Genomic DNA, 144,179 nt, shown 5'->3' with positions numbered 1-144,179 from the left:
TGGAGTTCAGCACAGTTAACTAGGAGAGCACACATAGGTCCCTGGAAGCAAAACAGCAATGGCTTAGATAGTAAAGACTGATTTTGTTTGCAGCTTTCTCTTCAAAATAGAAATGCTTTGGTCTCCATTTCTCCTCCACAAACTTACTGCTTAACCTCTTCCAATGGTGGTTGTTCATGATTGCCAGGAAAACACTTTCAGATTATATCACACATTAAACTAATGCCAAATAAAAGGCCACTGCCTCCTTTGCCTCTCTTCTATCTTCTCCTCTGTTTCCATCTTATTCTCATTCTCCTTTTTATTCCTCAAACTCTCCTCCCTTGTGGCAAAGTAGTAACAAACACCTTCACATGTATCATATATAGTCTGCAGTTTCCCATATGCCTTCATTCCTAAGGGTCGTCTTTCCTCCTCGCTCACTGGTTTCCTTTGTTTAGACCTGTGCACTTTGAGCAGGCCAAGCTGTGGTTCAGGGCTCATTTCTCCAGATAGTCAAGTTTGCCCAAGATTTCTGAATAACTGCTAGTTTAGGGGGTTCCCAAAACAATCTTTAATTTTGATAACTTACCAGAGAGGCACAGAATTCATTGAACACAATTATACTCACAGTCATTCTGATTAAAAAGAAAGGCTACAAAGGAAGGGATACATAGGGTAGAGTTTGGGAATGTTCCAATGACAAAGGTGTTGTTTTTCAACGTTAGTATGCAAAAACACAGATGAACCATTGATAAATAGGAAAGCTCAGGTGAGCTTAGTTGTCCACAGATCTTATTGGGTTTTATATGTAGGTATGATAAATTGCTCGCCCATACATTTGAACTCAGTCACCTGCACCCATCCACTTTTAGTTTAGGTTGATATAATTTGGCCAAAAGCACCCCACACACACATCCTAAATCATATGGTTGGACATTCTGGTGTAGCCAGACCCCATCTTAAGATGACAGAGTGTGGACCTTCACATCTTGAATCATCTCATTAGCATAAAGTAACAGGTGTAGTTCCAGGGACCCACCTTCAATTACAAAGTTATTTCCATAACATTTGCAACTCCTGGGGTTTAGCAATTGTCATCTAGTGGTAAGGACAAAAGGCAGCCTTCTTTTTAGGAGAGGCCAAATTTTGTACCATACATACTCCCAAAGACCCTCTTATCGTTGTTTCAAATATCTGTGAGGCACTTTTGTCTGAATGTCTCACTGACATCTTGAAGTCTGTATTTTAAAGTCAAGCTCATTATTATTCCTCTAAACTCAATCTCACATGAGTTTCTCTATTAAAGACATTATTGTCATCAAAGATGGAACCTGGAATTACCTTAGTTTTCTGTCTCTTTTGGTTTTATTTGATATCAAATGCTTGAGTCAAGATCTTTTGACTAGGGCTGGGGATGTAGCTCAAGTGGTAGCGTGCTCGCCTGGCATGCGTGCGGCCCAGGTTCAATCCTCAGCACCACATACAAACAAAGATGTTGTCTCCCCTGAAAACTGAAAAATAAATATTTAAAAATTCTCTCTCTTTAAAAAAAAGATCTTTTGACTACATAAAGTAGTGTTATCATCCTCTGTATCTCTTGTTTGAACCACTACGATAGCCTTACTGTTTTCAATATTGTTATCCTCTCTAGGAAAAGTTAGAGGGAGACAGCCACATAAGTTATGGCTATACTTCTTAGAATCTAAAACTTCTTGATACATTGATAAATAATGCACTGATAATTAATCAATAAACTTTTATAATTGCATAATAATGTTTTACAATTTGCAAAGCATTAATCAATATCAATTACTATATTTTTCATCATAGAAGAACACTCATAAAGAGACGGGGCTGTGGCTCAGTGATAGAGCAATTGCCTAGCATGCATAAGGCAATTGCACCACATAAAAATAAACAAACAAAATAAAGGTATTGTGTAAAAAAAAAAAGAAAAGAAAAACACTCATAAAATATTTTAGGTTTTGTTACAAATGAGAAAACAGATGCATAGAGGTAAACTTTTTGGATCCCAAATTGGTTTATTTGGTAATTGAGAAGAAATTTATATCATATGAATTGTACTCAAATCCACTCTTAGACAGAAATGTTCCTCATTTAGTAATTCAATGTTTTTCATATATAGGGTCTATTTTATTCCTTTGATCTCATGTGCCATCATGAACACCCCAAATCTAAGCTTTAGTCATATTATACCACTTAAGTCTCTCACTTTTGAATCACTGTTATTTTATATTGAAATCTCTCTCTTTTTTTTTGTTATCCTATATGTTCCCCCAACTCTTCATGAAGTATTTACTGATAATGACCCAATGTGATTTCTCTCTTAGGCTTTTACATTGTGTACATGTTAATTTCTTATACCCACAAACTTGAAATTAAATGTATTCCCAAATGATTAATACAGACAGGATCTTTCACACATCAGCCACTCAGGATGCAAGTATCGAATAGTCATATTGAATTTATATCCATATCATACTTAAAAGACTTTGAGAATTCCCATGCCAACCTTGACTCCAGCATTCTATCTTTGACAGAAAAGAAAAACAGACATGTGTGAGGGAAAAAAAATATTCTGACACTTGTCAAAATGGTAAGGAAAACTTTATTCAGGACTATTGCAATAAATGTTAAACTATCACAAAACAGTTGAAGCTAGCTCAACTGTTAACACAACAAAAACAGATGGGAATTTATAGCTGTAGGAGAAGAAAATATTTCTTTTCCTTGCCTGTTTCAAGGTTCATGGCCAAGGACAGAGAACCGATTAGCAAAATAAAAACATACAGATTCATTTAATGTAAATTTTTCATAACCTGAGAGCTTCATAAAGGAATGAAGACTCAGTGATACAGGTAAGCTTGTGTATTCCTATGCTTATATATGATAAAGGATGGACAGACTTGGAGAAGTATAATTGGAGGAAAATTAATATGACCTAATAGTAATAAAGTAGAGGGAATTTAGAAAGGCCTCTTTGTTCAGATTTTTCTCTGTGCACTGGTGTGTTCAGCAATGAAAATGTTCCTTTACTCTTGGTATAGGGAGGGCACATATAGGTTTTATGTCCTGTTTCAGGAGTGATGGGTAAGGGGAGATAAGAGAGTACTTTCTCCCTTTGCTTTTTTTCTCAAATGCTAAGGGGCAATATTTTGTGCTAACATATCCTGAACCTCAGCTGTATTAACCAATTTTCCATTGCTATGAAAAAATACCTGAGGCAGTGCAATGTGTAAGAAAATGATGTTAATTTAGTCCATAGATCTGGAGCCAAAATCCCATAATTCCATCTGCAATGAGGTCCTTTGGGAGTATGTATGGAAGGGAGTTTGGCCTCTCCTGAAAATGTGTGCAAGAGGGAAAAATCACTGTTGAGACTTGAGGCTAGACGGTGATGAAAGGCTAGCCATGCTTTTGTATAAGAATTCTCTCTTTGAGAACTAATAAGAGTCCTGTGAGAAGTACATCAATTTCTTCCTAGGACAGTACCATCAATGACCTCATTATGTCCCCAGTAGTTCCCACTTCTGAAAAGTGTTAAGTACCCTTTCCCACCTCTCAACATCAGCACACTTGAGAGCCAAAAGTCCACAAGAACCTTGGGGGGAATACACTTAAACCATAGCCAATGAGCAATTGAGGGATCAGAAGATGGGAAATTACTAAAATTACATTATGGTATAGGAATTCTTTCTTAACCAAATTCACAGGATTCTTGCTGAAAGAGGTGAAGGGGGTCATGTAGAGGGATTCGCATTAAACTGACTTAGGAGGGTTTTTGCTCCTGTTGAGCTAAGCAGGCCAAAGACACCTCAAGAATAAGGACTGGTTGCATGGAGAGTTCAGAGGAGCCTATTTAAAAGTTTGTTGAAATAGAGACTCTTTGTCCCATGGTAAGTAGGATAAGAGAGCACTAATAGATTTTTTACACTGAAAAGCTACATTTCCCTCAGTATGCCAGTATGAATTAATGATTGAACTTTGACTAATATCTTTAAATTGACTCCTTTGACTTCTTATTTGATCTCATCATACTGTACAGGTAAAAAGGAAGACTTCTCTTCCCCTCCAAAATTTAGCTGAGAGGAAGTATCAATATGCAAATTAGTAAGAGAAAAGGGTATCCAAATTTAGTGACACACCTAGAGAGACAAACACAATCACAGAAATTGAGTTAAACACAGAGGATATTCTGTCCAAGACCCAGATGGATAAGACTCAGATAACATCCTGAATCAGGGGAATGAGTAGGGGCTTGAACTTGAAAGAGCCTGGGATATCCTGGTGAGGGTGAGATCAAGCAGAACAAAGGCTTTTATTGGTGAAGTCTTTTAGTAATCTCTTGGAGCTGTCCTTTGAATGTTGAAATGCCTGGATGAAGCATCCTGAGCATGTACTTTGTTGGTAGTCTTTACTGGGTATTTTATGAGATTCCTAGGGAGAGAGGGTTTGAGACAAAGTACCTTTCTTTTGGAAGAAGCTTTTCACATAGTAATTCCAGAGAGAATCCCTCCCTGTGCTTGGGGGAGGTTGAGGTGGGGGTCAAAATAAAACAAGGTTAGAGGAACATTGATTCTGAGCTCAGGTAGCATTGCCTGTTCTATGAAGGATGGGATAACCTATATCAGGGGATGCCCAGTTTTAAAATACCCCAATCCTGGATATCTGCCCATTACATGGTGTCTATATTTCTCTTCATATGAACCAAGCTCTTTTTCCCAGAATTTGCCTTTTACAACTAAAGAATCCTCAATGAATATCTCTTCCCAGTCTCTTTTTCTACATTGCCTTTACAATCTTTCTTTGGGCATTTTCTATTTCAAGTATAGCTATCTCACACTGTGACAATTAAAACTGTAAACATTTTTTTTTCCAGATGGCAAAGCACCAAAATAGTTTTTAAAGTTTGAGATAATAGCTTATATGTTCTTTTAAATATAATACATGGCAATGTTTGCTATTTTAGTCGTATTCTTGATCAAGGTAATTTCTAAGCTTTATCGTTTAGGCTTAGGTATTATATGATATCGTTGAGTTGATAAATTTTATAAATATTCATTTTGTATGTTCACTAAATTATGCTTCCCCAAATAAAAGTTGTCTACCATACGCATTGCACTCAAAACTTTGTGAAGATTATTATCTATTATACTGAAGTAAAATTACATTAATTTTGTTTCCATTTTTTCAGGTCATATTTCCATATACTTTAGTTATGGAAAAGATTATGCTTTATTAAAATTTCAACATGATATAATTACAAAATTATCACTATTATCCATTTAAAACTTATTAATTTAATTTATATTATAAATCAAGTATATGTGGAATCACACAGAACAACGTCCATGATAATATTTTCATTCTTAAAATTTTTCCATATTACAAAGCACATGAATTTAGTTTATATCTCTTTGTATCTGTCTTAACTAATTTCTTGATTGCTAATTACATAATCTCCCAGACTGGATAAATTTTAAATAGGGAAGTTTGTTTTGGCCCAGTCTTCTGGTCCAGGGTTGAGGGGCTGCAACAGGTGATGACATTCTTGTTAGCAGAGTCCCTAGGTGGTTCAGAAATTCATCTGTCAATAGACAGCATGCTCATATGTCCTGGTCTCCTCCCTCTTTTTACAAAGCCATCAGTGTTCAATCATGGAGGTCTATTTTTTTTCACTTTATCTAATCTTAATCACCTACCTACCTCTGAACATCATGGTCAGATTAAGTTTCTACTCCCAGTAGCTCACAATAGGAATTAAACTCCAACATAAGTTTCAGAAAGAATGAACCATATTTAAACCACAGCAGTATATCTCCTATAACCTAGTCTTCTAATACCTATATCCTTTCATCTATATTCCTGTCTCTATCATATTTCCATTTATTTTTCCAGAAAGACAGATGAGCATTTTGAAATTATGGTCACATAATAATGTTTGATTTTCATGTGTCACATGATTTCACCTCTTGGCTCAGCTTTCACATAATAATTAACCAGCCATGCCCAGGTACACATATCCTAAGAAAAGGAAATGTCATTCTAGTTCACCCTATATGACAACAGAAAACTTACCTCCAAATTATAATAAAAAGCAGGTCACATGCCAATGAATGACAGGAGAACAAAGACTATGAAAGCATTGGAATTCCACCAGATTTATCTGTTGCAAGTTGAATTAACTCCAGCAATAATCATTTAAAATATCAAAAGTATATTTTAAGTGAGATTTCAGTAATTGGCCTGATGTTCATCCAGAGTTACAAGTATAGTCATAACAATTTATGTAAGAAAAATGCATTTGAAATTAAAATAAACTAAAATAATTAACTCTTCTCACTTTTGACAAGATGAAGCTACAGGTAAAATATTTATGAATCCTCAAAAATAAAGGAATTAAAGTTAATCAATGTTTATTACTTTTATTTGTATTCCTTCCAAAAAAGTACAATCAGTGAAAACTACAATTGTCACAAGAAGGCAAGTATTACAATTTGGATTTTAAATGTCTCCAAATAGCATGAGTTAAAGGCTTGTTTTCCAGCCTGTGTTGTTATTGGGGAATGGTGGGGCCTAGTGGAAAGAAATTAGGTCATTGGGAGGATGCCCTTGAAGTGGATTTTGAGACCCTAGCTCCATCCTCATTTTTTCTGTGCTTCTTGGCTTCAAGAATTTGAGCAGCTTTCTCTGTCAGATCCATCTACCATGATGTTCTTTCTAGCCACAGGCCCAAAGCAATACAGTCAACAGACCATGGGCTGAAATCTCTAAAACTTTGATTCAAAATAAATATTTCTTCCCTACAAGTTGATTACCTCAGGTATTTTGTCACAGTGACAGAAAACTGACTGTGGAGGAATCCAAAATTACATCATCGAAGCACAAAATATCTAGAATAGGACAAATTACCTACCAGCTATAGAAAAAATTCAGGGAACCATTATAATGAAAGAAGTAATATAATGGAGGCAAGAAAAATTAATTTGTATAGGCTAGGAGTTTATTCATTACTACCTAATAATGCTTACTGATTATAATATGATTATACTGAGGCTCAGAAAAATGCATACCTACCAAAACCCACATCAAAACAAATGCACTGTGTGAAATGCAAAATGTAAATATAAAACTGAACAATCCATATTGGCTTTTAAAATCTGTTTACTTTTATATACATTTTTTTTTCTGTTTCTAAACTCTTTGCTTTTATGAGAATGCACTTACTGCAAACAAAACTAACTACAATTTAAAATCACCATGATGAACCTTATGTCACATTAATGAATTTATGACAAACTCATTTCCACTATGCCTAAAGCTTGCCTGTGCAATTTTTCTAGTGTCTTGACTTAGATGATTTTGATACTTTATATGAAAGCAGCCTAAGTAAGTTTTGGGGGTAAAGAAAATCAGGACATAATCCAAAAATTTTTAAATATGCAAATCACTAAGCTAGGGAATAGTGGAATAAGAATAGATAATAGATATGCTGCTCAAAGGATAGATGAGAGGAAAAGGGTTTATAAAGATCAATAGAGTCCCCATATGGCAAAAGGCTTTAGTAGAAGAATATATTAAGTTCCAGAAAACAAAGAAGACTTGTCATATTAAAAAAGTCTTCTGTCACATGTGGTTTTATTTAACATAAGTGTGGATCTTGGGAATATAGCATAAAGATTTTCCAATATAAGAAGTAACCATCCCCATGTATAAAACAATGTCATTTATTTTAAAAGAACTATGCTTTTGATTGCATAATCTTCCTGTAATTTTCTCAGTAGCTCTATTAAAGAGTGACACATGCCAGATCACTTTGTTATAGCCACCCACCTGAACTCAGAAATGTGAATCTTTGATTTAATTTATCCAACAATCCACAAAACCTCATCTCGACTTTCTTTATTCTGAGAATTAGCATTCATGCTATAAACTATCATCATAAAGTGAACTAATTTCAAACAGGTTGTTAAGTTATTTTTGTAAATTTACTTTTCTAAATGGAGAAAATATTCTTATGCTATTCACCATAATAAAGTCTTAAAAATCTTTTACAAAGAAATCGCTTGGCAACAGTAGAAGTAATATAAGTCTCAGGCACTCAAACAGAAGACTGAGGCTGAAAGAATACACTTAATAATTGTTATGGTTTGGGTGTGAGGTGTACCCCCAAAAGCTCATGAGTGAAACAATGAAAGAAAATTCAGAGGACAAATGATTGTATGGTGAGAGTCTTAACAAAATCAGTGAATAAATCACCTGATGGGATTAACTGAGTGGGAACTGAAGGTGGCTAGAGTATGGCTGGAGAAAGTGGGCACAGAGTGTGTATCTTTGGGGTATATATTTTGTATCTGAGGAGAGAAGTCTCTGTCTCTGTTTTCTCATCATCATGTGAGCTGCTTCCCTCCACCACAATGTTCTGCCTCATCTAGAGCCCTGAGGAGTGGAGCCATAAAACTGTGAGCTCTCAAAAAAGTTTTTCCTTGTGTACAAGTCTTTTAGTCTGACTAAAAAATCTGACTAAAACAATAATTTAATGGAGATTAGAAAATAGAAGGATTGAAAAATAGAATTCTTTTTTTTTTTTTTTTTGCTACTGGGATTGAAGTCAGGGGCAATCAACCATTGAGCCACATCCCCAGCTCTGAAAAATAGAATTCTTCATTATCTTTGACGCTATAGTGCAATGGATCTATATACATTTTTTTAATTGATAGATTATGTCCTTACATAATTGATTTAAATTTTGTTAAATTAAAATTCAGCATTATACATTTGTTAAATAACATTGGACTGCCACTTATTTTATTTTCATCTTTGATCAGTTGTTTATAAAATCAACAGGTAGTAAGAAACATAAAATAAAAATATTTAACAGAGGAAAACAAAATATAAAACAACAAAAAGCTCCAATGAACTGAGAGAGGCATGGAGGTGGGGAGAAGTGGGAGGGGAGAATGTTATTTCTTGCACACAAAAAGAAAAAAAAACCTTATTTGTTAAAACAAGTTATAGTCTGCAATTTTTTAAAATTTATGTATACTTTGAGTCATTTCATTTCTAAAAATGTATACTGAGGATACACTAGGAAAAATGTACAAATGTACATGAAGAGAATATTCACAGTGACGTGTTTTTATTACTGAAATACTGCCACAATCTAGATACCCACCTACAGGGCATGATTTTCAAAATATCTTTTAGGGTGGACATGCAGCTCAGTGGGACAGTGCTTGCCTAGCTTATGTGAGGCCCTGGATTTGAGCCCCATAAGGACATGAAGATAATGTTTGGAAAGGAACTTTCTCTTAATAACATGGAAGATTGCTTGTGACATAATCCTCAGGGAGAAAAACAGATTGCAAAATAGTAAGGACAACACGTTCATGAAAATTTCATACAAATAATTTTCATATAAATGTATAAATGTACATTTATATAAATTTATATTGTATATTGCACATCTGGAAAGATATACAATTTAACAATGTTATTATCTTTTGTTCCTATGGTTACAGCAGGTTTTGTTTTCTTAATTTCTTTTTGCTTATATGAATTTCCTGTGTTATTTTTCACAATCAACAGATTAATAGCTTAATAATAAATTCTTAAAACTATTTCTGATAGCACAACCGAAAATGCTAGTGTGGCACAGAATCATTTAAGATAAAAGTGAGTTAGAAATATAAATTTTTTTATGTCATATATTTAGCTACACATGACAGTACAATGTATTTTGGCAGAATATATACATAGAGTATAACTTATTCTATTTAGAGCTATAAAGTCTTAATGAATTAACTGAATGTACATTAGCTATATGTCAAGTGAATTTACTCTGGAAAGTATAAATCAAATGGTGACAGTATTGAAAACTTCTGCTTCTTCAAATACAGAAATATATAAAAACACTCCATTTTTTCAAGCTGAGAACAACCGGCTTACATAGATATAATCTGTGCTCCAGTTTTTGTGAAATGTTTGGGTGGTGATTTCAGTTTAATAAGAGGTGCCAGAAAGGATAAGAACTGAGTGTCTCACTCTCATTCCTTAACAGACAATAGCAATTTTTCAGACTGTGCAGCAATGATACTTTCAGTATGTCAGGCATATTTTTAAAGGAATGTTACTTTCTTAGATTAAAAAAAAATACTAACCCCATTATATCTAAAATAATAATTATATTATTTTAAATATAATTATTTAAAAGAAATTATATTGACAAATGTAAATATATTATAAATTGATAAATTGTTAAGTATTGGTATTTTAAAATACCAATTCTATATATAAAAGAAAATTTAAAAGATACAAATTAATATGTATCTCATGATTTGAAAGATGTACTATTTTTAAATGTTCATGTTACCCAAAGCAATCTACAGATTTAGTGCAACCCCCATCAAAATTTAAATGTCATTTTCCATAGAAATAGGCTAAAAAATCCTAAAATTTATAAAGCAGCACAATACTGTGACCAAAGAATTGAGTGAAACGAACAAAGCTGACAGTACCAAGCTCCCTAACTTCAGAAAATATACTACAAAACGATAGTAACTAAATCAGGATAATAATGGCATAAGAAAATACATATAGACCCAGACCAATGCATCTTTAGAGATCCCATAAACAAATCTGCATATTAATAGCAAACTGTTTTTTGACAACATGTTTAAGAACATAACAGGAAAATGGAAGTTACTTCAGTAAAAGGTCAAGTTTTACATGTTAGTGTGCATGCATGTGTGGATCCAGTTTTCCCGTAAATGATGCTGGGAAAACTGGATCCACACACACATGCACACGAACATGTAAAACTTGACCTCTATCTATCATCATATACAAAAATTAACTCAAAACGAATTAAAGATTTAAATGCAAAACCTAGAACTATGAAATTACTAGAACAAAAAAGAGGAAATGATACATGACATTAAGACTGAGCAAGAATTATTGTATTTAGAAACTAACTCAAAACAAAAGGAAAAAAAGCACAAACAAACAGATGGTATTACATCAAACTAAAAATCTTCTGCATAGGAAAGGAAACAGTGTTGTAGAAATATAATCTAATGGAATGGAAAAATAAATTTGCAAGTTAAATACCTGATATTTGCAAGTTAATATCTGATTTTATATATTTTATGTACAGAATCTATAAGGTATGCAAACAATTTGAAAGTAAGAAAATAATCTGATTAAAAGATGAACAAAAGACTTGAATAGAGGGGCTGGGGTTGTGGCTCAGTAGTAGAGTATTTGCCTTGCATGTGCAAGGCACTGGGTTCAATCCTCAGTACCACATTAAAAAGTAAAAAAAAAAAATAAATAAAATAAAGGTATTGAGTAAAAAAAAAAAGACTGGAATACACATTTCTCAAAGAAGACATATCAGTGACCAACCAACATATGAAAAAATGCTCAACATCACTAGGCATCAGAGAAGTGCGAATCAAATCCACAATGAGGTATCTCCTTAGCCCGGACTGAATGGATGTTATCAAAGAGAAAAAAAAAAAAATGCTGGAAAGGATGTAGAAAAAGGAGAACTGATTTACACTATTACTGGAATGTAAATTAGTATAGTCATTAGGGAAAAAGTATGGAGGTTTCTAAAAAAATTAAAAAGAAAGCTACCATATGATTCAGAAAACCCAGCATTGTGTATATATATCCAAAGGAAATGAAATCAATACATTGAAGAAACATAATTCTCCCCCATTTATTTTAACACTACTTATAATAGATAAGCAATAAGGAATCAACTCAATGCCAGTCAACAAAATGGGTAAATCAGTCAATCAATCAATCAGTCTACTTATCTATATTTCCTTTTATACCATATTGTATATAACTTATATGTACAACATAATGCTATTCTGACTTGTAAAAGGATGACATCTTCATTTACACATCTGTAAATTCTGGAAGATGTTATGTCAATTTAAACAATTTTCTTAAGACACAGAAAGACAAATACTACATATTCTTACTCATAGATGAATATAAAACAGTTTATCTCACAGAAGTTCAGTGTAGAATAATTGTTGCCAGGGGCTAAGGAGAATGGTGGTAGGGGAGATGGTGAGATGTTGGTCAATGGGTACAATGTTATAGTTACAGGAGAAGCATAGATTCTGGTACTCTTCTGCAGAGTAGAGTGACTAAAGCTAACAACAATTAATTTTATATTTGAAATAACTATTATTTTTTAAATGTTATCAGGAAAAAAGAATGACAAATATTTAAGGGGAACATATACTCTGGATCATTACACAATGTGTACATATATTGAATACATACATTGTATACATATATTGAAACATCACATTGTACACATGGATATGTGCAATTATTAGGTGTCAAGAAAATTTGAAAGAAGAAAATATTGATCCAAGGTAATTTGTGTATTCAGCTTTGATATTCAACTTATACAAAAGATCTCAGATCATGAAATGTAGAATGTTAATTTAAATGCCCTTGCTAGCATAGGCAGAGATAATACTTGGATAAGTATCAGATTACCTTAAACCTTTGCAGAGGAAAGATAACATGAACATTTTCCTCGTCTCTTCTTTAATGACTGTATTTCATAAATTGTAGTGATAGCATTTTAACTATAATCTCTGTGTACTTAGATAAATGATTATATTAAGGAAGAAGGAATAGCATAATATGATCTATTCTTGTGAATTCTGAAAACTGAATGCTTAACTCCAATGAAAAATGGATAGGGGCAAGGGTGGGAAGACTTGCTAAAATGAGTTAGGAGGATTCTTACTACAGGTGGACTAGGTGGACCACACACAGAGCCCAAGTTGAGGCCTGGTCAAAAGGACCAAAGGAGGGCTGGGACTGTAGCTCAGTGGTAGAGCACCTGCCTCACATGTGTGAGGCACTGGGTTTGATCCTCAACACCACATAAAAATAAATAAACAAATATACTGTGTCCACCTACAACTAAAAAAAAATATTTAAAAAAAAAAAGGACCAAAGGAGCCTGGCTTAGTTTGATCAAGGAGAAAGTCATGGTGAATGCACATCTATTGCTATCTGTTTTCAGTGAGATAGTTTATACTTGGAGAGCTAAGTTTTTAATTGTGAGAATATGAGCATTAAGTAGAGAATACAGACATCCTGGTCCAACACTTCAATAGATAAAGGGGCAGACAAATTTAAGTATGACCAAGTTTTGACCACTAGTTAGTTGCAGAAGTGAGATTATACTTTTGCTTTCTAACTCTCAATCATAGGATTTTGGGAAAAAAGTTTTTCTCTTTAATAACAGGGTCTATGTCTGAGACCCCATAATAAGTAACAGATGAACCAAAAAAAGCATGCAGATTTATTTAAATAAAATTTTCTTTGACATGGGAGCCATCAGGAATGAAGTCTAAAACAAGCAAAATCTGTGTACCTTTCTGCTTCTGATTGATGGAGTGGGCAGTCATGGGGAAGTGTGATTGGACAGAGAGAGAATGATCCAAATGGTGGTTAATTAGAAACTTTGCAAATTCTGAGGGTTCAGAGACTTCTTCGTATCTCTGACTTTGGCTCCTTTTTTTTTTTTTTGTTATAGTGAGGACTCCCTATAATGAGAATCTTATGACCTGCTTTAAAGGAAGGTCAGAGAATTCTCTTGTGAACTTCTTCAGGGAAGATGGTGGACAGAAGGTCTCAGAAACTTTCCTGCTTCTGCTGTTTACTCAGATGCCAAGGTACAATATTTGGAGTAGCATATCTGGAGCCCATCAAGCTGTTCTCAATACTAACTTGTATTAGGAAATTAACATATGAATTCATATATTCACACATATAATGGTTTTTAAAGAAGAATGTGATCTTGATTCCTACTATAACCCCCAAATTATTTTATCATCAGTAATTTAAAAATTAATGGCCTAAAGAAACCTGAACAAAGCTATCTACACTTTGCCAAGATATATCAGCTCATTTCCAATGATGCTATTGTTCTATTTAGATTCTATTCTCCTCATACCTGCTTCCAACTTCCTCAAAATATTAAAAACACAAAATTATTAGCCTTTAAAAATAACTTTAGGAACTCCATTTTGCTAACTTTTAAACCATAATTTTGAATGGTATCACATCATCTGCAATAACATCCAAAAAAAATAAAAAGCAATGCGTATTCAGAAAGTTGTGTTGCTTATGATTTTGTTCTGGCGTGTGAGAGTTTGAGGTTATAGCTCCAGTCATGTCCAGGCTCAAATTAAATTCTTTTTCATTATTCAATGGATCAGGCCATATACTTACATTGTACTGTAGTGCCCTATTGTCCTGTTACCCCCATCTATTCTGAACCATTTTGCTTAAATAAAAGGAGCATGTTTAGCTTTGTAACATAAAACACAGCTGAATCATTGACACTTCAATCAGCCTTTATTATGCTGAAATCACAGTAGGACATCCCTTTTACCCAGAATATACTGACACTAAAGTAGAATTGATTTCAATCTAAAAATGAAAGGCAAAACACATCAATATGTGCAATATGTGCGTGCATCTGCATAATAATCCTGTGTAATTTCATTATAACTGTGTTCATTGTATAGCAGAACCCGCTGTGAGATGGACCTGTATCTGACTATTTACAGTCCTAGAAAAAATAAAAATCAGTTTAAGGCAACCTCTGTTATAGAAAAGTTTAGTAATTTATACCTTAGAAGAGTATGCAATGAATAAAATGTCTAAAATTTGTAAAGCACATTGATTTCCCTCCTCCAGAGTGTTACATTATTTATTACCAGAAATATTGGAACTTGTTTGAAGGTTCTTTTGACTTGTCAGATAGGTACAGACCCTGTACCTATGGCATATTTGAAACATTTCACCAGGTGCTTCTTTGTTCAGGTTCTCTGAGTTGGTCAAAAATTGAAGCAAAATTCCAAAACTCCTTTTGTCAATAAAAAACTATAAATGTGTAAAAAATATGATATATGATTATATCCATATCTATATATCTATATATTTATATCTATATATCCATATATATATATATATATAAATTACAAATTATATATAATATATTTAAGATTTATATATATATATAACATAGGCTATGACTGTAGGGTAAAATTTAGATTTACATTTCATTGTGGTTAGATAAAGAAGACAAGAAACAAATAACCATGATTAATTAATCTAATTGTTTATTGTCTACTTTTTTGAGGGGAAGATTAGGAAAATGAACAACTTCTCAAAGTTTAAGTCCTGCATGGTGGCTTCCTAAATGAACCAAGCAGATTTTAATGTTTCTAAAATATAGTCAAAGTTCTGTTATTTAAACTGAATGCTTCATGGGATGCCATACAGGTTTATAAGTTGACAAAGCTATTGGTTTTTGCTCACTAATAAAATGGAAACAAAGCACATCATTGCATTAAATATTTTGGGAACTACAGGAAAACAGACTCCTATCTAACTCATGTTTCATTAATTACAGGAAAAGAAAAAAAAGCAATCTGTAGTTTTGAGAGAGCAATACAGCATAAACATGTCAGTATGAATAAGAAAAATAGATACTTACAAATAAGTACATTTACATTCAGAAAAAGAAGAGAATTTAAATAAAGCAGGTGAGCTGCTTTAACAAAGATATTAATGTATTATTTAACAAAAGGCTTTACTAATTATGTAGTTAAATATATTATGGAAGGTAAAGAGAATCACAACAGTAAACTAAATTGACTATAATGGAAAGTACTCCTACAGAGCCCTCATGATATTTAAAACTTGATCCCATAACTTAATTGACCACAAGAAGTCTTACTTTGAGGATATGAATCTTTAAATATCAATGATAAATTCTATTGAATTTCATGAAATTAGCTTTTGCTAATTGAAAACAGAGATGAGGAGTGAGGGAGGGAGGAAGCTTTCATTGATTCATAATTCTTACAAAGACTCTCCTTCATCCATAATACAGAAGTTGAAACAGCAGTATCTACATATTTAACATAATTTACTTTATAAGTTGTTTTGGCACCTGGCAATAACTGATCAGAAAGTTTATGTGAAGTCCTGTTATGAAACATGATAGAATCTGATTAATGAATATATATATATATATATATATATATATATATATATATATATATATATATATATATATATACACACACACACACACGCACACACACACAAAGATATGTTTAATCAACAAAATAATTTTGTGAAGCGAATAAGTGAATAGGCCTGTGTGTGGGTGTGTGGGTGTGTATTTCAGAAACTGTAGGATTTGGTGTGCTAATTGAAAGGCATTGGCTCCCAGCTATTTGCATGGTTTTCAGTTCTTAAGTTAGTGACTTAGTCAAATTAATGTGGGCTTCAACTTAAAACACATCTGCATAAATAAATAAGTCACTTCCTCTACATACTTACTGCCTTAGCAGTTTCAGTGCAAAATTCTGATGAATCTATAGAAAACTTTTATAAGTATTAAACTAAAAATGCAAATAAAATATATTCTTAAACATAATAAGCACAATTAAAAAATAAAAGATTGAGATCTTATAAAAACTAACAATAAATATTGTCATACTAAGATTGAATGATTAAAATATATGAATATGTAAATACATATTTTGTAATCCAACAAAAACTTCTCTATAACAAAAGGCAATTTGGATAGTAGAATATTAAGGAAAAGTACAGAATCTCATGTGGAAAAATAAAGTATATTGTACAGTAGAAATTTATGCTGTTTGTTTTCTATTTTTGTATTTTCAACATTGTATTGATAAATGTACTAATCATTTAAAATGAAAAAAATATATATTTAGGGGGCTGGGGGTATAGCTCAGTTGGTACAGTGCTTGCCTGGCATGCACAAGGCCATGGGTTCAATCTTTAGCACCACGAAAAAAAAAATCATTTTGATAATTTACATGTTAACCTATGCATATTTAATTTAATTTAATATATTAATCATTACATCAAACTGAACTACATAGAAAATATTGGCCAACCATGATTTAGTTTATAATTTTTTAATAATCTCCAAATGGAAAATCCTTTTTGAACATCCCCCAACTGGAAAAAAAGGGGGGGAGGCATTAAAAAGGTAAGAAAAGAAGGGAAGAATGGCTATCCCTTATCAAAAACTGTCAAAGATCAATTTTTTAAAAAGGTAAAACATTTATTCATACAAATACAGAATTCATAAATGTCAAAGATTTTATCTAATGTACTAATTATTATGGGAACCAGTAAGATGTTACAACCTATTCAAAGGAGAAATCTAAGAACCATATATGGAAAGAGAATAATTCTTAAATTGATGTACAACTACATGCACAATGGATCTATCCACAAAGAAATTATCACGTTTTATAATGGACACAACTAATTTGCATTTTTGTACACACAAAGAATTTACATTATGATCTGTACTCTACAATGTATAGGATCAAAATTAATGATGAAGATACCCATATAGGTGAACCAGGAAGGAAACTGTTTAATTTTTTTTTCTATTTTACAGTCTTTCCCAATTTTTTCTGGCAAGATGAAAACATTAAGGAACAAAATACTTTCAAATTAGTTTTCAACATAATAAGACCAATTGATGGAAATTTTATAATCAAAATGATGAGCTGTCTTTTATAATTATTCATTCTTTTCAAAAATATGCTTTTTATTTTGCTTTAGAAAGTTTAGTGTTCTTTCTTGGTTTAAACTGTTTAGAGGTTATCACGTAGAAATTCACACAAAAGTACATCTTTAAAAAGAATGTATTTACGACTCTGTTTTTTCCTGAAGCTCTCCTCTAATAGATATAATGATCCTCTTAAAAATCTGTCCATACCCTATCCCTAGTTAGTGTATGTAACCTTAGACGGAGAAAGAAAGACAGACAAGGAGGGAGGAAGGAGAAAAGAGAAGGCCTTAAAATATGGAGATATTATCTGGAATCATCCAAGTGAGACCACTTAACAACAGAGGACTTTCACCAGCTAAAGAAAAGAACGAGAAGACTACCAAAAGCAGCCAGAAACACTCATAATATGTTTGAAGGGAAATAAACCAAATAGTTATGTAGTGAACTACTGATGCAGAATGGTGGCTTCTTGAAGCTGAGAGTGCCCCTTAGATGGCAGCTTGCAGGAGAACAGGGTCTTAAATCCTGCAAACACAAAGCAATAAATTTTACCAATGTTCAAAGAAGTTAGAAGATGTTCCCAAGTTTCACATAAGGAATGAAGTCCCAGCTAATATTTCATTTCAGATTGTTGAGTCCTGAGCCACTTGATCAGTGGAAATTATGGCCCATGAAAATTATGAGATAATAATTTTGTCTTATATTAAATTACTACGATTTGATAATTTGTTACAGCTACAATAGAAAAATAACTAATAATTCCCATTCTGAACTACCCTTCTGACTTGGTGTTTAGGTTTTCCATATTTATGGGTGATATGCCATCCAGTTATGATGCCAAATCAGTTCTGTTTGGTTTGACACACCAACACCCAAATTCTCTGAAGCATCCAAGAGGGCCAGAATCTCACAGGCCAAGCTCCTTGAATGAGTTGCCTTATAAACTGTCTCCAGGTGTGGAGGTTCCAGGTTGGCAGAGCTCTGTTAATTTTCAAAGAGGAAACGAAGGACTGCTTTTGTGAGTTTGAGTGATAGGACCACTTACAGGAAGCATTAAAGTATTTAGTGTTTACAAATGGCAGGTTCTTGTTACTAGATGCTAAATTTCTACTGGCTTTCTACTGGTATAAACACTTTGTTTGGGTAATGAGTCCCAGAAGATGGTATCAAATAGGAGGAAAATTAGAAAGTATTCAACAATTATTAATTTGGATGTGAGGTAAGTTTAAAAATGCTAAATATAGGCAGATTGTTCAACTGAAATAGGAAATGTGGTTAAAAGCATACTATAAACATCTGAAATTTGTTTAAACAGCAAATTTAAAAGGCAATTGGGGAAAATATTTCAGCTTCATTTCAGGATATATCACACTAAGATTAAGCACAAGATGTATTTCCCAGGATAGAGTTACCTATACAGTAATCAACCTTCCCATCTCAGCAGCTTAATTTTCTGGCTTGCATCATAGTCCATTCAGGGACTGAAAAGAGGTCAGAAGAGTGCTGCAAGTGAGGCCATTTAGGAACAGAGGCTTCACCACAGGTTTTTGAACGTGCTGTCCAGGAAGACTCAGAATACTAGTACCCATGAGCCAAAATCTGACCTATTTTTGTATAACATGTGGACAAAGAGTGATTTTTGCATTGTTGGGGGGAAAAAGGGTATTTACAAAAAAAGAACATAACAAGCACAATTTGACCTTTTTAAAATTAAATTGCTAACCAGAGAGCTCTAGAATCTTCACATCCTAGAGCAGATTCTCTATGCCCAGAAGACAAACAAGGGAAATAAAAGACCTGGAGAGTTGTTCAAGAAGTTTTAGGGGCCATACCTGGAGAGGACAAGCAATACTCTCATTTCATACCAAGGGTCATAACTATTTAACGTGTTCTCACCTCTATACAAAACATGGCTGCAAGTACAATCTAGGTCTAGGAACAGCTGGAAAGGACACATTAAAATTCATTTATTAATGATGTTTTGACAGGGACAGAGATTTTGAAAACTTGTATTAATCTAATGACTGGCCAGCAAAACCTAAAGGGAAACATTTTAAAAATATGCAGCAGAAAAATGATTAAATGAGTTCTGCAGAATAAATAATGGGGGGCCCAATATTGTCCATGTTAAAACCAGATGTTGGACAATATTGGTTACCAGCACATTTCCCCTTAAATATTAATATAATTATCTCCTGAGTACAAGATCTCTGGAAATATGATAATAATAGTTGGTCCATTCAAACAGATATTAAAACATTCAGAACCATGTAATAAATGGAAGGAAAATTATTCTCTAATTTTCATATGATCTATTCCAAAAAACCTCTGGATGGACTTGTCAATTAGATTTTTCTTGTTCAGGTAACTCTGTATTAGTCCCTAAATAATTTTTTTAAGTTACCAATTTGTAATAAAAATAATGTTTTGTTCATTGAGAAATGAGCTGTGTTTAATAAGCATGGAACATAAGCTTTAACAAAAATTTAAAATATATACTTTACTATAGTGTGATTTTATGCTAATCACAAGTCAGTCTTCTTTGGGCTTTGGAAAAACCTTAAGTCATTAGTGTTTTTTTTTTTTTTTTTTTTTTTTTAAGAAAAGGCAGAAGAGATTTTTTTTAATTGCTCAGACTCAAAGGTAGTTTATTTCCAATATAAAAAAAATGTGGTGGTATTCTATATGCAATGTCCTTAGAATTCGTGATAATAAAGGAATAATATTGAGAATACAAAAACAAATCTCTTTTAAAAAATACGGTATAATTGTTGGCTACATTTATCTGATATTAAACCAAATTTTAATATGCTTCTATATGGTAGCCAATAAAATGTTTATTTGCTATTCTTTTTTTTTAATTTTTTATTGTGGGTTGTTCAAAATATTACAAATTTCTTGACATATCATATTCCACACTTTGATTCAAGTGGGTTATGAACTCCCACCTTCACCCCATACACAGATTGCAGAATCACATCAATTACACATCCATTGATTTACATATTGCCATACTAGTGTCTGTTGTGCTTCGCTGCCTTTCCCATCCTCCACCCTACCCCCTCCCCACCTCTTCCCTGTCCTCCCCTCCTCTCTCTCTACCCCCTCCACTGTGTAACCCTGAGGGTCTCCTTCCATTACCATGCAATTTCCCTTCTCTCTCCCTTTCCCTCCCACCTCTCATCCCTGTTAAATGTTAATCTTCTTCTCCTGCTCTTCGTCCCTACTCTGATCTTAGTTACTCTCCTTATATCAAAGAAGACATTTGGCATTTGTTTTTTAGGGATTGGCTAGCTTCACTTAGCATAATCTGCTCTAATGCCACCCATTTCCCAGCAAATTCTATGATTTTGTCATTTTTTAATGCAGAGTAATACTCCATTGTGTATAAATGCCACATTTTTTTTATCCATTCATCTATTGAAGGGCATCTAGGTTGGTTCCACAGTCTTGCTATTGTGAACTGTGCTGCTATGAACATCGATGTAGCAGTGTCCCTGTAGCATGCTCTTTTTAGGTCTTTAGGGAATAGACCAAGAAGGGGAATAGCTGGGTCAAATGGTGGCTCCATTCCCAGCTTTCCAAGAAATCTCCATACTGCTTTCCAAATTGGCTTCACCAATCTGCAGTCCCACCAGCAATGTACAAGTGTACCCCTTTCCCCACATCCTCGCCAGCACTTGTTGTTGTTTGACTTCATAATGGCTGCCAATCTTACTGGAGTGAGATGGTATCTTAGGGTGGTTTTGATTTGCATTTCTCTGACTGCTAAAGATGGTGAGCATTTTTTCATGTACTTGTTGATTGACTGTATGTCCTCCTCTGAGAAGTGTCTGTTCAGGTCCTTGGCCCATTTGTTGATTGGGTTGTTTGTTCTCTTATTGTCTAATTTTTTGAGTTCTTTGTATACTCTGGATATTAGGGCTCTATCAGAAGTGTGAGGAGTAAAGATTTGTTCCCAGGATGTAGGCTCCCTATTTACCTCTCTTATTGTTTCTTTTGCTGAGAAAAAACTTTTTAGTTTGAGTAAGTCCCATTTGTTGATTCTAGTTATTAACTTTTGTGCTATGGGTGTCCTATTAAGGAATTTGGAGACCAACCCCACCGAATGTAGATCGTAGCCAACTTTTTCTTCTATCAGATGGCGTGTCTCTGATTTGATATCAAGCTCCTTGATCCATTTTGAATTCACTTTTGTGCATGGCGAGAGAAAGGGATTCAGTTTCATTTTGTTGCATATGGATTTCCAGTTTTCCCAGCACCATTTGTTGAAGATGCTATCCTTCCTCCATTGCATGCTTTTAGCCCCTTTATCAAATATAAGATAGTTGTAGTTTTGTGGATTGGTTTCTGTGTCCTCTATTCTGTACCATTGGTCCACCCGCCTGTTTTGGTACCAGTACCATGCTGTTTTTGTTACTATTGCTCTGTAGTATAGTTTGAAGTCTGGTATCGCTATACCGCCTGATTCACACTTCCTGCTTAGCATTGTTTTTGCTATTCTGGGTCTTTTATTTTTCCATATGAATTTCATGATTGCTTTCTCTATTTCTACAAGAAATGCCGTTGGGATTTTGATTGGCATTGCATTAAACCTATAGAGAACTTTTGGTAATATCGCCATTTTGATGATGTTAGTTCTGCCTATCCATGAACAGGGTATATTTTTCCATCTTCTAAGATCTTCTTCTATTTATCTCTTTAGGGTTCTGTAGTTTTCATTGTATAAGTCTTTCACCTCTTTTCTTAGGTTGATTCCCAAGTATTTTATTTTTTTTGAAGATATTTTGAATGGAGTGGTTGTCCTCATTTCCATTTCAGAGGATTTGTCACTGATATACAGGAATGCCTTTGATTTATGCGTGTTGATTTTATATCCTGCCACTTTGCTGAATTCATTTATTAGCTCTAATAGTTTCTTTGTAGAGCCTTTTGGGTCTCCTAGGTATAGAATCATATCATCTGCAAATAGTGATAATTTAAGTTCTTCTTTTCCTATTTTTATGCCTTTAATTTCTTTCGTCTGTCTAATTGCTCTGGCCAGTGTTTCGAGAACTATGTTGAACAGAATTGGAGAGAGAGGGCATCCCTGTCTTGTTCCAGATTTTAGAGGGAATGCCTTCAGTTTTTCTCCATTCAGAATGATGCTAGCCTGAGGCTTAGCATAGATTGCTTTTACAATATTGAGGTATGTTCCTGTTATCCCTAGTTTTTCTAGAGTTTTGAACATAAAGGGATGCTGTACTTTGTTGAATGCTTTTTCCGCATCTATTGAGATGATCATATGGTTCTTATTTTTAAGTCTATTGATGTGGTGAATAACATTTATTGATTTCCATATATTGAACCAGCCTTGCATCCCAGGGATGAATCCTACTTGATCATGGTGTACAATCTTTTTGATATGTTTTTGTATCCGATTCGCCAGAATTTTGTTGAGGATTTTTACATCTAGGTTTATTAGAGATATTGGTCTGTAGTTTTCTTTCTTTGAAGTGTCTTTGTCTGGTTTAGGTATCAGGGTGATGTTGGCCTCATAGAATGAATTTGGAAGTTCTCCCTCTTTTTCTAATTCCTGAAGTAGCTTGAAAAGTATTGGTATTAGTTCTTCTTTAAAGGTTTTGTAAAATTCTGCTGTATACCCATCCGGTCCTGGGCTTTTCTTAGTTGGTAGTCTTTTTATGGTTTCTTCTATTTCCTCAATTGATATTGGTCTGTTTAGGTTTTCTATATCCTCCTGACTCAATCTGGGCAGATCATATGACTTAAGAAATTTATCTATGCCTTCACTATCTTCTAATTTATTGGAGTATAACGATTCAAAATAGTTTTTGATTATCTTCTGTATTTCTGAAATGTCTGTTGTGACATTGCCTTTTTCATCCCGTATGCTAGTAATTTGAGTTCTCTCTCTTCTTCTCTTCGCTAGCATGGCTAAGGGTCTGTCAATTTTGTTTATTTTTTCAAAGAACCAACTTTTAGTTTTGTCAATTTTTTCAATTGTTTCTTTTGTTTCGATTTCATTAATTTCAGCTCTGATTTTAATTATTTCTTGCCTTCTACTTCTTTTGCTGTTGTTTTGCTCTTCTTTTTCAAGGATTTTGAGATGAAGTATGAGATCATTTATTTGTTGGTTTTTTCTTTTTTTAAGGAATGAACTCCAAGCAATGAATTTTCCTCTTAGAACTGCTTTCAATGTGTCCCATAGATTCCGATATGTTGTGTCTGTGTTTTCATTTATCTCTAAGAATTTTTTAATTTCCTCCTTGATGTCTTCTATAACCCATTGATCATTCAGTAACCTATTGTTCATTCTCCAATTGATGTATGCTTTTTCCTTCCTTCTTTTATCGTTGATTTTCAGTTTCATTCCATTATGATCAGATAAGATGCATGGTATTATCTCTACTCCTTTATATTGTCTAAGAGTTGCCCTGTGACATAATATATGATCTATTTTTGAGAAGGATCCATGTGCTGCTGAGAAAAAAGTGTAACTGCTTGATGTTGGGTGGTATACTCTATATATGTCAATTAGGTCTAGGTTATTAATAGTGTTATTGAGTTCTATAGTTTCCTTATTCAACTTTTGTTTGGAAGATCTGTCCAGTGGCAAGAGAGGTGTGTTGAAGTCTCCCATGATTATTGTATGGTGGTCTATTAGACTCTTGAACTTGAGAAGAGTTTGTTTGATGAACATAGCTGCACCATTGTTTGGGGCATATATATTTATGATTGTTATGTCTTGTTGGTGTATGGTTCCCTTAAGCAGTATGCAGTGTCGCTCTTTATCCCTTTTGATTAACTTTGGCTTGAAATCTATTTTATTTGATATGAGTATGGACACGCCTGCTTGTTTCCGAAGTCCATATGAGTGATATGATTTTCCCAACCTTTCACCTTCAGCCTATGTATGTCTTTTCCTATCAAATGCGTCTCCTGTAGGCAGCATATTGTTGGGTCTTGTTTTGTGATCCATTCTACTAGCCTGTGTCTCTTAATTGGTGAGTTTAAGCCATTAACATTTAGGGTTATTATTGAGATATGGGTTGTTCTTCCAGCCATATTTGTTTATTTCTGTTACTAAACATGTTTTGTTTTCCTCTTTGATTATTTTCCCACCCTTTACTGTCCTACCTCCCACTGTTGGTTTTCATTGTTATTTTCCATTTCCTCTTCCTGTAATGTTTTGGCGAGGATGTTTTGAAGAGATGGTTTTCTAGCTGCGAATTCTTTAAACTTTTGTTTATCGTGGAAGGTTTTAATTTCATCTTCCATCCTGAAGCTTAATTTCGCTGGATACACAATTCTTGGTTGGAACCCATTTTCTTTCAGTGTTTGAAATATGTTATTCCAGGATCTTCTAGCTTTCAGAGTCTGTGTTGAAAGATCAGCTGTTATCCTGATTGGCTTACCCCTAAATGTGATCTGCTTCCTTTCTCTTGTAGCTTTTAAAATTCTCTCCTTATTCTGTATGTTGGGCATCTTCATTATAATGTGTCTAGGTGTGGATCTCTTATGATTTTGCACATTCGGCGTCCTGTAGGCTTCTAGGATTTGGGATTCTGTCTCATTCTTCAAGTCTGGGAAGTTTTCTCATATTATTTCATTGAATAGACTACTCATTCCTTTGGTTTGGAGCTCTGTACCTTCCTGTATCCCAATGACTCTTAAGTTTGGTCTCTTAATGTTATCCCATATTTCTTGGATGTTCTGCTCATGGTTTCTTAACTGTCTTGCTGAGCTGTCTATGTTCTTTTCCAGTTGAAATACTTTGTCTTCATTGTCTGATGTTCTATCTTCTAAGTGTTCTACTCTGCTGGTAGTATTCTCCATTGAGTTTTTAAGTTGGTTTATTGCTTCCTGCATTTCTAGGATTTCTGTTTGTTTGTTTTTTATAACCTCTATCTCCCTGTATAGTTGATCCTTTGCTTCCTGGATTTGTTTGCGTAATTCGTTGTCGAAGTGATCTTTCATTGTCTGATTTTGCTGTTTAATGTCTTCCTTGATACTCCAGATCATCTGAAGCATGTATATCCTGAATTCTTTATCTGACATTCCATCTGCTGCAGCTGTTACCTCTTCTAAAGTTGCGTTGACCTGCATTGCTTGTGGTCCTTTCTTTCCTTGTCTTTTCATACTGCTTGCGTATCTTTCCTGCAGGCGCGGGCGGCGGCTCTGCTCTCTCCTTATTCCAATTGGGGTGTCGTGGCTACCACGCCGGCAGGTCACTGGGCCTGTTCTGGGCGCTGGCGGCGGCTCTGTTCTGCCCCTACTCCAATTGGGGTGACGAGTGTACCACGCCGGCAGGCCACCGGGCCTGATCCGCCGGTCAGTTGCAGGTTTGCCTACCCTGCAGGTGCGGGCGGCGGCTCTACTCTGCCCCTACTCCAAATGGGGTGACGTGTCTGTCGTACCAGCAGGCCATTGGGCCTGTCCCGCTGGTCGGTTGCAGATCTGCCCACCTTTCGGGCACGGGTGGTGGCTCTGCTCTGCCCCTACTCCAATTGGGGTGTCGTGACTACCCCTCCTTCAGGTCGCTGGACCTGTTCCTGGCACGGGCGGCGACTCTGCTCTGCCCCTACTCCAATTAGGGTGGTGTGTGTACCACGCTGGCAGGCTCCTGGGCCTGATCTGCCGGTCTGTTGCAGGTCTTCCTACCTTGGAGGCGCGGGCGGAGGATCTGCCCTGCCCCTCCTACCACGCCTGCGGACCCCTGGGCCTGATCTGCAGGTTGGTCACAGGTCTGCTCACCCTGCGGGCACGGGTGGCGGTTCCGCTCCGCCCCCACTCCAATTGGGGTCACGTGGCCACCACACCGGCAGGGCCTGATCCGGGCGTGGGAGAAGGATCTGCTCTGCCCCTACTCCAGTTGGGGTGACATGTGTACCACACTGGCAGGCCACTGGGCCTGACCCGCCAGGCTGTCACAGGTCTGTTTACCTTGCAAGCGCGGGCAGCGGCTCTGCCCTGCCCCTCCTACCACGCCCATATACCACTGGGTCGCGGGTCTGCCCACCTTGCGGGTGCGGGTGGCGGCTCCGCTCCGCCCCCTCTCCAATTGGGGTCACGCGGTCACCACGCTGGCGAGCCGCTGGGCCTGCTCCGGGCGCTGGCGGCGGCCCGGCTCCTCCCCTCTGGCTCGACGACAAATTGGGGAGACTTGGGTGTCTGTGCCTCACCCCCCCTACCAGGAGACCAACTGTTTCTGTCGCCGCTGGTATTGATGAAGTTCTCTCCTCCGCCGCTTTCTGATGACATCAGATCTCTGCCATGTTGGTATCCTATGCGAATGGCAGCATTTCGTTCCCCTTGCCGGGCAACCAAAGCAACGGGTGAGTCCTGACCAGCCCTCAGCAGGACCCGGACCGAGAAACAGTTTCCGTGGGCTCCTAACCCTGGGCCAGGGCAGTTCCGGGAGCCGGAACTCGGCCGCTCCGTGCTCGGTGTAAGCTCCTATAAGGGTAGGCTCCAAGAAGCAGTCCCCGCGGGCTCAGTTCCGGGAGCCGGAATTCGGCCGCTTAGTGCTTGGTGTATGCTCTGATAGGAGCAGGGTCCAAGAAGCAGCCTCCGCAGGCTCCCCAGCCATGGGCCAGGGCGGTTCCGGGAGCCGGAACTCGGCCGCCCCGCTCTCGGTGTTCGCTCCGATAAGATCAGGTTCTAAGAAGCACCCAGGCACTGAACCCTAGCAATCTGTCTGCCAGCCGCAGGCGAATGGCAGCCTGAAATTACCTGTTCTATGGCTGAATGAGCTGCGGTCAGTCAAAAACAGGGATGGTGACGTCAGTTTACCAACATGGTGGCTGCTGGCCTCCTCTGTGGTCTGACCGGTGTGGAGAACCGAGATGGACCGCTTCCTTCCCCCGTCTCGAACCCAGAATTCAGCCCTGAGTACGGTGCTTGCACGGCTGGCAGAAACTGCAGCACTGTATCCCTGCGTCGCTATCTCCTCATTTCCCAGCGCGCGCTGCAGACTCTAGCCGCGGGGCGATTTGCTGAATAAGCAGTGTTACCCTCCGTGCGACAAACCTCTCGCATTTGAGTCCCCGTAGCCGATCCTCGTGCGATGGAAATCCTTCCTCCAGGTTCCGGAGCAGCCCACTATTGCTGGAAATTCCTAACAAGATAGCCTTTAGCCGTCCTGACTTGTCATACTCCCACACAGTGAAGCAGCACACGGGGGCAATGCACTCCCCTCGCCGCCATCTTCCCTCCTTAAGTCATTAGTGTTTCAGAAAAATCTCTACCTTTACCTTACCAAGAAGTTCTTTTTTGTTGTCCTTAATCTGTTTCAGTTGCTTTCATACACACAGGTTCATGTTGGACAAAATGACTGCTTGCCTTCTTAATTCAAAGCCAGTATATTAATTAAAGAAAATAATTGTTCTCTCTGTCTGAAACTGTTTAAAGACCCATCTGTAAAATAGCAGTAATTGTTGATTTTATTATTCCTTTCTTTTCTAACTATTACAAATTACAGTGTGTTTCATCTACCTGTAATGACAAAGGTAGAGAAAAAAATTCTGCCAATGTCTTCAGAAATACTTTCCAATGGAATGCCCTCTATGACATACTCTCTGAAGATCACCTCAGCTATGGTGGAAATGGATTTATTCATCTCCTTCATTCTTGGCAGTAAATCATGCCTTAGAGGTTAAATGTCATTTGCAACAACCATCTGTATTGTCATCCTCTTTCCCCCTTGTTTCTTCTTTTAGTTATAAGGAAACTGCATCTTTTTGGCACCAAAAAATTATTGGGATGTTAATGCATCTCTCTGTGGTCTCCCATAAACTTATTGTTTAATTGGTTAGGCTCAATTGCATGTGGTTTACACACACATACTTTGTCTCCTAGATCAGCCACATTATCTGTTGGCATGACATAGTTTCCACCATTGGCATCTAATAAAAGCAAAGAAGAAAAATCTTAGGGAAGATATCTTCTCAAGACTTGTAGAAAACAAGACACTCTTTAAATGTGCCAGTGTTCTCTCTACAACATTTCAGAAATGACTGTGAAAACACTCATTATATGATTTTTTTTGGTATGAAGGGAAATAAATGATTCTGCATCATAAAGCCCTTGACATTTTCCTCTAGATCTCACAAAGGAGAGATTCCCCTTTGGCTGGCCGTCATGTCCTGTGGATTGCAATTTGCTGTGTTGCAAAGTGCATTGTGACTCCTTGAGAGACTTTTACTTTCCCATGCTGTTTTGTGAATGGGTTCTCAACTGTCAGCCTTGTGTGTTGGACAAGGTCACAACACATACTACAGAAAAAAATTGTTACAAGGTACATTCTTAGGAATCTGTGCAATGAGTTTAGAGAAAACCTGTGGAAGAGTATGATCAGCCTTTCAATCAAAGAAAATAAGGACTATGGAGATTTCCTTGGATACACTGCCAGCTCTGTGTGAAACTAATAGGTACAAGTATTCCATGAATCCCAGGGTACCAAGTTGAAACGCTTTGCTCATGTCAATGTAAGCTATCACACTTGTGATGGATTTTTAATAAAATTTTATTTTCCTTATATCTTCTCACAATCTCAGTCAAGACGTCCAGCCAATTATTTCTGGTACCTCTTCCTATCTAATATTAAATATATTACATACGTGAGTTCACTCCTTATTTGAAATATTTCTTGGTAGAGGCATAATGCTAGCTCTATCAACCCTAAACCTGCTCATACCAGAACAAACTCTCAATATTTTTTTTCTTTTTCTTTTTTTTCTTTACTTCAACCGAATGTGGTAAATAAAACACTAAAACTCATTTAGCAGATTATGTCTCAGAATTTTACAAACACTCCCATCAAGTTCATGGAATGTCCCTGTCATGGACAATGTGCTCAATACATATTTTCGAAACAACTTATTGTATATTATCAGCTTGGAAATGTGGCTATATAAACAGATGTATTCAATCATGAATTGTTTAGAAGACAGCAGCTCTTCTGAATGTTACTTTGGGGAGTGGGATAACCTTTCATATGGTCAAAACTATATTACTAAAACTGCTGTGAATCTTAAACAGCATGCTCAATCACAGCTGTATCCTGTGAAAAGACAACAAAAACAAAGGGCAACGAGAAGGCAATGCAAGGCAGCAGCAAATAAATCAGAATGTGGGCAAAATCCATGATGAAGACTTGGAAGAAAGAAAGCTCCCAGAAGAACATCAGGGAGATCACAATGGTAGAGTAGACAGGCAGAATTCAACATTTCTCTCCTATACTGAATAGAGAATGGATCATGCTTTTTTGACAACTGAAGAAAGGAAGAAATGACAAATGAAGAATGGAAGATGAGGCAGATTAGAGAGAAAATAATATTAGAATAAGAAGAAGAGAGAAGAAAAGAGATGTCCTCATTGGGTAGTTTTCTTTCTTCAAGCCCACAGAGAATAAAATTTCCTAACAGAAGAAAGTTAAGTAGAAAGTCTGCTGAAGGGGAGAAGAGCTGAACACTCCTGCACATGTCATCATGTCACTTTTTTCAAACACTAGCACAATTTTTCAGAAAGAAACTATATATCATACTATGAGCATTCATTCATTTTTTAAAAAAAATCTAATGTTGCTACTGTTAAATATCAGAGATTTAATGAAAGATTTATATTAGAGAACAACAAACATAAAACTAAACATTTTAACATTGAAAAAAGTAGTAGTTCAATGTTTATAAGATTCAACTTAGTAGGTCAAAAGCAAAATTTGTTATTTCTCTATTATGAGACAGAGGACACAGAAGAGATTGTGGCCTTTAGGTAAAGTTGGGATAAATTAGCAGTTATACTTGAAGTAGAGGGCAGTTAGGAACTTGGCCCAGGTTACAGAATTATAAATTAGAACTTTGGCAAAGGAAAAATAAGTTACTTTATTGATAACTTTGTCCTGAATAAGGGGAGAGAATAATTACAGAATTGTCCTGAAATAAGGTTCAACCTAAGGCCAACAACATAGAACCTCATTTAAAGTGGTGTATAATTAAAAAGAGCACGTGAGAGAAAGAACAATTATATATAAAAATGGCAATTACTAATTAGAGTATTTTATTATTATGCTAATGCACCATTCAATTAAGTGTTTTATAAATATTTGTTTATGAACACACACAATATTCTATGTACTAATATTGTTTCAAATAAAAAAAAAACTTCAAAATGAGAAAGAATAAATGAATTTCTCCTAGAATCAAAATCTGTCAGCGGTAAAACTGAGAGCCTTATGAAGTTTGAGTCCAAAGCCAATGTTCTTAATACTGATTTTAAGCTATCTCTCAGTTCCCTCACTAAAACTGGCAATGTGCATGACCATTGTGATTAAAAGAATATAACTGTTTGAACTTCCTTAAAATATTTCTTAATAAAGCTGAGCATGTAAAGAGTGCCCAGTTTCATTGGTTCAAGGAAATAAGATAAATCTCTCAGTTCATATTTTCTGTAGGGAAATCCTTTGAGACTTTAAAAGACAAAGGAAATAAGAGGTTTTAAGAAGAGATGTGTAAAATAAAGAAGATGGACTTCACATTGTGATGAAAAAAGATGAGACACACAATGTAAAGAGGCTGGATATAAACAAGAGGTACAGCAAGAAAACAGCAGGTGGAAGACAGCTCTCTCAGGCAAGTGAGAAAGAGCATGTTTATTTTTTGAGCACTCAGTTTCCTGTGAAGTCTAAATATGAGGAAAAGGACAGGAGATGGCAAGGAAGACATTAATACGCACAGAGGGCACATAAGTCAAAAGAAATTGAGGTGGAAGTCAACTACAGATCAAAGACAAGTTTCTGATATGGGATAAAACACATAACTTCGAAGTTAGGTAATGGAAAATGACCACATTTGGAGAGCAAAAGAAGAAAAAGAAAATCCAAAAGAAGCTACACCAAAGTCATTCCATTACAGGTCAAGCAGTTCTTGAAGGAGGATCATGTAACTGAAAAAGCATATGTGTAAAGACACCATTGCAATTTACGATTCTTTGAGGAAACAAGAAAACAAAATGTCAGTACAAAGAACATTCCTACAAGGAAGAAAGTATTGTGGGAAAATGTTCAGAATTTGGAAATATTCACTATAATTAATAAAGGGAAACATAAACATAAAAAATGAAAATGATATTTTACAACTATGTCTTCAATAAAATAGATTGCTCAGTCTGGATCACATAAAATGAGTGTGTTGATATCAGGCATAGTTGGTATGTTTTCTCAGTATGTATCTTTCTTCAAGTTAAATTAAAGAGTTTTCACATTATTTTTGCACAACCTTATAAAACACAAGAATTACAGGGGATTTAAAATATCAGTGAAAAAGAGAATAGTTGGGGAAATATATTTAAAATCAGATCTAATTAAAGATAAATTAATAATTATGTGCTTATTAATTGCTTTATTTGACATAATTCCAAAAGCAATTTATATTCATCTCTACAATTTTGGGAAATCATCTCCACAGCAGCAATACAAACCTGTATGACATGGTGTTTCCAAACCATCAAAACCTGTGCAAATTAATCTAAATGTCCATACAAACTACCTGCAAACTTTTGTCAACACAGTGAGGAATCCCTCCCTGGATCATCACTTAGGGGTGGCTGAGTTTACTGTCCCTTGATCAGTTTTCAGAAAAAGCCATTTACCAACACACATTCACCATAGGACTAATTTGTTTCATGAATAATTTAACAAAATATTAACTGTACCAAACTGTGTAGCTATTCAAGAAGTGGATAACAATTCCCATTTTCCCAGGGTCAGCCAATGTTCAGTATTAGTTGAGATATTTCACCTTGGGGAATAGGCACTTTGAGTTTCATGTATAGAATACAACTTCATGTTAAAGAATTTGAAAGTCATGAAGTAGTTTCTTACAAAATGTTTTGAATTTTTATCATAAGTGAATATTGATACACCTCCTGAGAGAATTCATTTGTGTACAGATAGCCATAAGAACTAAATTCATGTAAGTTATATAAGCTGAATTAAAATAATTTACATCCAAAATATAATTAAAATAGTTTCCAGGCATCAGATGCCTAGGCTCTTTGTGATGTATGAAATTATTATCTTAATTATAGTGTTATTTCCACTAGAACTCGTTGATATATACATGTGCTTATACTATTGTGTATATATTTGTATATACATATACATTTATATATATATGACATATGTATGTGTATATATACATATATACATTCAAACAATTTATACATTATATATATATATATATATATATATATATTCAACATATGTATATGTGTGTGTGTATGTGTATATATATATATATATATATATATATATATATACAAACAATTTCACTGATAAGACACGTTTACTTTGCTCTGTGCGAATATAACAGAAACTCTTGCCTATAACACAAATCTTGAGATCTTTCATTTAAATGAACTAAAAGATGTATCTTTAGAGGAAATTAGATAGGGTATTTGTCCTGATAGAGTAGTGAACAGATTGAAGAATCAGGCGAATCTCTTCAACAGAAAAGGAGGGGAAAAATGCATTTATATTGAACAGACAATTGGCAAGAACAATAAAATGAACTGAACTGAATAGCTTTGCCTTTCCAGGGTAAAGTTCCATCTAATTGGCAGCTGAATTCCATATTTGCTCTGCTTCCCTCTCATCTTTCCTCTGGTGAATTTTGCTTCTTAAAATGTTATAAACAGGTATTTCACACTGCTGTTCAAAAGAAGTTTGTTTGACAATTATTCCTGCCAGCCTCAGCAACTTAGCAAGACCCTGTCTCAAAATAAAAAATAAAAATGACTGGAGATGTAGTTTCTTCTTTAATAATATAACTGGACAACCAAGAACACAACCACGAGAATAAAGACATAGCATGAAGAAGTCTCCCAGTGAGCAGAGACTGACTCTAGGGGAGCCCATGATATAACTAGAAACATTCAACCAAAAAGCACAATTGAGCAACACTAAACAGTAGCTGTTTTCAAAAGCAAGTTGACTACACAGGAAAAAGAAATAAGAGTAATGCAGTTCCAATTTTGGAGTACTCCCAAAGCTTATTTTTTTTATAGAAATGCCTAGATTTTTCCTTAATTACATTTTAGACTGACATAAACACTTAGATGAAACTTCTATTTGGTGATCAAAAAAATAAGTTTGTCTTGGTCTGTATGACTTCTCTGGAAAATTTTGACAAAAAATTAAAGTAATATTGCCTATTTTATATAAATTCTTCAAGAAAATTAAAGCAGGAACACATTCCAACTCAGGTAATAAGGCAAAATTTACTAGTATCTAAACCAGAAAAAGATTTTTCTGAAAAGAAACCTACAATTCCAAATCTCTTGAACAAACATACAAAAGTTATTAATGAATTTTAACAAATCAAAGCTGACAGAATATTTTTTAAAAAGTTATTATAACCAAATGGAGCCAATCCTAGGAAGTAGGGCTTGTCTAACATTACACAACCAGTCCATATTTTTCTCCTCTTCAACAGATAAAGGAGTAAAATCATTTTTATTTCATAGTTACACACAACCAGTTTTGTTACGTATTTCATCATCCCCTTGTTATATAACATGAAAGAAGTCCAAAAAACACACACGCGTGCACACACACGCACACACACACACCGAGATACACACACACAACTATTTCTATTAGATTGAATGTGTGTATTAGTATGAAAACAGAAAATGTCTTGCGTATTAACTGTGGTTAGTCCTGGGAGATGGGATCAGATCTGGAATGCTGCTTGAAAAATCAAAAATCACAATTATTTCATTGCACACATAATTTTATGAAGTCTTACAATAGATATCTTAACCTAAATGATCAGTTTTAGTATAAAACTTCAATTATGATTAACTAATAAGTGACATTCTAAATAAAGATCAGCATTAATGAAAGATATGAAGGGACTGTTCCTCAATAAATAGCTTGAAGTTGATCAAAACCTGCATCCAGTAGACTTTTTATCCCGCTATTGTTGGAGCACTAATTAGGACTTGGGATAAATATTCAAGTCCCTCTTGTGAATCCTTCATCCTGTGAAGAAAGTCATGGCAGAGAATAGCAGCACTTGGTGGGGTAGTGAGGGTGAGGCTGGCATATAAACCATTCTCTGTGCTTATGCATTCTCCACTCTTTGGCTTATATATGCAGTTGCATTCCATTGTGAGATATACATATATATCACACTATTTACAAAATAACTCATGTGTACATTTATTTTAAAGTATATGTGTGTTTTACAAAAAAAAAAAAAAATGGAAGCATTTGTAAGGTTGAAAAAAAACCACATTTGAGCAAATAGCTGTTTCAAAAAAGGCCAACAGTCCTTTTAGATACTTCAGAGACAAGGATGGGACAGGAGGTGGCCAACGCAATGACCTAGTGGATTGAATAGTGAGATCTCATCACTTTGAATTGCTGTTGTTCTATTTATGTTTCGAGTGCACCATAAAACTGTATTATAGAAAGCGTTACACTGAATAAAAAATTTATGATAATTCATCTCATTTAATGGATCCATTTTAAAAACAAGGAAAGTAAACCCTGAGTACTGCTGTCTCAGAATACTTTTGTTTGTTATCTAATTTGTTTTTGAAATGACTGAGGAGGATACTAATTTTTTAAATATTACATTTTTATTCTACTTATTTATAAAATTATAACTGATTTTAAACCTCTCAGAATACCATTTCCATTATACTTATTTTCATGCATGTTTTTTCAATGTATAAAGGAATACATATTCATGTTAATACTAATGTTTGAAATATAAAAAATAAGTCAGGTGTGTGGAGGCATGTGCCTGTAATCCTAGCTACTTGGGAAGCTGAGGCAAGAGGGTCACAATTTTGATGTCAGTCTTGGCAATTTAGTGAGACACTGTTCTCAAAATAAAAGTAAGTACCTCTGGAGATGTAGCTCAGTGACAGAGCACCAATGAATTCAATCCCCTCTACTACCAAAGTATAGCATTTTCTCCCTCTCTCCCTGGTCCCTTGAACTCATCATGAAATGCAATCACTTGTAACATTTTGTAAAGATAGCTGTAGAAATTCTCTGTATAAATACAAGCCCAAGTGTGTTTGTGTATGTGTGTGTGTGTGTTTGTGTGTACAGATAAAGATATTTGTGAATATGAATAGTCTTTTATAAACTTCAAATAGCTTCTTCAAGTTTCTATACCTTTCCTGTTTCTAATCATACATTATAGAAATTGTTCCATAGCTGTTTCATGGTTAAAATAAAGATATAATCAAAGTATCATTTCATGAATCATGTGTTTTACTGCCATACAATGATATTTTTCTTTTCTTTTGGTTCATAATGTTTCTGGTTATATCATGGGCTCCCCTAGAGTCAGTCTCTGCTCACTGGGAGACTTCTTCATGCTATGTCTTTAGTCTAGTGGTTGTGTTCTTGGTTGTCCAGTTATATTATTAAAGAAGAAACTACATCTCCAGTCATTTTTATTTTTTTTATTTTGAGACAGGGTCTTGCTAAGTTGCTGAGGCTGGCAGGAATAATTGTCAAACAAACTTCTTTTGAACAGCAGTGTGAAATACCTGTTTATAACATTTTAAGAGGCAAAATTCACCAGAAGAAAGATGAGAGGGAAGCAGACAGAGCAAATATGGAATTCAGCTGCCAATTAGATGAAACTTTACCCTGGAAAGGCAAAGCTATTCAGCTCAATTCATTTTATTGTTCTTGCCAATTGTCTGTTCAATATAAATGCATTTTTTCCCCTCCTTTTCTGTTGAAGAGATTCGCCTGATTCTTCAATCTGTTCACTACTCTATCAGGACAAATGCCCTTTCTAATTTCCTCTAAAGCTATATCTTTTAGTTCATTTAAATAAAAGATCTCAAGATTTGTGTTATAGGCAAGAGTTTCTGTTGTATTTGCACAGAGCAAAGTAAATGTGTCTTATCAGTGAAATTGTTTGAATATAGTTTGTAAATGAATTAATCAATAACTTTCCATCCCAACTGTGCTCCACTTCCTGCATGGTTGATTCTTGCTTAGAAGTTTACTGAGGTTTCTTTGAGAAGAACTTCTCCTATGTCTGCTGAGTTGGGACATGATACAGCCTTTGCTCTGATATCTTCCCAGTTCCACACAGTCTTCTTTCAGGGCTTCCAGAATCACTCAGAACTTCCAATGGCAACGTTTATTGTATTCCACAACTGTTTTAGTAGAAACAATTATATAATTATATAATTATTAAAAATGTCATTTCAATCTAATTTCTATACAGATTTAGAAGATGTGAGAAGGAACAGATACTCTGAATTCACATCAGGAATCAAAAGTAATTAAATATGATTTTTTAAACATGAAGGTTAATACAATATATAAGAGGAATCTCACTGATTCAATGGCAAATAATTCAGAATGTTCATTTACAGTAAAAATATTTTGGCCTCAGCATACTCAATTATCTGATTCTGAATAATAATTTTTAATCAGAAAAGTTTTATTAGTCAGAAGCAAATGAGAATGTGTTATTTTCTGTACTTTTGTATTACAGAGAAAATAGATTTTAACTCTGCCAAATAGCAATTTTAGGTAGAATTAGAGGACATATAAAACCTGATCTTAATTGTCTAATATTGCCAAACTTGATGACAACAATATAGATCCTAATTATAGGACTAGATTTGCCAATTCTATAAAACACGATGGAAATTTTTTCTCCTCTATTAATATATATATATATATATATATATATATATATATAATTTTAAGATAAATGCAAATCTGGAGCCAGTCAGGTCACTGTGTAAGGAAAACCAAGTGCTTACTTATTAATCATTCAGATTCTGACAAAATTAAGTATTGTTACAGCTATCTTTGTAAATGACCATTAAGATATGCTATACTTTTCTCTAACAAATTTTCAAGCAATACAAAATTCTTTGTGAAATTCTTCCCAAAATTCCACATCTAACTTTGAGGACTGGTAAGAAGAATGGTCGCCTTCATCTTGGAACAGATGTTTATTTTTAGCCTCTTTCAGGAAATCACCCCTTTAACCCTAAAATACAAGTTGCCATCTGAAACATGTCCAAACTGAAGATCGTTAGTAGGATTCTAGTAAATTTTAGTGGTCAAAACAAATATTTACAGAACTTCATTTTATTTTTAATGGACATTTTATTTATTTATTTTTTTAGTTTGTTCTAATTAGTTATACATGACAGCAGAACACACTCCATTTCATTGTACACAAATGAATCACAACTTTTCATTTTTCTGGTGTTACAAGATGTAGAGTCCCACCATTTGTGCAATTATACATGCATTTTGTTTATTTAAAAAAATAACTCTTCCCCATAGTCTCTGTCAGTATGTTACTGCACTATTTTCCATCATTGAAAAAGATGGCATTAGGAACTAGCTTTTTAACATAGCCACCCATTATCCTAGGACACATTAAATAACCACATTTCAAACTGTAACTCCTGGCTTAAGTTCTGTTGCTATATTATGACAATTGAATCCACATCCAAAAGAACAAGGCTTATTTCAAATTTCACCATTCTCCTTTTACTTCTCTTCTGTTCAACAACGAAAGCTGCAAAAACTGTGTATGCAAAACATATGGGCTAGTAGTGACTAAAATTATCAAACTCATGTTGGGTAGTAAGAGAATTTTAGATTTTCTGCTTCAATAGTCTGTCTACAGTTTTATGCTACATTCTGGTTTATTTCCATTTTATTTATTAAACAAATGCATAAATAAAACACCTTAACAAGAAAACTTGTAATGTGTTTGCATATTTGCATGGGCTTGTGTATTAACTCATCTCAGAAAGAATATTAAAAGTAGCAATATCTAGTAGAAATTTCTGCAATGATGAAAATATTATATAGCTGGTCTACCTAAAATGTTACATGTGACTTGGAGCATATGCAATGTGGCTACCATGACTGAGAAACTGAATTATAATTTAAATTTTAATTAAGTTGTGCATAACTTAAAGTATATAGGACACCAAAAGTAATATCTAACTTGTACTATTAAAATAATAAAGGGAAAGACCTGAAATCATAAACAACAACATAATTTGGTTAACAGTTGATTAATATTAAGATATTTTAAAGCCCTTGTTTTGGGAAGAAATTAATTGAATACAATAATCTTTGATAAGCTAAATAGTTAAAGAAAATTCTATGGAGGCTTCACAAAAGGAAAGACATAAAATGGATAACTGTCAGTGTTTTTTGCTGCTGTGACTTAAGGACCCAACCAAAACAATTGTAGAGGAGGAAATGTTTATTTGAGGGTTTTATGCTGTCAGAAGTCTTAGTCCATAGAAGGCTGGCTCCATTCCTCAGGGGTCTAGGTGAGGCAGAACATCCTGGTAGAAGAATGTGGCTGAGGGAAGCAGCTCACATGGTGATCAGAAAGCAGAGAGAGCTTCCATTCTCCAAATAACAAAATATATACCCCATAGCCACACCCCAATTCCCACCTCCTCCAGCCACACCATAATACTTCAATTACTACTCAGTTAATCCCTATTAGGGGACTAATTCACTCATCAAATTTTCAATCATCAAACCCATATACTCCTTTCCTAGCTTTGATTCCAGTTGGAATTAAGTATCTGCAGGTTTTTGTGGCTACAGATGCTTTTTTTTTTTTTTTTTTGGTTCTGGGGATTGAACTCAGGGGCATTGGACCACTAAGCCACATCCCCAGCCCTTCTGTGTATTTTATTAAGAGACAGGATCTCATTGAGTTGCTTAGTGCCTCACTTTTGCTGAGGCTAGATTTGAACTTGCAATCCTCCTGCTTCAGCTTCCCTGGCCACTGAGATTACAGCCATACATCACCATGCTCGGCCACAGATGCTATTTTATTTAGTGGAGTTGAGCAGACTCAAGTAGGCTACTTCTAAGTGAGCACCACAATCACTTATCAGAAATAATTTTCCAAGCTCTTTCCTACTTTTAGGATGATGAGCATGGAGACATGGGATCTTTGTGCAAATATACTACAGCTAAGACTGGTGAATGCCTGGCATCTGCAATCTTTGCTTTCAGAATAGCATCTTCCTAATTATGAACATGTGAGTAGGAAGCCTTACCTGAAAGAGAATGAATCTTACTCTTTCTTATCTCCTTAATTCATTGAAATTTCAAGGTTTGTCTGTTATGAAGACTAGTGCTTTTCTATCTTGCACAGAAATTTGCATCATAAATGGCATATGTAATTATAATTAAGAATGATGTAGTGATGAAATTCTTGATAAAGACTAGAAAGGAGGATGCTATGAAATTTTGGGGAAAACATTTGAGGATCTATGGCCTATGATGATTTCAAAGGCAGACCAATAATATCCTTAATATGATATTCTAAAGGGGTTAGAAAGATTCAGTGTATGATTTTAGTGAGTTATTACAGTTAGGTATGAGCTTAATTAAGAAGTTAAAAATATTTTCCAGCCAAAGTAAAAGTAGATTTTTTAAAAAAACTGTGGCAGAGAAAAATTCATTATTTCTAGACTTCAAGCAAAAAGTAAGATGAAAGATCATGAAAGTCAAAGACCTAAGAAGATTCAATCTGTAATTAAGGTCAGTTTACTCATTATCTATTATTCATAACAAATTACCCAATGTAATGGTCCAAATGGTGGTCCCCAAAGACATCAGGTCCTAATCCCTGAAACCTCTTATTTGGGAAAAATTGTTGCATATACAATTAAGGATTTTGTAATGAAGGGATTATTTTGAATTGTCCTCATGGGTCCTAAAGTCCATGATTATGGAGACAGGGGGAAATTAGGCACAGAGAAAAAAGCAATTTGAATATGGAGGAAAGCATTTAAGTAAAGAAGTTGAAAGCAAAGAATAAATGTTCTCCTGTGGTCTCCAGAAGAAATGTAATTCTGCTAATACCTTCATTTTGATCCAGTGAGATTCACTATGCACTTCTAGTCTCTAGAACTGTGACAGAGTATATTTGTTCTATTTTTTAACCGCCAAGTCATGGTTATCTGTCACAGCGACTATAGGAAACCAATACACCCCAAAACTTAGCAGATAAAAACAACAAGCATTTATTTTCTTACCATTTCTCCAGGTGAGAAATTCAGGAAAGACTGATTGTTCTGGCTCAAAGTGTCTTACAATTCCACAACTGTATTCACCACAGGCTCATCTGAGGAAGGTTCTGCTTGTAAGTTCATGCCCATTGTTGCTGGCAGGACTCAAAAGATCTGCTTTCAAACTCATGCACATGGTGCTTTGCACGGAGATATATCTGTACAGGGCAGCTGGCTTCTTGAAAATCAGCCATCTAAGAGAGAACATGAGAGATCACCAGGGTCTAAGCTAATATTTTTCCATCTAAATCTAACAAATGAAATATCATCATGTATGCCATATTCTATTAGAAGTGAGTCAATAAATCTACCCTACATTCAAGGGGAGCAGATCTCACAAGTGTTTGAATATCAGGAGATGGGGATAATGAGGGACAATTTTTATAGCTGCCTACCATACAAACACAGATTTTTATGAGGAAATATTAAAGAATCATTAGTTCTTTTTCAATTTTACATAAGATGAGGATAGGATGGGGTACATCTGTGGGCCCAGATTATGGGCCTAATTTTAGCATTCAGGGTATAGTACTAGATATTCTGGAAAAAGAAAAGCTATATATAACAGACAAGAGATTATTGGTTTCCAGAGACTGAGGGAAGGCAATAATAGACAATTGACTAAAAAGTGGTAGTTTGGGGATGATGAAAATATTTTTGGTTGCCTTTGTAGTTACCATGACTAGGTACATTTGCATAAAGTCATTAAACGGTACTATAAAACAAGCCAATTTAGAACAGATAAATGAACCTGACAAATAAATAAATAGATTCCTTCAATAAAACAGGGGACAATATTTAGGACACAAACAAGTCAAATCATATAAAAAAAATTCTTAGGAAAGAAAAATGAAAATACTCCTCAAATCTGATGATGAGAGATAATCTGAGTTCCAAAATCAGAAAAGGAAACTTAAAAAAAAAAAAAAAAAAAACAGAAACCTGAAGGCCCATTTCCCTATGAACAGAAATACAAAAATTCTACATGAAACATTACCAAAATAAATGCTTTATAATATAAAAAGGGTAAAAATATCATGATAAAGTTGGATTCGTGCTAGGATTGCAAAATTCTTTTCACAGTTTAAAAAATTGATAATGTTAGTTATTCATTAAGATAAACTTTTTTTTTTTTTTTTTTGTACTGGGGATTGAATTCAGAGGCACTTGACCACTGAGACACATCGGCAGCCCTATTTTTTTTTTTTATTTAGAGACAGGGTCTCACTGAGTTGCTTAGCATCTTGCTTTTGCTGAGGCTGGCTTTGATCCTCTTGCCTCAACCTCCAAAACCTTTTGTATTAGAGGCAGGTGTACCATACCCAGCTCATTAAGTTAATCTTAATAGGTAAAAAATAAATATTTTGATAAATTTTAGTTTAATAAAAATTTTCATAAAAGTATGTCTCAACAAATTAAGGAAAATAGTTAATTTTCTTTATATGGGCTTTAAAAGGCTATAGTTGATATTGCCAGGAATTATTTTTGTAAATAATAGCCATCACAGATTTATAAAAAAAAAAAAAATAAAACTTCTTTTTTTCCAAACAGAATAATAAAGTACTAGTATGATTGATTAATTAAATCTATTAGATCATTTTGATTGCTTATGCATCAACCTTTATTTCTGCCTTATAAGATCCAATTTGGTTTAGAGTAGCTTCTGTGTCCTTCCACAGATGAAAAAGCAAAACCAGCCCAGACTGTCAGCACAATCCTGTTTTCCCTTTCCAGATATAGAATTTATCAACTTCCCATTTTGCAGTCAGATAGGATCCTGTCATGGCAAATGGAAAATAGGGAATGAATATCTTACCCTGTAGTTATTTCTAAGAAAGTTTACTATCAAAAAACAGCATATGCACAGCAACACTTTCCTGCCATGAACATGAATCTAATGTGTGAAACCGAGACACTCGGCTTATGCCTGGGATACAGGGCACAACTGACCAAGGAGGCTGTGCAGAAGGAGGAAAAGAACCTGAAGACTGCTAAGCCTGTATATCTGCACGGTTGCTCTAGCTCCAGACTTTTAATCATGAGGCATTATTAATGTCTTAATTGCTTTAGGCAGGTACACATAGTGAGTTTTTTACTTGTAGTTGAAAGTACTCGAACTGATCCAGCTACTAATCATCCAAAGTTACCTTATAATTAAATTCTCCTTATTTCCAACTCATGACAATGCAGACAGAGACAGTTTAGTCCTTTATTCTTTAGTAGAAAATATTTTTTTGCAAAAATATTACACTTGAAAATGTTTCACTTGCAAATTACTATGTAAAGCACAATTCTTAAAGTTAGTGGCTTAGAACAACAATGATTTACTATTCCTCATTATGCCTTACAATTTTGTGAGTGTGTTGACTAGGCTGGACATTTTTTTCTGTGCCACATGGTGCTGGCTGAGGGTATACATGTGTACATTTTTTACTTCCTCTGGCTGCGAGAGTGACAGGGTCAGCATGTTCATGAAGGCTTCCTTCATACTGATAGTCACTCTGCTGTGGTAACTGGAAAGCTCAGCGGCTATCTGCATCTCTTTTCTCTCTCATCATTTGTTAATCTTGCCAGAGCTTCTTCATATTGTGGATGCATCCCAAGAGAGTGAAAATGGAAGCTGCCAAGCTTCTTAAGGACTAAGCCCTAAACCCCACACACTATTGCTTCTGCCTCATTTTCTTAGTGAAAATAAGTCATAGGGCCAGCAACAAATCAAGGGAAGAAAAATTGTTTGAGGTTTTGATGGGAGTAATGGTAGGAATTGTTGGTAGCCACCTGCTGATTTGATAATCTATAATAATAAAACTGCCATTAAGTCACTTGTAATAATACCTTTTCCTACACCCATAGCGCTTTTTTTTTTAATAATAACACGTGTCATCTTACTGTAATGTGTAAAGCAAAATGATTTTCTACGCAGTGAGGGATTGTTAAAGAAAGGAACAATACAGTATATATATATATATATATATATATATATATATTTTTTTTTTTTTTCTGTACAAATTCAAGCAAGGCATGATTTTTTTGTTAAAGGAGAACTGCTGAAAGCAACCAAATACACTGAAGAGAGGGAAAAGTGACAGTGTACTAAAATTTCATAATTTCATTATTTTTTGCATTCTTTGCACCATTCTTTTTTTAATTAACTTATATTGATTGTACATATTCGTGGGGTTCAGTGTGATATTTCCATATATAAATTCAGCATGCATGGATCAAACTAATCTCCCTTTTCCCCCTTCCTCCTCATTTTCTGCTAATGACTATTATGCTTTCAGTTCAGCTGTTTACCTTCCACATATGACACAGAACATGGAGCATTTGTCTTTCTGCATCTGGCCTAACAATTTTGATTTCCTTTGGCTGGAGGAGTATAACGGTCCAGTTCCATCTGTTTTGCTTTTTTACACCTGAATAATAATAGTCCATTATGTATATATACTGCATTTTCTTTGTCCATTGACTTGTTAGTGGGCACCTAGACTGATTCTATGTCTTACCTATTGTAAAGAATGTCATAATAAACATGTGCAGGCATGTGTCTCTTGGGTGGGCTTATTTCATTGGCTGGGATATACACCTAAAATTGTGATAGCTGGATCATATGGTGTACCTATTTTCAGTTTTTGAGGAACAACTCTGTTATTCCATACTGTGAAACCAACCTAGATGCCCTTCAATGGATGAATGGATAAAGAAAATGTGGTATTATATACACAATGGAATATTACTCAGCAATAAAAGAGAATAAAATTGTGGCACTTGCAGGTAAATGGATGGTCTTAGAGAATATCATGTTAAGCAAACAAGCCAACCTCAAAAGCCAAAGGCCGGATGTTTCTTCTGATAAGTGGATGCTAATTCATAACGGTGGGGGATGGGGGCATGAGTAGAGAAATTTGGGATTGGGCAAAGGGTTTGGGGAGGGCAATGAGGGTAGGTAAGATGGTAGAATGAGACAGACATCACTACTCTAAATGCATGTATGATTGCATGAATGGTGTGACCCTACTTTGGATACAACCAGAGAAGTAAAAAATTGTGCTCCATTTGTGTACAATGAATCAAAGAACATTCTGCTGTCATGTATAACTGATTAGAACAAATATATAAATTTTTTTAAAAATTCATTGATCTTCAGAAAAGAAAAAAAGATTGGTATTTTGATGGAGATTGCAAATGAATCTGTAAATTTCCATAGGTAGTATGGACACCTTAACAAAATTAACTCTTCTAATCCTTGAACATTGGAGGATTTTCCACATTTTTCTCATCTTCTTTCATTTATTCCATTAGTGTTTTGTAATTTTCATTGTAGAGTTCTTTAACTTCTTTGGTTAACCTTATTCCTAGGCATGCATGCATGAATTTAGTTATTTATGTATGTGTGTATGCAGTAGATATCATGAATGGAATTACTTTCATAATTTCTTTTACAGAAAATTCAATATTTGTCTATAGTAATATACCACTAACGATTTTTATGTTGATTTTGTATCATATTTTACTGATTTGTTTATAAGTTCTAACTGGTCTTTTGATGAAGTCCTTAGGTTTTTCTACCATTGAAATCCTATTATCTGCCAACATGGCTAATTTGAATTTCTCCTTTCCTATTTGTATGACTTTTATTTCCTTCCCTTCCTAAGTGCTCTGGATAAAATTCTAGCGTTATACCAAATAAAAGTGGTGAGAGTGGACACTCTTGTCTTATTCCTGATCTTAGAGAAAATGCTTTCAACTTTGCCCCCTCAGTATGAGGTTGGGTGCAGATTTGTCATATATAGTCTTTATTATATTAAGGTATGATCCTTCTCCGCCTAATTTGTCCAGAGCTTTTATCATGAAGGGATGTGGTATTGAATTTTATCATTTGAATTTTGTACATATAATGAAATTATCATTTGATTTTTTTCCCTTATTCTGTTGATATAATGTATTATATTTACTGGCTTGCAGATGATGAACCATCTTTACATCCATGGGATAAAACCAGCATGAAGTTGGTGAATGATCTCTTTGACATTATATGAAATTTAATCTGCTAGTATTTTCCTGAGAATTTTTATATTTATTTTTTTAAATTTATAGATACAGATCTACAATTTTCTTTTTTTAATTGTATCCTTGTCTTATTTTGGTAACAATGTAATTATGTCATCACAGAATGAGTTTGGAAGCAGTATTTTCCTTTCAATTCTTTAGGATTAGTTTGCAAAGAATTGGCATTAGTTCATCCTTCAAAATTTGGCAAAATTCAGCAGTGAATCCATTCAGTCTTGGGTTGTTCTTTTCTAGGAAATCTGCTTTTAGTCTAATGGGGCTTCCACTAAATGTGACTTGATAAGCTTTCTCTTGAAGATTTTCAAATTCTTTGTCATGTCCTTTGGACAGTTTAACTATAATATTCCATATTGAAGATCATTTATGTTCATGTCCTTTTGGGGTTCTATAAACCTCTTGTATATGAATATCCATATTTTCCCCAAGATTAGAAAAGTTTTCTGATTTCATTTCACAAAATAGATTTTCTTTGCCTTTACATAGTTTCTATTCACTCTTGGGTATTTGTTTATTAAATGATAATCCAAAGATCTTTAATGCTTACTATATTTCCTCTTTTTCTTTTCTTTCTGATTAGATATATCAAAAGACCTCTCTTTAAGTTTTGATATTCCTTCTTATACTTGATTTAGTAGTCTGTTGAGAATTTCAACTGTATTTTATTTGATTTATCGAGCTCTTTATTTCCAGGATTTCTGTTTGATCCTTTTTCAGAATCCTCATCTCTTTGCTGAACTTTTCTTTCTTTCTTTTTTCTTTTTTTGTCTTGCTTGTCTACCTAATTTCATTTAATTGCTTATCTTTGTTTGTCTTGGATATCATTGAGTTTTCTTAAATCATCGTAATGAATTTTTGATTAAAAATCTCACCCATATCTATTTCTTTGGGATCTGTTGTTAAAGAGTTATGTTCACATTACCTTGTTTTTCATATTTTTTATGGCCTTACTGAGATTTATGCATCTTTTGGATAAGTTATCTCTACCACTTTTTATGGACTGGTCTTCCTAAGAGGAAGCTTTCTCCTGAAAATATTTCTGAGGGGGTTGGTTTGTTATGCAGTGTTGGCTCTTTTTCTCACTGGGGACTACTGGGAAAAAAAAAAAGCTACTCCCTATAGTTGTTTTTTTTTTTGGTTTTTCCCCCCTTTCTTTTCTTTCTTTCTTTTCTTTCTTTTTTTTTTCTGTAACTAATGACTTTGGTCAAAGGAGTATGTATCATTACAAAGTTGGACAGACCCATTTTCTCTGTTGACCACACAAATAGTTGGTGAAGTTTAGCAGTTCAGGCAGATTTAGTATAGAGGACATGTATGTGAGGTACTCAATGCATGACTATTCCGACAATAGAAATGATTGTCCCTGTCATGTAATAGGGATTTCCTCAAGTATTGCTAAAGCTAGTTGTGCTACTAACATTGGTCTTGGCAGTAGAAGCCCCAGGACAGATGAAGGGCCAGAAGCAATTATCCTTTGACCTGTCAGTGGTGTGGCTCAGCTGCTGCATGTGGAGAGATGATGGCAGCAAATGCACTCTCCCTTCTGTGGCTCTCGCATTGTGTCCTGAAAGCAGTGTGGGATCAGAGAAGGTGCACATGTGGTGGCAGAAACCACATAGGTGGCATGGTAGCAGATGTTCAATGATGGGGCCACAGCTGGAGCCAGGATAAGTTCTTCTCTGTGCCTTTTTCTGTGTGTACTTTGGCAAACTGAAACTTTTCCCCTAACTACTCAGTTATAGTGCATACATAGGAACATTGTTCTTAGAGGGCAAGCACCCTGTCTTCTAATTCTTGAGAGTGGTAACCTTTATTCTACTCCTTGTCACAACACTCACCCACTACTGTGCATAACACCTAAAAGGGATTTAGTTAAAGTCACTGCTGGGCTGTTGGGTTCAAAAGACAGTTACCCTTGAGCCAATGCAGTGAAATGTCTGGGATTTCAGCAATGGGAATATAAAGGGGTTTCCAGGTCTTTCAGCAGCACAGATTGAAAATTACCTCAGTTTTCAGTGTGTCCACAACACCCTTGGGGCTCTCTGGTAGATGATGTGAGATTCTTTTCTAAAACAAGTTTGCTATGCACATTTCAGATTACTTAACTAAGTGGGCTGCAATTTTATGAAGACTATAAGCTTTCCAGTAGTTAGTATTGCCAGCATCTGAACTTTCAAATTTGCTAATGTGCTCTTTCACCTGTATCCCTGCAAAGGGGCATCTCCCCCCATCACTCTGCTGTGGATCTAAGGTGGTAGATGCTAGAGTCTTTTGTTACTGCTTTTATGCTTTTATCCCATGTCTCTGTTTCAGTCTTTCTCTTGCTCATTTCCAAACATTCTTTCACAGTCACCTCAAAATGCAGTGCTCTGCTGTTACTTTACTTCCTTTATGCACACAGGAGGAGGTGAGAGCTGGGTACCTCTATTCAGCCATCTTGACACTTCCTTCGCACCATTTTTTTTCCAAGTAATTTGGTTTAGTTTTGGAATAGAGATATGATATGTAATTATTTTACAAAACTATTTTACAATGAGAATTTTCCTTCATTTAATTATAAAAATTATTTCTTACTTTTTTCCCATAAAAATAGAATATTGAGATAATTGTAGAAATTTTTTCTATTACCCAAAAGAGTACTTGAGGAAGTACTACAAGTAACAAGAGAGAGTCTAATAATGTCAAGTATGCTTATATATGCATTTATTGCAATATTAAATTACAATGTGTTTCTTTTACTTCTTTTCAAAGAACTATATTTATTTTAGGGTTTACTATGAACTTATTATATAGAATGGAACAAAATTTATTGTTTTGTCATAAGAAAGCACATTAAAGATCAATATGAAATAATTATTAAAAACTTATAAATTCAAATATCTTTTAAAGGGCAATATAAGTAACTTTTATATTCCATAGAATTTAATTTATACAGTTCAGTTAATTCTTAATTGTTTTACTTATTCAAAAGATGAATAATTTTTAACATCCAAATTACAAAAGTTAATAATTCTTAGAATAGAAAATATAACATTTTATGGTTCAGTGCTGGGATACATTCAATGAACCCCCCTCTCTTCTATCTATACTTGCATATATATTATAAATAGAAATATGTAAATATACATATATGTGTGTATAAATATATATTTATATACACACACAGATACATATGATCTATTTAAATAAACTGAAAGACACTGAACTGCAGAAGTACTGTCTCAACATCATTAGAAAATGCAGCTGTGTTGGTAATTAACCAGCTGCACTCCCACTGACAGGCCTGCAGCAATGCAGCACTCATCCCAAGAAGACAACTGGATCTAGATTCATACTGAAACTAACCAATAAATATGAGTACTACAGACAAATTCAATCTTTTTTCTCAGAGAGTGAAAATTATGAAATTTGAACTGAGAGAATTCACGATCCCTATCAAACAGTATGAACACGATATGACTTAACAGGATAATGTTTAGTTGAATGTATTCACTCTTCAGATTATGTGTTAAGACTTTGCAAAAATTGACTTGAACCATGGGAGTGTATGGCAGTTGACTATAAAATGATGTACACGGTCAATGATAATTATGAGTTGATGATGCCTGTTACAATGACCCTGCTTTATTTTTGATTCAAGAAAGAAAATCAGAATAAATTCTCTCATTTATTCCTAGAAAATTTTAAATTAAAGTTCAAAAGGAGCAAAATATTAAATACTTCATGTGCTGCTACTAATGATGGGAACAGAAAGATGTGAACGGTGGGAAAATGATGTTAAGGGAATAATTTTATAAAATGGGCCCACTGTGCTGACCCCACATGCTTTCCTTCCAAGAAGCAACTTACCTTCAGCCCTCCCTGGCTGAAATGCACTCATTTCTTTTACTCTGAGTGACATCTCTGAAATCTTTCTTACTTGATTATAAGAATTGGGATTTGAAGAGCAGGTCTTTGTGCTGCCTCAGTTTCTAGAAGAACACACCTGCAACTCTATCAAGTCTCCTCCCACACTGCATGAGTTCTATCTCTTCTCACTTAAATAAATCCTACTCCATTCACTCTTCCCTTTTGATATTGTGTGTGGTATTCACATTTTTAAGAAAGAACCCAGCAGGAAAATGGTGAGATCTTTGGCCTGAAGAAACCCCATCTTTCAGCAGAAACACAAAATCTAGTTTCATCAGAAAACTCTGTTTTAACTAACAGTTAAAAATGCAGTTTTTGTAATCAAACTGAATTCTATTCAGTTCCTAATAATAAGAATTATACTGGTGCTTTTCAAATCAAGATTTAAACCATAATGATTTGTCCATAAAGGCCAGTTTCCTCTTGTAGATGTTGTTCTTTTCTTCATTATGCTTTTCTGGAAATAGGAAAAAGTTGAATTCCTATTGGATGGAAACTTAAGCAAGACTACAGAATTTTGTACATATCCCAAGATTGAATAAAGCTATTATTTGTAAAATCACAGTCCTGAAACAAATGTCTCTTTAACTCCCTTGGCCAATGCTTTCCATCCCAAATAAACCCTTACCAGCTTCCTTCTGATTGAAAATTCCAAAAATATTCCTGGAATTTTATTTATTTTTATTGGCTTTTATTTTGTTCACCAAGAAAAAAAAAGGCAACAATGAGTCCCAGTTGGAATTGTAACGTAGCAAAACAAGAGATCAAAAGATGCATTAGTAATATATCATTGTATACTATCCTCAACTGGTTACTGACATGGTCTCCAAGTGAGATTTTTGTTGCACTGATTTCGAACCATTTTAGAGACTTTTTGGGCCTTAGACTTATAAGAATAAGAACCAAAAAAGAGGAAATTAGAGCTACACCTTATTCTAAAATTTAAAAATTGCTCCGTATTGACCTATTTATTATTAGGAACTGTTGATTTTTTACTTATATGATTTCTGATGTATTAACATTTTTTTTCTCTTTTTTTCTAATTGTTAGCATGAGTTTGGTCCACAATCTTTCTGTGACTTGTGATGCTATAAACTAGGACTTCTATCCCATGTGTGAATTCCACCATCACTTCCAATGAACTTTTGGGAACTCCCTGGGCCTGCCCCAAATTTTTTCCTCTCCTGTCAGGACTTTCATTGGCCCTTTCGTCTGAGCCTTCAGCAACCTGCTCTTTACCAGTGATGCTTTGCCATTATAGAACACAATGACCATCTTGACTTTTCCTTCCCACCTCCATCTCCTGCAGTAACACGCTTTTTATCATTTTCCTCCTAGTGCAGCTCAAGTGAGTTCAAGCATGCCAGTAAAACATCATCTACAAAGTATGCTGCTGTCAAAGACCTAAAGAAGATAAACTCTCCATAAAGTATACTTTCTACAATAGGGATTTAATACTATATTTAATACCCCGATATATTTTGTTTAGTTGGCACATCAACACTTAAAAAAAAATCAAATTTGCATGGCTTTGGCACTACCACCACCTTATTCTGAACCCATTCACAAAGTACATTATCTTTTTAATTTATAATATCTAGGTAAAGGATGAAGAGATAAAGACAACCATCCTCTGTTTATCATCCCTTCCTATCCTTCTTCTTTTTTTTTTTTTTGGGGGGGGGTACTGGGGATTGAACTTAGGGACTCTTAACCACTGAGCCACATCCCCAGCCCTTTCTATTTATTTACTTATTTTTTAATTTTTATTTTGACACAGGGTTTCACTAAGTTGAATTACAGGAGGGAGTTAGAGAAGTGGAAGAATGCTTATTCTAAGTGGGAAAATGTACCTTGCCAAAGCCATTCAATAAGGAGTCCTCCAAAATGAGTTGCCAGGCTAGAAACGTAGATATGCATGTGAGTATGGCTAACCCAGGGAAGATATTGAATTTGTGCTTGCAGAATTCTCAAGAGAACTGCAATTCCGTGACTACACACCAAGTCTTGTGAGGGGAGGGCAGCCTCTTTTCCCCTATCTCGCCACTACACAGACCTGCCAGGCAAACTGTTGTAATTGTCTATATCTGGGCTGAAAGGATCACACACAGGATTTTGGCCTGGAGTCAGATTCCTCAAAGACATGTAACTTGCCGAAAGCCAGTTACGTTATTTTCAGTAGTAGAAATTGAGCTAAATAGGTCTTTCCTGTGAGGGTTTATGTTAATCTGTCTGGCAGTTGGGCTGTGTTTAATGCTTTGTCTATCTATAGTACCCAGTGTTCAAATTCCTCTAGTATCCTTGTCTTTGCCTCTCCTCTTGACTTCAGGTTCCCCTAAGTACTCTGCTCAGAAGGATTTTCTGTCTTGCAGCTTCTTCAGCTGTAATTCACTGTTATTATACAGGGGCTCTCTTGGCATGATAATCAATCTTTTTTTTTTCCCGGCCCGCATTTCTGGTCTGTGAATGACACACGCACTTTTCTAGTGGTATAGTGTTTTGTTTTGTTTCTCTCCCTTATCTGAAACAGAAAGCTGAGAGGGCACAAAATTGGGAATACTGTCTTTTCCCAGCTAGAACAGGGTCTAGTAAATTCTGTTCTGGTAGAAATTAAGCCCTTGTTATTAAGAATACTTTGGGCATATTTGATACTGATTACTCTTCCTTTCTTCCTGTCAGAGAGACAAGAGGGTTTTGATTTTGTTATTGTTTTGTTTGTTTGTTTGGATATTAATTATTTGGACATGGTTGATTTCTTGGATGTGAAATCCAGAAAATGTAGAAGTCCACTAAAAATCATGGCTTTCAGAAGTTCCTTACTCTCAGGCTAATCTATGGCCTGTATAAATTCATCAAAATTACCTTTCATATGTGCCTACCATATTATAGCTCCAGTCCCTTCTGCTCCTGATGAGATCTCAGCTCTGAATTCCTGCATTCATCTGATATAAGAGTGGCAGGATGCCTCAAAACTTCATTTGTATAATGCATCCAAAAATGGCATTCATTTTTAATTTGTTAAGCTCTTCTTTGTTGTAATATTGGAGCTGAAACTGGAAGCCTCTCACATCTTCTTAATTTCTCTTCTCCCATCTTTAAATATAAGCATGACACTATTTAGGTGAAGAAATGAAAACTGTATTTTGGAATTGGCATCATGCTGAAATGGAGCCTGATTACCTCAGGGAATGAACTATTTAATCATTTCAGACTTTCTGATAATAATTCAAATAATTCAAGACATTCACACTAAAGGGACATTGAATTTTATCTTTTTGTAAGTCCTGCTACTTTTGGACTCCTTTATATTTAGCATTTTATTTTATTTATGTATGTATATTTATTATTTATTTTTAATAAGAAGCTAAACAATATTCTAATAGTTATTTCACATCATTACTTTGGATTTACCATTATTGTTTTTATTTTTTTCTTTACCCTGAATAACTCTATCTTTACAAAATAGACAACAACTATTTCTTCAGAATTCTGTATCTCATGAAGCATCCATGTTAGTACATTTTCAATTATTAAGATTCTACAATGCTGCCATAGCAAAGGAAGTATGTTTCCTCCTGTCTGGAATGAATACTCTTAATTTATAATCATGCTTAAATGTTTCCTTCTGAGAAATATGAAACAAACAAAATTTCCTTTTGGAAAACAAATTTGCCACAGATTAGTTTTTCTTGTGTGATTTAAAAAAAATTCATGTTTCCAAAGAAGTCATGAGGTGTTCTAAAAAAAAAAAAAAAGCAACAAGCAAACAAACAAACAGATAAAAAATCCAGACATTATGTTTTGGCAATAAAATATGTATTGGATCTATATGCATAATATGAATTGTAATGCATTCTGCTGTCATATATAACAAATTTGAATATATTGGACAATACTGCAAAGTATATCACCTTCCTAAGATTCTTACCATAACTTATTATTGACTTAAATTTATTATAACTCAAATTTTTAGTTTATTCAATTCACTGAGTATTTCCCACTTATTGGCTTATAGCCAATAATTGTCTTTTTTTTTAAAGAAAGAGTGAGAGAGAGAGAGAGAGAGAATTTTTTAATATTCATTTTCTAGTTTTCAGTGAACACAACATCTTTGTTTGTATGTGGTGCTGAGGATCGAACCTGGGCAGCACGAATGCCAGGTGAGCATGCTACTGCTTGAGCCACATCCCCAGCCCCAATAATTGTCTTTTTGAAGTTCAGTCCTGTGCATTTCAAAATTCCAATTTTAAACTCTGTTGAAACTTTTCTGCTTTCCCTATCCTAGCTGATGCTAGTATGGTTCTAGCACATACATTGAAGGAAACAAGCAATTACTATATTTCCTAATTATCTCCACTTCTTCCTTTTTAACCAGGTCAAGCTTCTTCGGGCTTAAGATGAGAAAGGAAATGCAATATTGCAAAAATTGCCCCTCGATTGAGAGAGTTAGCAAACATCTCCCTGTTGATGCTTTTACTTCCTGGCTAATAATGGCATGATTGTGGCACGCAGTGGTGCACACCTGTAATCCCAGTGGCTATGGAGGGTGAGGCAGGAGGATCACAAGTTCAAAGGCAGCCTCACCAACAGTGAAGAACTAAGAAACTTAATGAGACCATCTCTAAATAAAGTACAAAATAGGGCTGGGGATGTGGCTCAGTGGTTGAGTGCTCCTGAGTTCAATCCCTGGTACGGAAAAAAAAAAAAAAAAAAAGGCATGATGCCATTTAGGCCACAGATTGAAAATCAATCACATTTTGAACTGTTGTCACCCTTCACAAAAAGAAAAATGGCTACCATCCTAGTCTTATCTCTCCATAAAAGGTGTAAGGGGTCTTTGGAGAGTGTGAAAAGGGAACTTGCTACTGAAGCTTCCTCATGTGGAAGAGGTCTACTGCACTCCCTTGTTGCTGAGGTCTCTTCACTCATGAATATCCTTCTTGAGTGGGACTTTGAAAAGACAGGGCCCAGCTGTCTTCCATAGTGTGTGTTTGACTCAATAAATTCCTTAGTCATCTTATTGTAATTGGTGAATGGCTCGTTTTAAGGAACCTGGTGAGTAGGCTCTTCTGCTCTTGATTTGACCATCTCTTCACTAATCCTTTTCCTCCTCCTCTAACTAACATGGAACCAGACAGCAGATTGGCTGCTGACATGTCTCTTGAAGTCCTGCCTGTTCTATTGTCCTGACTTCTGCATGTCTCAGAAGCTCCCATCTCCTCAGACCTCCTTTCTGGGTGATTTGGACTTAAGGGTATGCTGAAAGTGGTGAGACCATTTCTGGCTCTTAAAACTAAAAGGACATGAATAAGTGTTTTTCCCCAATAACTAAAGGTCTCTGAACTTAAGAGATTTGGGTGTTCAATGCCTTTCATGTTCAGCTGTGATCCTTAATTATAATTCAGGGAGAAACAGAAAAACATAATAAATTTGCTATGATTTTCAAATAAAAAGCTTTGCGGGTAGTTGGTGTTTTTCTTTTAAAAAGGTTATGATTCTTTAGAAATGTATAATAAAAGGTTCTCTTTAAAACAAATTCTTCTGAAATATGATTCACAAACTTAGCTTATATATAATTTAATCTGCCCTTTTTCATAGTTAGCATTTAACTGTGTCTTAGTAATGTTCAAGATTTGAGAGTCCACATTTTTGAAGAGGCTGAAAACATTCTGCTTAATTTTAAAGACACATTTTCAAAATTTTCTGAGATCTCAAAAGCCTTTAAACAGTAATTATTTGCCGGCAGGTCAGCATTCTGCAATCATCTTCTTCAGAGTATGGGATACAAATGTAGACTTGAGTGGGTGTAGAAATACTTAGTAATTCATGAACTGTGAAGAAAATAAACCAGAGACATACAGTCCATCAGTGGCCTGGCTAAGAGAGGGGCCTAATGAACCACACTTGTGGCCTAGAGTTTCACCTTCTCTAATCAGTGAATGACCTTGTGATAAAATCTTTATATCCATTTTTCTCTATGTCCATTATATCAAGTGTCCAAATGCTGCAGAGAAGAAAGAGAGCTATCTGGATGACAACAAAAATCATTTTCACTAACCAAAATATTAAAACAATGTTAAAATTACTACTAAAAACAGACTATGGGTTGGATCAATTTTAAAAAATAAAACTTCATATAGAAAACATAGATTCATCTTAATTGTGGAAAAGATTTGAAGGAAAAGCTACCTTTAAATATTTCATATTTACCCAAATATAAGATTATTTAAATATCAATCTCTTCAATTACTTTTAAAATGATTTTGCATTTTTCAATAGTGCTTTTCATATAAAAAAGATTCTTTTTTATTTTTAATATTCTTATTTGTTCTAAGATACACATGACAGTAAAGTGTATTAAGATTCATTTATATATAATGTCTAAACCATATAGAGTATCTGATAGCTTAAGGATCACTTTACTATGATCTTGGATCTTAGAGTAAATGAAGTTCCATTTGTCAATTTAAAATGCTGAATTTTTAATATGTCCCTCTGCTCTTCTTCTTTTTCCTCTTCCCTTCAACCCAGAGTCCAGTTTGCATCTAGACATCCATTAGTATCCACAACATGTCATAGAATAGGAGTGGTCAGGAGAAGAAAAAGGGAGGAACTTGCACTTCCTTTGCTCTTGTCAAATGTGAAGACGATAACCTCTCAGTCTTATCATTTCTCAGCATGTACATTTCACATGATACAAGTGCACAACTGTTATTTTTTACTTTTTCCAAATAAAGAATTGACCTGTACTCTCTGCCATAGAGACAACATTTCTCACAGAAGCAATTTATGGCAATTTAGTATGAGTCTCCACCAACAGAAAGCTGGAAGAAGTTGGTGAGAATTTGGGCAGTTTAATTCAAAATAACAGTGTTTTTAAAGAGAAATGTGTAGTCATTTCCTCACAGATTTTTTTAAGTTATATCTTTGTGTGTGTGTGTGTACTTTGAAGCACATATTCTTTCCTGTAATATGAAATCACCCATTTAGTCAAAATGCATATAAAATTTTATTTAAAAATTAACAGAAAGAAGAGTCATAAAGTGAGAAAAGTAATAATAGCTATTATATAATCAGTGCTTACTATATGTCAGCTACTCCTAACACTTGAAATATTTTATGTCATTTAGTCCTGAGTATGGTAGTTACTATTGTCCTCATTTCCACATGTTACAATGGAGGTATATGGAGGCTAACTTGAAATAAACAGCAAAGTCATAAATCCAACCTAGTTTTGCTTAATTCCAAATCTTGCTCTCCAAACTGCTTTCCTAATAGATTCATGGATAAAGGTGATTTGAAAGCAAATTTTAACTCTCCAACATAACTTTGACACACAGGCTCTGCATCATTTTTGTTAAATTGTTGAAGGTACGTAAAACAACCTAACATCAAGTGTGTTTTCTGTTCCCTGATCTATGTTCCAAGAGCTATATATTTGAGAAGATAAACCCTTTCAGACAGTATTTTAAAGGTTTTTAAATACATGTACTCTCCCTAATAAATGCATAACTATTCCTCATTTCCTGAATTCTTGAATCATATTGAGTGCATTTTTGCTTTACTGAGGAAACATTTTTCTTTTTTAAGTAACTGAAACTACTTCTTATCCTTTTAGATCTCTTCAAGTATAAGAAATAAAAAAAAATAATAAAAAACTTTAAAGAAAAAAAAATAACCTGCCAGATTCCAAGAGAAGCCTGGATTTTATAATACATGGTGTGTGTCTGGAAAGGAGAACAGAGAAAACTCAGTTTGAGGGGCAGTTTCAGAGGAAGATAGATATACTTTCTATGACTTAAGTTGCAAGAAGGACCCAGTGTTCTACCGCAAATAAAACCTTTCACTCCTAGGCTAAGTGACCATACTCAATCCATTCTTCAGAAGGAGCTCAAAGACAACTAGTATCAAAAGGATAATAACAGTATATTGGAAAAATTCAATTTATGATAAAATCAAACCCAAATTGCTTTTGCTTTGTACATCTCCTTTAAAATTTATTAGTAGAGGTCATCATTTCCTGGCTCTATATTAAGCATAGAAAGTCCTGTGACTTTTTTCTTCTTTTTAGGCAATAGAATACACTTCTTTTAAAGAGGCTGAAGTGTCTTCTTAAAATATTATCTATTTATAGATAACAAAATATTATCTATTTATTGTATATATTCACAGTGTGCAATATGATGTTTTGATATAAGTATACATTTTAAAATCATTAAATGAAACTGATTAATATATCCATCACCTCACATATTTATTTTTTGTAGTAAGAACATTTATGATCCACTCTGTTACCAATTTTCAAGTAAGAAATACATTATTACTAACAGTAGTCACCATGCTATACATAGACCTCTGGAATTATTTAATATGTATAAATGAAAATTTCTACCCTTTGACCCACATCTCAAAATCTCTATACCAAACCTACCCAGGGCTTCACACAGAGGCCGTGATAACCACCATTCTATTTTCTGTTGCTAGAAGTTCAATTATTTCACATTTCACATAGCAGCAAGATTGTGCAGAAATTGTCTTTCTGTGCCTGGCTTATTTTATCTAGCATAGTGTTTTCCATGTTCATCTACGTGGTCACAAGTGATAGGATTTTCTTCTTAAACACACACACGCACAAAAAAAAAAAAAAAAACTAAATAGTGTTCCATTATATACACACACAACACTTTAATCATCCATTTATTTTTGAAGGGTACTTAGATTGAATCCTTACCTTAGCTCTTATGAATAATGCTGCATGAACATGTGCTTTCAGGTATTTTTTTAATATATTAATTTGTTCTCTTTGGATATATACCCCAAAGTAAGATTGTTAGAGCTGATGAGAGCTGCATTCCTTAAAAAAATGAATACAGAAATACAAAGAACATTTAGCATGTGTATTTGTTTGGGAATAAAAAAAAAGGAATCATGAGATTAGTCAAGGTTTCTTTGTTGTTGTTCCTGTTGTTTTATTTATTTATTTTTAATTTATTTTTTGTTTGTTTGGTGGTGTTTGTTTGCAAGGTGCTGGAAATCAAATCCAAGGCCTCATGTCCGCTAAGCAGGAGCTCTAAAACAGAATTGTATTCGACAACTCTACAAACTTTTTAAAACTTGTAAATACCATAAATGTCACAAAAAATCCCACCATATATATATATGTATATATATATTTTGTCAAGTACCTACATAAAGCCTGTATGTAATACTTATCTCTTACATTATTTGTTAAACAGACTTTTTAATTACCTTCAGATGTCCACAATTTTTTAATGTCATTTTTTTTCTTAGAAATATAAAAGAGTTTTAAATAATGATTTAGATAAATAAAAAACAAAACAGGTTTGTGATGCCTATTTTAGAAAGTGTCTTCAATTTTCCACCTTGTGATAAAATTTTAAGATTATTTCAAATTTAGGGAAATGCTCATATTTTCTTTATGTATGAGCTTTCAGATGTGGAAGAAAGGTGATGGTGCAGGTGCATCTGTGCACTGGGCAGCAGGAAGGTTCTTAAGGGGCATTAATACAATTTGAGAGCAAGTAATACATTAATGATGCAGAGAAATGAGTGAAGACATGAAGATACTCCATGGAACCCAAATGAAACTGCTCTCAACTTCTCAGCTTCCCAGCTAGATCCCAAAAGTGCCTAAATCTAACTGAATGGCACTTGACCAGAAAGAAAGCATGATATTAGAAAGTCAGAACAGGGAGAAACAAGGAAGTTAACTATTGTGGTTAAAATATCATTTGAAAAATCATAAAACCCAGTGGCAATATGACCATATTGCTAAAGCTGATTCCAGGTTTGTGTCATTGAGGGTCTCTGGGCCTGTATTAATGGCTCAGTAACTCTGCCTGGGTTCTTGGTTTTAATAATTCTGTGAGGTGAATATGATGGAGCTTGTGGGCTTGGGAGACTTAATTGTGCTCTTCTCTTTCCACCACTGTGTTCGGGAACTTCATGTTGGTAGATGAAAATTGGTTATGGTGGGAGTATTTATACCACAGAAAAGGGCCACCACTATATAGCATGGCTTTTCATCTGAGATTAGTTACTTATTTGCCAGAACTGCCCATGTCTTATCGCTACATTAAAAAATACATTTAGGAGCCTGGGGTTGTGGCTCAGCAGTAGAGCACTCGCCTAGCACATGTGAGGTGCTGGGTTGGATCTTCAGCAAAACATAAATAAATAAAATAAAGGTATTGTGTCCAACTACAACTAAAATATGTACATATATATATGTGTGCGTGTGTATGTATATATGTATATTTAGAACATGGAATAATCTGTTCAAGATAACAATCATCCAAAATTTGAATGAACATTAAGTATTCTCCTTTCCATAAATTCCTGCCTTTAAAATTTTTTTTTCGTTGTAGATGGAAGTAATATCTTTATTTATTTATTTCTATGTGGTACTGAGGATTGAACTTAGTGTCTCACTTGTGCTAAGCAATTGCTTAGCTAGAGCCCAGAGCCCCTAAATTCCAGCTGTTTTAGACTAAGAAACCTATTGTGGCAATGGGTTTGGAACTTGAGCTGTTTCTCTCCCATTTCTGTGTCTCCAGTTTTCAACAACAGCTTCTGACTCTTTGAGAATAAGAAGTAAAAGGAAGAAGAAATACTTCTGATTTTCTCGTAGTTTTATTTAAGCTTAAAATTTAGTCTATTCTTATGATTTTTTTTTGTTTTTATTGTTAATAATTTATCTCCTGTAGATGTTTTCATCTGGGCTGAGACCTATAGTGCCTATTTCTGAATACTCACTATCATTATTCTGCAGCCCCTAGAAATCTCAGATTTTGCCTCCAGGTTTTTGTTATGAGGGTCTTTCCTTTGAACAGGACCCCAAATAACACTTGTAGTAGTTCCCATCCAGTCCATAGGAATCATACATGCCTCCCTTGTCCACATAAATTTTGAAAGTTCAGACTGATGGATCCATATGTAGCTACTTCTGTCTTACATAAGGTCACAAGTCACTTTGGTTTGTGAGTCATTTATAATCTTTCTCTGTCCATCTTTCCACTTCAAAGAAAACATTTCAAAATCACTCCAAGCAGCTTCCTGGAAGTCTATTTCATTTACCTGGAGGGAAGAAAGGTACATTCTCCCACTCTACTCTCTTTAATTGGAAATGTGTTATGTGCTAAATTATGTCCCTCCAAAATTTTTGTGTTGAAGCTGTAAGCTTTTAATACCTCTGAAAGTGACATTCGGGGATTAAGACATGATTAAGTTAAAACAGGACAATTAAGGTGGTCCCTCATCCAATCTGATTGGTGTTTTTAAACAGGAAAAGGTTTGGACACACAGAGAGACACCATGTGTACACTATATGAAAGAGCATGAAAACAAATAGCAAGAAGGTGGCCATCTGCCAGTCAAGGAGAGAGGCCTCAGGAGGAGACAAGCCTGCTGACACCTTCATCTCAGACTTCTAGCCTCCAAAGCTGTAAGATAACACATTTCTGTTGGTTAAGCCACACAGATTGTGGCCTTTTTTTTTTGGTAACACCTTGGAGAAACTAAATATAGTGTGGAAATAGAAGAACTCTTCTAAAGTTCCTTCTGCCTCTTGTCATTTTTCACCTGTGTGAAGAGAATGACAATTTTAGAATTTAATCTGCAGCAGTTTTATCACTTCCCATATAACCTCTGCCTGTGCAGTTGAGGTCCAGTTTAGGGATGCCAGAGGCTCCGTCATCCTCAAACACATGTACTATGATTTGAAGGCCCACAGCAGAAGGAGGATGGACAGGCACATGATTGGTTGTCAGGATCCAGTTCTATTCAGGAGGATGTAACATTACTATTACTCACTTTCTAATTTACAATATAGTCCAATGCAGTCACTATGATTCTGAGAAACCAAGTTCTCATTTTCCTTCGTTTATTCACCCACCTAATCGAGAGTACAATAAGTGATAAGAAGCAATATAGAAGGAATCAGTAGTGACAACTTGTTAACTTGATACATATTTTTAAAAACCCAAAACAATTCTTATATAATTTGTTTATATTCACACTAAAAGTCCATTGTTAGTAAACTTAGTTCTCATTAATTAGTTTTATTAAAAATGTAAGACCATTTAATTAAGTGAAAAATGTACCCAACTTGTTAAATGTTTAGGAAATAACTCTGCATCTGAAATTTCAGTCTAGTGCATCCCTCCTTCCTTGTGAGGAAAACATGAAGCTCAATCTGCAAACACAAGTGTATGATTAAAAAAAAAACTTGTTCAAGTTAGTCTACCTTTTCCTTTCCAGTAAGTTTGGATCTGTCTTGGAACATGGTACAGGTCTTCATTTTTGGATTCCCCTAAATCACATGATATTTTGCTACTCCTCTACTACTCTTCAACTAATAGACATGGGAAGAACTTTACCAGGGTTTGGGACCCTTCAGCCACCCTTTAACCCTTTTCTTTTCATTATTTTTAAATATTTCCATGTCTTTGCCATTTTATTCTTTCACCACATCTTCCTGTAAGCACCTAACTTTAAAATAATGCAAAAATCTGACATGTACTGTGTGCTTGTAAGTGGAAATCCAGTAAATGTGTGGTTAGGGAAAGTATACAGTGATTCACAAACGAAAGTAAAATGCAAGATTTCTACATTTAATTACTCTCTTTGGTATTGATAAGTCAACTTTTCCCTTGTTTCTAATAAGCCCCCATCACCCATCATTCTTCGCAGAATCTGACATAAATCTTCCCGGTGCTTCTAAATCTATATTCCCTTCTCTACCCCAAATTTTATTAAGTAGACTCGTCTTATTTCATGGAGAAATTTATTGTTTCTTATACATGATCTTCAATCCCTCACTCCTATGTCTGCGGCTTATCTCTATCTGTATCTATTTTGCATAGGGAAGTTTCTGTCTCTACTTTCAAAGGGAAAAGTTCTGTCAGCTTTTATTCAGAGCTGATCTCTGTTCAGGATCAGAATCTCTGTTCATTCCAAATTTGCAGTGTTACCATCAATGCCCAAATATAAGTATGACCTCATTAACTGTGTGTTTATCTTTTCTTTTTCATCTGGACAATTCTGTACAGGCTATATTGGTTTCCAATGATGTTGTAACAAATTACCACAAAATTGGTGATTTCAAACAACACAAGTCATTTCTTCTGCAATTCTGGAGGTCAAAAAACTGAAATGGGCTTATTGTGCTAGAATTAAGCTGCAACCTCCAGAAGCTGACTTTTCCATTTTCCAGGGGCCACTGGCATCCACTGTCTCAAGGTCTTTTCCTTCACCTTCAAAGACAGCAACCTTCAGATCTCTCCCACCCTGACTCTAGACCACATGTTTTTAGCTTATAAGGACCCTTATGTCTATGTAGGGATCACCAAACAATAAACCAAGATAGCCTCCCAATCTCAAGATCCTTTATTTAGACACACTCATAAAATCCCTTTGGATAGTGTTCAGATTCTGGGGTTAAGACGAGGCAATCTTAAGAAGATGTAGATATTAGCCTACCTACCACAAATGCTGCCAACATACTCGATGTCATAGTTAGGAATTTGGATTTTGTATTTATACTAACTTTGTTTGAATATAGCAGATCTATAAAAAAACTCTGTGACTATTTAATGTTTCTATTCTAGTTTCCTTGGAATGGGGAAAATAATAGCTGGTATGGGGTTGTCAAAGTGAGATAAAATGTTTATGGTTTCTGGCACACAGTGAATGCTATTAGAATACTTACTGTCAACATCCAAGTATGGTGGCACAAGCTTACAATTCTAGCAACTGGGGAGGATGAAGCAGGGGGACTACAAGTTTAAGTCCAGGTTTTGCAACTTATCAAGACCTTCTCTCAAAATAAATAAATGATTTAAAAGTTCTGGGGATGTAGTCTAATGGTAGAGTATCATTGGTTTCAATCCCTAGTAACACATGTGGACACACACACACACACACACACACACACAGAACATTACAATTATTGTGGATAACTGAATAAAATGAATTTACTCATCATCTACAACAATTAGACAATCAATGCTTAACATAACCTTGATCATAATGCTTTTCTTAGTGAGATTAGGCCATGTTGTACTTTAGACTTGCCTCAAAGCATTAACATGAGCATTTAACATCCTTGGAATTTCTGATTAGATATCTCAGACATGCCCTACAGTAATTTATTTGAGTTATAAATGTTCTTTCAGAATTCTTAAATGTTATAAAGTGTCAACCGTAATAGACAATAATATGAATTTCCTACACATTTCTCATCCTCAGCTACAGCTTCTCTAAGCAAGTGTCTTCAAAGGCAATTCCAGTTAAGCATCTTTTTAACCTTCTTTAGGATTAGGTCAGCCTAATAGATTTAGGACAATCTGCTTTTTAACAGGATCTCATTGATAGCCCTTGCACATTTTTCTTGTTTCTCATTAATGAACTCATTTATACACTATTCTCCCTGACACACATACACACACCAACACACACTGACATGCACACATGACAATCACATACATCATGAATCCCCTGTTAACTGATGAAATAGTTAGAAAGTTGAAATGTGTGTGGGTATACACATAGTACATATACATATGCATATATATATATATATATATATATATATATATATATACACATATACTTGTGCATATATATATATATATAGTGATGAGTATAATAAACAAAATCAGAGCAGAATAAAGAGCTATGGAATATGAGAAGACATTAAAGAAACTTTCTCAATGTCACAGGTACTAGAAGTAGGCATGCAAGAAAATTTGAAAGATCCATTTAATAACTGAGGAGGTATATGTTAAAGGGAGAAAAAAATCATAAATACCTTCAAGTAGCAAGGGAATATTCTTAGCATATATGAAGGATTGCAAGAAGACAGTGTAATTGAAAAAGGCCAAGAATAGTTGATGACAAATTGGAAAAGTAGTCAATTTCAGACCATTTACAATCACATAGGCTATAATGAGGTCTTAAGGGTTAATTCTGAATGAGGCTGAATTCTAAAAGTGAAAGAATGATGTGATCATACATGCATTATTTTTAAGGATTACCAAAGTAGTTTTATGTAAACAGTTGTTGGCAGGGACCATGAGAGTTAAATTAGGGAAACCAAGGGATTTTACTGCAGAAGATTTAGTAAGAAATGATGGCAGCTTGGTTAATGGTTTTAGCAGGAAGTAGGAAGTAGTGAGATTTTGGACCTATACTAGGTTCAAGAGCATGTGGTCTCACATTATTTATGAGGTATAAGATAATATGAAGAGCTGAGGATAACTGTTTTTGACCTATACAACTAAAAGGAATTGTCACTTGCTGTGATAGGAAGTCCACAAAAGACGGATGAATATTTTCTGATTTAGAATGAAGAATGAATCAGCTTTGGGGTAGACACGCATTGCTTCAGATAGCCTAGAGATACCATTTGCCAAGGTAAGGAAGAGTTAAGAGTGTTTAACAGTTTCATTTCTGGACAGGAAAAGATTAAAATTCTAATAGAGGTCTATTTGGAGGTGACAGTAGTTAGAAAAAAATACAGAATGGATTTCTGGAGAAAGAAAGTTTTGTGTTGAAATTTTACATTTGACAGTTGTGCGGGGGAGAACATGGTATTTAAAGCCATATGACTAGATGAGGTCATCTGGAACATAATAAATGTAACCAAAGAAAAGAAAATATTGAAAAACTGAGCCAATTTATTTTGATGAGTACAATGAAGCCCAGACTAATTAAGAGATTTTCACTAGTTCAGTTGGTGAGCTCAAAGGCCAGGATTAAAAATGAAGTTTCCTTAATCCCTAGCCAGAGATTTTCCAATAATTGTACCCCATCTCAAGTTAAGATGTAAATATATGCTTCCATAATATATGGACACCCATCAGTACACACACGTATATACACAAAACAAACAAACAAGAAACACTGAAGTGCCCACACTGCATTGAAAATTTTCAAACAGGTAGATTCCCCAAAGGTGTTCTTTACCTCAGAAAGATATGCAAACCAACAGTCGTTGTACAAAGCAAATTAACATATTCAAAGAAATTATACCTTTATCTTATTGTAACTGCTATTGAAGGAAAAAGGCAGACAGAGCTTCACTATAGCTCTCAGGTAAAAATCTGGACAGAATGTTATTTTTTTATTTCGTCAGAGACAAAATAATTGTACTTGTATCTCTTTCAATGGGATGATGATTCTCCCTTGTATCACAGTAAAATTAATGATATGTGAAATTACATAAATATAGAATTCTAGAATGACAGGAACTCTTTGTTAAAGATATTTGTGCCCTCTGATTATAGAGTTGGGTCCCTGGATGGCTTTTCAACAATTGCATTTTGAGAGAAAAAAATAAATCAAGAAACAAACAAAAAGTAAGATTAAAAAACTTTGCTATAAGCATTTAAGATTTGTCTTAATCTTTGGGGTCTGCTATACCACACATTAATTGACTTATAAATATCAGAAATTTACTTTTCTTAGTTCTGGGAAATGAAAGACCAAAATCAGAAAGCCAGTATAGTCAGTTTCTGGTGAGAGCCCTCGATCAGGTTGCGGACTCTTGACTTTTCATTGTCATCACGTGGCATCAGGGGTAACAGACTCTCTAAGGTTCACTTTTAAGAGCACCAATGGCATTTGTGAAGGCTTTACCTTCATGACCTAATCATATCTGAAAGTTCCTATATTCTAATGCCATAATTTCAGGATCTTAAAACAAAGATATTGGTGGTGATATTGGAATATTTAGGAATACAAATATTTGATCCATTGAAAGAAGGTTGGGCATGGAAAGGATTCATTAATTGATATTCATTAGTTCTGAGACAGCAATTTCAGAGTCAAGTAGAGAGAAAGAAAAGACAGTACTAAGAAACAAAAGAAAAAAGAAAAGAAAAGAAAGGCCTTATGGGGGAAAAGGGTAAATTTAGATAAAGAGAATCGGAATTTTGAAAACAAAGAATCCAGTCCAGATGGGATAACTTGAAGGCACAAGTGAGTCTAGAGGAAGTCTAGGCTTTGGGATTGGAGAAAATGGAAAGGGAGCAACTTAAGAGGGTTGACTCATGAACTACCTAGACTTAAACAGAGAAAATTTTAGAAAAAAAAATGATATGAAACAGAAAAAGCAGTAAATAGATAAAAACTTGAGAAAGAAAACAATTCAAAGAGCAAAGTGAATCTAACCTCAGTGAGGTAGGAAGCCAGGTCATTCTTTGAGAACAAAGAATACAGTGGGATGATTGCATAGTATGAGAAATCTCTAAATATTAGGACAGCCACTGTGAGAACTCTGATAGGAAGTCCACAGGAGACAGACAGATTGTTTCTGGATTACAATAAAGGAAGGAAATGCTGTGAATTTGAATTGGATACAATATATTTTTAGCAAGTTTTGGTGAAAAAGTTTTACTAGCAGTTGTTTTGAAAACAAAATGTTGTAAAAGTACAATCAAAAATAGTCTTCAATCTTTGAACAGATAATTTAATGAGAGTTCAATACAAACACATCACAGCTAGCTATCACTTCTTGAACAATTTACTATGTGCTAGGCTCTGATCTAAACACTTCTCACAAATTAACTCACTTAATCCTTCTAAAAATTCAATGAGATGGAATTTGTTATCATTTCCAATTTAAATATGAGTAACTGAGGCATAGAAACGTTAAGCTATTTAATCAAGGCAAACAAATGGATAGGGCTTTGAATTGGAAGTAATTTGAATTCAGATGCCATATCTTCAATATAATGAATGACCAAAAATAAATGCATGTGTATGTGATATCAGTTTTTGTTTGTTTATTTTTGTTTTGATGGGGACTTGTACAGAAAGAAAAAGAGAAAGAGAGAGAGAGAGAGAGAGAGAAATCAAAATCAGGTCAAAGTCAGAAGATGGTAAGAGAAAAGATATAATTTTAGAGGACAATGTTTGAACAATGGAGAATTTTAAGTAAACAAAAAAAAAAACCAATAATTTAAGAGATTAAGAAGTCTATAAGTTTGTATGTGCAACATATTTTGATTGGGAAAAGTAACAATATCTTTGGAAACGGATATTTCAGGGAAAGAAATTTCACATATGAAAAGATAATGGTGGGGCTGGGGTTGTTGCTCAATGGCAGAGCACTTGTCTCGCATATGGGAGGCACTGGGTTCGATCCTCAGCACCACATTAAAAAAAAAAAACCGAATAAACAAAATAAACAGTTTTTTAAAAAATTAAAAAGATAGTGGGCATTAAAATGTATAAGATAGAAATCTTTTTAAAAATATGTTTAGTTTATGTATTTATATGTGGTACTGAGAACCCAACTCAGTGCCTCACTCATGCTAGGCAAACACTCTGCCACTGAGCCACAACCCCAGCCCCACAGTATAGAAAACTTAATCAGAGCAAGAATGAACCTTTTCCAGAATTTGGAGGAGATATGTATGAACTAAAAAGTAACTCATATATATTTTTTGTTTTGGATTAATTTAAGAGAAATCAATTTACTCATTCATTCCTTTAATTAATTTAAAACTTGGTCTGTGCTCAAATTTGTGTAGTGGTAAATTAAGATTAGCCAGAAAATGAACATAGATACATTTTGGATATTGACTTTAATATCATCTACATTGTTTTACCTGTGAAGAATTTTGCTTAAAGGAAAAGTCTGTTGATTATTTAAACAGAAAAAAAAATGAAGAATTTCTACCATAATTAGTGAGAAAGAACATTTAAGTAATGGTTTCCTTGGTCTAGGCTCTGGACACCTACATCCAGTATAACTATGTTACCTACCAAAGACATGACATTGTACAGATTATTTAGACTCTGCAGGTCTCAGTGCTCTCCTCTGTAGAATAATAGTTGATTTCTGAGACTCTTTTCATCTTTAAAAACCATAGAGTATTTAAAATAAAGATTATAGTTCAAAACACAAGTACTCCAAGATGCCAAGGAGTCCATCCCTAACCAAACTTATGAACTCCTCTCCTGCCTAGGCCTCATTCTTAGCTGGCTGAATCTGCTTTATTAAAAACACCCACACCTTCTAGCTAATCAAGCACCTCTTAGTAACTTTTTATCAATTGGCTCTCTCACTTTGCCCACTGGCTATATACTCCCAGTATTTTTTGCAATATTAGGACCTGAGTTCAGCTCTATACTGAGGTCTCTCCTGAATGCAGCAGCTTGAATAAAATATGTCCTATCATTTTTAAGTAAATGTCTGTTGCAAGCTCTTTGCCTCTAAAGGTACCACTCCTATCTAAAAGACAAACTTTTAAAATCAAAAAGAAATTACATAGAATCTGATTTCTTTAATAATAGCAAGGCAGATTTCAAAAATATTTGTGTATTTGAGAGAGTATGTACATGTTATATGTGTGTGTGTGTTTGTATGACAGAGAGAGATGGGAGTGGGGAAGGGAACGAGAAAGTGAGATGTATATTGATTTTAACCATGGAGATATTATAGAAGACTTGATTTTAATCATGGAACTATTATACATATAATTTGGAAGGGAGGTATGGGATTTCCTATTTTCCCAAAAGGTATCATGTAATGAAATTAAAGAGGGTTCTATTTTTCCTCTGCAAATGAAATTAAGTTGGTTCATGTTATAGGATTTTAATGAGCAAATGTATTTATGCTTATTTACCACACTCGAAAATTCTTTAGACTGAATTATACAAATTGTAAAATTGTAGACCTTATTTACTTCCTTGTTATACCTTTACAAATTACTTGAATTGCATGTGAACTATTTACATGAAAATCAATACATTTTAAATTTCAAACATTATTTAGACTAACCCATGACACCAAGATACCCCTATTAGTACCAAGCTCCCCTTTCCTAAAGAAAGAACAACTTTACATGGAGTTATAGTACTATAATAAATAATCAAACTCTTCTAGCTTCACAGAGGTGTTATGAATGAATTACATTTATTGTAAAGTGATACTTTAGTAAATAAGAAAATGTATGCTTTCGGTTATGATCGTGGAAGAGATATTGGCTTTTATAAAATTTTCAAGCACATACAAAAGAAATCAAAATTGATGACTAAAATATTTTATTATTGGGAAACATTTGAAATGTCTGTGTATTCATGGAAACTATTCCACAGGTATGTGAATATAAATTGCCATTGTGATTTTAAGAGTTCTATCTACAGAAGAACTTTTGTCTTCCATGAGCAGATTCATTGACCATTATTTCAGACAATAACTTCCTTTAGTTTTTCTATTCTTATACAGGTCAATCATAATTTAGGCATCTAAGAAAAGCAAATACCATGTATTTGTGTTAAACATTGACAAAAAATATTGGCATATGCATCCTGCCACATCTGGAGATCATCTTATCTGTCTCCTTAGGCGACTCACACATGATTTCAAATGACATTGAGAGATGAATGAGAAGAAAATATAATTCAGAAAGAATAGAATTTCAAATGGCAACTAAAATAGGCCTATCATAAGATAATAAAATGAAGGACTAGAACATCTATATAAGATTATAAAGAAATATTTAAAACACATGGTAACATGCTTAAAATTTATATTATGTCATATATATTTAAAATCATGCATTTGTCATTTAATCTGAGTAACTTAAGAGTAATTTGGAGGGAAAATTATACAAATAAATATAGATAAATTAGGAGATACAAGAAAACATTGGTACTTTGTAGATGAAATATAGCTAACTCAACAACACTGATAAGATAAATTTTATTCCTTTTATTGCTATCATAAAGATCATTAGTACTTTTGATTTATTCAACCCTCATCAAACATCAAAGTAGATAAGATCTGAATTTGGTAAACTTAAAATTTTCTTTCACCCAAATTTTGTCTTTCTGAATTTTATTTTCTTTCTAAATAAATATCCCTTTATATTCTGAAAAATAACTATTTTAATTTTAGTTTATCATAAATATATTCCTCAAAACTTTTTATATTCCTTAAGGAAAGCTATGATTTAATGTAATTTTATATTAATAAAAATTGCTTATAAAAAGCTATTCTACAATGGAAAAGAATTTAAAAAATAAAATCAATTAAGTAACATCCTCATAAAATAAGTCAACAATTATTTCTGTGATTTGTAGTACCTTTTAGTCTTTGGCTATAAACATACATAATGCTAATATAGTTTTAGATTATATTTTTTTCCTTACTTACTGTTAAATTATAAGATTTTGGCTCATTTGAGTAACTTTTTATTATTTTGCTAATATTTTAAATGACAATTTAAAATACCATCCTAGAGATGAAAAGTCTATTTTTCTTCTGTATTTTTAGTTAATTCAAAAACGGATTTAAGAAATCAACGTGTAAGTACAATTTTTAAGGTATTCCAAACTATAGTGACATTGCATTTAAAAAGCTTCACATCAACTTACATTACTACTAGTTAATATATAAATGCACCAGTTTTACCCCAACCTCATTAGCATTAGGTATCATGTTTGTTAATTTAATAGGTTTTAAATGTACCTTTTCATTGCTTTAATTTGCAAGTCTTTGATTACTAGAGAGCTTGTTCATGTTAGCAGATGCTTATTATCAACCTGGAATTATTTTTTTTGTTTTTAAATGAATTTTCTACTCATGTTCTAGGTCACCTACTTACCAGTATCTTGATGTTGCCATAACCTTGAATCTGTACTTTGTATCTAAAATATTATCTTTTAAAAAATATTTGATATATTTCATATCTATTTCTTATTTTTAATAGTATTTAAATTTCTTTTCTTTGTACAAATTAGATGTGGAATAAAATTTTTGGCCATGGCAGTGTAAGTACTGAATGATATTTTGAAGGCTGCAGGATCTTTCTGGCACCATTTAAAGGAAAGTTTCACCTTCTCTAGCAACTTTAACTTCACACATTTTTTAACGGGCTCTTCTGAGCAGGTCTGTGATATATATTGACTCCTAGTAATAAAATGCATTCAAATTGGGATGTGTATTTAAGTTGATAGAGGCATTGAGATAATGTTACAAGAAAAATGGATAGGTTAAAGGACTAAGGAGGAAAGCAATGGTAAGTAAGACTATACAACATATAGCTTCTATAATTGATACAGGATCAAAAAAAAGCATATAATGTTTTAATATTTGGAGAATGTAAGCAAATAAATAAAAATAGAATAAAAGAACTAACCACAAATAATGAGATAACCTGAAGAAAATTAAGACAAATATCCAACATAGTCAGCTTATACACATTATATATGTGTATAGCAACTAATATTGACATTTGTTTTTCCAAAATCTTATGAATAGGGAGGAAAACAGATATAGCAAATAATCAAATTTCACAGAGCAAATTAGTGACAAAAGCAACATAAATATATTACTTTTGTTTTGTTTTCAACTTTGGCTCTAGAATGTTCCTCAAATTATCCAAAATATTTCATAAGGTGGAATGGAAGTCAAAATATATTGGACAGAATCAAAGATGTTGGGAGAGATAACAACCAAATAAAAAAGAAACAGTAGTGATAAACGTTCTTGCCTGATTTTAGTGGCTCAGCTGTTCCAAAAATCAAGTTCATTGAAACTTGTTTCAGTGCCCCTGGCAAATCTCCCACACTTGTCAAACATCACAACCAGGAACATTATTCTTCCTATTTATCTGAAGATAGGATTCATCTTGATAGTATCCAGGTTGATTAAGAAGTGTTAATTAGTAAAATTGTAATTCATTTTTGTGTGTGTTTGCGTGTATTTTCCTATGAGATGCTTAAGCAAAGTATGTTTTTTTTTCTTTTTTGTTTTTGTATAATATGTACACTATTTGCAAGTTCCCCTTGAAGAAATCTAAAATTGCATCATCTCATTAATATACCGTGAGCAGGACTCTATAATTGAACTGAAAGTTTTCTGACTTTCTTGCTCATGGATTCTAAATAAACCTTTTCATAATTTTCTTAACTTTTCCATTTTTCAGTATTCCTTCATTCCATTTTTTTTCTCCTTAGAGCTCCAAGATTGGTTTTTTTTTTTCTGAATTTATTCTGTTTATTACATAATACATTTTCTAGCAGTGGAGAATACATTTTTCAAAATAGTACACTTTTTTCCTTTTATCTCTCTGGTAACCACATTTAAGGTGCTTCCATTTCCAGATACCTGGAGTTGGGTGAAATTAAGAGTCAGAGAATTAGAATACAACTGAGGAGACTCCAAAGGAAATGAAGCGAAATGGGCACAAATAAAAAAAAAAAAAAAATTCTGAGGAAATCTTCCTTTAAAGGTGAGAGAGAGAGGGAGGGAGGAAGAGAAATAGAGGGAGAGAGAAAGAGATAGTGTCATTATTGCTAAGGTTCAGTGCTTTCTCTCCAAATGCAAAAATAGAGATATATTAATTTGATCTTCATGTTCTCTCCTAACTTGCTCAAAAAATGCATGGTGAAGATATCACTGTGTGCCACAAATAAACATATGCTCTTTTCCAGACAAATATATCACCTACTTTGGCCTGAAAAAAAAAAATAGTAACTAATGATCTCTAAGTCAGTTCCAATTGGATGCTGATGTTGAAAGTATAGTTCTTGAACCCAAAAAACATGTATCAAGAAATGTTGCATACCAATTTCAATATACATGAGAAAAAGAAGCACATCAAATCTGTATCATCTAAATACTGTAAACAAATATAACAATTAAAAAGTAGAAAAATGCTAAAAGTGAAGAAAGCATTTTGCTCAAAGAGTGAGATTAGGATTGGATAAAAGCACACAAATAAATAAAAGTCCCTAAAGACAATATTAAAAAAAAGAATTATTTTAGTTATTTTAAATTAATGGGTAATGCAAAAAGCATTAAGGGAATATTGAGGTGAAAAGAGAGACTTAATATACTTAAGTATTTGGGACTTTGACAAACTCAGGAAATAAATTAGCAATACATCAAATAGTCCCCATGGGTTCTCTTTTCTTTGCAAGCAACTAATAATTTTCACTTTTGCCTGGGGCTCTGAAAACTCCAGAATGAATTTACAGCAGGTACCAGTGACTAGTTTTGGTTGTCTGAGCAGGTCGAAGGGTGAAAAAGAATAGTTAATGGGCAATTAAGATGTCTGCCAGTCCTGAACCATAGACTAACTGTTATTTTAACATCTCCCAATTAGATGCTGAAAATTCAGTATAAAAGAGGCTTGATATGTAGAAAGTAATTAGCACCTTCATACAAAACAGGGATTAGGGCACAACCTTGATGTTAGCAGGAGGAAATTTGATACTAATAAGGGATACCTTGAAGGAACAGTACCGACTCAAAGACACTGGTTTATTTATTACAATAGTCTTGACATGCTACTGTCTATCACCAAAGCCAGGAGTTATTAAACTTTATGTGACTGGCTACTTTGGATGAAGGCAAGGTATTTCTGATTGATGGAAAGAAAGAGAGAAAGGAAGGAAGGAAGGGAGAAAGGGAGACAGAAAGGGGATAAAAAAGTATTTCAGATAATCTTCTGAAATGAACTTGTAAATATTAGTGAAATTTCTATGGGGAATTTAAGCTAATTTTAAAAAGCAATATTAATCTCAATTCTCAGAAAATTATGTTCTTGAATGTTCTTGTTCTTTTTCTACCATCTTTGTGACTTTTTTTTTTTTTTAGAGAGAGAGAATTTTTTTAATATTTATTTATTTATTTATTTATTTATTTTAGTTTTCGGCCGACACAACATCTTTGTATGTGGTGCTGAGGATCGAACCCGGGCTGCACGCATGCCAGGCGAGTGCGCTACCGCTTGAGTCACATCCCCAGCCCTACTGTGACCTTTTGATATTGAATTGAATCCATAAAACTTCACTTTCCTCAATTAACAACAAAAGAGTTTGAGCATGATGGACCCTAATATATAGTGAAGATTTAAATTTTGATAAGTCTGTATGACTTTGAGATTCTCTGTCCTTTAATAATTCTTGTTATTATTCTATTGGAACATTACACCATAAAGTTGCCAAATCATTGAAATTCAGTGCTGAAGTCAAGTTCAAAGCAATCCAGTCTGACCCATATTTTTGAATAGGAATTATGAATGGTAAATCAAACTGTATACCCAACTAAGAATACAGTTTAGAATAATTTCTTTTCTATTTTCTTGATGTGTAAATATACTTTCCTGACAAGTATGATACGTAATGACTGTGTATGAAATTTTGAAATAGAGTGAAACATATTCATAATATACCATAAGGAAAGCAAACTAAAACCCTGTTGCATTATGTGATTTTCCAAGCTGGTTCTATTATTCTTCAGGTGCAATCATTTCTTAGCATACCAGGTGCAATCATTTCTTAGCATACCTGACTATAACAATAGTCAGGCTATGACATTTCATACCTTGTTATGAACTCATGTAGTATCTGCTCATCTATTCCACTCATTTGGTGTGCCAGTAAATATGCACACTTTTGTGGCACTTCAGCTATGCATAAGATAATAAGTGACTTCGAGACTTTCAGTATTTCTTTTAATTCAGTACATAAAGTATGATGATCTCATAGAAACCTCCATGAGTTTAGCTATTTTTTAAATGATTAACATTTAAAAAAACAATAAAAGTGATGATGCTTCTTCCCCTTGGGCAGCATTTTTATATTGTTTCTACCACTCATTCCTCTCAGCAATCTCACAGGCCAATATTATCATCAAAACTCATATATCAACAAGCTTTATGATCCTTTGACTAAGGAGAAACCACATATCCTTCACCTTTTATTGATCAATTGCTAGGAGAGGAAATGCTGGTCAGATGCGCATAATAAAAAATAATAAATAATACACTTTAATTTGTAAGCAAAAGACAATTGGATGAATATGTGAAATACACACACACACACACATTGTATATAAATTAAAACCAAGAGATATCATGCCAATGATAAGTTAGCAAATTATGGAACAAACCAAGTAGAGTCCACTGCAAATCAAGAGAAACATTTAAAAAATAATAATAATATTTCTATTGGAAAGATGCCAGAGAACTACTCTCATATCTCTCAGTAGCAACACATGAAGCAGCTGGATGAATGATGCTCTGGGCTTCAGCTTCATCCACAGAGGTCACTGAGGCTTATTGATGATCTGGGAGGGATAAAAGGGTTGGGGGAAAGAATTATAGCACCAGTAGTGACAGACACAATCAGATTATAGAATTTAAATCTCTACCATTCTCCAGCTTACTTATTGAATTGTAGCTATAATGATCTTAGTTAATCCCATTGAGTTATTCACTTAATTTTATGTGACAGAAGAAATAGAAAAGAGAATAAAATACAGACAATTCTGAAAGATGTAAATTGGAAATTCAGTAAAAACAATATTGTTTTCCTTGGACAGATCTACAAAATCCAGAAGCTTTCCAGGCAGATGTTTGACTCTCAAACTGCCTGATCACCAATGTCCCCAACAGTTCAGAAGAAATTATGAAAGGCCATTAATGCAGAGAAAGTGATGAACTACACTTTACATGGGAAGACAGCAGACCAGGGTCTTTTATTTTAAGAAGGGTCTTTATATCTCTATTAGTTTGACTTCCAATGAAATAATTTTTCTTCATATTATATTTAGCTATTTTTCTCTGGCTTTGTTGAAGTATAATTAACAATTAAAAATTGTATATATTTATATTTTATAACATGATATTTTTACATATATGTATACATTGTGGAATGATTTCCACTATATGTTTGAAATCAATTCACTTACCACTTAATTTTTTGTGGTGGGGGCTTGTAAGTTCTATTCCCACCAAATATCACATGCAATACAGTATTTTTCACTATATTCTATACATTGCAATGGTCTAACATTTATTCATCCTACTTAATTGAAACTCCATAAACTTTGACAAACATGATCTCCTCATCCCTCAGCCCTAGCAATACTCATTATATACTCTGTTTCTATAAGTGTGACTGTCTGTAGATTCCACATATGAGATTATTCAATTTTTATTTCTCTGTGTCTAGCTTATTTCACATAACATAATGTCCTCCAGCTTTATCCATGTGGCTGTAAATGACAGGATTGCTTTCTTTTTACCAATGATAATATTCATTGTACATACAAATACTACATTTTCTTTATCAATTCATCCACCAAAGGATACTTAGGCTGATGTTATATTTTATTTTTATTTAGTCTTTTTTTTATACTTTATTTTGAGACAGGGTCTTACTGAGTTGCTTAGGGCCTCACTAAGTTCCTGAGTCTGAATTTGAACTTGCAATCCTCCCGCCTCAGCCTCCAGATTGCTGAGATAACAGATATAACAGATGTGTGCCACCACACAAGGCTTCTTTTGCCCATTTTTTTTTTTTTTTTTGCTACAGGGGATTGAACGCAGGGGCACTTGACCACCGAGCACATCACCAGCCTTATTTTGTATTTTATTTACAGACAGGGTCTCTCTGAGTTGCTTAGAGCCTCACTTTTGCTGGGGCTGGCTTTGAACTCATGATCCTCCTGCCTCCGCCTCCCCAGCCACTAGGATTACAAGCATGTGCTACCGCACCCTATTTCTTCTGCCCGTTTTTCATAGGCTATTTATTTTCTTGCTTTTGAGTTTTTTGAAATCCTTATATCTTTTGGATGTTAATGCTTTGTTAGGAATATGTTTTGCAAATATATTTTGTCATTGTATAAGTTTTCGCATCACTCTGTTGATTGTTGAATGATTTTTTTTTTAGTGTATATGATCAAATATGTCAATTTTTAACTTTGGGGGGTTATACCCCAAATTGTCATTGCACAGACCAATGACAAGAAGCTTTATCCTAAGGCATTTTCAGGTCTTACAATCAAAATTTTAATACATTTAGAGTTGAATTTTTGTTTACTGTACAAGGTATAGTAACATTTTATTTTTCTGTGGATAGCTTATGTTCCCACTACTATTTATTGATAAGACTGTCTTTTCCTCATTTCAGTTTTTTTTGGTATCTGGGCAGAAGATCAATTTACCATAAATACATCAATTTATTTCTTGGTTCTCTGTTCTGCTATGTTGGTTTATATGTGTATTTTATGCCACAATAATGTGCTCTCTGATTGCTCTGGCTTGGCAATATATTTGAAATTACATAATCTGATACCTCCAGTTTGTTCATTTTGATCAAGGGTGCTTTGGCTATTTAAGGTCTTTGTAGTTCTCTATGAATTTAAGAATCACTGTTTCCATTTTTCTATTTTCTCCATTTCTTTTTAAATGTCACTAGAATCTTTATAGGGTAGCATTAAATATAACAATCAATTTAAGTATGACCATTTTAATAATAGTAATATTTCAATTTATGAGCATGGGATATACTTCCGTTAATCTGATGCCTCTTCAACTTTTTCATTTGTCTTAAAGTTTTCAGTGTATAATTTTTTTTAAACTTCTTGGTTAAATTTATTTCTAATTATTATATTTTGCCATTGATGCTATTATAACTGGTTTATTATCATTATTACTGTTATTATTATTGCTTTCAAATGGAGATAGTCTGTAACTTTAGAATACAGAAAAACTACTCAATTTTGCATCCTACAAAATTTTTTGTGTGATTTTACCTTCTACTTTAAAAATTTTATTTATTAATTATACCATTTTTGATAGTCTTTGATGTTTTCTTTTAAAAAAAAAAATATATATATATATATACATATATATATATATATATATATATATTTCTTTAGTTGTAGTTGCACATAATAACTTTATTTATGTGTGGTGCTGAGGATCGAACCCAGGGCCTCACACATGCTAGGCAAGCACTCTATCACTGAGCCCCAGCCCCAGCCCCATCTTTGATGTTTTCTATGTAAAATATCAGTTATCTCTAAAGATTCAATTTTTATCTGAATGACTTTTATTTATTTTTCTTGTCTAATTGCTATAGTTAGGATGTCCAGCACTATGTTAAATAGAGATTTCAAAGGAAGAAGTTGTGTCTGATATTAATAAATTGATTTAAACATTAATAATTAATTTTAAAATTTTTAGAAAATGTCCTACAATGTGCATTTCATTCTCTAACATTACACAACATTTACATATAGTCATTACTCTTAAGAAAAAAAATTATCAATTGTATATGATGCTTAAGTCTTTCACTTTAACATGGAGAATTGGAAAGAATTGAAACACACATTAAATGCTGTTCTACAGAATTGTAATGGGCTGCAAGTGTGCCAATATGAAATAAATGAAAGTTTTAAAAGAGCAGCATGACTTTCAAATCCTTGGCTTCAGTGAATACAGTCACATGGGATCTGTAGTTTCATCGTGAAGCAAAATCCAAGACAAAATAAATAAACAGATTAGACAGAATTCTAAGCTTTGTAATATTTAATAAAAGACCATAAAGGACCTTTTGTTTAAAGTAGCACCACTCAACACCTGATTGTCACCAACATTAAATAGAAAAATCATTTAAATAATAAATTACAGAAAACTTCTCAAATCTGGGGAGTGACATTAACGTTCATACACATGAAGCCTCAAGCTCCAAATTAAATATAAAAGAACACTCCACTGAGGCACATAAGCAAATGTTCAATGTTGAAGACAAAGAGAGAATTTTGTAGCACAATGATAAAAGCAAGTCATCACATAAGAAACCTCAATAAGACCATAAAAAATTTCTTAGCAGAAAAACGTTTTTACAGGCTAAGTGAGAATGGAATGATATATTAAAAATTACTGAAAGAGAAAACAAAAGCCATATTAGAATATCATGCAGGAAAGATAAATAAATATAAATATTTTTCTAGAAAGGCAAAATCTGATATTACTCTACAGAAAAATTTTTGAAACTCTTTTAAATTTCTCTATTTGCATGAGCTCAAAAGGGCAAAATGTGGACAATTTCAAATCAGTATAAATCAAGTAGGAAGGGACCTTAGACATTATAAGTTTCAGTCTCGCATTTTTTTCTTTAATATCCATGAAAGATGAGGACCTACCTGATATCTACTTTTATCATGAACATTATAAAATAGTGATTACCAACATTGGCTCATTGAGGTTTTGTGGCAAGTCCTTCCTTAGCATATTCTTCAACCTTGGGCAACTTATTAAACCCAGTTTTGCAACATTGGACCAATTATACAATTTCTCTCAACCATGATTTCTTCATTTTAAAATTGGAGATCATAGTTGTACTTACTTTACTAGGTCAATGAGAGCATTAAAGGCATAAAGCACTTAGAAAAGTGTATGACTTACTACTGATCCTTTATAGTCTGTAGTTATTATTCAGATTATATCTTCTAAGCTCAAAAGATAGCTTCATTCTTTGTTGGATAGTTTTCAAGATAGAAAACTATTCCATATATTGAATTCACCTGCTTATCTACTATTTTAGTGCCATTTATATGTTCATAAGAAGAAATAGTACCTTCTTTTTTTTTTAAACCTAATTGTCCCTCATAATTAGAAAGCAGTGTTCTTGCCTACTGCTTCCCTAGTATGTGGGATGAAACACACCCAGTTTTTTACATTTCATTGTTCCATCTTTTTTTTAACCATTCTGACTTCCTTCCTTTGTATGATTCCAATTCACTAATACCATTGTTTATCTGCAATATTTAGGAAATAATTTGGAAATACAAACAAATTTATAAACATTTCATATTAGAAATCTTATCTGCCTTGTTATAATTCAACTTAGGATTGCATTGATTGCTTTAAATCTAAAGTCTCACATTTTGGTACTTTGAATCACTCACAAAAACAGGAAAATATAACATCAGAGGAAAAAAGAACTTTAGAAATTAAACAGTACAAATTTTATTTTTACCAATGAGGAAATAATAACAGGACTAGAAAGGAGAAACATTTGTACTAAGGTCACATAGCTTATTTTCCTTGTCCCAGTGGAGCTAACAAAACAAGTCCATGCCCAAAACAAGTCCAACACTTGTAGGTCAGTATGTTAACTCCAGTGCCAACTTCAATTGTTGAGCAAGATATAAAATTATTTTCTGGCTCCTTGGGACAGGCTATGACTATCAGAAATGTCTACCCAGACAAAGGAATGGGAAGTGGTACCATTCTAGCACTTATTTATGAATTTTAATCTAAATTCCTCTGAATTTCCAATCCTGGCATTAAGTAGTTGGACTACTGAATTCAAATGAGGAAATTCATACTTATAGTTGTTAAGTTATTAACTATTAATTTGAATCTACTATTCTAATCTCTTGTTCTTGTATAAACTCTTGATTCTGATATAATACATATTTGCCATTTTTACATTTTAGTGCATCCAAAATTTATTAGATACAGCAATTATATCTTTATCCAAATAATTCATCAATAACCTATCTTACATTTTTTTGAAAAATACCCAAATATTGTTCCATGTGCCTAGGTTATATCTAATAACAACCAAAGGGAAGATCTAATCAACACATCATATGTTTATCCCCTCCAATTTCTTCTTTCATGGGAATATATGTGCTAGGAGAATAATTTCATATACTTGCCTTGGAAAACACAATTGTTTATTCAATATAAAAATATAGAAGACAGAATAAATGAGCAGTTCATAGAAAACAGTATATATTAAAAACTGCTAATGGAAGATAGAAATAGTGGGAAAAGATTATGTTTAAAATCTTAAAAATATGTTGCTTAAGGAATTTGATAAATCATCACAAGAACATCAGTTAGACCAAAGAGCTAATCTGTAACCCTGAAAAGAACTCCCCATTTCTCTCCATGTTAGATAGGACAATGCCTGAAACCTTCAGGCAGCTTCCTAGTTCCAAAGTGGGGCAGGTCACAGCAAGCCCGCAGTGCTTACTGGCCAGTTCAAAATATTTCACTCCTGGGATCAATAAAGGAGTAAGTTGTGAATATTGAAGCACTAAACAGTGTGACACCTGGCTACCCAGGAAACATTTCATCTGCTGTGCCTAAATGGCAGCTTGCCTAGGGGTCTTTAACATCTGTAGTGGCTTCTCACTGCTATTAGGAGAAAATTAATAAGCAAACAAAGCTAAACTTTAGATTCTTCCTCCAGATACCACCAAGTCAAATACCAGGACTCTTTTTAATTCATCTGTATAAACTAGGTCTTAACTCTTTCCTCAATGTGCCAGTCCTAAGACTTAAATTAAAATAAATAAATATATATAAGTAATCTAAAAATACTCCCCATGTTATGGGAGAAATTGTTGTTATGGCAGACAGCACCTGGGTATATATATATACACAAGAGGCCATTGCAGTTGTGTGTATTTCTACTGCTCAGTCAAGGCAAACAGCAACCAGCTGGCTGTGACTAGCTCAGACTAATAAGCATAAAATCAACATAGGCTGATCCAGGCTGAATATCAGCATCTGTTAGGCCATTGTCTCTGCTGATATGTCTGACTGAGCAGAAGGAAGAGCCGAATAGACAGCCTGCTATGAAGCAGAAAGTGAGACAGGAGCCTCTAACCACCTGCCAAGTTTTTGGTGAGGGAGCAATGGTGGGAAGGAGGACTGGTCGAATCTACAGAGGAGGTGCTTCATAAAACCCTATTAAAGTCTGTTTCTTCTTCCAGTCAAGTTTGCTCCATATGCATTACTTTTGAGTGGCTATCAATAAAAGGCAATAAAAAAAGACCCATTGATGACTCAGGAATTAGATTAAAGATCAGGAATCACAGTATCATTTCAGGCATCATTACACTCACCAGAGAGAGCCAGATGAGCAACAGGGCAGACCATGTGCTATTGTAACAAACGATGAGGTATCCCTCTGACCTGAACAAATAAGATGAAAAATTAGGGCATGTATTCTCACATCAGGCATGAATAAGAACTTACTTCCCACCAATTGCTTCTTCATTCTACTGCAGCTTTTGTTCCTCAGTTTACCTCTGTCCCTGGGCACACTCACCACTTCCTGTGACCACAGAAGCACTCAGGGTCTTAGGAATATGCTCAGGCTCCTCCTGCTTGATTACTCCACAAAATAAACAACTCATCTCTCCTGAGAAAGCAGTCTCTTAAACCATCACTTAAATGCCAGGGCAGAAACATGAGGAAGGCATAAACAAATGGGCTCCTTTTCAATCTCTAATATGCCAGATTCGATTTTTGAAAATCATCATACCCTCTTACTATTATTATTCCTCCAAGAAAATAAAGTGAAATTACTTGACATATTTTAGTAGGACAAACCCAGAGTTCTGTGCAGTATTTCATAAAATCAAAGAGTATGAGTATGGAAGTTTATTATTTAAATAGTGGTATTTCAAAGGTATGACCCAGAGGGATGTTAGTGACAGGTATGATAATATTCAAAAAAATTTGTTGTAGTGATTAAAAAGTATATAAATCATTAAGTCTCTTTAAAAAGAAAATCAGGAGAAACTGATTTCTTGGTTCAACAGGAGAACAAGGAACAACCAGTGAGACCAGAAACATAGAATTTATACTGTTTAGTGTAAATGCAGAAACAAGGGTAGTTTTTGAACCAAATATGAGACATTGTGAGTTACTCTGAGGAAATAAAAAAGATTGGTGCTACAAATTAGCCAGCATATTTATATTATCTAATTTTTCAAGAATCTGAAATAGAGCACATTAAAAACAAACAAACAAACAAACAAAAAAACACAAAAAAATCAAAGCAGTGCTTTATAAATCAGTGCTTTTCAGTCCTCATCCCCCAACTGGGCATCCTAATTAGGTGGTTAGATTCAAAAAATAATAATTCCCAAACTTACATCACTAATAATCCCTCACTCTATAGTTTAAGTTTTACCTTGGTTGGTGGAGCCCAGGCAGTAGAACATTTAGAAAGCTTTCCAGGTGATTTTATTCCAGCCATGGCTATTAATGACTTTGCTGCCGTCCAGGGAGAAATATCCTAGAAGAATGGTGGAGGTATTTGGGGATTTGATATAATAACTCACTTCTAAAGAGTTTCTGAAATCATACGTATGTAGTTTTGGCAAATTTCCACTAAATATTGATAAAAGAGAGCAAAACTTCAGACATTTAATTTTGATATACCAAGACTTTAGAAGAGAAAATATTAAAGCTTTTCTAGTTCAGCTGCCACACTTAAGAAACTGATTCTTAGATGAAGTGACTTTGCTTAGTCTCCCAGTGAACTCATCTTAAATCCCTTGTTGGCTGAATAAGTGCATTTGGTAGCGGTGGATACAGAGGACTGATTGTTTATTCAAACACACTGGTTTTCTGTTTATTTGTTTGTTTGTTTGATATTTTCGTCCTTTTGTAGTGCTGGGAATTGAACCCAGGATCTCATTCATGCAAGGAAAGCACTTTAACATTGAGTTGCAACTCAAAACCCTGAAGTACATCTTAAAACAATGGTCTGGTATCTTCTCATCAGGGCCTATACCTTTTTGCCAATGACTAAAATAAGAAAATGATTGGTTTTGGAAATGTCATTATGAGATTAGAGAACTGTTGTCTTAAATTGTGAATCTGAGTGCCCTATTACCTGGGGAAATTTGGAGAAGTTCAGAGTAGAGGGAGGAAGGAAATGGTACACTTGACAAAACATCAGTAATTTTATAGCCATAGTGCTCATTTACTTTAAAAAGTTGAGTGAGACAACAGGTTATCTATATTTAAGGAAAGAAATTATATCTGTACCTCATTGCAAATGCAATAATAAATTATATTGGTATCAAAGTCTCAAAAGTGGAAGCAAACAAACAAACAACAACAACAACAAAACTTAAAACAAAATATGACCTTTACTTGGGACCTCAAGGTAAAAGGAGAGTTTTAAGGTTCAACTCAAAAAACAAAGACTACAAAATAAATAAAAGAAAATCTTTGCTATAGTGTATAGTGCTTAATTCTGAATGATATAAAATACACAAAAGTAGAATTGTGAGATTAGAAGAAAATGCTTAACAACATATAACAGAGAAAGAATTAATATCAAAAACATAAAAATTAAAAATAAGAAAAAAGGGCATATTCACACTTCAAGAAAGGAAAAACTCTAATAACCAATAAACACACCAAAGCATGGGCAGCATTATGGATATATAAATTCACACCACTAGAATATGCTCTTAGACACTCATCAGTTTGGCAAAATAGCTACATCTGACAATTTCAAATATTAATGAAGAATGGAAACATGCAAATTCTCATGTACCACTTGTTGAAATATAAATTGCTCCAGCCGTGTAGAGCATAAAGTCTAGCATTTGTCCATATACACAATCAAGTTTATATCCTTGTGATCTCTCACATAATGCACAAGAAAATGTGCATAAGATTACTTTACAAGGCATTAATTTTTTTAGTAAAATATAAATATTCATCAGCAGGAGACTAAAAGAAAACTGTAATAGGACCAATAGTGGAATCCCATAGACACTGTAAAATGAACAAAGCATCAACATAAAGTTGAGTGAAAAAGGGAAGAGACAGTGGGAAAGAAAGAAAAAGAGAAAGCTTGTTGCCTCTGGCCAAATTCCAGAGTTAGTGGGAAAACACTGAAAGAGGATACAGAGCAAACTGGTTTAAAGTTTACACCTTTGTAATAAAACAGAAATGGTCATGAAAATGTTATCTGACACTTCGATGTGACAATAGACAATTGTTAAATCTCTATACAGCAATTATATTCCTCTGTTTATAAGAATAATAAAGTTTAACCTATGTGATTGTTTCAGGAATTAAATTAGATAATATTAAAACTTCATGGTGAAAAGAAATTGTCCAATTAAAAAAACAGATTACAATAATTAATTTTCCCATCTTTATGTTTTTCATATTTGTCCATATGGACTAAATGTTAGACATGCTATACTGAATAAAGAAGACTATAGCTCCTACCTTTACAGAACCTATGATTCTGTCACACCAGCACCTAAGAATTTCCCATGTGAAACCTTTAACCTCTATATGCTTTCATTCACATAGCATTGACTGCTCAGGTTATCAATCAGCTGAGCAATCAAAAAACTAAAGTGATCCCTCAAACCAGAAAATCCATAATCTTAAAGCCATCTCACTCTGTTGAAGTGAATGCCATGATTATCATATAGGTCAACTCTCCATTCAGAGTCTAGTGGGTGAGCTCTGAGGGAGGTTGAGCATGTAAGATTAATGCCTGACAAAGGTAGATTACTATGTTATATTGTCCAGCTAGACATATAATAAATGTTCTTCATAATGGATAAAAAAGGTAATGTGCTTCATTTTAAGTTGTTTTAAAAACACTAACACTTTGTGGGCATCAAACTATTTCAGAATGTTAGGTTCATAAATTAATGAGCAGATTCTCTAGCAGCATCTAATTAGGATTGGGGTTTTTTATTCAATAGTCAACAAAATCAAGAAGAAATATGGAGACTGAGAAAAAAGTTTATGCATATATCATTGTTATCCCTCCCCTGTCTCTCAGTCTCCATTAGTTTCTCATTAGAAATTTCATTAGTGGCATTTTACAATCGCCCAACAAAAAGAGTCAATTTAAAGAGATGTTTATTGAATGACAGAAATTGCTTTACTTATGCAAATAGAAGTATGGATAAACCTCAACAGTATAGCTTGCAAACTGCAGAATAAAAAGAAGTTTAGCTTTCATAATGACAAAAAGTAAGAATAACAACAATAAAAGGAAAACACCCACCTTCATGCCAGTGCAAAAAAATACTAGTTCTATATCATTTTAACTTCAGGAGTGATCCAAGGGAAAACAAAAGATCTGCTTCTAATAACAATATATAAAGTATTTGACAAGTTGTTTGAATCGAGCAGGTCTTTAAACTCAAAATAAAGAAAGAGAAAAAATAGAAAATGCCATTTTAGAGTAAGCAGCATTTCAATGAAATATGTAATATTTGTTTCAAGAGAACTTGTTCAGGTTACTTGGGTCAAAGTCACACACAGGTAACTCATTGAGCATTTTGTAGAAATGGTAAAACTAATTTTCAGTGAAACAAAAATATGTTGTACTTCTTAGAACTTATGCATTCCATAAATATTTTTATAGAGCACATTCTTCAGGTACAAAGATGGAATAAAACAACAGCCATCACCCTCAAAAACCTATACTACATTATATATAAGAGACAACATGCAAAAATAGTGCTAGTAGAAATCTTTGCAGATGTGGTTTTTAAGCAGAGTTTTGAAGGCTTATTATAAGATTAATTCATGAAGATGACAAAAAGTATCTTATCTTAAAGGAAAAAGCAGTTATAAACAGAATGTGCAATATGGCATTTATTTGAATAACACTGAGTAGTTGGATGCTAATAAAGTAGTAGTAAGGAGACCTCTGATGTCATTAATACTAGTCTATTGGTAGCAGTCTGATTTTTCCATCTTACCATCCACTTGAAGGAAAATGCCATTCTCTCATATGACATCTCCTCTCCCAGATCAATGTATGCATCATGAAATATGGCCACTTTGTCTCTATCTCCTGATCTCCCAGAGAGAGTTTAGTGTTTCAATTTAATGGATAGAGTGAAGATTGCATGGAAATTTTCAGCCAATTTCAAGTAGCCCCTGGGAGAAGGGGCTAGATTTTATAATTACATTCCTGTTCTGTCTCTCTCTGTATCTTTTCCACTCATCTTTATTTTTTCAGTCCTGTATCTTAAAAAAAATCAAACAAAACAATGATTCTAAATTCTGTGTTGCACAACAATTCATGTTTATATTTTATAATTCACATCATAAAATCATATTACTCAAAATATATTTCTCAAGTTAACTATTAAAATTATTAGATTATTATTGTCATTGCCATTAAACAGTGCTCTTTCAAATTATAATGTACAAAGAACATTTTATAGCTTGAAAATATTTAATTCTTTTCACAAATTCTTAAACATGCTTCAAGATTTGGGAAAAAGGCCTGTTATAAGTCGCTTTTTATAGGCCTAAATTTCTTAGTATTGCAAAAAGAAAATATTCACTTTTTGCTCTATTTGCATTACTATCTTCAATCTGTTTAATGGGCAAATAAAGTGAAACTTGTTTGTCAAAACACCAAGAACATTTTGTTGTTGTTGTTAATTACTAATAGATTATACATGATGTAAAAATTAGTAGAAAATGCAAGAAGACAAGATATGACTAATTCTCTATTAGTTGTATGAATTTAATGGAATATGAGATCCTAGTAGACAAATCAATGAAATAAAATCAAGTGAAGCGAAAAGTCTTGTGAAGAGCATTTGAATCGCTTTGGATCACTGTTAAGTCAGTTCATTTTTATTTCCTCTTGACTCTGTAGAAGTAGAAGTGAATTCCTAGGAATCTTTAGACTAGGAACCTCTCAAACACAAATGAGTGATATTTAGCATGATAAAATACTGGAAAAGCATCTCATGTTTTTACTTGTATACACTAGCAGTGAATATTTCAGGATTAAAAATTAATTTCCTAAGCAAGAAGAGTTTAATTTAGGAAGGATTTTATCTAATTGTGATTTGCGACAAATTATGGACAGTATGTTCCTTTCAAAATCCACAAACTCTCATTCCTCAAGACACTTAAAATTTTTAAGCTTCCAAGTTTATTTATTTATTTATTTATTTTTATTTTCAAGGGTTTCTTATTATCATGCAAATTCTAGACAACTGACACTTTAGGTCACAACTTTTTCACACTTAATTGGCAGAACAGTTTGAGTAAGGTTGATGGAAATTATGTTCAGAACAGTCCTTGAGTTAGGGGAATAGGAAAGGAGACTATAGGACAGAGGAGAGCTTTATGATGGTTGATATAGAAGATGTTCAATAATAATAATAATAATAATAAAGCCCAAGAGGTTTTTTTTTTTTTTTTGAGGAAGAAAAGTTTTTAGGGAACACTTGGGAAATGTCTTTAAACAGATACATGTGTTTGGCTTTCAGTAAAAAGTCCCTTTCAACCCCAAATCTCTTTTCTTATTGACAAAATTAGAAAAAGATTTAGTCTGCCTGCCCTTTAGAAAGCAGATCAGATGGCATTTGGTGACAATCATTGCCATTTTGAATGACAGTGCTTTGGCATTACCAGTGAGTTAGCCCCCTGATTCTTTAAAGTCAGGTCATCTGGATTCCCGTTTTTAATCTACTACTGCCAAGCTAGGTGGCCTTAGCAAGTTATATAATCTCGCCAGTTGTCATTTTTTTCCACATATAAATTGGAGATGTTGTTCGAAGGTAATAAAGGAAACAAATCTATAACAAACATAATAATTGTTGGACAGAAATAGTAATGGTGACATAGAAAAAGAAACAGTTTAGCTAAGGGATTTGGAGGAAATTTCAAGAAGAAGTAAATTAAGATCTAAATCATGTATAGGAATTAAAGTTTGAATTTCACAATGAAAACATCATGCAAAGTCAAAAAAGTATAAGAGGGCATAGAGAGTCATCAGAGAATTTAGGATGGCTGGAGTCTAAAGGCCAAATAGGACACAACACAATGAGACAATGGAAAAGTACATACTGTTCAGAGCAGAGGTGCCATGGGTAAAATGTGCATTTCCTCCAAAATTCATGTGAAAACTTAATCCTCGCTGGGTAGGATTTTCTGGCAGGTGAATGAATCAAGATTACTCTCATAAATGGCTTAGGGCCTATTATGGTTTAGATACAAGGTATTCCTCAAAAGCTCTTATTAATGCGGAACACTCAGAGGTGACATAATTAGATTATGAGAACTATGACCTAATTAGTCCATTCTAGTTTGAATGGATTAATTGCATTGTGACTGTAGGCAGGCAGGACATGGCTAGAGGACATAGATCACTGGGAAGGTGCTCTGAAAAGGTACATCTTCCCTTTTCTGTTTCCTGGCCATCATGAATGAGGCAACACTTATTTTCCATGCCCTTCCATTATTATGCCTTTCCTTGCTTTGGGCACAGAGCAAAGAAGTCTGCTGACCATGGACTGAACCTCTGAAACCATGAGCCCCAAACAAACTTTTCCTCTTCTAAGTTGTTCTTGTCAGTATTTTGGTCACAGTAATGAAACACTGACAAACATAGGACCTTTATGAAGATATTTGAGGAAGTAGGTTTGCTCTTTCTCCTTTTCACCTTGTAAAGACACAATTTTCACCTCCTTTATCTTTTCCTCTCCTTTTGCTATGTGAGGACACCTATATGATATCATCTATGAGGAATAGTCCTTCATCAGACTACACATCTGACAGTGGATTAGACAAAGGGGAATGAAGGGAAGGGATGGTGGATAAGAATAGGACAGACAGTGGAATGAATCTGACATATGTTTCTATGTATATTTATGATTATCTCACTGTGAATCTCACCATTATGTGAGATTCTAATTCCTAATTAGAATATGATACACTCCATGCTTGTATAAATATATCAGAAGATATTCTACTGTCATATACAACTAAAAAAGAACAAATAAAAAAGGACCAGGTAGAGTACCTATCTGTTCTTTATAGTTTACCAAATCTCGGTTATTTTCATGACAGCAAAAATGTATAAAGACAAGGGTGATTATATTATCAGATTTGCTTATTGGAAAAGTCACTCTGGTAACACTCAGAATAATAACAATGATATTGCAAAAATCCAGCTGGGCATTGATGGGTAAATGAATTAGGGCAGGAGACAGCAAACAAGAGTTAGGATGAGGAAATATTTAGGAATTAGAAAAACAAGATTCATATCAATTATATTGGGGAGGGTTAAAGAAAGTACCAGGAATGATTCAAATTTTAGCTTTAGCGTAACTCAGCAGGGTTGTTAGCAATGCCCATGATGGAAGCAAAAAACAACCACATATTTGAAGCAGAAGGTAATGAGACAGACCATAAAGAGGTCTGAGGGGCACAAGACTGACGTAAAGCCTCCCTTCCTGATACCAAGAACAATTATACCAAGAATATCTTGGAAAACATCATTTAAAGAGAGCAGATCTCCAGCAATGATAGTTTAATACCTAATAAGTAGCAATAATCAGAATGAGAATTATAAAATACAACTGCACTGGAGGGAGAGTTTTGAACAGTTATAAAATGAAAATACCATTATATCTATAATTGGTACAAACATTGATGTATAGAAAGCCATTAATTTCAGACACTAAAAATAATCCAGCAAAGATTTCTTCTATTCAATATGGGTGATGAGATATTCCTTTTAGCCTTGTCATATTAAAAGCTTCAATCATTGGTATAGAGGGATGAAAAACTGAAAGAAGTTCAATTCTTTGTTCTATTTGTAGGATGTAATTTATACTAAAACCTGATTAATTGTTCAGCAAAATCAATGTATTTATTATTCAGAAATGTAGACTAAAATATTCTCAGCAAAGTATTGTTTTCTTTTCTGCAAAAAAAAAAAAAAAAAAAAACATATTAAATAATGCTTTTGTTCAAAACATGGCCATGGAATTAGATGACAAATTTTCCTAAACCTAGAGAAAACTTTTTAGACAAAAACTTTCCTAAACAATTTTAAAAGTTATTTCAATTAAAGTTATGTATTATTTTGTAATCTTGGGTAGGTGCAAAAACTTACCAAAGATAAGTTTCTTTGTCTCAATGCCCTATATAGAACTAGCCCTGTTCATTGAATATAGGGTATAAAATTTTTCTACAAATCTTTGGAAAACACACTCATTTTAATTAGAAGGTGATCAAATATAAAACATAGTGTTCTGTTAGTTTTAGGAGCTTTAGGTTACATATTTAGGGTCTAGGACAGGGTCCTTTAGCAGTTCTTTGCCTTAATGACTCCAACTATAACATTCTGCACACCAAATACCCACTGCCTTCTGTGAGAAAGTAGAAGGAAATGTGCCATACAAACAGATGTAATGTTATCCCTCTTCTGGCATTAATGTAGCAGAGAAGCTCCAATTGGACAAGACCAGTATAATTTATCTTTAGCCTGGAAATGTTCTGATGGTTGGCCATATTTCTATTAGGTCTGCTTTTTGAACTAATGCCACAGGACATCAAACAAACCCAGTAACAGGCAAACAACTAGCTCTTACCTGCATTGTTACTGACTTCACTTTATGTCCTTGTAGGGTATAGCATTTAATAGGCCACACATTTGAAATATGTTGAAATTTAACTTTATTTCCTTTTGAAAAATTTTGAGCCTCCATTCTATCTGATGATGAAAACAAGAATGCTTATAGAAAACTCTATTAAGTTAATGATTCTTGGTTACCCCATTTAGATTTAAAACTCAGTCACTTTCTGAAATATTCTCCTTGCTCTACTTTCTAGGACTGCTGTGAGCATTCTGGCTTATCTAGTAGAATAAAACCATCTCTTGATCTTTAAACTATCAGCTTTCAGCCCACCAAGGTCTGCATTCTATCCCAAGAGACAGGAGAACTCTCAGATAGCTTGCAAAGTAGGAATGGGGTGTTTTTTCCACACTTGGACAAGCCTCAGGGACTCTGACATTGGATGTCTTCCAGGAATCAAGTAAAGGTATTTGGGGTAGATAACTGTGTATCTGCTCCCCATCAGTCATGGATGCAAGGGCTTAGAGCAAAGTAATAATGAGTGAGGACTTCCTGTCCTTCATGTGCATTCAGCATTTATTCATTGCCTCACTGTGTCTGCAGATTTTTTTTTCACATTCTCTAGGCCTGTAACTTTAAAAGTAAGCAATTCCAAAATCTCTCAGTCCTTAAGGTTTTAAAGCAATAATTTGACATTTTTGTTCTTTGAGTCACCATACCTAGGTCTGCGGAAAAACTGTGTATGGCAGTTTGTGTGAAAGACTGTCAATGTGTTCTCCACATACATTTTCTTGAGTGCTGCTGCCAATGCATGGTCTTGCCAAAGAATGGGGTTTGCAGACATTTCCAAGTAAGGAAATGATGTGGATAAATTAGCACTCATCAAAGAGCTCAAACTCAATTTGAGTTCTAGTTAGCTCTTACTAAAATTGGAATCGGAAACCAATAATTTTTGATGGAAAGAATTTAAAGAATATGCTATAATGCTATTCTTCTATTTATTCATAGAGAACTGCATGTTAAATTTATATAATTTCGATATCATACAAATGTCTACTTTAGTACAGTTGAAACACACATGTGTTCCAACCTATTTGGTCTTACTTGTGCTTTTCTTTACCAGTAAGCTTGGGCCCCACCGGACTACCCTGTAGGATATTTCATTTTTAAAATCACTATTTAGTATCACCCCTTTCCTTTAATGACTTGAATGTCTTAAGTTTCACCTTTATTTTAAAATAATTTAAATGCTTTTTAAAAGTTTTTTATTTGTTATTTTCAGTTATACACGACAGTAAAATGTATTTTAACATATTCTGTACATGGAGTATAACTTCTAATTGTTGAGGTTATTTACATGCTTTTTTTAAAAAGAAAGTTCAAATCCTTCTGGAATATAAAAATTTTAACAAAGTATAAATAATGAAATTTACTATGAGCATGGAAATAATTCTCAGTGTGGCATTGGTTCTATCAGATATGATTTAATGTCATGGTTTGGGACAACTTTAGATTATATTCTATATTATTACATATGTATAACTCATTATTATAGAATGCTTTTTATATTCCCGTTACAGCACATTTAATATTAGTTAAATCTTTAGATCTTTCTCAAAATTGAAGTTAGAATAAAAATTCAATTGTTACATGATATTAGCAACAAGGTCAAGCTTGCTGGTTTAATCCCTAGTTGCCATTTCTAAACCCACTTCCATGTTTGTATCTTGCATTAATGTGAGAGTTTCTATCATTTATCTATTCTACTCAGGCAGAACGTATCTCTTCATTATACCCAAACATTGCTTTACTCTATATAATGATATTTCTGCAACTTCCAAGTATTGGTATGATTTGGATCCTAAATGTCCCTTAAAGGATCATGTGTAGTTCATGGAGCTATTGAGAGGTGGTAGAAAATTTATAAGGTGGAGCCTAGTGGAAGGAAGTTAGCTCAGTTGGGATACTGTCTAGAAGGTGATATAGGGGCCCCAGCCCTTCCTTTTACTTGCTTCCCAGCTGCCCTGCATGAGCCATCTTTGTTTTACCATATGCTTCTCAGCATGATATTCTGCCTCACTACAGGCCCCAAAACAATGGTGCCAAGTGACCATGGACTAAAACCTCTGAAATTGTGAACCAAAATAAATCTGACCTGTTTTTAAGTTGTTTTGTCACAGCAATGGAAAACTGATAGATACATGTATAAATTAGTCTTTTAAGATTTACTTGTGAGTTGGGGATGTGGCTCAAACAGTAACACGCTCACCTGGCATGCGCGGGGCGCTGGGTTAGATCCTCAGCACCACATAAAAATAAAATAAAGATGTTATGTCCACTGAAAACTGAAAAATATTAAAAAACTTTGTCTCTCTCTATCTCTCTCTCTCTCCTCTCTCTTAAAAAGATTTACTTGTATTTTAAATATATGAGTTTTATAGTTTTAAATCACTAAACAGAAAGTAACATATGTATGTGTGAGTGTGAATTGAACCATCAATTTAAAAGGTTTCTTAATTTTTGTTGTAGTTATGGCAATTAGGACATTTTAATTTTATCTATATTTTAATTTATGTAAGACTATTATTATTCCTATCTTTGATATATTTGTTACTAAACTAAAATATTCATGATACTAATTTTTATTCTAAAAAAGCCCTAAGAGATGACCTGTGTTTCGTTACTATCACTAGAAGCTCAGAAATGAATTTGATGTTTGAAGTGAGAGTGATCTTAAATATTAACATCTTGCTAATACTAAAAGCAATTTGAGACTGATCTGGTAAGTGATGTTGGAAGGAAAATGATGGAGAAAGAGAATCAGTTTTGCTTTTTGATTTTTTTTTCTGGATAATGAAAATGTATCTTTGGAATCTAAAAGGAAATTGGAAATAAAAGAATCTAATGATAGTTTGCCATTTGTAGGTATAGGCTGGCACCATTTTTTACAGCTAAGGAAAGAAATTATAAGTTCAGCCAGTGGACTGTTAAACTTGTCCAGAAATACTGTCCATACAGGAATCATAATATCATAAGCCATTTTAGTTGAAAAGGATTTTTGAGAATATTTAATATATTACTTCCATATTTCAAATTAGAAAATGATACTCAGAGATATAAAGTGATTTCCCCAGAGAAGGGTAACTTATAGCAGCTTTTGAACAATAAATACACTTAGATTTGTCTGAACATTGGTATTTCTCTCTAGACTTAGAAGAAGTAGTTTTGTTCTAACTCCCCCTGTTTAACACCATGTTTCCATTATGAACTTCCAGCTATCATTAAGAATATTCAAAAGAATGTCAGAGTGACACCAGCAAAGATGTCTATGCCCCATGCTTGCCATTTTTAAGAACTGAAATCAGTGTCAAGACTGACCTCATGTGAGAGAGTTTGGCTAGAACTTTTGTTAATCTTCAATATGTCCTTCTAATTTACATATTTACTCAAACATATAATTTACCCAATCTTTTGGGACAATTTTCCTACTTTCTTTTTTCTTAACTAAGCTTAAATATGATGTTTCATCAATGGCTTAATTTCCTAACAGCACGTTATTTAGATCTCTACACTCTCCTGCTTGCCAATGGTACCGGGGATTGAACCCAGAGCTTCACATCTGTTAGTTGTGCATTCTACCACTGAGCTACATTCCCAGTTCTTAAGATTTCCATATTATAATTTGTCAGTGGGAGATCATAGCAAGTAGACCTTTCCACCAAAGCAATTTCCATGAATTAGCAGCATTGGCGTCATAGGAAATTTGTGAAAAATGACCATTCTTAGTTCCAGATGCACTAACCCGCAAGCTATATTTTAGCAAGAGCCCTACCTGAGGCTCATGCTCATTAAAATTGGAAAATCACTCATCTGGATCAATAATTTACATAGGTAAAAAGAGAAAACATAGTTTAAATGTTCATAGTAGGACTCTTTCTATTGCCAAATTTAGATTAAAAATAAAACAAAGTAAAGCAAGAAGGGACAGTAAACTAGAAATAATAGAGACAAATGGAATAAACTCGTGTTTTCTTGGTTTTTGGTTGTATTTTTTATTTATGTAGATCAAATACAATTCCAGTCTTCTCCAAAGCAGCAATCTTAACAAAATTTTCATTTTTTAATCCTCAAATGCCATACAGATTCCCAGAATCACCATAATAACTAAAATTATTGAATAAAGCATAAATTTTAACTTTTGGATTTACAAATTCAGGACAAGGTCAATAATGAAAGGTATGAAGAAATAATCTAGAGGTCTAAGATGTAAGAAAGACAATTTTGAAATTTAGTCATTTAATTATTCATAAACCAATAAATTCTTAAGTCTTATTTCACAAATGGAGTTACTGTAGATCTCCCACTCTGGGAACACATTCTGCTGCCTCACGTGGCTCTTTCAACACAAACATAGGACACCTTGGTCAAAGGCCACCTGTTTTGCTTTCCACATTGGTGTCACCTAAAATATGTTCTTAATTCAATTTCGTATTTCAGTGAGTAAAAGTGATAGTTTTTCTTTTAACATGTTTCAGAAGGATAGAGAAATTTGGCTAAGAGATATCATTGAGATAGTCATGGCCTTGCTTATTTCTAACTAAATTGACTCTAATAAAAATCTGTGAGAAAGAGCTAGTATGTTAGCTGTTCACTGAAGCAACAAACAGAGTTGTTTAAAAAAAATTAAACAATTCTTACATTGAAGACTTGGACAGTGCACATCTTTTCAATCTAGGTAGTTTGGGAGATAAATCAATCAGAAACACTAAGGTGGTGTTTGATGAAAGTCATCATATAATTAATAGCCTGTTGTCAATTTGGACAACGATGTGACAGAGTTCTCTGCAACAGACACAGGTGAACTAACATCCACAATTGATTTGATCATAAGTATCCAAAAAAGTTTAGTTGTCACTCATAGAATAAGGGTTACAAAAAGAAGTTTCCTTTCTCAGAAAGAACGTATTGCTTAGAGACTTCTATTGGTACAAACTGTGACTGAAGATTACAATGGAAATGTCTGATTTAAATATCTCATTGTCTATTTTAATGGTTGTTATTCCTATTTCTAGTCTTCATTCAATCTCAAATACAATGAAAGCTCTAAACACATAGGTGGGAGTGACTACTACTAAAATTATCATTCCTACCCTCTATAGAACAAATTGTAGCCATTCAAAAGCAAGGGATTATTATTATAATGGTTAGTGGAAGCTCCAATGGTATAAGGTCAATTTTCTTGTTTTTTCATGTCAAACTGTAGAAAAGGGAAAAAACAGTAAAGTGCTAGGTGTTTTCCTTAATAAAATGAGAAGGCTGAAATATAGATTCCATTAAAAGAAATCATTTGTCTTGAGGTGTTTTATAATGCTTTGAACATGTTAAAGTAATCAACAAGTATGAGGTGAGACAATAAATGGAAAAAAAAATGTAGAGACTCAAAATTCAAAGCAATTTTTAAAAATTTTCTGATATCTAAATATAAGTGATAAGTAATTGCTTTAAAATTTGGACTAGCAAACAGCTACCTTAGTCTGTTAATAAATCCTAGCCTATCCCAATGATTAGCTGCTGTGTGTAGATAAAATCCTGACTCCCTTGTTTCAAAGGAAATAACCAAGAAGGACCATCATAGGTCTAGAGCTTCCAGGGAATTTGAGTGAAGCTTGGTTAATGGCTTTGCATTGCAACTCTCCACTTGCCAAAATTCAGACCCCTCATTCTCCAAAGGACTCTTCTGGCGATCTTTTTGCACAAAAATCCCCACCTCAGAGTCTGTTTTATGGCAAATGCAAACCAAGAACTTGATGCCAGGAGTAGATTAAGAAAGCAGAAACTGAAATAGGATTTTCACGCTAGCTAAATAAATAAAGGTGCTGTCAGTAGTATAAGTGGAGCAGAAATTATTCTTGGAATTCTATAGGAGTGAAATGTCCAAATTTTCATGAACAGTAAACTGGGGCAGGGATATATTGGCAAGTACAATAGGTCAGGTTTTCAAAAGGATGCATAACAATTAATTTTTAAAGTCATAGGAATTTGGTCATCCTTTTGAGTGACTTTGGTATCCTGGAAAAGACTCTTTAAAAATTATGTTGTTGAAGTGCAACCTGCCGCACAGCGCCCCATCTCCTAATGAGACTGCCTACCATCACTGTGGCGCTCTCCACTGCTGCCTTATCTTGGAACATGGCTATCTCCACCTTGAGACATCTCTGCTGCTGCACTGCCATCTAGAGATGCAGCAACCTCAAGATTAGGATACCAAGACCTGGAAGTCAAATATCAAGGTACCTGAAGCTTTGCCACCACTGCCACCATCACAGGACACAGCCACTATCATCTAGGGACAGTACTCAGAGTCTGGACCTCCATCATCAAGGTACCTACAGGTTTGGTTACACTTGAAGTTGTTCTGCTAGGTGTGCCAATAGCCACCATCTTGCTGCAGACGCTGGAGAAAACTGTGGTCTCTCCAGCTCTACAAGTCCTGAATTGCATGAAGATTGACAGGACTGGCTTCAGAAGTTTGGAAAGTTGGAAGAGGCTATGAGGGCATCTTGCCCTTAGCTTGCCCACCCAACTGGTCCCTCACTGGGTTCCCTCAGCTGGGACATGACACCAGCAGGGTCCCCAACTTTCTCCCAAGTTCATCATCCACTGATCCCCTGGTTCTGCTAAGTTTGGCAATTAATAGGGCCCTATAGCTTTCCAATCACCATCTCTCAACCCCGGCCAGTCCACCAACCCAGCCCAGTGCTTGCAGCTATGTGGCTAGCCACAGCTCTCACCACCTGGTCCTGATGTACTCAATGCAGAACAGCTCTCTATGACAGGCACACAGGTCCTGGTTTGCAACCCTCAGGACCAATGGGAAGAGAGACGCCTAATCAGGAATTCAAAAGGGTGGGGGCTGGAGACATTGACTTTGGAAACTAAATCACCAACCAGCAATTATGGGGTCCACAGGTGACGTAAGGGGCTAAGATCAGGCTCTTACATCACTGAGTGGGTCCCAAAGGAGATTCTGAGAGTGCAATCTTCCAACATGGACCAGCAATTGCTATACCCACCTTAGCAACCCTCACCATCCTGAAGGTGGGTCTACCAGCAAACTGTAGACAATCCCACCTATCGGCTGAGAAGCTCTTGAACTCAACAATTATTCAATTTTCCTTGAAGATTTTTTATTTCTTTTTCTGCTCTCACATAATTATCATTTTTGAATCAAGTATTTTTTTAATGCATCAGGTTATTGAGGACTGGGATGTATGAAGAGTATATTTCAGTATTGTTGTGTATTCTTTTATCTTTACTTTTTTATTTTTTTTTCTTATTTTTAAATGTTTTATTTATTTATTTTTACTTTATATATATTTTCTTCTCATGTATCTGTTTCTCTGGATACTCCATCTCTCTTTTCTCCTGCTAACAGCCAACTTCTTGATTCCTCTTTCTACAATCTTATACTTCTGTCTCCTCTCCTTCTTCCTCATAAACATCACATCTCATACCACTCCTGCTCTTTGTCTACCATCAAAAATTATACTTTTGTAAACCTACTGCTTATGTTGCAGACAATTATTGAACACCTCATTTATATTTATTGTGACAAACTATAAATGTCTTAATAGGAGCTATTTGAGGTGTTCAATAATTGCTTTGGGTGCTAAAAAAGTTGATCTCTCCCTTAAAAGTGAGGCACTGGAAACCTCCAGTGACAATATAAATCTACAGGGTAGAAACTGTAATACCTCAAATCCACACTGCTAGATGAGAAGACACCTGAACAACATGAAAAAATAAGAAAATCAAGAACCCCAAACAAACCAACATACTCCAATAATAGAATCCATTGACAACACAGTAGAAGAAATGTCAGAGGAGGAGCTCAGAATGTATAAATTGATCCATGACATCCTTTGATGGTGTAAAAAGTGAAATTAGATATAAATTTCAGGAGGTGAAAGATCACTTCAATAAAGGTACACTTATTATAAAAAGAAAATCAAGCAGAAATCCTCAAAATAATGGAATCAGTAAACCAAATTTAAAATACAATGGAAAATATTACCAACAGACTAGACCACTTGGAAAACAGAACCTCAGGCAATGAAGACAAAATATATAAAATTGTGAAAATAAAATTGACCATACAGAGACGATGGTAATAAAAATCATGAACAGAACTTTCCAGAATTATGGGATAACATGAAAAGACCAAATTTAAGATTTATCAGGATAGAGGAATGCGTGGAGAAACAAAAGGAATGCACAAATCTATTCAATGAAATAATATCAGAAAAATTCTCAAACCCAAAGAATGAAATGAAAAATCAAATACAAAAGGCATACAGGATACCAAATGTACAAAATGACAACAGAACCACAACAAGTGACATTATTATGAAAATGCCTAGCATACAGAATAAGGAATTTTAAAGGCCACAAAAGAAAACTGTCAGATTACATATAAAGGGAAATCAATTTGGTTCTCAGCTGATTTCTCAACTTAGACTTTCAAAGCTAGGAGGTACTGGGAAAACATATACCAAGTTCTGAAAAAAATGGATTCCAAGCAAGAATTTTATATCCAGCAAAAGTAAGCTTCAGATTTGAAACTGAAATAAAAGCCTTCCTTGATAAACAAAAGTTAAAAGAATTCACAACTAGAAAGTCTGCACTACAGAATATTCTCAACAAATATTTCATGAGGATGAAAAAAGAAAAAAGAAACCAAAACAACTGGGAATACAAATTATATCTCAATAAAATTTTAAATGTTATTGGCATAAATTCATCAATCAAAAGACACTGACTGTCAGATAAGATGAAAAAACAGGACCAAAGAATATGCTGTCTCCAAGAAACTCACCACATAGGCAAAGGCATCCACATATTTTAGGAGAAGGGATGAGAAAAAACATGTCACTGAATGGAATCACCTCAACAAGCAGGGGTTTCCATCTTTATATCAGATAAAGTTAATGTTAAGCAAAAGTTAATCAGGACAAAGAAAAAATTACATGCTGCTTAAGGGAATTATATAACAGCAAGACAATCAATCATGAATATTTCTGCCCCAAACAATGAAGCATCCATGTACATCAGATCTTTCTCAATTTCAAGAATCAAATAGACCACAAACAATAACACTGGTTAATTTTAGCACACCCCTGTCACTACTGGACATATCTTTCAAACAAAAACTAAGAAATGAGAGAACTAAATAATACAATCAATAATTTAGACTTAATAGATATAAATAGAATATTTCATCCATCAATGAGCAAATACACTTTCTTCTCAGATCCTTCTCTAAAATAGACCATTATCTTATGACACAAGCAATTCATAGTAAATACAAAAAAAGGAGGTAATACCTTGCATTCTATCAGATCACAATGGAATGAAATTAGAAATTAATGATAAAATAAAAAATAGAAGCTAACTAACACCTGGAAACTAAATAATACACAATTTAATGATGAATGAAAAAAGAATAAATCAATGATGAAATTAAAAAAAAATACTTAGAGGTAAATGAGAACAGAAATACAATATATCAAAATATCTGAGACACTATGAAGGCAGTACTAAGAAGAAAGTTCATTGCATTGAGCTCATTCATTAAAACTAAAAAGTCAATGAATAAAAGACCTAACACTACATCTAAAAGCCCTAGAAAAAGAGGACTAAATCAATACCAAAGCAGAGTAAGAAAGGAATTAATTAAAATCAGAGATGAAATTGAAACAAAAGAAATCATTCAAAAAACTGACAAAATGAAAAGTTGGTTCTTTGAAAAAATAGATCCAATTGATAAACAGTTACTCTAATGAAGAGTAAGAGAGAAAATTCAAAATATTAAAGTATGTAATGAAAAAGTAAATATCTCCATGAATACAACTGAAATACAGAAAGTAATTAGAAACAATGTTGAAAATCTATACTACAATAAAATAGAAATTCTTGAAGACATCAACAAATTTATAGATATTTGATCTACCCTAACTAAATCAGGAAGACATATATGAATTAAACAGATCAATTTCAAGCAATGAATAGAAGTCACCATCAAAAGCCTACCAATTAAGAAAAGCCCAGGACCAGATGGATTATCAATTGAGTTCTACAAGACCTTCAAAAAAGAATTGACACCAGTACTCCTCAAATTACTCCAGGAAATACAAAAGGAATGAACCATCCAAACTCATTCTATGAGGCATGTATCACCCTGATTCCAAAACCAAAGACACATCAAGGAAAGAAAATTTCAGACCAATATCCCTAATGAACATAGATGTAAAAATTCTCAATAAAATCCTGGAAAATTGCATATGAAAACATAGTAAAAAGATAGTGCACGATAATCATGTGGGGTTCATCTCAGGGATGCAAATGTTGACTCAACATACAGAAATCAATAAATGTAATTCATCACATCAATAGACTTCAAAACATGAATCATTGATTATCTCAATGGATGCACAAAAAGCATTTGACCCAATACAGCACCACTTCATGTTCAAAACACTAGAAAAACTACGTATAAATATACCTCACATTGTAAGGGCTATCTATGTTAAACTGAAGGCCAACATCATTCTGAATGGATAAAAATTGAAAGCATTCCCTCTAAGAACTAGAATAACACAAGTATGCTGTCTTTCATCACTTCTATTCAATGTTGTTCTTGAATAGGAAAAGAAAAACTCAAACTATCATTATTTGGCAATGATATGATTCTTTATTAAGAAGATCAAAAAAATTCTATCAGAAAACTTCTAGAGCTAATAGATGAATTTAGCAAAGTAGCAGGATATAAAATCAACACCCATAGATCAAACACATTCCTATATATCAGTGATGAATCTACTGAAAGAGAAATCAGGAAAAAACTACCCCATTCACAATAATCTCAAAACAAGAACAACAAAACAACCTTGGGAAACAATTTAACAAAAGAGGTGAAAATCCTCTACAATAAAAACTACAGAACATTAAATAAAATGAATAAGAACTTAGAAGATGGAAAGATCTCCCATGCTCCTGAAGAGGCAAAATTGATATTGTCAAAATTACCATACTATCAAAAGCATTACAGACACTTAATGCGATTCCTATTAAAATCCCAACAAAATTATTTTCATAGGACTAGAAAAAGCAAACATGAAATTTATTTGGAAAAAATAAAAGACCCTGAATACACCAAACAATCCTTAGCAAGAAGAATGAGGAAGGAAGCATCACAAAACCAGAACTTAAACTATACAACAGAGCTATAGTGACAAAAAATGGCAAGATATTGGCACTAAAACAAGACACAAACCAATGGTACAGAATAGAAGACAGAAAAAAACCCACATAAATACATTATCTCAGATAAAAATCGCCAAAAACATTCACTGGAGAAAAGATAGCCTATTCAACAAATGGTGCTGGGAAAATTGGAAATCTATATAACACAATGAAATTAAACCCCTATTCCATCTCCCAGCACAAAACTAAACTCAAAGTAGATCAAAGACTCAGGCACTAGAACAGAGACCCTGCACCTAACAGAAGAAAAATAAGGCCAAATTCTTCATCACATCGGCTTAGGATATGACTTTCTTAACAAAGCCCTGAATCTTAAGTTAAAATCAAGAATCAATACATGGGATACATTCAAACTAAAAAGCTTCTTCTCAGCAAATGAAACAATCATTTGAAGAGAGAGCCTACAGAATGAGAGAAAAATCTTTGCCATGTGCACTCAGAGCATTTATTTCCAGGATATATAAAGAACTAAAAAAAAAAAAAAAAAAAAAAAACAAAAACACCAAATAACAAAATGAATAAATGGCCTAAGGAACTGAACAGACACTTCTTGGAAGAACAAATACAAATACAATTTATCAACAAATATATGAAAATAAATGTTCAACATCTCTAATCTCTAGCAATTAGAGAAATGAAAAATCAAAACTGAGGTTTCATCATTTCCATCAGCATGTCAATTATGAAGAATACAAGAAACAATAAGTGTTGGCAAGGATGTGGGGGAAAAGGGACATTCATAAATTGTTGATGGGACTGCAAATTGGTGCAACCATTATGGAATGCAGTATGGAGATTCCAAAGAAAATTTAGAAAGGAACCACCTTTTTTTTTTTAATTTTTTATTGTGGGTTGTTCAAAACATTACAAATTTCTTGACATATCATATTCCACACTTTGATTCAAGTGGGTTATGAACTCCCACCTTCACCCCATACACAGATTGCAGATTCACATCAGTTACACATCCATTGATTTACAAATTGCCATACTAGTGTCTGTTGTGCTCCGCTGCCTTTCCCATCATCCACCCTCCCCCCTCCCCACCTCTCCCCTCCCCTCCCCTCCTCTCTCTCTACCCCCTCCACTGTATAACCCTGAGGGTCTCCTTCCATTACCGTGCAATTTCCCTTCTCTCTCCCTTTCCCTCCCACCTCTCATCCCTGTTAAATGTTAATCTTCTTCTCCTGTTCTTCGTCCCTACTCTGTTCTTAGTTACTTTCCTTATATCAAAGAAGACATTTGGCATTTGTTTTTTAGGGATTGGCTAGCTTCACTTAGCATAATCTGCTCTAATGCCATCCATTTCCCTGTAAATTCTATGATTTTGTCATTTTTTAATGCAGAGTAATACTCCATTGTGTATAAATGCCACATTTTTTTTTATCCATTCGTCTATTGAAGGGCATCTAGGTTGGTTCCACAGTCTTGCTATTGTGAACTGTGCTGCTATGAACATCGATGTAGCAGTGTCCCTGTAGCATGCTCTTTTTAGGTCTTTAGGGAATAGACCAAGAAGGGGAATAGCTGGGTCAAATGGTGGCTCCATTCCCAGCTTTCCAAGAAATCTCCATACTGCTTTCCAAATTGGCTGCACCAATCTGCAGTCCCACCAGCAATGTACAAGTGTACCCTTTTCCCCACATCCTCGCCAGCACTTGTTGTTGTTTGACTTCATAATGGCTGCCAATCTTACTGGAGTGAGATGGTATCTTAGGGTGGTTTTGATTTGCATTTCTCTGACAGCTAGAGATGTTGAGCATTTTTTCATGTACTTGTTGATTGACTGTATGTCCTCCTCTGAGAAGTGTCTGTTCAGGTCCTTGGCCCATTTGTTGATTGGGTTGTTTGTTCTCTTATTGTCTAATTTTTTGAGTTCTTTGTATACTCTGGATATTAGGGCTCTATCTGAAGTGTGAGGAGTAAAGATTTGTTCCCAGGATGTAGGCTCCCTATTTACCTCTCTCATTGTTTCTTTTGCTGAGAAAAAACTTTTTAGTTTGAGTAAGTCCCATTTGTTGATTCTAGTTATTAACTTTTGTGCTATGGGTGTCCTATTGAGGAATTTGGAGCCCGACCCCACCGACTGTAGATCGTAGCCAACTTTTTCTTCTATCAGACGGCGCGTCTCTGATTTGATATCAAGCTCCTTGATCCATTTTGAATTCACTTTTGTGCATGGCGAGAGAAAGGGATTCAGTTTCATTTTGTTGCATATGGATTTCCAGTTTTCCCAGCACCATTTGTTGAAGATGCTATCCTTCCTCCATTGCATGCTTTTAGCCCCTTTATCAAATATAAGATAGTTGTAGTTTTGTGGATTGGTTTCTGTGTCCTCTATTCTGTACCATTGGTCCACCCGCCTGTTTTGGTACCAGTACCATGCTGTTTTTGTTACTATTGCTCTGTACTATAGTTTGAAGTCTGGTATCCCTATACCGCCTGATTCACACTTCCTGCTTAGCATTGTTTTTGCTATTCTGGGTCTTTTATTTTTCCATATGAATTTCATGATTGCTTTCTCTATTTCTACAAGAAATGCCGTTGGGATTTTGATTGGCATTGCATTAAACCTATAGAGAACTTTTGGTAATATCGCCATTTTGATGATGTTAGTTCTGCCTATCCATGAACAGGGTATATTTTTCCATCTTCTAAGATCTTCTTCTATTTCTCTCTTTAGGGTTCTGTAGTTTTCATTGTATAAGTCTTTCACCTCTTTTGTTAGGTTGATTCCCAAGTATTTTATTTTTTTTGAAGATATTTTGAATGGAGTGGTTGTCCTCATTTCCATTTCAGAGGATTTGTCGCTGATATACAGGAATGCCTTTGATTTATGCGTGTTGATTTTAAATCCTGCCACTTTGCTGAATTCATTTATTAGCTCTAATAGTTTCTTTGTAGAGCCTTTTGGGTCTGCTAGATATAGAATCATATCATCTGCAAATAGTGATAATTTAATTTCTTCTTTTCCTATTTTTATGCCTTTAATTTCTTTCGTCTGTCTAATTGCTCTGGCCAGTGTTTCGAGAACTATGTTGAAGAGAAGTGGAGAGAGAGGGCATCCCTGTCTTGTTCCAGATTTTAGAGGGAATGCCTTCAGTTTTTCTCCATTCAGAATGATGCTAGCCTGAGGCTTAGCATAGATTGCTTTTACAATATTGAGGTATGTTCCTGTTATCCCTAGTTTTTCTAGAGTTTTGAACATAAAGGGATGCTGTACTTTGTCGAATGCTTTTTCCGCATCTATCGAGATGATCATATGGTTCTTATTTTTAAGTCTATTGATGTGGTGAATAACATTTATTGATTTCCGTATATTGAACCAGCCTTGCATCCCAGGGATGAATCCTACTTGATCATGGTGTACAATTTTTTTGATATGTTTTTGTATCCGATTCGCCAGAATTTTATTGAGGATTTTTGCATCTAGGTTCATTAGAGATATTGGTCTGTAGTTTTCTTTCTTTGAAGTGTCTTTGTCTGGTTTAGGTATCAGGGTGATGTTGGCCTCATAGAATGAATTTGGAAGTTCTCCCTCCTTTTCTATTTCCTGAAGTAGCTTGAAAAGTATTGGTATTAGTTCTTCTTTAAAGGTTTTGTAAAATTCTGCTGTAAACCCATCCGGACCTGGGCTTTTCTTAGTTGGTAGTCTTTTTATGGTTTCTTCTATCTCCTCAATTGATATTGGTCTGTTTAGGTTTTCTATATCCTCCTGACTCAATCTGGGCAGATCATATGACTTAAGAAATTTATCTATGCCTTCACTATCTTCTAATTTATTGGAGTATAAGGATTCAAAATAGTTTTTGATTATCTTCTGTATTTCTGAAGTGTCTGTTGTGATATTGCCTTTTTCATCCCGTATGCTAGTAATTTGAGTTCTCTCTCTTCTTCTCTTCGCTAGCATCGCTAAGGGTCTGTCGATTTTGTTTATTTTTTCAAAGAACCAACTTTTAGTTTTGTCAATTTTTTCAATTGTTTCTTTTGTTTCGATTTCATTAATTTCAGCTCTGATTTTAATTATTTCTTGCCTTCTACTTCTTTTGCTGTTGTTTTGCTCTTCTTTTTCAAGGATTTTGAGATGAAGTATGAGATCATTTATTTGTTGGTTTTTTCTTTTTTTAAGGAATGAACTCCAAGCAATGAATTTTCCTCTTAGAACTGCTTTCAATGTGTCCCATAGATTCCGATATGTTGTGTCTGTGTTTTCATTTATCTCTAAGAATTTTTTAATTTCCTCCTTGATGTCTTCTATAACCCATTGATCATTCAGTAACCTATTGTTCATTCTCCAATTGATGTATGCTTTTTCCTTCCTTCTTTTATCGTTGATTTTCAGTTTCATTCCATTATGATCAGATAAGATGCATGGTATTATCTCTACTCCTTTATATTGTCTAAGAGTTGCCCTGTGACATAATATATGATCTATTTTTGAGAAGGATCCATGTGCTGCTGAGAAAAAAGTGTAACTGCTTGATGTTGGGTGGTATACTCTATATATGTCAATTAGGTCTAGGTTATTAATTGTGTTATTGAGTTCTATAGTTTCCTTATTCAACTTTTGTTTGGAAGATCTGTCCAGTGGCGAGAGAGGTGTGTTGAAGTCTCCCATGATTATGGTGTGGTGGTCTATTAGACTCTTGAACTTGAGAAGAGTTTGTTTGACGAACATAGCTGCACCATTGTTTGGGGCATAAATATTTATGATTGTTATGTCTTGTTGGTGTATGGTTCCCTTAAGCAGTATGTAGTGTCCCTCTTTATCTCTTTTGATTAACTTTGGCTTGAAATCTATTTTATTTGATATGAGTATGGACACGCCTGCTTGTTTCCGAAGTCCATATGAGTGATATGATTTTTCCCAACCTTTCACCTTCAGCCTATGTATGTCTTTTCCTATCAAATGCGTCTCCTGTAGGCAGCATATTGTTGGGTCTTGTTTTGTGATCCATTCTACTAGCCTGTGTCTCTTAATTGGTGAGTTTAAGCCATTAACATTTAGGGTTATTATTGAGATATGGGTTGTTCTTCCAGCCATATTTGTTTATTTCTGTTACTAAACATTGTTTGTTTTCCTCTTTGATTATTTCCCCCCCCTTTACTGTCCTACCTCCCACTGTTGGTTTTCATTGTTATTTTCCATTTCCTCTTCCTGTAATGCTTTGGCGAGGATGTTTTGAAGAGATGGTTTTCTAGCTGCGAATTCTTTAAACTTTTGTTTATCGTGGAAGGTTTTAATTTCATTCTCCATCCTGAAGCTTAATTTCGCTGGATACACAATTCTTGGTTGGAACCCATTTTCTTTCAGTGTTTGAAATATGTTATTCCAGGATCTTCTAGCTTTCAGAGTCTGTGTTGAAAGATCAGCTGTTATCCTGATTGGCTTACCCCTAAATGTAATTTGCTTCCTTTCTCTTGTAGCTTTTAAAATTCTCTCCTTATTCTGTATGTTGGGCATCTTCATTATAATGTGTCTAGGTGTGGATCTCTTATGATTTTGCACATTCGGCGTCCTGTAGGCTTCTAGGATTTGGGATTCTGTCTCATTCTTCAAGTCTGGGAAGTTTTCTTGTATTATTTCATTGAATAGACTGCTCATTCCTTTGGTTTGGAGCTCTGTACCTTCCTGTATCCCAATGACTCTTAAGTTTGGTCTCTTAATGTTATCCCATATTTCTTGGATGTTCTGCTCATGGTTTCTTAACTGTCTTGCTGAGCTGTCTATGTTCTTTTCCAGTTGAAATACTTTGTCTTCATTGTCTGATGTTCTATCTTCTAAGTGTTCTACTCTGCTGGTAGTATTCTCCATTGAGTTTTTAAGTTGGTTTATTGCTTCCTGCATTTCTAGGATTTCTGATTGCTTGTTTTTTATAACCTCTATCTCCCTGTATAGTTGATCCTTTGCTTCCTGGATTTGTTTGCGTAATTCGTTGTCGAAGTGATCTTTCATTGTCTGATTTTGCTGTTTAATGTCTTCCTTGATACTCCAGATCATCTGAAGCATGTATATCCTGAATTCTTTATCTGACATTCCATCTGCTGCAGCTGTTACCTCTTCTAAAGTTCCTTTGACCTGCATTGTTTGTGGTCCTTTCTTTCCTTGTCTTTTCATACTGCTTGCATATCTTTCCTGCAGGTGCGGGCGGCGGCTCTGCTCTCTCCTTATTCCAATTGGGGTGTCGTGGCTACCACGCCAGCAGGTCACTGGGCCTGTTCTGGGAGCTGGTGGCGGCTCTGTTCTGCCCCTACTCCAATTGGGGTGACGAGTGTACCACGCCGGCAGGCCACCGGGCCTGATCCGCCGGTCGGTTGCAGGTTTGCCTACCCTGCAGGCGCGGGCGGCAGCTCTACTCTGCCCCTACTCCAAATGGGGTGACGTGTCTGTCGTACCAGCAGGCCACTGGGCCTGTCCTGCTGGTCGGTTGCAGATCTGCCCACCTTTCGGGCACGGGTGGAGGCTCTGCTCTGCCCCTACTCCAATTGGGGTGTCGTGACTACCCCGCCTGCAGGACGCTGGGCCTGTTCCTGGCAAGGGAGGCGACTCTGCTCTGTCACTACTCCAATTAGGGTGGTGTTTGTACCACGCCGGCAGGCTCCTGGGCCTGATCCGCCGGTCTGTTGTAGGTCTGCCTACCTTGAAGGCGCGGGCGGCGGATCTGCCCTGCCCCTCCTACCACTTCTGCGGACCCCTGGGCCTGATCTGCAGGTTGATCACTGGTCTGCTCACCCTGCGGGCACGGGTGGCGGTTCCACTCCGCCCCCACTCCAATTGGGGTCACGTGACCACCACACAGGCAGGGCCTGATCCGGGCGTGGGAGAAGGATCTGCTCTGCCCCTACTCGAGTTGGGATGATGTGTGTACCACACTCTCAGGCCACTGGGCCTGACCCGCCAGGCTGTCACAGGTCTGTTTACCTTGCAAGCGTGAAGGGCGGCTCTGCCCTGCCCCTCCTACCACGCCCATGTACTACTGGGTCGTGGGTCTGCCAACCTGGCGGGTGTGGGTGGCGGCTCCGCTCCGCCCCCTCTCCAATTGGGGTCACGCGGTCACCACGCTGGCGAGCCGCTGGGCCTGCTCCGGGGGCTGGCGGCGGCCCGGCTCCTTCCCTCTGGCTCGAGGACAAATTGAGGAGACTCGGGTGACTGAGCCTCACCCCCCCTTACCAGGAGACCAACTGCTTATGTCACCGCTGGTATTGATGAAGATCTCTTCTCCACCGCTTTCTGCTGACATCAGATCTCTGCCATGTTGGTATCCTATGCGAATGGCAGCATTTCGTTCCCCTTGCCGGGCAACCCAAGCAACGGGTGAGTCCTGACCGGCCCTCAGCAGGACCCGGACCGAGACGCAGTTTCCACGGGCTCCTAGCCCCGGTCCAGGGAAGTTCCGGGAGCCGGAACTCAGCCGCTCCGTGCTCGGTGTAAGCTCCTATAAGTGTAAGCTCCAAGAAGCAGTCCCCGCGGGCTCAGTTCCGGGAGCTGGAATTCGGCTTCTTAGTGCTTGGTGTTTGCTCTGATAGTAGCAGGGTCCAAGAAGCAGCCTCCGCAGGCTCCACAGCCCTGAGCCAGGGCGGTTCCGGGACGGTTCCGGGAGCCGGAACTCGGCCGCCCCGCGCTCGGTGTTCACTCCGATAAGATCAGATTTTAAGAAGCACCCAGGTGCTGAACCCTAGCAATCTGTCTGCAAGCCGCAGGCGAATTGCAGCCTGAAATTACCTGTTCTATGGCTGAATGAGCTGCGGTCAGTCAAAAACAGGTATGGTGACGTCAGTTTACCAACATGGTGGCTGCTGGCCTCCTCTGTGGTCTGACCGGTGTGGAGAACCGAGATGGACCGCTTCCTTCCCCCGTCTCTAACCCAGAATTCAGCCCTGAGTGCGGTGCTTGCGCAGCTGGCAGAAACTGCAGCACTGTAACCCTGCGTCTCTATCCCAGAGCGCGTTGCAGACTCTAGCGATTTGCTGAATAAGCAGTGTTACCCTCCGTGCGACAAACCTCTCGCGTTTGAGTCCCCGTAGCCGATCCTCGTGCGATGGAAATCCTTCCTCCAGGTTCCGGCGCACCCCACTATTGCTGGAAATTCCTAACAAGATATCCTTTAGCCGTCCTGACTTGTAATACTCCCACACAGTGAAGCAGCACACGGGGGTAATGCACTCCCCTCGCCGCCATCTTCCTTCCCCTGAAGTCAAGGAACCACCTTTTGACCCAATTATCCCACTCCCCTGTCTATTCAAAAAAAAAAAAAAAACCCTTAAAATCGGCATAGTACAGTGACACAGCCATATCAATATTTATAGCATCTCAGCTCAGGATAGTTAAACCATGTAACCAATCTCGGCGTCTTTCAACAGATGAATGGATAAAGAAAATGTGATTTATCTACAAATGAAATATTACTCAGCATTAAAGAAGAATAAAATGATGGCATTTGTAGGTAAATGGATGGACCTGTAGAATATCATGCTAAGCAAAATAATTTAATCCCAGAAAACCAAAGGCCAAATGTTTTCCCTGATATGTGGACACTAATTTACAATTACGGGGTGGCTAGGGAAGAACAGAGGTACTTTGGATTAGATAGAGGGGAGTGAAGGGAGGGGAGGAGGTTTGGGGGTAAAAAGGATAGTAGAATGAATTGGACATTATTACCCTATGTTCATAGTACATGAATACATGACCAATATGTTTCTACATCATGTCCAATCCACAAAATGAGATGTTATACTCCATTTATGTATGATGTGTCAAAAGTGAATTCTACTGTCATGAATAATTAGAACAAAGAGAAGAAAAGAAAAAAAAAACCCACAAGAATGGTGGTGGCCAGGGTCTGGAAGAGGAGGAATGGGAGTTATGATTTAATGGTAGCAGAGCTCCTATTTGGCATGACACAACTGTTCTAGAAACAGAAGGTCATACAACATTGTGTAATTAATACCACTGAGTTGTCCACTTAACATGGCTAAAATGGCAACTTTTAAGTTATACATCTTTTACAACAAATAACACTTTATTAAATTTATTTAAGATTTTCTTTTTAGGAAGTGGAAAAAGAATATTAATTCTTCTCAATGACATTAACATTTTCTCTCTTCATTACTTCTTGAGCGGCAAGGATTTGAGGTGTCAACTAGACAACGGTTTTGCCAAAGTCAGGAATGGGTGCTGCCAAAAAGAGGGGACAAACAAGTACACAATTTATAAGCAGAACATTTTCTTTCAACTAAGCTCTGAAGACTACTTATGAATACAATTTACTTAAAATACATATTTTAATACCTGCCCAAACCCCTTATAATCAGTCCATAATGTTCATAGTTGAAAACAGAGTTGATTTAGTTTTTCTACTTTCCAAAAATCTACAAACAGCCCATAAATACACTCACACCAGCATTGAATGTATATGATATTTAATAACATACAAAAACTTACTATCACGATATTAAACTTTTATTCCTGGCAGATGAAACCCTAAAATGTAGCAGCTGCCTTACAGGTAGTGATCAATGAATAGTGAAATGAAAACTTTTTCTTGGATATTCAAAAAAGAGTCAACATTTCCCCCAAATGGCATCATTTCCAAATTTACCTGTAATAATTCCTTGGCTGCACCCCTTTCCTTTACATTGATTTCCAAGCATTGATTTAAGAAATCTTGAAACACAGGTGAAACTTTTTCTGGGTTTGGCAATTCCAGCTTTCCATGTGTGGCGATCAGATATAGGGCCTGAAAATAGGACAGTATCTGTGACATTCTATTTTGGGGTGGTGGGGAGTGGGCTACTGAGGGTTGAAGCCAGTATTGTTTTACCAGTGAGCTACATGCATAACCCCTTACTTTTATTATTATTGTTTATCTTTGAGACAAGGTCTCACCAAATTGTCCAGGCTGGCCTCAAACATGTGATTCTCCTTTAGCCTCCAGAGTCACTGGGATTACACGTGTGCAACCATTGGATAAGACATTCACAACCTTCTTAAGGTGGCTCAACAAAGTTAGAATGTATTTTATAGAACACTTTTTTTTCCCCTTTGTGATAGTGGTATCAAACTCAGGGCCTTGTGCATTCTGGGAAATATCTACCACTGAAAAATATCTCCAGTTCCTTGTAATTCTTCAAAGATAATCACCATAAATACTAAAGTGAGTAAAGTGAAGTTATCATTATCTGTACCTGTTTGGATTTATCCTTACAGATATTTTTCCTTCCTTTACTTATTCTTTTCTCTCTCTCTCTCTCTCTCTCTCTTTTTTTGGTTGGTGGGAGGGTGTGGTGTGGTATAGGAATTGAACCCAAGCATATGTTAGGCAAGTAAGTGCTCTACCACTGAGCTACACCCCAGCCCACTTTTCATTTTATTTTGAGACAGTATCTCTAAGTTGACCAGGCAGGCCTCAAACTTGGGATCTTCCTGCCTCCGTCTCTCCAAAGCTAAGATTTCAGGTGTGTGCCACTAGGCCTGGCAGCTTTATCTTTTCTGTGTTGAACTATAAATGCAACACTTCTTTCTTAAAGAAAACAAAATAACAATAATAACAAAAACCCCACCTATGGTACATAAAAGTATAAAGAAAATTGATGACAATCATACTATCAATGTGTGTCTACCCTGTTAAACATCTGCAGCTTTTAAAAAGTCACATTTCAAAGCAATTTGAATTTACTGAAACTCTTTTACTTAACTAGCTATATGCCAGCTTCATCCTAATAACTGATGGTAAAATTATTCTAATGGCTAAATTGAACAGTGCCTTATCATATGGGTGTTTTCATAATTTAACCAATCCCCTTTAAATAAATCTTTATATTCTTTCATTGTTTATTATTACCCTAAATTATTTCTAATTTATGATTTTAGTAGAAGTTTTAGGTTTTGAAATTAAGCAGACAATACAGACTACAGCTGAGTTGCCTTGTGAGACAAGAGGAAAAATTTAATGGCTCTCACTGACCATCTTTTAAAAAAAATAAGTTATAGATGGACACAATAACTTTATTTTATTCATTTATTTTGTATGTGGTGCTGGGGATTGAACCCAGTGCCTCACAAATGCTAGGCAAGCACTCTACCACTGAGACATAACCCTGGATCTCACTGACCTTCTTTAACATTGAAAAGACAACTATATAGCCTTGCACATGTATTTTCCAAACCCATACTTGATCTCAAAATGTGGATCCTAAAATGTTCTAATATTAGCACTTCATTTTCTTATTATTAATATCTTTAATTACAATATAGTATACTTATTACAAATGATATATACATGTGTGTGTATGTATATATATATATATATATATATATATATATATATATATGAATACTTTGTGTGTGTGTGTGTGTGTGGTGCTGGTGCTTGAACCCTGGGGAGTTGTGCATGCTAGGCAAATACTCTACCAGAAATAAACAAATACAGATACACTTCTATTAATCAAAAGTTCACAGTTTAGAGTTAACTCTTTGTATTGTATTCTATAATGCTGTGGGTTGTGAAAAATGAATTTTGTCATGTGTCTACCATTATAATATCATACTGAATAAATTCACTGCCCTAAAAACCTACTATTCATTCTCCTGAATCCCTGCAATCACTGATTTTTTTTTTAATCTCTTCATACTTCAGATGTCCTAAACTTATTTACATTTTGATTTTTTTTTTGTGGTGCTATGGATAGAACTCAGGGTTATCAGTCATGCTAGGCAAGCACACTACAACTGATGAACACTTCCAGCCCACACTCCATACTTGAAATTTTACAGCATCTATCCTTTTTAGAATGATTTTCTTCACTAAGCAATAGGCTTTAAAAGATCATTCAGAGTCTAATATGCTCATGCCATAGGCATGTAATAAATTTTCCATGCTTTTACCCTTTAATAAATAAATAAGTAAATAAGATAAATTTCTTCATTTTTTTTTTGTGTTCTGATAGCTCAGTTTTTATCAATGAAAATATTTTGTTGTATAGATGTATCATGTACATTTTATTTTCTTTCATTTATTTTGTGGTGCTGGGAATGGATACCAGAGCCTAAGCATGCTACATGTGCTTTACCACTGATACACACAGTCCTTACATTCACTTTTTGAATGACATCTTGGTTCCAGATTTGGCAATTGTGAATAAAGATGCTATAAGCATTTGTGCATAGGTTTTTGTGCATGTTTCAATGCATTTGGATAAATACCTAGGAAAACATTGCTGGGTTATGTGGTAAGGACATGTTTAGTTTTGTAAGAAACAGAAAAATTGTTTCTGGAGTGGAGCATCTCAGTAGCAATGAATGAGTGTTCCTGTTGCTTCACATCCTCCCTCAGATTTTTTGAACTTGAGCATTCTAACAGGTATGCAGTGGTATCTCAATGTTAATTTAGCAATCCCCTCACTCATGCATGTTTAGTTCTGTCCATGTGCTTATTTGCCACCTATGTATCTTCTTTAGTGAGTTGTTTATTTAGATATTTTTGCCCCTCCCTCCTTTTTTTCAGGGCTTAGGAATCCAGACCCTCATATATGCTAGACAGAAACTCCACCACTAAGCTACATCACCAGCCCAGAAGATCTTATTTATTTATTTTTAATGTGGTGCTGAGGATCAAACCCAGTGCCTTACCCATGCTAGGAAAGCATTCTACCATTAAGCTACAACCCCAGCCCTAAGAAGATTAGAATTTTAAGGAAGTCCAATTTATTATTTCATGGATGGTGCTTTTACTATTGTACCTAAAAACACTGCCAAACCTACGGTCACCAAAATTTTCTCCTGAATTAATTTTACTCTAAGACATCATGCCTGAGAAAGCAATTAATTTCAGGTTAAAATTACAAGATGATTGGAAGCATCTATATCTCCAACAAAAGGGTAAAGATGGAAGTTCAGAAAATAATGAAGCTAAGTATAACCACCCCCACCATCAACAATCCCCCTACCCCTGCTCACAGTCTTCTCTCCACTTGAGATTCATCTCACTTATACTCTCTTTACCTTCATTTATTTTAATGATCATAAGTAGCCAGGACTCCTAGTCATCCCCCCGGTTTCTCCAACTAATGCCCAAGTGGCTCTGAACATTCTCCTTACTTTCACCAGCGGTGCTTTCTAGCGGTGGCTTTTTTTCTCCCACAACTTCGGTCTAGAGATGAAGCAAGTGTCCTTTGGTTTTTCCATTGCTCTTTGAAGTCTTTTCCTCTATAATGCAGACTTTTGACTACAAATCTACCTTTCCTTGTTTTAAATATCTACTAAACCCCAGGCTACCCCCCGACCAACTCCTTCAAGATCATAGCTCTTTGCACTATTATCCCTACTATTACTCCTGAAATAATTCACATTATTTCAATAGCTACAGAGATGTGTGTTAGAGTTCCTTGTCTTCTTCTCTGATGCGCTTATGCACTAGCCTTTCTCACCATATACACTGAGTCCTACCCTCTGCCAGGACAGACACCAGCAACTGCAACTCTTAAATTTTTGTTGCGCTCTACCTCCTGACTTTTGTACTCCTAGCACTACAAAGTCAGCAATCCCATGACTTCACTGAGACCTAAAATCCCATGGGTCTTTTAGTGTCCATCATTCCTTTCACATGTTACTTTCATGTCCCTCTCCCACTCGCTTTACAGCATTTATTCAGCTAAATGTGGTTAAAACTGTATTCCTTCCTGTATCCATGCAGCTGAATATAGAGGGATAAACCCCACTCATCTACAATGACTGGCACCACTAGAGATTGATATCCATTAACCTCATGTGGGCTGTTAGTGCTTTCAGCAGCATACTAGATTTCCCTATTCCATTTACTCTTCCACTATCCTTTCCTGTTCTAAGACATGTATTTATTTGTCATGTCTCCTTAGATGTCTCTTGGCTGACAATTTCTCAGACTTTCCCTGTTTTTGATGACTATAGACAGGTCTGAGGAGTACTGGTCAGGTACTATATCATACTTTGTAGGATTCCCCTCTGTGTCTGACATTTTTTTCAAGGTTGTATCAAATGGGTTTTTAAGAGGAAGATCACAGACTTTTCTTTCTTTTTCTTCTTTTGCAGTATTGGGGAGTGAACCCAGAAGTTCTCTACCACTGAGTTATAGCCCCAACCCTTTTTATTTTTAATTTTGAGATAGGACCTTATTAAGTTGCTGAGGCTGGCCTCCAACTTGTGACCTTCTTGCCTCAGCCCCCCAAATAGGTGGGCCACCATGCCTGGTATCAGTACTGTTTTCATTGCATCATATTAAAGGTACCTATTAGCAACATGATTTATGATTGCCGATGTTGACCTAATCACCCGGCCAAGGGCTTGTTAAATTTTCCCACTGTGCAGTTCCTTTTCCCTCCCCGTACTGTATTCTCTGGTACTCACTACGTGAAATCCATACTTGAGTTACGCTCTACTTCCTGCAGGGTGGAGCATCCACATAAACTTTTAGAATTCTTCTGTATAGGTGATTGACCTGTCTCTTCTCCCAGTTATTTATTCAATATTTTATGTCAGCATGGACTCATAGATACTTATTTGAACTTTCAAGTTAAAATTCCTTACTACTTTGTTTTGCTGTTCCAATTGTCCCAGCTTTGGTTATTAGGAGGAGCTCTTTTAGTGTCCCCTATGATATATCTCGCTCAATGTAGCCTTCTTGTTAAAAAAATTAAATGTATACTTTTAGTTGACTATTAGTAATTTTATGTATTTACAGGGCACCATGTGATGTTTTGGTATTTATACACATTGTTGGATGGCTTTTTCATTTAATTATTTATTTTTGTGGCACTAGGGATTGAACTCAGAGCCTTACACACACTAACACACTAGCTCTACCACTGCTACATCTTCCTTGCTTATTATGTACAACTTTGTCTTTTATTATTCAATGTTTTCATCTTTCAATGACCACACTCTACCATCAAGTGATGCACCATGTCACACAGGATAAGAATCTTAGTGTTCTTTCTCCTTGGCCCTGATTCTTCTGTTGTCATTTTACATATGCATTATCTCCTACCTCCACTCCACTGTTATTATTTTTATTTAAACAGTTTTATCTTTTAAAGCTACTTACATAACAAAAATTATATATTTAACCATGTAGTTAGAAGTACTTCCAACTGTAATGTGTTTGAGAAAACTGTTATTTAGCTTTTGAAAGATAGATTTTGGGGTTGATCTTTTCTTTCAGAACTTTATTACATGTTACTAAAAGACTTGAGACTGTCTCACAGCTCACTGATTCTACTTCACTTAAACTTTTTTCACTTCTATTTTTACGTTTCACTGTGACTAGTTTTTATTTCTATAATAATTTACTATTAATCCAACATCAGATATTATAGTTTTCATAATGTGTTAGTCAGTTTTGTGTCACTGTGACCAAAACACCTGACAAGAAAACCTTAGAGGGACAGGTATTTGGGCTCACTTTTTTTTTTTTTCACTGTGTCAGAGGTTTAATCCATGGTACACTGATGGCATTGCTCTGGGCTCAACCTGAAGCAGAACATCATGGTGGAAGGGCATGATGGAGGAGTGCTACTGTGCTCAAGGTGGCCAGAAAGCCCAGAGAGGGAGAAAGGGAAAAAAGGGCACAGGGAAAACAAATGCTTTGAGGGCAGCCTCCAGTGACCCATCTCCTCCAGCCACACTCCTACAGTTTCTACCTAGTCCATTCAAACTAGGATAGCCTGATAGGGTTAGGACTGTCACAATCCTATCATTTCACTTACAAATATTCCTGCATTAACACAGGAACTTTTCAGGGACACTTCATATCCAAACCACAACACATGACTAAGTTTAATTTGGGTCTTTGAAAAATATGCCTTCCAAATGTCTGACTTTTTAATACCTGGAACATAATTATAATAATTATTATAATGACCTTGTGTGCTAATTCTTTTATCTGTGCCAGTTCTAGTCTTCATGATGGACTATGTTTTCCTACCCCTTGTCTTTCTGTTAAAACTTTGAATGTATGTCTCAGTGCCTGTTGGGTCCTGGCCACTTCTGGATTCCTATAAATATTCTCTTACTTTTTTCCAGGTGGATCAAGGCTTCTTTTATTTGAATGACCAATGTGTATAACTATGGAGATAATAGAGGAGGTAAAGCTTTATTTCTGGGTCTCTTCATCTTTGGATAGTCTTGATGATTTTCCCCTCCTTTCTTGACCTGGAGGTGCTCTTCATAGAGCTTGTCGGCTTCCCTGGTTTCCGACCTGTGGGCCTCAGCCACGTCAGTCAAGATTCTCACAGGTTTTGTCTGCCTTCAGCTTGTGGATATGTTCCATGAGAATCTGCTTTGGTTTTGGCCATGTTTATTTATCTTCAGGTACAGGATCTGGTACAAGTGGCAAGCTCCTTAGATTCATGGTATCTTGTGAGCAGCTGGTGCACAATTCACACCCTCTCTTTCAGATTACCTTTTCTAACCTATATAACTCCCCTTCCTGAAGGCCAAGGTGTTTTCCAGATTGAGCCTGGGAATGGATAGTCACAAACTTGTGGATGAACATATCATCTTTGATTAGCTTCTGGATCTACTGATAGTTGATGACATATGGTATTTAACTGTTTCACTGGGTCCAATCAGATCCACAGCAGAGGATTCTGAAGACAAGCCTCTTCTGAGGCCTGAGTATAACCATGGTTGTGGCCCTATAAATATTCTTAAGCTTTGTTCTTGGATGAAGTTTTAAGCTATTTGGGTCTTATTTGTAAGATGTGTTACTTGGAACTGAAGTAACATTTAATTTAATGGTAATTATTTTCCATCATTGAGGCAAGACACTTATGATGAGTCTTCTACTCAATCTTGTGAATGATAAGGTTTTTTCCATGGTGGCTGAGAGAAACAGGCACTATTCCCAAGCTTACACATTGGGCAGGCATTACTCTTTTCAATCTTGTTTTTCTGAGCTGGGGATCTCAATATGTTGCCCAGACTTGAGCTCAAATGGTCATCAGCCTTCCAACTGGCTGGGACTATGGGTGTGCACCATCACACCCAGCCCCAGTGTTTGTTCTAGTTGATGGAGATTGAACTGCGGGCCTTGCGCATGTATTAGGCAAGCACTCTACCACTGAACTATACCTCTGCCTGGTTCTTTCCAATCTTGTCAGATAATTATATCTTAGTCCTTACATTTGCTTTTCATACCAACCTCTGTTGAATGCTTACCCGGGGAGGGGTGGGGGGGCTGCACAGATCTTGAGAGTCCATCTTTCCTCCTTTCACAACTTTTCCAGCAATGTCCCACCAGGGTCATCCCTCTCTGCACATGGCCTGGAAACTGGGCCAGTCATGGGGTTCACTTCAGTTGTTACTCACTTTAATACATCATTGTCCTTCCTTCATTGTCTGTTGCAGTTTCTTGAAAACCACTCTTTTATATAATCTAGTTTTGGGGAGCTGTTTCAGCCAAAAAGGGTTAATCTGTTATTTTATTTTGACAGAAAGCAGATGTCCCCATTCATCAAGTTTTCACCAACATTACATCTAAATTGACCAAGTCTCAGTCTTTATCTTTATTGACATAATTATAGTTTCTGCCAAGCTGATCTCTCCCTTAGTTTTTGCATACAGATTTCAGGGCATATCTTTATCTAGTTTTATCTACCTTTCCAATCATTCCTTCTTAGTCTCCTTGCTGGTCTGCCTCATCAACACTTAGTTACAGACTGTGTCAGTGTGCTAGCTAAAATTTGTCTGTCTATACCTACTTGACCTCATCCTGCCTTGTAGCTTTAGAAAATATCTGTAGCCAAGGAGCCTCAGTTTTATATCTTTAACCTGGGTTCCAGACTGGCATACCCAACAGCCTCATCAACATATCCACTTGAATATCTTACTAGGTATCTTAACCTTAACATGCCTCAAACATGTTAAACTGTTGTCAACTGAACTCCCACCTACAATCCCAACTCCTCTCCTCTTTCTGCAGTCTTTCCTCTCTCAACTAAGGTAAACTTCATTTTCATCTTTCCCTTTGCTTAGGCTAAACTCTTGGAACTATCCTCAACTCTTCTTTTACATAGACTCTCCTTTCAAAATAAATCCAGGATCTAGCTATTTGTTTTATCACCTCCACTGATAACATCCTGGTCTACAGTACTGTCATTTCTTGCCTGAATTATTGCAACAGCTTCCTAATTGGCCTTTCTGCTTCTGCCTTTGCCTTCCTTGAGAATCAACTCTTAACAAAGTGACCAGAGTGAGCCTGTTAAAATTTAAGTAAGACTATTTTATGCCTCTGCTCAAAACTTTCCAATGGTTTCCCCATTTTAGAACACAAGCCAGAATCCCCATCTTAGATAAAAAGTCAGAATCCCCACTCAGCACTACACAGGGCCTCATTTCACTGGCTACCTTATTGCCTATTGTTTGCTCAATGCACTCTGACTCTCCCAAATTCCTTCAAGATATTTGAATGCACCAGGAACATTCTTGCTTAAGGGCTTTTGTAATCACTGTTTCTTCTGCTTGGCATGCCCTTCCCTAAGTAAACAAGCATCAGGATCTTACATCCTGTGTCCAAATGTCACTGCAGTGAAGCCCTCCAAAAGCATCCTTTTGAAAGCAAACCCCTGACTCCCCTGCCTCCCTCTCTTCTCCTTGCCAGTCCAGCATTTAAAGGATCCATTACTTAATGTATTATTATGATTCACCTTATTCTTTCTCTCCTTCCACTAGAATGTAAGTTCTACAAGAGCAGGAATTTTTGTTGGTTCTCTAGGCAGCGACTTAAACACTGCCTAGCACAAGGCAGGTGCTAAACTCAATATTGGCTAAATAAATATATAAAAGTAGAGGGTTTTGAAAATTGTTCTGAAAAGATTTCTAATTTAATTACTTATTTAAACTATTTTAACTGCTTACTTGAACTGGAATCTTTGGCAACATGGTACAAAACATTCAGCAAAGAATATCCAAAACTAAATCCCTCTGTTCTCTAGCTTTTCTCCTTAGTATAAGATTTTCAAGGGTCAATGTTGTACATGTATCAGTACTTCCTTCCCTTTTATGGCCAAATAATATCCCACTGTTCATCAGGTGAACAGATATTTGGGTTTTTTTCCACTTTTTGCTACTGTAAATAATTCTGCTATCAACACTCTGTGCGTGTTTTGTTTGGGCATGTTCCTTTTATGCCTGTTTCCTTTTGGCAGTTCTGGGGACTGAAGCCAGGGCCTTGTGCATGCCAGGAACTCTGCCACTGAGCTCTGTCTCCCACTCCACAGACACATGCTTTTAATTTTCTTGACATATACCTAGTAGTGGAATTGCTAGGTCACATGGTAACGCAATATTAACTTTCTGAGGAACCGTCAAATTGTTTCTAAAGCAGTGCAACAATGCAATGTATGAGGATTCCAATCTTTTTTTTTTTTTTCATTTTAATTTTTGTAGTACTAAGAATTGAACTCAGGAGTGTTCTACCTCTAAGCTACCTCCACAGCCTTTTTAATTTGAGTTGGAGTTTTGTGAAGTTGCCCAGACTGACCTCGAACTTGCAATCATCCTACCTCAACCTCCCAAGTCCCTGGAATTACAGGTGTAGAAAGCTGAGTATATTCTTACTTATACCCCAAACAAGAGACCATAAAAATAAAAATCTATACTCATCAGCTAACACTTTCAGCTCTATAACTCAGAAGCATTGTAATTGTAGATACAAAGTAAGGGCAGAGGTTAGGTTTTATCCAGTTTTGATTCTAAAGTCTTGGCCAATGAACAACACAAGGAAGTTCTAACTATGCTTTAAGGAAAAGTATTTTTTTTTTTTTTTTTTACAGTAAAGCTGGTGTTAAACTGGTCTTACCCATGAGGGAATCTTCCTTCATGTATGGAGGTTCTCCTTCAAGCATCTCAATAGCCATGATACCTAGGGACCAAATGTCAACTTTAGGGCCATAAGATTTCTGTGTAACCATTTCTGGTGCCATCCAATAAGGTGTTCCAACCATGGTAGTATGTTTATTCTGCTCAGGGGTGATCTGAGCACAAAACATGAAGTTGGCTAAGGAACAAAAACAAAATGTCTAGAATTAATAGCTTCTAGAGATGGTTTCACAAAAGAGTTCATCTCAGATGCAATAATTACATTTGCACTATTCAGGCTCCTTTTTTTTAAAGAAATTAATAATAAAGTAATCAAGACAGGGATTAAAATATTTTGATAATGTTATATACTGCCACTTTTTGCTTTTTCTTCCTCCAATGGAGTGCAAATTAGTGGGAGGGCTTTTATTCTTAACACATTTTACTCTAAAAAAATTTAAGTTAAAGAAATCCAAAAAGTGAGGGAAATAATCAAAGTTAGACACCAAACCGAAATGCAGTGACTCAGACAAAAGTGAAGATACTGCTTAGAATAAAAAAAAAAAAAAGAAGCTAGAATCCCTAAGCATACAACATAGCAGAGAGCTTAGAAAAATAACACAGTTGAGTGCAGTAGTACTGACAAAATACTCATTAGCATGAATCTACCCCAACTATCTGTAGAAACAAAAACCTACTTTAGCTCCTGATGTTAATTTTGTAGAAAAGTCAGGATCAGAATTTACAATCTTTTCTTCCATTCTACAGTTAAAGCCATTCAACTACTTATGTAACTACTAGTATCAGGTCTGTAAGCTTTAGACTGTTTTGTATTTACATAAGAATGAATAAAACTTATGAACTGCTTAATTGTTTTACCTAACTAGGATATTTTGTAAACTGTTTATATAAGAGAGCCTTCGATATTAGTAGATTTATATGCCTCATTTTAAAAACTATCATATATTGTAGAGTACAAACATATCAAATTACCATTCCTTTACTGTTTGACATTTAAGATAGTTTTAAATGTCTTTACCATATTGCAGAGAATATCTTTTTACTAATTGAGGTGCATATATTTATAGTAATTCTATAGGAGTGAATACTGAAAACTGTTAGGTAAAATAATATTTATAATGAAAATGAGTGTTTATAAAAGCCAGATACCATTCCAAGTACCTTGTGAAACTATCCAATCCTCATGATAACCCTATGATAGGTAATTTTTAAAAACTGGGTAATTTATCTTTTTTTTTTTTTTTTTTTTGATACTGATGCTTAACCACCAAGTCACATCCCCAGGCTTTTTAAATATTTTATCTAGAGACAGGATCTTACTAAGTTGATTTAGGACCTTGCTAAGTTGCTGAGGCTGGCTTTGAACTTGCAATCCTCCTGCCTTAGCCTTCAGAACTACTGGGATACAGATGTGCACCACTGAGCCTGGCTTGGTTAATTTATTTTAAAATTTATTTATTTATTTTTTGTGGTGCTGGGAAATTAAACTTAGGATCATCTGCATACTAGGTGAGTGCTGTACCATGACCTATAACCCCTGCCCGAAGTATGTTTTTAATTTTTTTTTTTTTTTGGGGGGGGGATAAACAAGGATTGAATTTAGGATTGCCTAACCACTGAGCCACATCCGCAGCCCTTTTAATTTTTGATTTTCAGATAAGGTCTCAATAAATTGCTTATGGCCTCACTAAGTTGCTAAGGCTGGCTTTGAACTTGTGATTCTCCTGCTTCAGTCTTCCAAACCACTTGGATTACAGGCATGCCCCACTAAGCCCAGCCCCATCTATGCTTACTATTGAAATTATTCTCATTTACAAATAGGGTGACCAAGGCATATATATATTTAGTTAATTCACATAAGATCATGCATCTAGTAAGTGGAAATCATAAAATTTTATCCAAAAAAGTCTAATTCCATGTTCATATGTCTCCACCAAAAATGTATGTGATTATCTATTTCTAATTTGATCACTAAGATAATTTAAAAATAGAATTTTATATTTTGATGACCTGATTGAGTAACCTTTAGAGGATGTAGTTTAATAGCTCTGCTTACATCCTCCAGAGGGCACGGCAGGATTTCAGCCATCTCCCAATTAGGCTATCCTGTACAAAACAGAGAATGCTGAAGAGAAAAAATAGTGTAACAGATGGAAGAAACAAATTCAACTTGAAATATTTAATATAGCATCAACACTATGACAGTCCTAGGCACAGTCCAGTTCTCAGTTCATAGTTTTTTACCATGAGATTCTTTCCCCTTCCATATATTATTTTCAAAAATATTAACAGAGAGGGATTTTTTTAATTAAAAAGGGAGGGAAGTATAATAAAACATAAATAATGAATGTTTTTTCTTCACTTGTTATTCACTAAGTTTAACTTCTCTTTCCATTCCCAAGAGCACACTGTCACTTTTTATGTCCCGGTGAATCACATGATTGTCATGTAAAAACTCCAATGCCTATAAACAGTAAACACAAGAAAATAGGTATCAATTAAATGGTCCCAGAAAGTCCCATGCAGTAGTTCACACAGAATCATTATAGTAGTAGTTGTGGCCTGAGCACTGCCTGTAGTATTCAGCCAAAGACCCTGCAATACTTAACATTTATTAAAAAAAAAAAAAAAAATTCTATCATATGCAAAATTCAGAAAATGTAATACCTTAATTAGTAAGAAGATCCCCTCCACAGTCTGATTTCATCTATAGACATCATTAAATAATACATTAAATAATATCTTATTAAGTCCTTTCTTTCCCAATGATTTTTTTTTTTTTTTTTTTTTTAGACATGGCCTTTCTATGTTGCCCACAATGGCCTCAAATTATCCGAATGCCTCAACTTCCTGGGCTGCTAAGCCTGCAGACATCTGCCACATTCCCAGCTCATCCATCACCAATTTATTTATTGGTTTTGCAGTCCTGGGTATCAAACCCTGGACACTGTGTAGGCTAGGCAAACAGACCACTGAGTTACATTCCCAGTTTCTGCCACAGATTTTTAAAATTCAAGTCTTCAGTGGTCTCTCTTATAAAATGATGGATGAGTCCATATAACTTCTAGGCCTTTTCAGGTTTAAATGCCTAATTGCACACAGTAATGGTAAACAAACATAAGTTCTTTAGAAATTATTACAACAGTAGAGAATAAACTTGTGGTTATTTGCACTTGAAACCTCAGGTACTCAGAAGTCTGATCATTGAGGGTGGTCTGGTTGCAATCAGGGGTTTATCAACAAATGTACTACATCTTCTTCATTTCTTCTCTGGTAGATTTTATGTCAAGCTCTATCAACAACCTGACATCAACAATGAAAGAATATGGCTATGGGTAGAGTTCAGTGGTAGAGCACTTGCCTAGCATGTGTGAGGCCCTAGGTCTGATCCCCAGAACTAAAACAAACAAAACAAACAAACAATAAAACAACCACAATTAAAAATAAATAAATAAAATAAAGTTATTGTGTCCATTTACAACTAAAAGTATTAAAAATATTAAAAATATATGGATAAATTCCTCTTTTCCTTAAATACAAGAAAAAGATGAGATTTAAACAATTTCTTTGCCTAATGATTTTTGAATATAAATTGAAAGTATATATTATATAATTTTATGCACTTGGGAAAAGTTAGTTGTATTTTTATTCTTATTCTCATCAAAGTAGAGCAACAAAGTCTGCATATAATTTGTAAGTATTAAAATTACAAATTCTCTACTATTTTACAAATAAAAAACAAATATAAATGGTTTTATCATATTTACCAGGCATTTAATCAGACTCTTGAAAAGAATAAAACCACAGAAAAAATATTTGCACAAATAAGTAGAAATTGTTACAATTTAAATATTTTAGCACATAAAAGATAACCCAGTGAATCCTGAAACTGATTTTATATCAACTATGAAAAAAATTGAGAAAAACAAATTAAACATAAATAGATAAAGTATTATACTTTAAGTCTCCAAACATACTTTGTTAAGGGATACAATATTCAGAACTATGAAAGAGGTCTTATTTCCTTCCTTCTTAGGTGGAATACAACTCAAAATTACATTTTCAACAATGTTACCTTTATAAAAATAATTCACTATGTATTATACAATAGTCTCTCATAAACTTTTATGACTTTGTCTTTTATGATAAAGATCCCTGTGACATCAAGACAGAGTAGTATCAGTTTCAAAGAAAATAAGCAAGTAGCCTTAGTGTCCTCTATAGAAAAAGTTACAGATGGACAGAAAACGCTTGTTTTTTGCTTAGACTTAAACAATTTGGAAAATTCTACTTGCTTAAGCAAACAGAACATCTGGAAAATCATTACAAATATAAGGAAGTGACAAATTCCTTTACCTTCAGTGAGCTAAATGAAGCCAGAAGGATACTTACTGATATTAAAGGTAAACATGGGGCTGGGGATGTGCCTCAAGTGGTAACACGCTCACCTGGCATCCGCGGGGCACTGGGTTCGATCCTCAGCACCACATAAAAATAAAATAAAGATGTTGTGTCCACCAAAACTGAAAAATAAATATTTTTTTTTAAAAAAAACTCTCTTTCTCTCTCTCTTTTTTTTTTTTTAATTTTTTGTTATTGGTTGTTCAAAACATTATAAAGCTCTTGACATATCATATTTCATACATTAGATTCAAGTTGGTTATGAACTCCCAATTTTACCCCAAATACAGATTGCAGAATCACATCGGTTACACATCCACATTTTTACATAATGCCCTATTAGTAACTGTTGTATTCTGCTACCTTTCCTATCCTCTACCATCCCCCCTCCCTCCCCTCCTATCTTCTCTCTCTACCCCATCCACTGTAATTCATTTCTCTCTCTCTCTCTTTAAAAAAAAAAAAAAAAAAGGTAAACACATGTCTTGCTTTGTCTGTGATAGTTCTAGTTCCCAGTTTTGTGGGTGGGGAGTGGGGGTGGGGGTGGTGCAAGAGGAGGGATACTGGGGATTTAGCACAGAGAAACTTTCCAGTGATGTACGTCTCCAACCTTTTTTATTTTTAATTTTGAAACAAGTTCTCACTAAGTTGCTTAGAGCCTTGCTGAGGCCAGCCTTGAATTTGCAATCCTCTGGTCTCAACCTCCTGAGTCATGGGGATTACAGGCCTGTACCACAACACCTAGCTGAGTGGCATATTTTTAATAGCACCCCCATTCTTCTCAGAAGTGCCCTATCTGGATGATAAACTAGTGTGAGGACCATAACTAGATTTGCTGATGAATTTACTTCTTCAAAGGCCTTAACTGGGTATGCATGTAACCCCAGCTACACCAGAGGCAGAAGTAGGAAGTAGGAAGATAACAAGTTCCAGGCCAGCCTAGGCAACTTTTAAGATTGTCTCAAAATAAACAAAATAAAATAAATTAAAAAGACTTGGGATATAAGTCAGTGTTACAATTGTAAAATTGATGTTAACAAACAACAAAGAAAGAATGAAAAATTAAGTATATTATTCAATTAAAAAATAATAATCACATATATGAATGATAAACAATTAGTAAAAAATGATACTAGTGGCTATATGACAGGATTATAGGTGCTTTTCTTCCATATATAAATTGTAGCCCCTGAATTCAATCACAAATATCACAAACAAAATAAAAAATTAAAAAGGGCCTATACTCATTCCCAAGGTATCTTACATTTGAAGAGCTGAAACTCTCATCTGAGTTGAAACAATATGGGATAACTTATAGAGAATGCGTATAATAAAAATTTTCTGTGCAGAAAAACTTTCCTTTTATCCATCTCTTGCTAACCACACATCACCCTGCTTTATCCCAAAAAAAGCAAACTCACCTCTCTGCACATAGCAGCAATCTGTGCCTCATCCATGCAGGTTGCTGTAACAATATCAGTCAGTGGCCCACCAGCGGGTATTCCATTACTACAAACAGGTCATCTCCTACCAGGTAACTAAAGATAGAATGATTTGAACTCCCATCTCTGGAGTTAGTACTGATCTGGCGGAGGCGCAGATGTCCAACCCTATGCTCCTACACTTTACCAGTAAGCTAACTCCTAGCCCTTTTTATCTTTGGATCTAACTAAATTGCTGAGGCTGGCTGAAAACTTGCAATCCTCCTAACTCAGCCTCCTGAGTTGCTGGGATTATCAGTGTGAAGCACCATACCCAGCTAAATGCATGGGTTTTTGCTTTGCTTTGCTTTGCTTTTGTTTTTGCAATGCCAGGGATGGGCCCCAGAATCTCATGTATCCTAGGTAAGCACTCCACACCGAACTACATACCCAGCCCCAAATCAATGGGCCTATATAATCAATTTATGGCCTATAATCATGCAATAAAATTGTCTTTTAAATATTTCATGGGCAATTTTTCTATCTAATAATCCCTTGCCATCTATGAGAAATAACATTCGAGAAGAAAAAATGATGTAAAGTCGTTGCTAACATGTAGGGTTTTTGACAATTGCATTATGTATTTTCACAAATCCCCTAAAGTACAACTGATAAAATACAGTGAGTGCTCAATGTCACAGGGAAAAGAGAGCTCATGCTGAATACTCAGTAAGTAGTGAACATTATAACAAACAATTATAAGCACTTACCTTGTCTAATTTTTTTCAAATCGTGTATATTTTGTTAGAGGATCACCAATGCTCTCAATAGTTCCTATTTTAAATAAAAGCAACAATGAAAGCTCAGTCAAGCATTTTAATCACAAATTAATTTTGGTATCATTATTCCTTTTAATAAACTCTACTGATGTTAAACCAGTGGTTTTCAAACACATCAAGTTTCAACAATGATTTGTTTCAAACAAAACACTGAAGAAACTTAATAAAAGCAAAAAGGTATGGGAATAAGAAGACAGGAATGTTCAACATCATGACCAAGAACATGGAGGAGGTTGGATATAAAATCATGTAAATTCTTATGACCAGTAAGTCAAAATATAAGAAATTTTTACTTACTCAGGATAAAAGAAGACAGGGATATATCAAGGAAACTCCCATAAATAATCTTATTTAAGTACTCAAACTCAAGTTAGCTACTAAGGTTCAAGCCAAGAACATAAGGGCATAACGTTAGAGGATATGATAACTAAAAGTCACAAATGAATAGTCACAACTACTATTCTAGTTTATTTTTTAAAAGCAGCAGCCCACCTAAGATAAGGACTATTATATAAAATATCTATAGGATTCCACAGTCAAAGAGGTATTATATTGGAAATTTCTGAGGAATGAAGAACAAATAAATGTTGAACATGTAAGTGCTTATAACAACCCATCTATAGAGTATTTTTCCTTGAGCCTTGTAGGTCACATTGTTCTTTATAACTACAGTTATTGAAGCCTTGTAATCAGACCTTATTGTTACCCCTTCTTAGGACTGTTTACATTATTTATAATGATTTATTCGGGCCACTGGTAATAAATGAATTAAAAGAGACAAGGAAAACATGTTTTTCCTTGAAATATATTTTATGACTACATGTTTCTGTTTTGAAAAGCTGTAGATTTGGAAAAATACATATAAACCTCCTTTGATAAGTTTTCCAACTATGTCCATGTTCATATCCTTTAAATTTGGCTCATAGAAAAAGAAGTGTTACTCCCAAAGGGACTGACCTCACTATCAATACATAATACATCTCAAATGTGGCAACAAACAAAATGAATATTACTTTGCCTTCAATCTTATTGGGTGGTACTGGGCGTTGAATCCAGGAGCACTTTACCCCTGAGATATATTTCCAGCCCTTTTGATTTTTCATTTTGAGACAACAACTTACTAAGTTACCTAGACTGACCTTGATCTTGAAATCCTCTGCCTCAATCTCCTAAATTGCTGGGATTATAACCATGTGCCACCATGCCCAGAGCTCACTACATTTTAATGGAAGCTGTTACATCTATAAGAAAACAATTTTTCTTTCTGCTTTAAGGTAAAAATAAAAGGCATATATTACATCTGTTTTGTATTGTTGTTGTTTTGTTTTGTTTGCAGTGCTGGGGATAGAACCCAGGGCCTTGCACACACTCGGCAAGTGCTCTACTACTGAAATATGCCTCCCACCCTTGTGTCATATGCTTTAAGAAATGTTAATTCATGAATAATGTGAAGTGTATGTAACATAACTTAATTTCTCCATAATTTCTTCATCTGTCAAATTTGTCTTCTTTGTTTGATGACTGGGCACCATTGTCGACATTTGAATCACCAACAGGTGCAGAAATCGGGTCAGTTACAGACTTTGTGGAAATCTGCAGAAATATAGTTCATTACTGAGATTTCAAGAGAAAATATTTTCAGATATTCTTACTGGCTCACTATTCAGTTCCTTAATTTTTAACCAAAACTAAGTTATCTCTGTTATTGTTCTAAAGAATGCAATTCTTTCAGACTGAAAAAAAAAAGTATTGAAAAAAATGTGGAACATTTTCTTTGCCATAACATGAATGTATTTAAAAATGGAACTACAAACCAGGTGTAGTGGTACATGCCTGTAATTCCAGTAGCTTGAGAGGCTGAGACAGGAGGATTCCAAATGTAAAGCCAGCCTCAGCAACTTAGTGAGACTCCAAGCAAATTAGCGAGACCCTGTCTCAAAAAAAAAAAAAAAAAAAATCTAAAAAGATGGGCTAGGAATGTGGCTCAGTGGTTAAATGCCAAAACAAAACCCCCAAAAAGCATAACTAACAAAATAGCAGGTTTATGAATAAAATTTATGTGTGCCCAGATCTAAAATAGTATACCAAGGGCTGGGGTGCAGCTCAGTGGTAGAGTGCTTGCCTAGCATGTGTGAGGTACTAGGCTTGATCCTCAGCACCACAGAAAAATAAATAAATAAATAAAAGGTACTGTTGTCCATCTACAACTAAAAATATTTTTTTAAAGTTAAGAAAATAAAGTAGTAAACAATGTAGCAAAAAAGCAGCACACTTTGAAAATGATGGTTTTCTTAAAAAAAAAAGATAAAATGCAAAAGACTAGAAATTTCAGTGTTGAAATAACTATTACTAATTTCCACAAAATATTTTGCACAAATATAATGCCTACCCTCCCTTTCACTTCAAAGAGCCAATTGTAAAGAATAAAGACAACATAGACATCTATCATGAGATCAGGATCCAATAGCAGTTCTCAGAGCTCTGCCTGTATACTGCACTGTGTGCCACCATGTCACAGTCCCCTGCAATTCCCCTTAGTAGTTCTCTCTTCTTGGCTCCATCTGAAGTCATTACTATTGAAACTCTCCCTTAGCTGGTGAGAAAGTTTACTCTGGACTGTCCATTTGAATTGACATCAAGGCTTTGAGAAAAATGTAAAAATGAGAAATAAAATATGTAATCTGGGAAAGAGGAAAGATCCAAGTTTTAGATATAATAGTTATCCACATTATGAAACAAACAAACAACAACAACAACAAAAAAAAAAAAACAGAGAAATAGATGACTTCTCTGGAAAAGTGGGCAAAATATAGAAAGAAAAAAACCCAGTGAGTCAAGTATTCTAACTTTTAAAGAAGCCATTAGATTTTTATTTTTCAAAAAAGTTGTTTTTGATGAGTACTCTAGGTAAAAATCTTAATCTAATCTTAAATTAATTTTCTCATACTAAAATGTTTTAAACTTGAAGGCTTTTTGAAATTATCACTGAAAGTCAAATGCAAACAGCTGTTTTCAGAAACACACATGCACAGATGCACACACCTAGTGATTGTCAATAGCCAATCACTCACTCATTTTGTATGATCTGGTCCTGGGGCAATGGCAGGAAGTATGGCCTCTTCCTCCCCATCATCTTCCTCTGTTATTATTGCTAATGTTTCTGACCCTTTCATATTCAGCTGCATTTATCACACAAGCAAAAGAAGACAAGCCAGCAAAATTAAAAGATTAAAATGTGACCAGCTCTTTTTTTAAACACACTTTAAGAACTTATTTTTTCAATAGCTAATTTATAAGTGATTAAACCTCACTGGTTCCAATGTAATTAATTAAGAAGTAAAGGAGATTTTATGAAACATGGAAAAGTAAATATATTAAATAAATGTATATGAAAAGTATTCTTGAGTACTATTTTAGAAATATATTCAATATTATCTTACCTCTGATGGCTGAATTTCTTTTAGACAGCAAAATAAAAACAGATTTGTATTCGGTAACCTAAATTATAACAAGAATCATAAGAAATAAATTATTAACTTGCTGATGGTGTTCCAGAAGAGAAGACATCCTTTTTGTAAATATGAAAGAAAAAGAATGTTAACAATTCACTGTTGGGGACTGCAAATCAAGTCAAGATGGCGCCTGGCAGTTTGCCAGGAGGAGTGGTTTGTGAGGCAATGCCACCAAGCCATTAAGATGGTGGGGATTCCTTATTGGCTGACTGCTGTATCTAGATGATGCTAATTGAGTTAAGTTGTGTGTAATCAGTTAGGTATATATACCCCTGCTGATTTGCAAAAAGGCAGCTCCTGCTACCTTGGGTGCCCGCTACCTTCAGTTCCCGCTGAGTTCCCTTGCATGCAATAAAGGAGTTCCCGCTTCAACCTTCAAGTTGCTTGTCACCTTCCAGTTATTTTGCCCAGCCAGACTGCAGCAATTCACAAAAGAAAACTTATCAAAATTATCTAGTAGTCCAATACATGGTCATGCCATATTTTAACCAATTTACCACTAATGACATTTAAGGTGATTTTTTGCTAATTTTTGCTATGTAAATGAGGCAAAACCTTTAATCTATGCTGTTCTACACACTTGCTAAAAATTAAATTTCTGGGTCAAAAGTTATATATATATATATAAGCTAAACTAAGATTTTCATTTGTGAGTTGGGATACATAAAGATTTTTTTTTTAAATTGGTTTTTATTCTATTTTTGGTGTTTGAGATTGAACCCAGGGACTCAAGCATACTAAGCACATGCTAAGCACCACCACAAGTTATGCCTCCCATACCAAGATTTTAATGTTATGGAGTGAAATTGTTTTGTTCTTCTTCCATCCCCTGTAATGGGGATTGAATCCAGGAATGCTTTACCACTGAACTCCATCCACAGCCCCCTCGCTCTTTTGTAAATTTGGAGACAGGAGCCTTGCTAAGATTCCAATGCCTGCATCAAACCTGTCATCCTCCTACCTCAACCTCCAGAGACTCTGGGATTATAAGTGTGAGCCACAGTGCCTGGTTTTGGAAATTATTATTATCATTACTATTAGTTTTAGTTTGTTTGTTTGTTTGTTTTTGAGACTTAAGGTCTCACCATTTTACCCAGGCTTGTCTCAAACTCATGGACTCAAGTGATCCTTGTGCTTTAGTTTGTAGTTGAAACTACAGGCATGTGCCACGAAACCCAGCTTTTATTTTTTTTTTATTTTTGGCAGTATTGGGGATTGAAACCAGGGAGATTATACTACTGAGCTACATTGCCTGCCCTTTTTATTTTGAGATAGGGTATTGCTTAACTGCACGTGCTGGTCTCAAACTTATCTTCCTGAGCTGTTGTAGTGACAGCCATATGTCCTTATGCTCATCTTAAATTGCTGTATGTCTGTATTATTTATTTATTTGTTTATTTACTTTTATCCTGGGTTTCCTATCATGTGTAAAATGTCTTATCAATATAAGATTATATAGCCAAGCGTGGTGGCATATACCTATAGTTCCAACCTGCTCAGAAGGGAGAAGCAGGAGAACCACTTGAGCCCCCAAATATGAGACCAGTATGAACATTAGAGGAATACCCACCATACCCCCAAAGAAAAGAAAAGAAAAAGATAAAATTTGTGTGTTCCAATAACTAATAGTAAGAAATAACCCAAATTTAAATGTAGGGCTGCTGGTGTGGTTCAATGCTAGAGCTCTTGCCTAGCATGTTCAAAACCATAAGTTTTCATCCTTATTCATATTAGCCCCAAAGCAGAAATCTAAAAACATCCAAATATATAATGGAATGTACACACACACACACACACACACATATCATATATTGCAGTACTTGGGGGTTGAGCCCAAGGACATTTACTGCTGAGCTATCAGACCTTTTTATTTTGAGATAAAGTCTTGCTAAATTTCTGAGGCTAGCCTAAAACTTGAGATCATCCTGCCTCAGATTCCTGAGCTGTGGAATCAGTCATGCTGCCAACCTGGTTTAAAATCTATTTTCTAGATAAGTACAGTAGCACACACCTGCCTTCCAGCCCTCAGGGCATTGATATAGGAGGATTGCTTGAGCTCAGGAGTTCAAGACTGGCCTGGCCAACATAGTGGGACTCCATCTCAAACAAACACAAAACTGTCAATTTTCCTTTTCTTTTCCACTGCTGAGGATTGTATCCAGGGGTGCTTTACCATTGACCTATATATGGGGTTGTTTTTATTTTTTGAGACACAAAACAATTCTCTTTAAGTTACTGATCCTCAATTTGTGATCCTCCTGACTCACCCTCCTGAGTGGCTGCACCTGACTCAGCCTCCTGAGTAGCTGCACCAATTCTATTATCAGTTTTCAAATAGGTAGTAAATTAACTGCAGCTACCATACTGATCGTTATATCTCCAAAATTTACTCATGTTTAACTGAAAACTTTGTAATTCCTGACTAATGTAGTCGCTTATTAGAACTAATAATAAATAAGTTTACTTTTTATTTTATGGAATAGTTTCAGATGCAGTTTGTATTATCCAGGCTGGTGGATTTTCTCTCCTCTCATCTCCAGCCCTTGCCAGGAAGCCGACCAGGTCAGTCACTGCAATTATTACTGTTACCACATTTTAAGGATGAGAGAAATACTAAATGTCTTGCCCAAGGTCAAAGAGCCAGGCTATATTGGCTCCTGAGCTTGGGTCTCCAGAGACCAATGCTCTTCCCTTCCAGGAGGGATTTGTTCCAGCCCCTCATTGCCTTCGCTTTCCCCCAAGGAAACATACTTCTCTGAACCTAAGACAGACAGGCAGAGTAGCCCTAGGAAACAGCAAAAAATATAACAGGCATGGGGGTCTTGTAACTCTCAACAGGGGAGTCAGTGAGGGTTCAGGCACAAGAGGCCCTCACATGGGGCTCAGGAGATGAACTTCTGGGGCAGATCCTGGCATTGCTGGGTATGAAAGGTGAATGGTAGGCAAAGCCTCCCTTGGGAGCCTCCCACTACAGCACTGGGCTAAGGGGAATCTAAACACAGAGTCAGTACACGGGGACCCTCCCTAACCTCAACCCTGAAGCTCATAGTCAAGTCCCTGGGTGACTGGAGTCAGGACAAAGGAGAGGGCTGGCACCACAAGTCAATGCCAGGGTCCATGGGGGGGGGGAATTGTGAGTTACCAACCCCACTGCACTCCTTATGCTCCATTCCAAATGTTTCATGTGGTATGTCAAGTAAAATTTTTCATTAAAAAAATGTTCTTTAAAACATAAACTACTGGACTAGTCTCAATTCTTAATAAGTTGAGGCAACTGGAGCTCAGAAAGGTAAGAGACTGGCCCAAGGCCAACCAGAAATTTAGTGGTTCAGTCTTTTCTTTTTATCGATCCAGGGACACCTCAGTGCGCTGTGAAGCCCTGTGACCTGGACCCTTCACCCTCCAGGTCCATAATCCCCCTCCTTATGCTCCAAGTGCTTCAGCATCAGAGCCAGTCCAACCTGAGGGCCTTCTCCCAATACATGTGCAGCCCACAGACACCCTTGTTTCAATGCACACCAACTAATCCTCACCTCCTGTAAAGGTGCAGACTGGCCACTCCTTGGGGGGACCTGAGTTGGAGACCTGGGCCCAGGGAAGTCTGTGGGATGTTGTGCTGGAGAGTGTACCTCTGTTGATTCCCATTCAGTCCCCAGCTCTATTTGTAGACTCACAACTTCTGACACATACCTGGGGAGCAACAGACCAAATGTGAGGGGTCACTACCCACATTGGCCAATTCTCCCTGACCACCCTCACACCTCAGCTTGGAAAGCACAAAATCCAGGGCTCTTATCCAGGTAGCTCATCCAGGCTGCTGTTCTCTTCTACCCCATTTCTTGGGGCAAAAGCCTACAAAGGCAGGTAAGAATGAAATTCCCAGAGGCTCTCAAAATGTCCTGGACAAAACCCCAATGGAAAGGAGCAGTGAGCATCATGGTCTTAGAGCTGGAGTAAGGGACCAGAGAAAGGGACCCAGCTTTGCCGCAGTCTGGCTGCAGCAAAATAACCGGCGGGTGACGAACAACTTGTGTACATTGATACAGCAGGAGTGGGAGCCCTTTATTGTAGGACAGAAGGGGTATATATACATTCCACACAGCTTATCTTAATTAACATAAACTAGATACAGCAGTCAACCTATAAGGAATCTCCACACTTAATGGCTCACTGGCGTTACTTCTCAAACCACTCCCTCTGGCAAAATGCCAGGCACCATCCTGACTTGTTTACAGACTCTAACATTTGACTTGTTTACAGACTCTAACACAGCTTCACCCCATCCCACCAGCCCCAGCGTCCACCACTTCAGCCCCTGGTTTACCAACTTACTTGTGTCCCAGTGGCATACACATCTGGATGTAACAATTTGTGGCACAGCCTTGGTCAAAGGGATTGTCACGCTGGAGGGAGATGGGGATGGAAAGAGGAGCTCAGAATCAGCAGGACTGGGCAAGGCCATCTCCCAGTGATCCTCCCCCTAAGTTGATCAGTTAAGCCAGGGCTCAACCCAGGCCTGTGGCAAGATTCCAAGGACAGGGGAGCCCAAGAGTGACCCAGGGCCTCCTACCTCCCCAGGCTCCTAGGAAGAGTAACCTCCCTCAACCCACTTGTGAGCAGCTCTCTTCAGACCATTCCTGACATTGCACCCACATCTCCTGCCTTCCCAGGGCTCCCTCATCATCTTTTACCTCCCTTTGCCACATCCTTGCTCTGTATCCATTGGCCACACATGTCCTCCTGCCATGTTCTTCCAGATACCATTTAAGACATTTCTAGTGTTGCTCTGCTCAACTGATGCAAAGATGGTGTCTCCATCCTGCTCCCACTTTACTTTCTCACCTCTTGATTTTTTCTAAAAATGTACCTTCATTGACTTTCACTATCTGGGAGGGCAGTGGCAGCAGACATGCCCAATCATATTTTCATAGTCACAAATCAGCTGGCCCAGGAAAATCTGGGCTTAAGGCCTTCAGTACACAAAGCAGTATAGGTCAAGCTCAAAGGTCAAGTTCTACCCTGGACACTGGCTTCTACTCTCCCTTGTTCTACTCTCTCCTCCTGCTGACTTCATCCATCAGTCTTGCCCGCCTCCTACTCCCAGACAAGGTTGAGTCTCACTCCAGCTTCAAGAGCTTTAGCCAGCAAATATTCTGGAAGAATTGCAAGTGTCCCAGTAGCACCTCTGTCTATCCCCAACTCTCCCATTGCCCATACATGAAGACTCTGATATTCAACAGTATTTTTCACTAGAAGGAAAGATGATTTCACATCAGAACAGCTCTTGAATATGCTCCAAAAGCAACATAAACCATCGTGCTCTATGAGGTTCTGCCTCCCTTAAGTTGTTCGCGGCACTGAAGAAGTTAGCATTCTGCCAGGTGCAGTGGTGCCCACTCGTAATCCCAGTGATTTGGGAGGCTGAGGCAGGAGGATCACAAGTTCAAGGCCAAGCCTCAACAACTTAGCAAGGCTCTCAGCAACTTAGTGAGACCTTATCTCAAAATGAAATATAGCAAGGATTGGAAAGTACCTCTAGGTTTAATCCCTACTACCAGAAAAAAAAATAATAATGGCAGAGTATTAAAAAAATTACAGAATTTTTAAATTTAGAGAAAGAATGTTTGATTAGATAAGTATAAAAATGTGGATTGTACATAAGGTATAGAAAAATGCTGAAAGGAATGATAATTAATAATTTTTTAAGAACTGAGCACTAAATTTGAATACCTTCCTCTCCCCACATGGAACCCTATCAGACATGAATAGAATCCAACAGCTCTGAAAGCACCCAGACCAGTCTCTGATACTGGCTCCATTGCTGGAGCTCCTGCTCTCATTCTGTTTCTCAAATACCCTTCACACCCACAGGACCAAAACAAAGTGGCATCTTCTTCTCGCCCCATCTTCTGCCCAACTTCCTGTTACCTCTCCTTCTTTCCCTTAACTTGGAGGGATCAGGGCATCAAGATTCTCTCTGTACCTTTATCTCTTTTCTTCTATCGCAAAGGTTGATTCTTTCCTTTGTTAGTTTACTCATTTATTCATATTTATTTTCTTTGTGTGCTGGGGATTGAAGAACCCAGGGCCTTGCACATGCTAAGCACATGCTCTACCACTCAGATACACCCCTAGCCAGAAATATTTCAGGGCATCAAAAATGTCTCAGTCAAACCAGGCATGGTGGCATAAGCATGTAATCCCAGCAACCCAGGACACTGAGGCAGGAGAATCACAAGTTTGAGACCAGCCTCAAAAACTTAGTGAGACCTTGTTTGAAAATAAAAAACGGAACGAACTGGGGATATAGCTAAGTGGTAAAGTGCCCTTGGGTTCAATATCCAGTAGCAAAAAAATAAAGTCTAATAACTTTACTGTGGGTTGAAAACACACTGTAAACAGCACAGCCAGCCTACTTGCAGGATGGTAAGGGCAGCTGTAATATGAGGTCCTGAGCACCATGGGTTATGGCCAGGGTAATGCAGAGAGAGGGTATCATGGGACACATGTAGGCAACCCAGCTCACAGCATGCAGAGAAGCCCAGAGCATTAAACACTAAGACATGCAAGAGGGCTATTTCAGCTCCTTCTGGCTTTAGAGGTTGTGACTAGTCCAGAAAGAGTAGTCTGAAGAATGTCTACTGGCTCTGCCCCTTGATAAGAACATCATCATGACAGCAAAGGCAGGGTCTGGGCTGATGTGGGCCAAGAAGTGAAGGGCGGAGCAAGTGAGCACTGTCAACTCTTTCAGGGAATAAGGCACAGAGGGTACAACAAGTGGAGTGGAGATCTGGGACGTTAAGGATGGGGATTGCTTGGCTTTTAAGATGAGACAGAAACATGCGTAGATGACCCCAAGAAGGAATGGTAGTAACAGTAACAGCAGCAGATAGGGCACTTTCTAGTACCAGCCACTGTCCTATGTGTCTCACATGAATTAACCCACATTTCTCTGTTTTACAGATAGGGAAACTGAGTGACCAGGGGGCTAAGTAGCATAGCCAAGATCTTCCTGATGATCAGTTCTAGAGTTGTGATTTAGACTTATGTGTTCTTCCAACCACCAAGCAAATGACTCTAGGAGGAGCTGCAGTCAGGGAATGGAGAGGGAGGGAATGACAGTTGGAGCATGGAATCAGTGCCTGAAATGGGTGCTGCAAATAATGGAAAGGATCCCTGTCTGTTGAATTCCATAGTCAGACCACATTTAAGTCCCTTGATAAGTGTGTCACATTAGATTGGATAGAGAGAAAGGATGGGAGAAGAGGGGAGGAGTAGGGAGGATAGGAAGGGCAGCAGAATAGAATAGACAATATGATTGATGTACGTATATTCCATGTATGTATTATATATCAAAATGCATTCCACTGTCATGTATGACTAAAAAAATATATAAAAATTAAAAAAAAAGAAAATCCAAAAAAAAAAAAAGTCCCTTGAGACTGGGGATCCTGGACTTGGAAGATCCTGCCTTATTCTGAGCAGAGGAAGATGGCCTATGGCCTAACCTGGGGCTGGAAGAACCACAGGATGGATTCTTGTAAATAACAACTTTATTTGTAACTGCCCCAAACTAGTTGAGCCCAGTGGCCCATGCCTGTAATCCCAGCAGCTTGGGAGGCTGAGGCAAGAGAATTCAAGTTCAAAGCAAGCCTCTGTAACTTAGTGAGGCCTTAAGCAATTTAGTGAGAATCTTGTCTCAAAATTAAAAAAAAAAAAAAAAAAGAAAAAAGAAAAAAATAAAGGGAGCTGAGTGCCGCAGTCTGGCTGGGCACAAATGCCGCAGTCTGGCTTAAACCTTAAACCTGGAACCTAAACTGGGAACGCCCTAAACACGATTATCTTAAAACCGGGAACACCCTAATCTGCCTTGGTCCTTGAGCAAGGTCACGTACATTCAATGTCACTGCAACATGGGGTACGCTGGCAAGGAAATTGTCATACCTACTTGGCTAATGGCTCCCAGCAGCTGAGAATGTTGCTCAGTGATTAAGCACCCGTGGGATCAATCCCTTGTACAAAAACAAACAAACAAACAAACAAAAAACATAAATGCTGCTCCAAAACAAGATACAATGTAAAGATCCTTCAATGGGTGAATGTATAAATAATATATGGGGCATCCATACACTACTACACAGAAATAAAAGGAAATAAACTAGTGATATGAGCAACAACATAGATGAATGCATTGTGCAAAATGAATGGCAACAACTCCATTTATACACAAGGATGTAGGGAGAGAAATTGACAACAAGAGATGGAAGGATTCTCTGGGGCAATAAAACTGGTTTAACTTTGATCATTGTGGAGAGTACATAAAACCCTAACTAAAGACTAAAAAGGGTGACTTTTACTCTTTGTAAATTATTCCTCAATAAATTATATTTTTTAGAAATTTTATCATGGTTCCCAGGTTTTTTCACTACATTAAAACGAAATTCAATACTTGACTTTCTGGGCCTTTCTAATGGTACCCCCATAGGGTCATCCTCATTGTTCATGCCACCCTGTGCTTGAATTAAATTCATTTCCTCATCATTCTGTTAACACCCTACTTCCATGTTTCCATGCCTTTTTACAAAGGTGTCTCTCTCACAGGCAGTGCATCCTGGCCTCTGCCTCTCCAAAATCACACCTAGGACACACCGAGTACTCTACAACTCAGGCCTCGCCAAACTCCCAGTTTCTTCCAATCTGCTACAGCACTCAGGACCCACTCCCTCTCAAGAGTGCTTCTGGGTGTCTCCCAATATTATACTGATTATAGGTTGCTTATCAAAACAAATGCAGATGAACGTACTCATGTCTATAACCATTCTTCAAATAACCCAGTCGGCTTTCAAGGCTTTCAATGCAATGCGCCCAGGAGAGAGCATGGCCAACCAGCTCCAAGGGGAGGAGAGATCTGAGCTGCATCTTAAGAGGTGGGTCAGGAAGGACTCAGGGGCACCATCAGGACCAAGGGCAGTGGAGAAAGCACAGATAGTGCCTAGTGGCAGAGGTGTAAGGTGTCGCCTCCCAGCTGGGTATCAGGGCACAGACATTTGGTCCCCTTACCTGGGTCTCATAGGGGAGCCTTCCGGTGCTCACGGCTCTGGCCTTGATGAGCAGCTGCAGGATGAGTGGCAGCAAGAGGCCCAGTGGCGGATACAGCCACTATGATGCTGTGCACAAGGCTAAGAATTCAAGCCAGGGGTCAGTTCCTCCTTGGCCCCGCCTTTCCACAGACTCCTCCCTTCCCTGGTCACACCCCAGCTAGCCCCACCCACCTGCTCTTCTCCTTGGACTGGACAATTAGTCCAGTACACCCAAGCCGAACCTCACCCCACCACACTGTGGTCCCACCTGTCCCTGTTCAACCTTCATTCCCCCACTCCGTGCCCCCCCCCCATTCTCAATTCCACAGGCCATATCCTGCCCCGTCTCCACTGGCCTTCAACGGGTCCATCAAAGGTCCTCCCAACTGACTTCTCCCTATAGCCCCGCCCAGTCAGCCCCGCTCTCAGTTACCCAGCCCCTTGGCTGTCCGCCCCTCTTTCCCCTCCACCAGAGCTGGTCCCAGTGTGGGCCCAGGAATACCACACAGCTAGCCAGCAGGGCACCCAGGTAGAGGCACAATGAGAGGAGGAGCAGCAGGTAGAGCCTGATGTTGCGGTGGCCCACACAGTTGTTTATCCACCTGCAGTGGTGGTCGAATTCCTAGAGGAGAGGAGGCAGCGCTGAGGGTCTATCTGGCCTGGCCTCCAGCACCCCCAAATCCTGAGGCCTCCCATAACCAGCCCCCTAGGCCGCTTGCTCTTGGCCCTACACTTGAGCTCCCATCTCCAGGGAGAAAGCGGCATTTCCATTGCTAGAGAACAGTTAGGACTCTGTGGCTCATCAGGTCACCTGTCATGACTGAGGTCTTTAGAGACAAGACCTGCCCAGTGTCACTTGGAGCAGGATGTAGAATAAATCTGGGCCTCTATTTTCTCAGATACTGGATATGGATGAAAGAAACAGCCTTCCTTGCCCAGCCAGCCTTGTGCACTTGTAAACCAGGGCAGGATGTGCACACAAGAGAAAAGCACTGAGAACCCAGGAAACCCTCCAACTGGGACACCCAGAGGTGGACAGGCAAAGATCCCCAGAACAGGGAAGCAGCCAGCCTAAAGGTCTGGGTATATAGTATCAGCAAGCCACATGGTGGGACAGTCATTGCCTTTCCTACCCCTGACTCCACCCAGTCAGCATGGATAGGATACTCATTGCATATCAGCACCTGTGCAAGCAGCACCAGCCTCTCAGGACTGGTGTGATGACATATGTAAGTGGCCAACAGTGGCTAAGAGCCACTTTTAGAAGTGCATAATGATGGTCTCATACCCACCCCTAGCACATTTATGATGGAGGTTCCTGGTCCTGGCCAGGTGACTGGGGATGGGTTAGTAAGTGGAGAGAGAGGAGGAGTACTCACCTCCACACAGATCTTGCAACTCTCACAGTGGAAGTTTCGGGGCAGGTGGTGGAGATTGCATTTGGCACACCATGGCATTGGGAAACATTTATTGTTCAACTGTGCCACATAGGATGCCTCCAGGTCCTGCTCGACAGAGCCTGGCATGGGAAGAAGTTTGGGTAGTGGCAGGAGGCCCTTTGAGCACTCTGCTGCTTGGGGCAGCCCAGTAGAATCACAAGACAGCAAGAGGGTGGGGAGGAGGTGGGCAGGTGAATCCTGGTTCCAGTTGAGCAAGCTGACCACTCACATGAGCTGGCAGTCAGAGAGAAGGGGTTTCCAGCCAGAAGAGCTCTCTATGGAGCTCCACCCTTTGGAATAGTGATCAGTGCTTGGAGACATGTGTGAAATGGGAAGGAGTTAGGATCAATTGCGTGGTTTGGAAGAGCCTGATGGCCTCTCTGCCTGGTCTTCTCTTCTAAAGCAACTGGAAAACCTCCAGGATTCTGTTTTTTTTTTTTTTTTTTTTTTTTTTTTTTGTACCTCAGTGGCTTGGGAAATGAAGTGCCAAGGACTAATTAATGATGACATGGAGGGAAGGGATCCTGAGGCCCTAGGTGGGGTGAGCACTGTAGAAATAACCCCTGTAGTCATCAGCCCTTGGAGTGCCATATTCTTTTCCCAGGTTCTGAGG

General features: G+C 35.7%; 1 pseudogene; it reads right to left on the bottom strand.

The window, feature by feature from the left end:
* Window positions 1–61,356: 61,356 nt before the first annotated feature.
* On the bottom strand, window positions 61,357–138,953 carry LOC124100014 (serine/threonine-protein kinase PAK 2-like; annotated as a pseudogene).
* Between the last annotated feature and the right edge of the window lie 5,226 nt (window positions 138,954–144,179).

The sequence above is a fragment of the Marmota monax genome, unplaced genomic scaffold, assembly GCF_021218885.2.
Source record: "Marmota monax isolate L192 unplaced genomic scaffold, Marmota_monax_Labrador192_F-V1.1 WCK01_AAM20220418_F8-fsc00053, whole genome shotgun sequence".
Classification (NCBI taxonomy): domain Eukaryota; kingdom Metazoa; phylum Chordata; class Mammalia; order Rodentia; family Sciuridae; genus Marmota; species Marmota monax.
Note: the sequence above shows the minus strand (reverse complement) of the source record. Positions and strands in the feature narration are given on the sequence as shown.